The sequence below is a fragment of the Erythrolamprus reginae genome, chromosome 1 (genome assembly GCF_031021105.1).
Source record: "Erythrolamprus reginae isolate rEryReg1 chromosome 1, rEryReg1.hap1, whole genome shotgun sequence".
NCBI lineage: Eukaryota > Metazoa > Chordata > Lepidosauria > Squamata > Dipsadidae > Erythrolamprus > Erythrolamprus reginae.
The window spans coordinates 301,277,192-301,421,370 of NC_091950.1; the positions used below are offsets into that span (position 1 = coordinate 301,277,192).

The 144,179-nt window shown below is 40.9% G+C and overlaps 2 protein-coding genes across 3 annotated transcripts; one reads left to right on the forward strand and one right to left on the reverse strand.

Annotated features, from left to right (window-relative positions):
• The first annotated feature begins 33,687 nt into the window (after nucleotides 1–33,687).
• MARCKS (myristoylated alanine rich protein kinase C substrate) lies at nucleotides 33,688–40,004 on the forward strand. Of its 2 annotated transcripts, none has more exons than XM_070733379.1 (2): nucleotides 33,688–34,721; nucleotides 36,844–40,004. In XM_070733379.1, exons 1-2 carry the CDS (start codon nucleotides 34,620–34,622, stop codon nucleotides 37,609–37,611), a joined length of 870 nt encoding a protein of 289 aa, XP_070589480.1. In that variant the 5' UTR covers nucleotides 33,688–34,619; the 3' UTR covers nucleotides 37,612–40,004. The 2 variants fall into 2 exon arrangements, with proteins under 2 accessions (XP_070589480.1, XP_070589481.1); XM_070733380.1 differs by lacking the exon at nucleotides 33,688–34,721 and adding an exon at nucleotides 34,948–36,402.
• Nucleotides 40,005–64,228: 24,224 nt separating this feature from the next.
• On the reverse strand, nucleotides 64,229–90,690 carry HDAC2 (histone deacetylase 2). Its single transcript, XM_070733381.1, has 14 exons — nucleotides 90,469–90,690; nucleotides 85,749–85,861; nucleotides 82,666–82,783; nucleotides 81,723–81,797; nucleotides 80,821–80,959; nucleotides 78,426–78,567; nucleotides 73,901–73,993; nucleotides 71,980–72,088; nucleotides 70,592–70,732; nucleotides 67,697–67,805; nucleotides 66,962–67,092; nucleotides 66,097–66,252; nucleotides 65,029–65,086; nucleotides 64,229–64,614 (listed from the first exon to the last, which is right to left on the reverse strand). Exons 1-14 carry the CDS (start codon nucleotides 90,518–90,520, stop codon nucleotides 64,584–64,586), a joined length of 1,467 nt encoding a protein of 488 aa, XP_070589482.1. The 5' UTR covers nucleotides 90,521–90,690; the 3' UTR covers nucleotides 64,229–64,583.
• Between the last annotated feature and the right edge of the window lie 53,489 nt (nucleotides 90,691–144,179).

Here is a 144,179-nt window from a genome sequence, read left to right on the forward strand (position 1 = left end):
GCATAGCCTGAGGCAACATTTTTAATGACACCATCTGGATTTTCCAAAGCCCTGGGGGTTGTAAATGTGCCTTTATTAGCAGAAGGGGAGAAAAGGGGAAAGGCTTTCCTGAAAAAACTAGAGAAGTTTGGGGAGGGGCAATATTGCTAGAATGGGAAAATAGCAAGACTGGTGGTAGAACTACTCGCTCTGTGATCTCATTGGTACAGAATAGCATGGAATAAGAGCTTCACATATTTTTAGATACAATCTTTCTTCCGATGCAGCCCAAAGTGCTTTAGTTCTTCTAGGCTGCTCAGGTCCAGCTTGTTGTTAATGTCCACACCCAAGTCCTTCTCTAGTAAGTGTATTTCCCATACAGGAATGGGGAACATCTTGGGAGAATCTTCCTGAATTCTTAGTTCCCACTCAAAGAACAATAGCCGTTGTGGCCAGGAAAGTCTTTGCAGAGATGTATCTGGTGCAGGAACTGTTAAACTGGATTGCTCTCCTACAGTCATTCATGCCGTTGTTACTTATACACAATGATTATTACAAAATGGTCTATATATGGGGCATACTCATGTATGTCCCAACTTGAATGCTTGTAATATATTTTTCCTTCCTAAACGTAATACCACTTTTACTCAGGCCCAAAGGCTGAGTAAAGAGCCAGGCATTCAAGGCTGGTTTGCAGGAGACTTGGGGAACAACAGCCAAGAGTCTCTGGGACTCGGAGGGTGCCTTCTCAAAAGGTGCTGCACAGAGAAGTCATGCTTTTGGGATCCCATCAGATAACATCACTTAATGGATGGGGCGCAGATCATTCCATCGCTCACTGAAGAGAGAGCCAGAAAGCACAAGAGAAATGTATAATTAGGGATCCACTTACTTTCCCCACCAGTTTGCATTGCAACGGAAGTGCACATTTTACATGCATGTGCTCCCTTGGCTTGCGTGCACATGTCCCTTTCCACATATGATCCTCTGTGCATGCACAGTACTTTTAAAAAGCATCTTTGCATGTACAGAAGCAAAAAACAAGATGGCGCTGCCACTGCCGCCATGAGAACCAGGACATGGCAGGCCTGGGGTGCTGCCAGTTCCAGTGACCCAGGCCACCAAGTTACTAACAGTTCTATAGAACTAGTCCAAACCAGCAAGAACCCACCTCTGAACTAGGCACCATGCCATGCAGGGCTTGATAGATAATAACGAGCACCTTGAATTGTCCCAAGAAACCTACTGGCAACCAATTCCATTCACCAATAAGAGATGTTACATGGGTATACTGAATGGTCATTAAGGGCAGTCATATATAGGCAGTGAAGGGATACCAAAAATTTTATCACCACACTGTGGGCATGGCTTATGCAGGACGCCCTGCATTTTCTTTCAACATCATTCAGTGCAAATTGGGTGCTTTGGGGTGGAGCCCATTTTCGCTACCCCACTGTGTTCCCCACCACCACCCATCCGGGCAGCAGTCCACTCCTGTATATAGACCACTTTGTAATAATAACTGTATGGCTGTAACCAAGACATGTAATGACTATGAGCAGGGCAATCCAATTCAACAGTTCATGCACTAGATACATCTCTGCAAAGACTTTCCTGGTCACAACTGCTATTGCTCTTTGAGCGGGAACTAAGAATTCGGGAAGATTCTCCCAAGTTGTACCCCATTCCTGTATGGGGAAATGCAATCCCATTCAGTTCCCCCTGGCCCCAATTGCTACTTGGTTTAGCTAGGGTTGAGCCTGAATCTGTTCCTTATTCAGGCCCCAGCAAATCTCACAGAATCAATCGCATGATCAGGCTGTAATCAAATGGTGTATGATGATAGCTAACCTTGAACCAAACCTTGAACCAAATGACCTCACCCAACCACCTCAAGAAGGTGTTAACCGGGAGGGGTAAAATATTGAATCCTGTGGCACTACAGTATATATATTAGGGGCTTTGGATATTATCTCTCTTCCTATCAACACAAATTGGAACTGGCTGGTGAGAAAAGACAGCCACCATAAAATAGAGCCTCTGATTCTCCAAGGCAGTCCAGAAATCTCTATGATTGATGGTAGTTAAAAAAAGGACGATTGCATTCAACCTAGTTCCTCCAGAGCTCCAGTGCTGTGTGAAAATTCTTTGCTTTCCAAGAACCGGACATACCACAGCATAGTAAATCTGCAAAATGCTTTATTGCAACACACACCTTTCCTTAACAACAGGTTGTTACTCTACATCAACTCCACCCGTCTAGGCTAAGTTAATTTGCCACATAAATATGTCTTATATACTCAGTCCTTTAGTCTTAAAATCTGTAATGTAGCATATGACCTTTGCCTATTTTTCCCTAAAAATTTTTTGCAGTAGCTGGGATGAGGTGCTGCTTTGATGTGATTGTTCCTAGTTGCTACTGAGATTCAGGCAAGAGTCCAAGCTCCAAGCAGGACTCCCACCAGGATAAGCTTCTCCTCTTGGCTGTTTGTAATGGTTGCCAGTCTCTAGGCATTGCCTGTGCTTCTTTGCATGCAGTTTTTCCTTCTGCCTCTCCATACACACTCTTAATGTTTGTTTTTGTAAACTAAGAGCTTAAGTGGAGTGAAGCTGCCTCTGGATGTTGGCATATCCTTGAAAATTCCAGGATGTGGCTCAAATAGACAGGCAGTTGGAGCCCTGGCATGTACACTTGTTTATTTATTTATTTATTCTTTGTCCAATATACAATACATATGGAATGAAATAGACATTAAGTAGTATATATAGGGATAGTAAGTAAAAAAGAAGAGGAGTGGATGAGAGGGAGAGAATATATAGGATATATGAGAAAAGGAAAGGTAATTGGACAGGGGACGTTAGGCACATCAGTGCACTTATGTATGCCCCTTACTGGCCTCTTAGGAACCTGGAGAGGTCAATCGTGGAGAGTCTAAGGGAGAAATGTTGGGGGTTGGGAGTAGACACTATAGAGTCCAGTAATGAGTTCCACGCGTCAACGACTCAATTGTTAAAGTCATATTTTTTACAGTCAAGTTTGGAGCGGTTAATATTAAGTTTGAATCTGTTGCATGCTCTTGTGTTGTTGCGGTTGAAGGTGAAGTAGTCGTTGACCGGAAGGACATTGCAGCATATGATCTTGTGGGCAATACTTAAATCGTGTTTTAGGCGCCGCAATTCTAAGCTTTCAAGACCTAGGATAGTTAGTCTGTTTTCGTAAGGTATTCTGTTTCGAGTGGAGGAGTGAAGGGCTCTTCTGGTGAAATATCTTTGGACATTTTTGATAGTGTTGATGTCTGAAATGTGGTGTGGGTTCCAGACAGATGAGCTGTATTCGAGAATGGGTCTGGCATAAGTTTTGTAGGCTCTAGTCAGTAGTGTGAGATTGCCAGAGCAGAAGCTACGTAGGATCAGGTTAACAACTCTGGAAGCCTTTTTGGCGATATAGTTGCAGTGGGCTTTAGCACTTAGGTCATTTGATATTAGCATTCCAAGGTCTTTTACTGAATGTGGGTTGGCTGTGAGGGTTTGTTTATTCAGTTCATGTGAGTAAATTTATGAGTGAATGGATGTATGCCTGGGTTTCTGGGACTGTAGACTTTTACAACCCTTTGAGAAAAAAGATCATAAGTTGTGCTGATCTTCAGGAAGTGTAATGACAAGCTTTTCTTCCTAGCTGCAATTGCTTTTCCAAGCAGACAGGAATCCCAACTTCACTTCGACACATGCAACCATTGTTTGTTTGTTTGTTTGTTTTGTTTTGTTTGTCAAACAAGTATAGAATTATAGTTTGTATTAACATAAGTAGAAAGTAGTGATAAAAAGACAGTAGGACAGAGACGGTAGGCACAGTGGTGCACTTATGCATGCCCCTTACAAAGCTGTTAGAAAAGGGGAGAGGTCAACTGTAGATAATGTAAGGAGGATATGTGAAGAACTTGGCGTTAGGGGAAGAAACAATATAGTTATTTATCCTATAACCCAGCCTGCAACATGACTGAAAAGGCTCCCAATACAACTTTTCCTTCAAGGAACACACCAACTGCAGCCTTGATCGCCTACTCAACAATTTCCACCAGATAGAGGAGGCTGGCCACTACAGTAATCTAAAGCCAATCTCTTTTCAAATATTGACATTAGAACAGATAATAAAACAATTGTGATAATTACTAGGATTCTCTCTTTTTTATTTGACCCCTATGACAATCATTAAGTGTTGTATCACATGATTCTTGACAAATGTATATTTTATTTTATGTACGTTGAGAGCATATGCACCAAGACAAATTCCTTGTGTGTCCAATCACACTTGGCCAATAAAAATTCTATTCTATTCTATTCTAAAAAAATAAGATGTTTCATCTTGTCTAAATCTATGAGGCATCACGAGTTTTCTAGGAATCTTCAAAGATAATTTACACAGGCCCGACAGCTCTTCAGCCAGTTCCTTCACTATTCTTAGGTTCAGGGATGAAATTCAGCAGGTTCTTACAGGTCCTGGAGAACTGGTAGAGGAAATTTTGAGTAGTTTGGGGAACCGGCAAATACCACTTCTGGCTGGCCCAAGAGAGGGGTGGGAATGGGGATTTTGCAGTATCCTTGCCCTGCCATGCCCACCAAACCACGCCATGCCCACAGAACTGGTAGTAAAAAAAAATGGATTTCACCACTGTTTAGGTGCCTTTTAGCAGGATTTGGTGACTTGAAAATATTGACATTACATCCTTAAAACTTGCCCCCTTCCTTGTCATTGTTTTCATTCCCAATCAAAACTGTTCAAGTCAATATTTTCCTGGAGATAAAGCCAAAAGTAATATAGGAGATAAGGAGATTTCTGTTTTTTCCTTAGCCATCTGTTAAGATTTCTCCATCTGAAGCAAACAATGATCCTACTATTCCTTTTATTTTCTCTTACTGTTGATATATTTGAAGAAATGCTTCTTAACTGGATATTATCAACCATGGCTCATTGTCTACCTGTCTTTCATATTTACATTTCTGAATAGAACTATCATAGTTCTGAGTTAATCCATAGTGATTAATTTAAAATGAAATTAATTAAGGACTGCAGCCCCAGAGAATATTTCTTAATGATAGTGTGCTATTAGTCTGCTAGAAGAGAAGAGCTTGCTGAACAGATGGAATTCTCACTATGCTCAGGGTATATGGCACTCTTGAGGGATTCTTCATAATGAATGTTACATAATAACAAATAGAATGTGTAAAATGTTGAAATAATAGAATAAAAACCAAAACAAGAAACATCATCACACCATAGAAAAATTCTAAGCATTCTAGCACAGTTGATATTGATGTTTGTTTTCTTAATTTATTTGTTCATCACCATTGGTTCCAGGATTTCTAGGGCCCAAGAATAAAAATCTAAATTCTACACATAACCACAAACATACATGTTCCCAAGGTAAGTCATCCACTGGGACGTTCTCCATATAAAACCTCATTAAAATGAATAGCAATATGTCCATGGTTTTGTATTACACTAATCCATTTAACTTTGTGTTCTTGCAACCAGAAGATAAGCTTTCCAAAAACCGGTGAAAACCAAATAACAAAATATCTCAATCAAGCAGTTAGAATTGTGATTTCTGATGCCTCTTGATAAGAGTTGACAAGACTTATTCAAGACTTTGCCAAACTATACAAAGTCATGGAAAATGTCTCTATTTCTGAATTCAAGTGGGAGAGGAGATAACTGGTTGTAAAGGGAAATTCTATTGGCTGATTGTGTTTTTGAATTCAGGGAGGAGGGGTCTAGACTGGGAAGTATAAAAGAGTCAGAAAAACCATTTTAAACTGCACTTTAAGAACACTGAGGAAGAGGAAAGAAAAATAGTGCTCTTATACAGTTTGTATTTCTGAATTCAAGTGGGAGAGGAGATAACTGGTTGTAAAGGGAAATTCTATTGGCTGATTGTGTTTTTGAATTCAGGGAGGAGGGGTCTAGACTGGGAAGTATAAAAGAGTCAGAAAAACCATTTTAAACTGCACTTTAAGAACACTGAGGAAGAGGAAAGAAAAATAGTGCTCTTATACAGTTTGTATTTCTGAATTCAAGTGGGAGAGGAGATAACTGGTTGTAAAGGGAAATTCTATTGGCTGATTGTGTTTTTGAATTCAGGGAGGAGGGGTCTAGACTGGGAAGTATAAAAGAGTCAGAAAAACCATTTTAAACTGCACTTTAAGAACACTGAGGAAGAGGAAAGAAAAATAGTGCTCTTATACAGTTTGTATTTCTGAATTCAAGTGGGAGAGGAGATAACTGGTTGTAAAGGGAAATTCTATTGGCTGATTGTGTTTTTGAATTCAGGGAGGAGGGGTCTAGACTGGGAAGTATAAAAGAGTCAGAAAAACCATTTTAAACTGCACTTTAAGAACACTGAGGAAGAGGAAAGAAAAATAGTGGCCCGTGCGCCTGGCGGCGCGCGAATTATATAACTATAAACCAAAATCAGCAAAGTTTGGTAGCAATAGGGGTTCATTTTCTTGCTAAGTACCTGTATTTCAATACATTGTTAAGATGATTGGCTTGGTGCAGTGTAAAACTTGTTTGGCTGTTGTGTTCCATAGTACCTTGTGGAACTTGGGGTACTGCCCTCTTTGCATTAGGACATCTAGGTTAGATGGCGAGATCTCTAGATTGCAGTCCTTAGTTTGTAGCTTGCAGGCAGAAGTGGAAAGATTGTCCCAGCCACGTGCTGTAATGCAGCCATGTGTGCAGCCTCCACTTCCACAGCGCCCCCCGAGGAGGAGGGCTGTTTGGACAACTGTTGGTTCAGGAAGATTACGTGCGGTTGAACAAAAACATAACAATTTTGGTCTCTCTGTATCCAATTTCTATAATGTTCTTGAGGATTTAAATAGTAGGGATGTTGTAGATATTAGCAAGGCCCCTCAGGCGGAGAATGAGGGAATGTTCAAAGGAGAAGTTGTTGTAAATGAGGAGCATAGTGTCACCATACCAAGTCCAGTTAGTAGAAATAAAGAGAGGACACATGTTCTTGTGGGTGACTCGATTGTCAGAGGTGTTGATTTGGGACAGAGGAAGGATGTAGTGAAGGTGATGAGGTGTCTTCCAGGAGCCACTGCCCACAGGGATAGGAGGCGGATTACAAACATTATCAAGGCTGTGAGTAAAGATAATAACGTTGATGTGGTGGTGCATCTTGGCACAAACGATTTGTCCCAGAGAAATGTTAATGTAGTAAAAAGAGATTTTCAATGTCTAAGTGTGGAGCTGGGTAAAATAACTGATTCAGTGACTTTCTCAGAGGTGTTACCGGTTTGTGGCCAGGAGGGTAAAACAAGTTGTATCAGAGAGTTTAATGTGTGGTTAAGACAGTGGTGTAAAGCTGAAGGTTTTGGTTATGTAAGTCATGATGTCAATAGGTGGTCTAATAGGGAGTTGTTTAAGAGGGATGGTTTGCATCCATCATACAGAGGTGCCCAGGTGCTCGGTGAGGAATTCAGAACTTTTTTGGACAGGCATTTAAACTAGGTAAAGGGGACAGAGATGTACCAGATGTGGAGGATTTCTGTCCCCGACCAATGAGGATAAATCAGTTTCTGGAAGCTTATGAAAAGGGAGCTGTAAATAAAATAGATGTAGTTGCTGATGATAAGGGGCAAACTAATAATGAAAATAATGTTCTTCGGGTAATGTACACAAATGCTCGAAGCTTGAGCAACAAGCTCTGTGAGTTAATGGCCATAATATCTAGAGATAATTTGGATCTGGTTGCCATAACTGAGACATGGTTTAGGGATTCTAATGAATGGGAAATATCCATACCAGGATATACACTGTATAGGAAGGATAGAATAGAGAGAAGGGGAGGTGGAGTAGCCATTTATGTTAAAGAAAGTCTAAAAACAATACTAATTCAAAATACATGTAAAGATCTGGAGACCCTCTGGATTTGCATGCAAAATAAATAACTGAGACATGGTTTAGGGATTCTAATGAATGGGAAATATCCATACCAGGATATACACTGTATAGGAAGGATAGAATAGAGAGAAGGGGAGGTGGAGTAGCCATTTATGTTAAAGAAAGTCTAAAAACAATACTAATTCAAAATACATGTAAAGATCTGGAGACCCTCTGGATTTGCATGCAAAATAAAGACGGTTCTGTCATTAGAATTGGGGTGATCTATAGGCCTCCAGGGCAATCTGAGGAACATGACAACAAGATGGTGGATGAGATTACCCTAATGGCAGTAAAGGGAGATATTGTGGTTATGGGTGATTTCAACATGCCTGATGTTGACTGGAATATCCCCAGTGCCCTTACATGCAAAAGTAAGAATATAGTAGAGGCCTTTACAGGAGCAGCTATGGCACAGCTAGTTAAGACACCAACTAGAGGGGAGAATATTCTAGATTTAGTTTTTACCAATGGGAATCGGGTTTCAGAGGTCAAGGTGGGAGAAAATTTAGGTTGCAGTGACCATCTATGTTTGTGGTTTGATGTAAAAACTGATGGTGAGCAATCCTATACTGCAACCAAAGTATTGGATTTCAGAAAAACAAATTTTAATGCAATGGGGGAATATTTAAATAATGAATTAAAGGGGAGGGATAAAATGGCAGGAGCAATGGACTGTATTAAAAAAGGCCATCTTAAAAGCCACAAGACTTTATGTAAAGCAAGTAACTAAAGGTAAAAGGAAGAAGAAACCGCTATGGTTTAGCAATGATGTAAGGGCTATAGTCAATGAAAAAAAGGCTGCCTATAGGAGGTATAAAGAGTCTGGAAGTATAGCTGATAGAGAGGTGTATAAAATGAGACAGAAGGAGGCGAAACAGATAATATATGCTGCTAAAGCCTCAAAAGAGGAAGAAATAGCAAAATCTGTAAAGAAGGGGGATAAAACCTTCTTCAGATATATTAGTGATAGGAAGAAGAAAAACTGCAGCATCACAAAGCTTAGTACCGGGAATAATACATACATTGATGGGAATAAGGAGATCGCTGATCATTTCAATAGCTACTTCTGTTCAGTTTTCTCAAAAGACACCTTACAAAATAATAATAATACTATAGAGGGATGTAGCATTGCTTCCAGCTGTACGGATTCAGCTCCAGTGATCTTAGAAGCCGATGTCTTAGAAGAACTTGAAAGATTAAAGATAAATAAGGCAATGGATCCAGATGGCATCCACCCCAGAGTTCTTAAAGAACTCAGATCTATCATTGCTACCCCCCTGACTGATTTGTTTAACAAATCCCTGTTAACAGGAGATGTTCCTGAGGATTGGAGAATGGCCAGTGTTGTGCCTATCCACAAGAAGGGCAGTAGAGAAGAAGCTGGTAACTACAGGCCAGTTAGCTTGACATCAGTTGTAGTTAAAATGATGGAGACTCTACTCAAAAAGAGGATAAATCAGCATCTAAAAAACAATAACTTATTGGACCCAAATCAGCATGGCTTTACTGAAGGCAAATCGTGTCAGACTAATCTCATTGAGTTCTTTGACTATGTCACAAAGGTGTTGGATCAAGGTGGTGCCGTGGATATTGCCTATCTGGACTTCAGCAAAGCCTTTGATACGGTTCCACATAAAGAGCTGATAGATAAATTAGTGAAGATTGGACTTAATCCCTGGATAGTTCAGTGGATTTCAAGCTGGCTGAAGCATAGACATCAGAGAGTTATTGTTAATGGCGAGTATTCTGAGCAGAGTCAGGTTACAAGCGGTGTGCCACAAGGGTCTGTTCTTGGTCCTATTCTTTTTAATATGTTTGTGAGTGACATAGGGGAAGGTTTGGTAGGGAAGGTTTGCCTATTTGCCGATGACTCTAAAGTGTGCAATAGGGTTGATATTCCTGGAGGGGTCTGTAATATGGTAAATGATTTAGCGTTACTAGATAAATGGTCAAAGCAATGGAAACTGCAGTTTAATGTTTCCAAATGTAAAATAATGCACTTGGGGAAAAGGAATCCTAAATCTGAGTATTGCATTGGCAGTTCTGTGTTAGCAAAAACTTCAGAAGAGAAGGATTTAGGGGTAGTGATTTCTGACAGTCTCAAAATGGGTGAACAGTGTGGTCGGGCGGTAGGAAAGGCAAGTAGGATGCTTGGCTGCATAGCTAGGGGTATAACAAGCAGGAAGAGGGAGATTGTGATCCCCTTATATAGAGCGCTGGTGAGACCACATTTGGAGTACTGTGTTCAGTTCTGGAGACCTCACCTACAAAAAGATATTGACAAAATTGAACGGGTCCAAAGACGGGCTACAAGAATGGTGGAAGGTCTTAAGTATAAAACGTATCAGGAAAGACTGAATGAACTCAATCTGTATAGTCTGGAGGATAGAAGGAAAAGGGGGGACATGATCGAAACATTTAAATATGTTAAAGGGTTAAATAGGGTTCAGGAGGGAAGTGTTTTTAACAGGAAAGTGAACACAAGAACAAGGGGACACAATCTGAAGTTAGTTGGGGGAAAGATCAAAGGCAACATGAGAAAATATTATTTTACTGAAAGAGTAGTAGATCCTTGGAACAAACTTCCAGCAGACGTGGTTGGGAAATCCACAGTAACTGAATTTAAACATGCCTGGGATAAACATATATCCATCCTAAGATAAAATACAGGAAATAGTAAAAGGGCAGACTAGATGGACCAAGAGGTCTTTTTCTGCCGTCAGTTTTCTATGTTTCTATGTTTCTATTTCAGGTTGCTATCTGTAATAAAAGTTGAGCAAGATCTATAAACTGCAATTCCCTATTCTGCAGTTAAAACATTACATTTGTGATTAATATATTGTTGTCCATCCTCCCGTTCATCCTCAGTCCCCCAGTATTGCAAGTCTCTAGGTTCCTAAAATGAAATGGAGATTCATAATTTCATATTATTTCAGGTCTTGCAATTAGGTTAAAAAGGAAAAAAGCAGAGAAGTTTCACAGAGAGGGGGGATGAGAGATAACTAGGTGGCTGGGTGAAGAACAAATGACAAACTATTCTTTGTGGAATCACAGTGCAAATTCCATGACTTATATAGAAGGTAGTCCTCAATTTTTGACCACAAGTAAGTCCAAAATTTATATTGTGAAAACTTTGTTAAGTGAGTTTTGCCTCATTTTTGACTTTTTATGATGCATTTGTTAAGTGAATCACCACAGTTGTTAAATTAGTAACACAGTTGTTGAGTAAATCTGGTTTCCCCATTGACATTGCTTGTCAGGAGATCACAAAATGGGGAACACATGAATCTGGGACATTGCAATCGTCATAAATGTGAGTCCGTTTTTAAGCATCCAAATGTAAATTGTGTGACCACGGGGATGCTGCAACAGTCAAAAGTGTGAAAAATGATCCTAGGTCATTTTTTTCAGTGCCATTGTAACTTTGAACATTCACTAAATGAATTGTTGTAAGTCGAGAACTGCCTGTGCTGGCATCCAACACTGAAACATGGGCTAGTTGTCATACAGGGCCTCTGCTAGGTTGCAAATAGTTGCCAAATAAGGAGCTGTTGTTTTGAAGCCACTTCTCTCTGCCTCTTATTCACCCTATCTAACATTGATGACAAAGGTGGGATCAGAAGGCAGATAGGCCAGAAAAGGGCTGACAACCTCACAATCCAGCCTGGGATAGTAAATTTTTGACAAACGGCCTTTCTAAAGTGCCAACTCAGCTGACATGATGATACACGCCCCGCCAAGTCAATGCAACCTATCAGGGGAGCACTGGAACACCTACATGAATCGCTTTGAATGCTTCTTAGAGGTAAATAACCTCCTTGGACTCTTGGACAACCACAAATGAACATTCTTCCTGAGCTACTGTGGCACAGATGTGTTCAATACAGCCCAGTCACTCGCCAAACCAACACCGGTCCAGACGGTCATCTGGTCTGCCCTACAGACAATGCTCAAGACCCATTATGCCCTGAAACCCTTCAAATTTGTACAGTGGAACCAGAAGGGGTGGGTGGGAGTCCATTAATGAATAGATTGGCTTGCTATGCAAGGCTGCTGCCCATTGTGGCTTCTACAGTCTAGATGAGCTACTGCTCAACTGAGTGGTTTGTGGAATTTGGGACATTAACTTCCAATGGAGATTACTTTCAAACATCACCCTCACTCTCCAGATTGCACTGGATGAGGCCAAGGCAGCCAAGGCATCTACTAGGTTGAGTGAGGTACTAGGTACTAGATTTCACGAGCATCTTCATGTGAGATTTTGCTTGCTGTGCATGCACAGAAGCCAAATTTCATGCAGATGGGTGGCGCGCAAGCAGGGCATGCATTATTATTATAATAATAATTATTATTATATATTAGATTTGTATGCCGCCCCTCTCCGAAGACTCGGAGCGGCTCACAACATGCAATATTCAGAATACAAATCCAATATTAAAAACAGTATTGAAAACCCTTATAATAAAAAAAAATCATACAACCCACAAAAATCATAATAGCTGAGGGGTATTTTAATTTCCCTATGTCTGGCGACATAGGTGGGTTTTCAGCTTACAAAAAGCAAGGAGGGAGGGGGCAGTCCTGATCTCCAGGGGGGTTGATTCCAGAGGGCCGGGGCCACAACAGAAAAGGCTCTTTCCCTGGGTCCCGCCAGACGGCATTGCACCCACAATGGGCTGCAGAGGGTGCACCTGTAGTGCCAAAATGGCAGGCCTTCCTTAGTCACCATACAGCATGGAGATCAACTGGGTTGTCTCTCACCATCATATCCTGGGCCACAATGCAACAAGCAATCCCAGGGATTCAGAAGAAACAAATGTGGCACCAAGAGCTGAGACTGACTGACTACCAAGGCAATCTTGATCTATATGCCCCAAATAATAAGAACCTCCCCAAAAATAAGGTCCAGCATTTATTTCGGGGTTCGAAAAATATGACAGGGTCTTATTTGGGGGAAAAGACAGTAGTTAGTTCATGTTGTGTATAGGAAGATGTCCTCATCTTCTTTTAGTGACACACTCACTCACACAAAGCAGCCAAGGTCGAATTTGGTATATAGATTCATATTAGTTACACCAAACAACATTCGGGAAGCCTGTAGAATAAAACACTGAAAATTTAATTTCTATAGACCAGGCCTGGATGACTAGATTGTAAGCTACACAATTAGCTTCTCTTTCTCAGTCTAAGGCTACACTTCATTCTGCATTGCTAATTTTGACACTATAAATTCTGGAAGACACATTCTTAAACCTATCTGGAAGAAGATTCTGATGAAACGTCTCTTATATTTTTCTCTTGCTGTACACGAGTCTTTATCATACTGAAAGAATTATTAAACAGGGAGATGCGCACACAAATTTGTCCCATAATTATTCATAGCCAGAGATCTCTAAGGACTCAAAGTTTTATCTCCCATTAATATTGCTTAGATTTTGCCTTTCAAATTGACCTTCAACCTCTTTTCTGTTAATGGGCAGACATTCAAATGCCCTATATCTCCAATGCTACTGACCTTGTGAGAAGATATGGAAATATTGCCAGGTGTTCTTCTACTGTCCCTTTTATAACCATATTTGTGTCACTTCTATCTGACTTGTTTGCCATGCTGCGTTCAAATGTGTTTCATTTGTTATCACTCACCAAAATGAGGGAAATTCTAATCAACAGATTTGGGTCCACCTCTTGTAAATGTAAGCAAATGTGCTGGCTTTGGAGAATAGCTACCATATTTTTTTGAGTATAAGACGCACCCCCCCCCTAAAAGAGGGTGGAAATGTCGGTGCATCTTATACACCGAATAAAACCATTTTGACCTCCTGAATCCCCACTCTGTGTGAAAACGGGTGCACAGAGAGTTTGGGAAGTCTGCATAGTGCTCCCAGGGGTTGGAGGAGGGCAAAAACGCACCCATTTTTGCAAAAAAGGTCCCATTTTTTACAAAAATAGACTGTTGTTGTTTTTTACAAAAGCAGGGTGTGCAGAGGTTTTGGAAGGTCTGCAAAAGTGCTCCTGGGGACTGAGGGAAGGCAAAAACTTTTTTTTCCCTTACCTACCTCTTCAAAATCTTGTTGTGTCTTATACCCTGGTATGTCTTAATAGTACGAAAAATATGTTAGGTACCGTATTTTAAAAACTGTAAAGAGACAATCAGAATATTACTAATATTTCATAATGGTAAGGACATTTATTATGCTACTCTTACAAATGTAGCTTTTTTTCTGCATAAAAAGAAAATAAAACATGGTATTTAACATCATACCTTCCAGAATCAATGATCAAGTTGTATTATTTATATGAATGGATGATGACAATTGAACGGATAGATACTTAGGGGCATGGATGATCCTTGTAAGGAGACTTGGATCATTCTGTATTGGTATATCAAACATTTTGTGTGCCATCTGGTAAAAAGAGCCTAGACATTTGACTAAAGGGAATAACCATCTGCTTTCATCAGAAGGGAAACCACATGCATTGCTTGAGGACTGATGCAACCCATCTGCAGTCCAGTGGGTAAGAAGGGAGCTTTGCCTTCAGCATGAGGGAAAGAGGTTGAGTTTCTAAGGAGCATCTAAGGGAGAGGAAAAACTATCTTGATTTATGCTTCTCAGTAGTCATTGTTTCTTTCAATATTCGCCATTGCCATACATTCTTCTTTGATGAGAAGTTTGTAATGAATTGCAAGATATAGGGATAAATTTGGATTGGCTAACAAATATGCTGTACAAATTAATTCCAAGTATAATGAACATAAAAAGAAATTTGGCTTTCAAAAAAATAATCCAATAGACTTAATTCTTTTTGGCCCACATTCAAAAATGATTTCCAAACTTTATAATTACTTATTATTGCAAGACAATATCGAGGAACAAGTGAAAGGATGCATGATTGCCTGGGCCCAGAATTTCGGCTATACGATTAAATTTAATAGAATGGGGAAAAATTGGACAGTAAATTACAAGATGACCTTAGCAACAGCTTATAAAGAGAATCAAATTTAAATGTTCTACTGATGACATCTACCCCCAGCTAGACTGTCTAGAATGTTTTCCAACTTATCCCCGGTATGTTGGAAATGTAAAGTTAAACCTGGAACCTACTATCATCTATGCCAAAAAATTCTGGAAAGAAATCAAAAATCTTTTAGACCAAATCATAACGAATAACGTACTACTTAAACCAGAACTGTTCCTTCAAAATAAAATTCAAAATAAAAAAAGAATCAGATTTCTACAAGATATGGGAGAAATGGTATCAGTGGATCGCAGCAAAAAAATATCTATCAATTATTGCCAAAAAACAATAAATTTTCCCCTCTTCTACCATTCTACCATTCTAAATGAAATTACAAATTACTAATGAAAGACAACTAAATAAAAATAACCGGTTTTTGAAGACAGACTCTTGCAACATATTACTTGAAACTCTAATTACTTGAAACACCAATCGATCTACAACTTTATAATTTAAATACGACTTATGCAACTAATTTCATACTCAATCAATTTACTTTCTAACATATACACCCACTATCTCATCATACCTCAATGTCGCATTTCCTGAAAGCATCTGCTACTTTGCAGACTTATCCCATTCTTTCCCTTATCCCCAATTCCCCCCCATCAATATTTCCTCCCCATCCTCCCTTCTTTCTTTTTCTTTTTTCTTCCTTTCTTTTCCTTTCTCTATTTCTCCTTTTTTTTTCTACTTCGTTTCTTTCTCTATAGATTTACTACTCTACTTTATATTATGCACATGTATTTTATATTTTCTGTTACGTATTGTAATTGTGGTCATAACATAATGATTTTGATTACCTTCTGTATACTCTAGGAATGTTTTACTACTATGTGATGCTTTCTTTCCCCCTTTCTCTTTTTTCCCCATCTTTTCTAACTATTTAAATTTAATAAACTTTATTTTTATTAAAAAAAAGAATCACAATGTACAACACTTAATGATAGTCCTGGTACAAATAAGCAATCAAATCATATTAGGAACAAGTCAATATAAATCGTAAGGATAGAAGCAACAAGTTACAGTCATAGAGTCATTATTGGGAGGAGATGGGTGATGGGAACAATAAGATTAATAGTAGTGCAGAATTAGTAGATAGTTTGACAGAGTTGAGGGGATTATTCGTTTAGCAGAGTGATGGCATTTGGGAAAAACTGTACTTGTGTCTAGTTGTTCTATGTGCAGTGCTCTACAGCATCATTTTGAGGGTAGGAGTTGAAGTAGTTTGTGTCCAGGATGCGAGGGGTCTGTAAATATTTTCACAGCCCTCTTTTTGACTCCTGTAGTATACAGGTCTTCAATGGAAGGAAGGTTGTCAGTAATTGTTTTTACTGCAGTTCCAATTATCCTCTGAAGTTTTTGTCTGTCTTGAAGAACTGAATCAGTTACATCGGTGCAGATGTCAGACTCAATAATTCCTCTGTAAAACTATATCAGCTGGTCCTTGAGCAATTTGAGCTTTCTGAGTTGGCACAGAAAGAACATTCTTTGTTGTGTTTTTTCTTCTTTTTATGGCCATTTTTCACACTTATGACTGTTCTACCATCCCCAGGGTCTTGTATTTTACATTCAAATGCTTGACAACTGATGTACAGTTACGACGACTGCAGCATCCTGGAGTCACGGGATGCCCTCAATGGGGAAACCAGATTCACTTAACAACCCTGTTTCTAATTTAACAACTGCAGTGATTCACTTAACAAATATGACAAGAGGAATCACAAAATGGGGCAAAACTAAACAAAATTCTCATGTAATAACATAAATTTTGTGGTTGTAAGTTGAGGACTTGTTGTATTGTTGTAGCTATATTGTTGTATTGTTGTAGCTATAACAGAATCTTGAAAATATGGTCAAAATCAAAGTGGGGCTATTTGGAGTTTCTTTCTCATGCCTGCTTTTATATCTGGCGTGTCCATGACTTTCTTAAAAGGTCTCTCATACGTTCTCAATGTCAGCTCTAAATTCTATTACGTATATAAATTATGTGCATCGCAAGCAACTGACCTTATCAATAAAAACTGGCAATGTGTGATAAATTAGTACCCTTCTGTAACATACAATGTTGGGGAATTAGAAGTCTTTCCACAAATTTGTAATACTGGAAATTTCTTCAAAAATAAAAGTACTCCCCCCCCCCCCCCCCACTGATGAGAAGTCCAGGGGAAGTGCTACATAGCTAGGTTTTGTTTGGATAGGAACGATCACTGGGAATTTATTTACAAAATGTACAAGAAAATGTATGAGAAACATATTCCTAAATCATTTCTCACGAAACAATTGTTTCCCACAAGGCAGAGGAATCTTAAAAATATTTTAGATTTACCAATTCCAGCTTCCTGCTCCTAGTTATCTGTTTCCCTGGGTGTCACATTCTGAACTGAGACATTATTACATTTCCGAATCATGTATCATTTGCCAAGTAACTAAACAATAGTTATTCATTGATTCACAACAGAGCTGGTTCACCCCACACCATATTCAAGTAATGTATATGAGACTGTCCTGCTGGGAAAAAATACTGTTAGCTTTGGGGAAACAGCAAACGTGGTTCTATGATAGGTTTCCTGTCATGTTTATACCTTCACCTGTCTCCTCATTTCAAAGTGAGTTGTGGTTTCAATCCCATTAGTACTATTTTATTTGTTTTATCAAATTTATTGATAAAACTATTTATTTATTAATCATCATACCACAGGGTAACTCTTAAAAGATTAAGATTAAATACTACAAAAATATAAAATACAAAATATAGTAGCTAAAAGATAGGAAGGACGAGAGTAGAATGGAGGAGGCAGGGAGATAGATGGGATTTGATATTAATCTATCAACCACCTCCAATATGAAGCCCTTCCTAGCACTATTTGAATATAGTTTGATATGTTTTGCTTTCCAGCCAAACCCTATTATTTTGACATGATTATAAAGCCGAAGTCTGAACATGTTTTGTGGCAGGTGCTCTGGGTTAATTTACAATAATTGTTTATGCCAGTATTTATGCCAGTATTTCCCAACATTGTCAACTCCTAGGTGTGTGGACTTCAACTCCCACTGTTTTAATTACCATATTATTCGGAGTATAAGTTGCACCTTACTTTGAGGAGAGGAAAATAAGGGAAAAAATCTACCTACCGGGTATTTATCTGGCTAGCATCTTTAATCTGTTCATCTTCAGCACATTATTTTATCTCCTATTTAGGGCTGGAAAAGCCTTTTTCAGAGGGAGTGGGAATGAAAACAAGCCTGCAAAGAGTTAGGGCTGGAAAAAAACTTCTTCAGAGGGAGTAGGAAGCTGGAAAGATCATTAGCACCTTGTTAGGTCTGGAGAAAAAGCTTTGAAAAAGGTTCATTCAGATCAGGGATCCCCAAACTTTTTACACAGGGGGCCAGTTTACTGTCCCTCAGACTGTTGGAGGGCCGGACTATAAAAAAACCCCTATGAACAAATCACTATGCACACTGCACATATCTTATTTAAAGTAAAAAACAAAATGGGAACAAATACAATATTTAAAATAAGTAATTAAGTAATAAAGTAATTTATACATTTTTATTAACAAGTAAATTTAAACTTAAATCAAGAAACTCCCTCCATTTCTCCTTCCTTCCTTCCCTCCCTCCTCTCTACTTCTCTCTTCCCTCTCTTTTCTTCCTTCTCTCTCATTTGTTTCATTTTCCTCTCCCTCGTTTTCTCTCCATAATTTTCTCATTTTTCTCTTTCTCTTTTTCTCTCTCTCACTCTTTCCATCTATCCCCCTTTCTCTCTCTGTCCCTCTTTCTCTCTCTTCTCTTTCTTTCTCTGTCTCTTTCACTCACTCTTTCTCTCTCCCTCTTTGTATCTCTCCCTCTTCCTTTCTCTCTCCCTCTTTTGCCCTCTTTCTCTTGCTTTCTTTCTCTCTCCCTATTTCTCTCCCTCTCCCTCTTTCTTTCTCACTCTATTTCTATCCCTCTTTCTCCCTCTCTATCTCTCCCTCTTTCTCTCTCACTTTCTCTCTTTCTTGCTTTCTCTCTCTCTCCCCTCCTTTCTCTCTCTCTCTCTCTCTCATACACCACGCTGGCAACAGAGAGAGAAAGAGAGAGCGGAGCGCGGCTTGCCAGTCCACGGCCCCCTGGATGAGCAGCTCTGCATGGCCCCAGCACTGGACTTCGCCGTCGCCCCCGCCGCCTCTCCAGCTAACCCCCTGAATTCACCCGAACGGAGGCGGCGGCGGTTTCAAAGGACCAACATACGTCCACCCCTTCGCCCTCCATGGTGCCCAGCGCCCAGCCCCACGCCGCCTCCGCGTAGTGTGCTCGAACTCTTCCTGCAGGAACGGGTGGTGGGGTGGAAGTGGTTGGACTTATCTACGCGCGCGCTTGCTGATTGGGAAGAGGGGAAAAAAATCTGCACCTCCAAAGAGGGGGGGGGGAGAAAGAAAAAAAGAGTTCCAACTTGGCGGAAGGCGGAGGGGAGAACTGAGCGTGCTGCTGCAAGTTTGCTTGGCTTTCTGGGACTGTGGAGTGGTGGAGGGGGAGAAAAAAAAGCCCCAGAAAGCCAAGCAAACTTGCTGCAGCACGCTCAGTTCTCCCCTCCTGCCTTCCGCCAAGTTGGAGCTCTTTTTTCTTTCTTCCCCCTCCCTCCCCTCTTTGGAACAGGGGCAGAGGCAACGGCGGAGTCCGGCGCTGGGGCCATGCGGAGCCGCTCATCCAGGGGGGCGTGGACCGGCAAGCCGCCCTCCGTTCTCTCTCTTTCTCTCTTTGTTGCCGGCGTGGTATATGAGAGAGAAAGAGAGAGAACGGAGGGCGACTTGCCAGTCCACGCCCCCCTGGATGAGCGGCCCTGCATGTCCCCAGCGCCGGGCTCCGCTGTTGCCTCCGCCCCCGTTCAGCTCTGCAGCTGAGAGGCATAGCCACGTTCACTCCTCCACCTCCCGGGAATGCGCCCGAGGAACGGGTGGTGGGGCAGCGCAAAGGGGCAAATGTTTCTGTGTGAGGTGGTCACACATGCAGCTTAGAAGGAACAATGCCGGCGTGGCCACCTCGCCGCTGTCACAGCCCTTCCCGGCAGAGCCCTCCCCAACAGCTCCGGCTGCCAGCGCACAGCTCTGCTCGCCCGAAGCCTGGTGTTGGGGCTGGAGAGGGGGCTTCGGGCTCTCGGCTTCAGCGGCCGCCATTGAGCCGTTGTTTTCGCGGCGGCTGCCCTGCGCTTTTTAAATGCGCCGCTTTCCTGCGCTGCTTTCTCGGGCAGCTGGCTTTACTGGCCAGTGCAGGGTGGCTGCTACGACAACAACAACGACGCCATGGCGTCCGCTGATGCCGAGAGCTGTCAAAGAGGCCCTGAAGGGGGACAGGGCGGTCCCCACCGCCTGTGTCAGCGGCGAGGTGTGCTTGCCTTGTGGAGGGGGGAAGGCGATGGAGGTCAGGGGTTTTCAAGCAGCTGCCTCCCCCCCCACTCAATGGACAGTTTTTCAATTGCCATCGCCTTTTCCTGAATTTCGCATCCACTCACCGCGGAGGTGAAGGGGAGGAGGTGGAGAGGCAAGGAGGCGGGGAGGAAAGCGGGCCTGCAATTGGCTAATTTATTTCTCGCCTTTAGGGAGAGGAACTTTTGCTGCTCTGCCTAAAGGCGAGAAATAAATTGGCCAATTGCAGGCCCGCTTTACTCCCCGCCTCCTTGCCTCTCCACCTTCTCCTCGCTCAGCAGCCGACCGCGGTGAGTGGACAGGAGATTCGGGAGCTTATTATATTGATCAGTAAAATCTCGTGAGCCGCCCTGGGCCGGTTGAAAGACCTCATCGGGCCGCATCCGGCCCGCGGGCCGTAGTTTGGGGACCGCTGATTCAGATTATAAAATGCACCCAAATTTTCAGCCTCTTTTAGGGAGGAAAAAGATGTCTCTTATACTCTCCCCAAAAATGTTAATAGTATGCTATCTATAGAATTCTGGTTAAAGTTTTATCTTGAATATTGCCACAATTATGATAGGTTGCCATAGACACATGGCCCAGTAAAAATATCAGATGGCAAGCATTCTGAAATAATTCAAGCCAAAAGTTACATTTATATGTGATAAAACAAATAAATGTTGGAGCAGGATTCATTAATACAGAAAATTCTTAAAGTGAATATAAAGATCAAACCATAAATTTTTCTTTTGGGCTTAATGAAAAAAGACTTGGGGGGTGGGGAATTGATTTTTTAAATCTTATATATGTTGACCTGTGTTTTGTACATAAAGTAGTTTTATGCATAAACTGCATAAAAATGGAAAGATATTTTGATTCCTACAATGGATAAATGGCTGCAAAAGATGATGAAGTTAGCAGAGATGGCTAAACTGACTGTTTTGATCAAAAGAAAAGAATAGAAGTACAGTGGTACCTCTACTTAAGAACTTAATTCGTTCCGTGACCAGGTCCTTAAGTAGAAAAGTTTGTAAATAGAAGCAATTTTTCCCATAGGAATCCATGTAAAAGCAAATAATGCATGCAAAACCATTAGGAAAGAAATAAAAGCTTGGAATTTGGGTGGGAGGAGAAGGAGGAAGAAGAGGAGGAGGACAGTCACTGCCAAAGGGAGAAGGTGAGGTGAGGGAATAAAAAAAATCCAAAACTTTAAGGCTTAAAAAAAAAGAGGGACTTTGAGGCAGCGAGGAGGAGCACATGCCTCCCACACACCCAACGCAAGGCTGCCTTCAATACACTGCACCAGAGAGAGAAACCCAGTGGCAGGAAACTGGCCGGGTCTTCGGGCCACTCTCAAATTTCCTGGGAAATTTTTCCGGGCTCAGGTTCTTAAGTAGAAGATGGTTCTTAAGAGGAGGCAAAAAATCATGAACACATTGTTCTTATCTAGAAAAGTTGTTAAGTAGAAGCGTTCTTAAGTAGAGGTACCACTGTACTTTTGTTTCTACTTGGAAATCACTTCTGGACTTTGTGCTTGAGGTGAAAAAACTGAACCTTTGATTTTGAGTTTTATTGATTAGATAGATCTGTTGTTATAGAAATTGATAGTTTATACTATTGTGGAAAACTAAAAAGTTGATGTTTGATGTTAAAGGCTTACTCTACTGCACCAGAGAGAGACAGAAGTCAATGTTTTTTTCTTTTCCCCCTTTTTTTATACACTTCTCTCTTCCTCTTTCCCTCCCTTCTGTTTCCTACTATTTAGAAACATAGAAACATAGAAGTCTGACGGCAGAAAAAGACCTCATGGTCCATCTAGTCTGCCCTTATACTATTTTCTGTATTTTATCTTAGGATGGATATATATATATTTACTTTTTTATTTTTGTATTTTATATTTATAAACTAATGAAACTGTTAAAAGTTGGAGGGGAAAGTTACATTTATATATGTCCCACATCTTGGTTGTTAAATGTTCTCTTTCAGTGGTTTGAGAGTTCTGCAAAGCTCAACAATTACTAGGCCATTTATTTTTATTTCCAAAGAACAACTCAAGCCAAATGAATATTCCTTACAAATGTTTTCTGTTTAAGTAAGAACAATAGAATGGTGGATAGCCAGGCCTCCCACTGAATTTAAAAGGAATTTCATCCCACAAAACTACATGCAGAATGCACCCAGAAGTGTACTGCAAACTGATCTCTGTACAGAGACTTTGGATGATGAGGGGTCCTTGGGCTTGTTTTCTTGCAGACCTTTCATTACCCTAATTAGGTAACATCATCAGTGCTAGCAGTGTTGCCTAGTTAGAGTAATGAAATATCTGAAAGAAAAAAACAAGCAAGCTCAGACAACACCTAGGTCTCCTCATTTCAGTCCTGAGCTACAAATATTCTCCTTTATTGGCATTATGCATTACATGAAGCCATACAGTGATCCCTCGAGTTTCGCGATCTCGATCTTCGCGAAACGCTATATCGCGATTTAAAAAAAAATATTAATTTTTTTAAAAACCACTTCCGGGTTTGGCTTCGGGAGTCAGCTGGGAAGCGGCGCGGCTGTTTTAAAAGGTCGCAGCCGGCCTGGGGGGCTTCCCAGCACCCCCCTCGAACCCCCAACCTGGGTCTTCCCGGCCGCCCACACAAAGGGGAAACCCCGGCTCCTCGCTGATGCCCGCCGCTCGCCCGCCCGCCAGCAAGAGGGGGAAGACCCAGGGAAGGTTCCTTCGGCCGCCCCGCAGCTGATCTGCTCGGTAGCGCAGCAGCAGCGAGGAGCCGAATCGGGGTTTCCCCTTTGCGTGGGCGGCGGGGAATGCAAACTCCACCATCTACGCATGCGCGGCCATAGAAAAAAGGGCGCGCATGCGCAGATGGTGTTTTTACTTCCGCAACCCTACATCGCGAAAAATCGATTATCGCGAGGGGTCTTGGAACGGAACCCTCGCGATAATAGAGGGATCACTGTAGTTTGTTTTAAGCCTGATATACTTTAAAAGCCACCATAACTGGGTTCAGGTACTGCGTTAGGCTATATTCCATGCCATGATGCCTGGCTTTACACAAAATGCTGTGCCAAAGCTAAACATGCCATACCATTATTCATTAGTATGATAGTTTGCATTAGCATGAATAATGAACCCAATCAATGCCTTTTTCCAAAATGAGATATATGACAGACATTATGGCGATCACTTTTTTCCTACACAGAAATATTGAACAATGTTAATGCAAGCTTCTTCAACTAGATGTTTTCCAGGTATATACTGAGATTCAAAATCCTAAAATTCCCAGCCAATGCGACTAGATGGGATCGAGATTCCCAACCCACATGGAAGATAACAAGTGGTTTTTATGTTATCATTTTATTTTATTTTTATCCTGCCTTTATTATTTTTACAAATAACTTCAGGATGCCAAACATATCCAACAAACCCTTCTATTTTTCCCATAACCACCATTCTGTGAGGAGGGTTGGGCTAAGAGAGTGTGACCAGCCCCAAGTCACCTCACTGATTTTCATTGGCTAAGGCAGAACTTGAACTCAACAGTTTCTTGCTTTCTATTTCTCGAGCCTTAACTATTTAACCAAACTGGCTAAGGCTAGGATAGGCAAAGTTGGCTCTTCTATGACTTGTGGACTTCAACTCTCAGAATTCCTGAGTCAATCATGCTAGCTCAGGAATTCTGGGAGTTGAAATCCACATGTCATAGAAGAGCCAACTTTGCCTACCCCTGGTACTAAGGGAAATTGTGTAAAGAAGTATACATTCACAGCAATAGCTATTGTATCTTCTAATGAAAAGAATCCTTCTCCTCAGACCAACAGATGTAAACATTGTTATGGTGTATTGAACTGTCATCTTATGAGACATACAAACAGTGCAGAGCTGCCTCAGGAAACCATTTTTAACTTGTTTTATAAAGATAAATAGCAATCACCTTTAGACTAATATACCACTCCATAGTGCTTTATAGTATTCTCTGAGTGGTTAAGTCAGCTTATTTCCCCCAACAATCTGGATCCTCATTTTACTGACTTTGGAAGGATGGAAGGCTGAGCTCATCTTGAGCTGGTCAAGATGCTGTCTGTGAGCAGAGTTACCTGCAATACTACATTCTAACCACTGTACCATCACGGCTCTGCATGCTTGTAAATGTTGGTGAATGGCTCATTCTAAGTTTTAATATCATAGATAATAAGATTTAATGTTTTGAATTGTTCTATACAATTCTTGGAGAGGAAAAATAAATAATTTGATGACAGAAAATGCCATGGAACTTTTGGAATTTTATTTTGGGAACTCAGTTGTTGTTTTTTAAAAAAACATAAACTGCACCAAATAGTTTATGTGATCCAAGCCATGAGAAAGTTTTTTATTTAAAATCTTCTAATACATGTTTTGGATATGTTGTGTTTCATCGGAGACCATTATGGCTATGTAACTATTCTGTGTGAGGAATCAAAACTCTGATTCAAATTAACTTGCCAAATTAACTTGACATCTGAATCAATTAGGATAATTTCAGAAGCTGCTTTGCACATGTAGAAAGATATTCCCTGAATATATTTTCCAAATTGAAAACTGATATCATGTCTCTTCCAAATATGAGGGCTGCATCAGCCTTAAGCTTAACACTACAACTGTGTCACCATCATACTATAGGAATGGCACAATTCTTGGAAAACCACTACATGGAAAATAGGCTGGAGCTTTGTGATAACTCTTTCCTTACAAAAAAGTCTCCTACAGCAGAAGAACACATTCTTATATGACACGTATCCTTTGCAACACCATACCACCCAAAGTTAAGTATACTTCTAAACTTTTGCTATTGCAGGGGTGTTAAATTGGTGGTCTGAGGTCTGGATGTATCACATGCAGGCCATGCCCACCCCAGCTCCACGAAGAGGAAAAACATCACAAAATATGTGACAGCAATGTGACACTACCAGTTTGATGCCTGTGAGCTAGCCGTTATTTTAAAACTGTAATCACCTATCTCCTTTTTTTTTTTTATTTCTAGGAAAGTCAAAGTAATTTTGTTGCTACTTCTCCTGGGGTCAATTACTGTTGCCTATCCTGTGTTTCCATGTTGCAACATGTCTGAAACATTTGTTACATACAACAGGCAAATGGACTGGACTACCCTTTAATACACAAAACTTTCCTCCCAAGGCTTGTACTCTTTCTGTACTGTAGCTGGTGTCCAAAAACAAAACTGCTTTCAAATAAGCCCTTCTTTCGATGAAGCTCCCTTGCAAATTCACACTATAAACAACTGCATATTGATTTATAGCAGTGTTTTTCAAACCTGGCAAATTTAAGATGTGTGGACCTCAACTCCCAGAATTCCTTAGACAGTATGGCTAGTTGGGGAATTCTGGGAGTTGACATTCATGCATCTTAAAGTTGCCAAGGATGAAAAGTAATGGTTTATAGTATGCTTCTGTGTATTCTTGATTTGTGGAGTGACATTTAAAAGCTTCAAATGGGAGGTTGTGGCACTCAAAATGAGCCTTGTGTATGTGTGTTAATTAAGTTACATTTGATCTCAGTAAGCCATTTAAGAATCTGAGTCCCTTTTCTGCAAAATAAAAATGTTGAACTTGGCTCCCAGCACAAAGAACAGTGAAAATTGATATTTATAGCACATTTTATAGGATATACTCCCCTTAGAATATAACACTTGTAACTTGGCATGATTAATGATAATTAATCACATGTATAGCACTTTTTAATGTACCAAGTTGGTTTATTATCTCTATCTGTATTTTTACCCACATATAACAGCATGCTAAAATTCCAAGGCTATTTTTACAGATATAACAAAATTAAACCTCCCAAAGACACCAGGTGACATTTGAACTCTGAATTTAGAAGTCTGAATGTTAGAACACCATCAATTTTACAATTTGCCTGGCTGGCCTATGTGACACTACTGAGTTAAATCGATTATAATTGACCAAACGTATCTCCTACTGTCTTATTCCTTTAAAACCAAGGAGAATTAGCAGATATCATTCTACCCACAGAAAACACTGATAGGTGTTGCAAGGGTCATCCATGTTTGACAATTTCTACTACAACTAATCACACATTTCTCTCTTTTTCCCTTTTTTGTATCAATGTAAACAATTCTGAATATCCAGTATAATGGTCCTTACAAATTATGAAAGAACAATGTGGGGACTTAAATTTGTAAAGTAATAAGCTGTAAACCATAAACTACAACCCTGCTAATTGTAATTTAATCAATAAAACAGGTTCAAAACATGGCTTTCCACAAGATTTAACCCCAGTTTGAGTTATGGATAAGAACAAGATTTACCTGAAGGAATCTACCAATCCAATCATTAATTATCTCTTATTTGTTACATCACTGGTGTTGGAGGAGGGGGGGAACTCTTCTAAAACCATGGAAAACTTCGGTAAATGAACAGGGGCCAAAACTGAGCAACAATTTTGCATCCAACATCCATACCTGGTTGTAAATCATAGATGACTTTAGATGTCTATGACATCACAGGGACAAAGTTATAGTTTCCACCCTCCTTTTTGCATGTAGCTGTGATTTAGGATAGTTGTTTTTTTTTACACTAGTAGGTGTGATAAGCATTAACATTTCTTTCTTTCGGCAGGAAATACCATAGGTGCAATTTCTGCTATTAACAATATTAACCCAAAAAACGAAGGTGCCTTTGCTTTCTTCTTAGTCACCCCAAGCATAATCTCATATTTAACAACTTAACATATGGAATTGCATCTTAAAGGATGGAACATTGTATCCAGGTTTATGTTTTAAAAGCAATTGTAAAGTCAAGTGAAAAAGCAGTAACACCGAAGTCCTAGGTTTGGGCTTTGCCTACCTCTGTTTTGGGATGCTGTGGCTGACAGACTCTGAAGCAGACTGACTTACATAACATCTCCCAGTCTTATGCAACAAGGTGGCACTGCAGATACTTCTCCAGAGTGTCTCAAAGAAAAAAAGGACACAAACAGAATAAATAGAATTGTGCAAAAGCAAAATTCCGAAATCACTGATACTATCTACCCATAAGGTATTCAGGATCAGAAAATGAATTTTCCACACGGCATCTACTTGCTGCTTGGAACCCTAAGTGTTCTGTTGGTATATATCATATATTTATATCTGTGTTAATTAAGCACGGCAAAATCCACAGGGCAGTGATGGCAAACCTTTCTTTCCTCGAGTGCCAAAAGAGCGCTATCACGCTTACAGGAGTGCCCACACCCATAATTCAAAGTCTGGGGATGGCAAAAACAGCTACCCCACCCCAGAGGAAACCCTCTGGAGGCTGAAAACAGGCTGTTTTCCAACTTCTGATGGGCTCAGTAGGCATGAGCCTGTTAGGCTCGTGTTTCTCTCCCCCCAGTGATGGTGAACCTATGGCACCTGTGACATGCAGAGCCCTATCTGCCAGCATGTGAGCTGTTGCCCTTGCTCAGCTCCAGCACACATCAGCCAGTTGATTTTCAGCTTGCATGGAGGCTCTGGGAGGGCATTTCTGGCTTCCAAAGGGCCTCCAAGGGGGAGGGCGATTTTGCCCTCCACAGGTTTCAATGAAGCCTCTGGAGCCTGGGGAGTGTGAAAAAGGGCATACATAGCCCACCAGAAGTTAGCAAAAGGCATGTTCCTGGCCTCTAAACCATCTCCAGGCAGGCAGAAGTGACAATTTTTGCCCAGGCATTGAATTATGGGTGTGAACACTTGCACAGGTGCAATAGTCTGTTCACCATCACTGTTCTAAAGGCTTCCGGGACCGCCTTCTGCCGCACGAATCCCAGCGACCAGTTAGGTCCCACAGAGTTGGCCTTCTCCGTGTCCCGTCAACTAAACAATGTCGTTTGGCGGGACCCAGGGGAAGAGCCTTCTCTGTGGCGGCCCCGACCCTTTGGAATCAACTCCCCCCAGATATCAGAGTTGCCCCCACCCTCCTAGCCTTTCGTAAGCTCCTTAAAACCCACCTCTGTCGTCAGGCATGGGGGAATTGACATGTTCCTTCCCCCTAGGCTTATAAAATTTGTGTATGGTATGCTAGTGTGTATGATTGGTTTTTAACTTGTGGTGTTCTTAAAATTAATTTAATATTGGATTTGTCTTGTATTGCTGTTGCTGTGAGCCGCCCCGAGTCTGCGGAGAGGGGCGGCATACAAATCTGATTAAACTAAACTAAACTAAACTAAACTAAACTTCCATGGAGCTGGGAGAGGGTAAAAACGCCCTCCCCCATCCCCTCCGGAGGCTCTCTGGAAGCCAAAAATACCCTACCAGTCTCTGTGCCAGCCAAAAATCAGCTGGCCAGTACACACATGGACATTGGAGATAAGCTAGGGCTTTGGCTCACATGCCAGCAGATATGGCTCTGTGTGCCACCCGTGTCATAGGTTTGCCATTACTGCCATAGGGAATAAGGCAGGGGTGAAATGCTCCTGATTTGCTCGTACCTGTCAATTGTTGGAGAGACATTTGCAAAGCAGTGAGGCTCCACTCACCTGCCTGGATGCCGCCATTCGGATTCTTTTACCTTCTGTGTAAGCGCAAAGTGTTCTGTGCATGTGCAGAGGTAAATGCATCCAAATAGTGGCATCTGGGTGGGTGGGTAGAGCCTTCTTTGCATTGCCTTCGCAACTGGCTCTCCAGTGACCAACAGACATGAGCAAACTGGGAGCATTTCACCCCTGGAATAAGGCATGATACAATGATGGCTGGTGCTTTTAACACATTTATTGGAGATTTGTAGCATGACTGTTAAATGTATGTTTAAGTGATCCTTTCTTTTTACCTCTTTATTTCAAATCATTTCCACAGACCTCTTATAATATTGATACACCTTTTTAAAAAAAAGTTATATACACATCTCTTTTTTTGACGCTTGACAAAATAACCCCTCTACTCTCATTCACTTATTCCTAATAAGTGTGCATAAGGCAGGAAACCTAAAATAGTTTTAGGGGCTGTTTTGACTGGTAAAAATGTTAATAGCATATTCCACTTGGAAAATATAATTTGAGAGTGATGCAGTGATGAAGGTGTTGGATGAGGACAAAGCTGGCTAGGTTTAAGTTTAGCTTAAGACATGGATGCTCACTTGTCAGTGTTAGACACTTTTCTAATAGGGCTGCCCTTATGTTAGCCAATTAGAAGAAAGGAGCAGTGTATGCCTCCTAAATTTAAGGCAGGATATAAATCAAAGCAGCAAGCTGGCTGTCTAATTTATAGAAACCAATAGGGGCCTTGGAGTGAAGCAGTGGAACCATGGAATTCACCTTTCTGTTGAAGCAGCTATCTCACACTTCCTTCCACCAGCAATAGTTCTAACATAGGCTTTACTAAAAATGTTTATCTGCAAAAGCAGCCTAGCAAAACATTATGAGCTATTGGCTGGATTTATAAAACTCAGGACTAACCCATGGTTAGTTTGTGACTCCACCTGCTGTTTGTGGATCCAGCCAAGTATGGTTATCTAGTGGTTCAGCGCACGTTGATCGAAGTCACACAATTAGAGCAATTCAGGAAACCATGGTTTAGCTAGCTACAGGTAAGCATGTTGAGAAACTACTTTTAACTGGTGGATTCATATTCAAATCTTCATTCAACCAGCATCTTTTGGTCAGTCTCAGCATTGACACTGTAAAGATGATAAGGATAATGATTAAAAATAGGAGTATAAGCTGCTTCGATGCTTTTAAGGAATACTTTCGAAAAGACTTCTTCAAACAGGGGGATACACTCCAAGACCAGACAGGTATTAATACCACTCTATAATGCCCTGGTCAGACCACATCTGGAGTACTGCATTCAGTTCTGGTCACCACACTTCAAAAGACACATAGAAACTCTGGAGAAGGTGCAGAAAAGAGCAACCAAAATGATTAGGGGACTAGAAACCAAGACTTACGAAGAGAGATTGCTGGAACTGGGCATGGATAGCCTAGAGAAAAGAAGGGCCAGGGGGAACATGATAGCAGTCTACAGGTACTTGAGGGGTTGCCACAGAGAGGAGGGGGTCACACTGTTTTCCAGGGCACCAGAGGGCCAGATGAGGAACAATGGTTGGAAGCTGACCAAGGAGATATTCAACCTAGAAATAAGGAAGAACTTCCTGATGATCAGAGCGATCAACCAGTGGAACGGCCTGCCAGCAGAGGTTGTGAACTCCCCAACTTTGGACATTTTCAAGAGGAGATTGGACTCTCATTTGGCTGGGGTGCTGTAGAATTTCCTGCTTAAGCGGGGGGGGGGGGGGTGTTGGACGATGACCTGCAAGGGCCCTTTCAACTCTAATAATAAATTAATAAATAAACATAGCTGGCTGGAGAATTCTGCAAGTTGAAGTCCACAAGTCTCCCAAGTTGCCAAGTTTGAAGACCTCTGCTTTAGAAGAATATCTGTCTGCTATTTTTTTTTAAAGCAACTAAATTCTCTCCATTGCTAATCAGAAGCAGGAGGGCAGGCAGGCAGATGCGGAGATGACATCCAGGGGGTGGGGGGGATTCCAGACTTCCCAAATCCTGCTTCTAGAGAGCACAGCCACAGAATTGCACCAGAAATTCTCCTTCTCAAGTTTTATCTAAAAAGATCTCCTGCACCACAACAGAAGAACTCGTGCACTCAACTGTCTGAAGCCATGAAGTCACGGCAATTTTCAAAAAAAAAAAAAGGGGGGGGAGATGAATCTATTCCATATGAAAAAAAGCAAGGTGTTTAATGAAAGACAACTCTTTTTTCCTAATACATGTGTGGTGTTTTGTTTTGGGTTTTTTTTAAAAGCTTCTCTTCGCCCAGTTCCCCCCCCCTTCCACCTCCCGCCATTTTCCTTTCATCCGCTTTGTTTCTGAGGGCCTAGAGATAAATGATTGCAAGCCTCGCCAGCCGCGTCTTCTCTCACAGCGACCCTCCAAGTCCAAGACGTTATTCTTGACGATACATACACACACACAGAAATATGCGTGTCCAAGACAAGGCGAGGAAAACCGGAGCGAGCCCCATGGAAGAATCCTGTTCATATGACCGACATCAACCGCTCCTTCGGCTCGCAAGCGGTCCCTCTTGGAGTCTCCTCCTCCCCGCCGCCTGGGGCTCAGCCCATCTTCCTCCGCCAGCCCTCCCTTCCCTTCCTCCCCTACCCTTCCCCTTTAGGGTCCATCTGTTGGGCTTTTCAAGCAACCCTCGCCCCTCCAGGCGCCTGGCTTCACGAGGGCCCCTCCCCTCCCTTTGCGAATCTTCCCCGGCCGTCGCCTAGGAAACTAGTCGATACCGCGTAAATAGGCACCCTGCAAAAAAAAAAAAAAAAAAAGCAATGCAGCCGGTGGTAACAAAGAAGCAATAAAGGAGCCGAGCTTCTCAAATGACACTTAAAGAGAAAGGAGAGAGAAGGAAGGAGGAGAAATCACACACACCACACACTCACTCACACACACACAACCCAGACTAGCTCAGTTTGTCCTCTCCACCCCTTTTGATGCAGATGCTGGAAGAGAGAAGGCTCTCGGCGCCTTTTTAGAGACGGAATTCGCAGCAATTTGAACCAAGAGAGAAAGAGGAAGACCAGATAATAATGCAGATGGAACGTAAACCGCGGTGGCTGGTGGTTTTTTTGCCCCCCCCCTCTTTTTCCCTCAGTGAAGAAAATCAACAGGCTCCCCAAAGTGCATTTTATTATTTTTTTACAAGCGCCTTGGATGTTAATGGATTTATCCAAGATTACGTTTGGCTTCGGGAGTGCCACATGTTCACACACACACACAAAAGGGGGGGGGGGGGTCGGTTTTTCTTCCACTATGCCGCCCTCCCGCCCGAGTTTCCCTAAAGGACGCTAAGCCTCGCTCGTTGGCACTAGGCACGTCTGACAAAAAAAGGGGGGGGGCAGCTTTAGGGGAAAATAAAGAGTGAATAATTCATCGAATTGAACACAGCGTGTTCCCTCCTCTTTCTGTTAAAAAAAAAAGACGGAGTGGGGGGGGGGATAAAGATGAGAATACAAGCAACGCGTTTTGCACGAACGGAGTCGATCCATATTCCCGGGAGTAGATTGAACTGAAGGAAAGGAATTGTATCTGAAAGAATACCGTTGGGCGGGGGAGGGAAACAAATGGCAATGAGGAAAGAAGGAAGGAGGAGTTTCAGTGGGGTTTTTTTGTTTTTTAAATATGCCTTGTGAATTTTGCCCGCTAGAAATGAAATATTCCTTGACGGGAGTGCCATCTTGCTAAATAAAAAAATACTAGAATGTTGGCACATTCACTGGGGAGGATGGGCTTTGGGAGGGGGGTCTGTATAGCGGCAAATGCATCAATCCGCACTCGTCACACAATGAAACAGGAGGGGGAGTGGGGAGCAGAGGAGAGAAAAAGTACATGCCATTAATCTTGAATCCTTCACCTCTTCCCCCCCCATCCCCCCTCTACAAACAAGCCCACCGGCTTCTTAACGTTTCCGGGGGAATATATGCAACTCGCTCGACCCCCTTGGTATGTGCTTTGCAACCAACGAAGCGAGAGAGATATCCCCCCCGCCAACACACACACACCGACATTTCCTATGGCTCCGCTGTAGTGATTTAAACCCAAGGGATAAGAAGCAGCAACTCAGCAAGGATTAAGCGGTTAAGCGCATCTGCTCGCCATGGCATGGATGGGGTTGTAGGGAAACGCGAAACTCTTTTGATAGGATCCGGCTGTTTCTTGCTCTTAAAGACGACTCCCCCCCCCTTTCTTTCGACATCCAGAAATCTTGGCATTGTCATGCAACACAAACCATCATGGCTCCGACAAGCAACGTATAAAACGATTCAGATCTGAGCTCTGTTGAATTGGAAGCCCTTTTTTTAATGTTACACGTGGATGCTATTTAGACACACAGGGAGAAACTGACATTCCTACAGTACTAGCATAATAATAATAATAATAATAATAATAATAATAATAATAATAATAATAATAATAATAATAATTTTTAAAAGGTTTTGCAATAGGCAGTTTCCAAAAAAAGATTGAAATCAGAACTAATCAGGCAGCGAAATTTAATGAGAGGTGTAAGCTTCTCGCATTCCCTCCCCCCCCAACACTCCGTATTGTTGGGGACGAGGGAGTAAAGCGTTCCACCTTCAAGGTAACAGCGGCAGCTGCTTGAAGCATTTTTCACATCTGGCCTACAGACCTCATAATTTTCAAACTCGTGATCTCCCTTAAGCGAAACTCGATCTACGTGGTTTAAATACCTTCCAAATTGGAAGAATTGAACAATTGCAACCAATTAAAGGGTGGGGGGAAGGAAGAGGAGGACCAACCCTCCCTATCTGGCTTTTTTTTTTTTTGGAAGAAGCTGGGCAGGAGGAAGAGGGGGCGGCAGCGGGGGCGAGAAAATGAAATCACAAAACGCACACAAGTCAAACCATTGTCTGTAACTTAACGGGGGGGGGAGACTCAAGACACCAAACACAGGCTACCAACCCTGCAAATCAAAATCCACCCCCCACTCTGCCCTTTATTGTTATTTTTTTTACGGAGCATTTGGCAGGGGGCAGTAAACACCGTGCATCCTTCGATTCCCTCCCCCCTTTTTTCTTTTTTTAGCAAGAAATCAGAGCGCCAGCCTTAACGCCGCTAATTTATTTATGTTCTTCGGAGTATTAATTATCAGTCCAAGGCCGAATTCAAATTATTGCAATCGCAGCTCCATTGTTCGCTCCAATTGGAGGCCCCGCCCTCTCTTTTGTCTGGCGGCGCGTTGATTGGTGGACGGCGGGTGGGGGGCCGCCGTCAGTGCTTGGGAAGCCCATTCATCTGTGCACTTGGGCGTTGGACTCCGCATCTTATTAGCGACCAGGGAGATTTCTCCATTTTCCCCTTGTCTACAGTACGGCTACAAATCTGGGATTTTTTTATTACTTTTTTTTTGTACTAAAACTTGGGCTTCTGATATTTTTGCTCGACTATTTTCCTGCCTTTTGAATTCCTCCTTTTTTCTTCCTCTGCTGCTGTCTTTTTTTTTTTTTTGGTGGACCTCTCCAGCTTTATTAAAAAAAACCCACCGGAGTGCATATATTTAAACGTATTCGGCTCTCTTCTCTTTTCTCCCCCCTCCTCCTCCCCCACTGGTGTGTGAGTGTGTGTGCGCGCGCGCGCGTTTGTGTGTGTGTGTGTATCTCGCTGCTCTTCAAGGCTGCTGGTCGCCCAGCAATTTTATACGAAACGAACCTACTGTTCTTTGTTTGCCTTCCTTTTTGGATCTGCCGAGTTTCCTTTGTTGAATTAAACCAGCATGGGCGCCCAGTTCTCGAAGAACGCTGCAAAAGGCGAAACTACTGTTGCTGAAAAACCCGGGGAAGCGGTAGCCGCATCTCCTTCCAAGGCGAACGGACAGGTAAGAAAGAAGGAGCGGCTGAATGGATTGTTAAAAACTGGTTTCTGGGCTGAGTGCAAATGTTTATTCGGCTTTCCTCTTTTCTTCTTTCCGGGAGGGGGGGGGGGGATGGCTTTCCAACCGATCAACAGCTCTCTTTTTAAACAAAAAAAATACTGGCTGTTTATGGCACTGTGTTTATGGGGGTTTTTATTTTTATTTTTTGAACCGGTTGTACGTGTAATGCAGTGGTGGTGGGGGACAATGTGAGATGCTAGCCTAATGGATGGTGCCTTCTTCCTAGCTGGTCTCCGCAGGAAGGCTGATTTAACCACCATCCTTGCTTGTATATACATATACAGTATATATGATTTGGTGGTCGCATTGAATGGGCTCTCCCGCGGTTTCATGTACTTATAATAAGGCTTTTTTCTTTCTGCCTCCCCCCCACCCCAATCTTCGCCTTTGGCGTCTAGGGAGGAGAGATCTAGTTGATCGTGGTAGAACTGCCGGAGATACCTGAAAAGAAAGGTTGTGGTTTAGGGGCGCTGGAGTGTTTGTTCGCGTTATATAGAGGGGAAGGGGCTGTCGTGCGTAAATTGTCCTTCTCCATCTTGCTTTGCTCGTACGGTAGCTTTGCAGCTTGGGCTCTGGTGGCCTCTTCTGTATTTCCCTTTCGCCGTGTGCCCGCTTAACGCAGATGGCTCTTCTAAAATCCGACGAGTTTTAGGATGAGAATGCGGGGAGGCGTTGCGCGTGTGAAACGTAAATGGGCAAAACTGGCCCTTGCCGCGGCTTGAACCTGGGATAGCGGTGGATGTTACCGAGCGTATTTGTAATCCGCCCCGTATCCAGGCGCTATTCCCCCCCCCCTCCGGTATGGGATTCGTCCTGCCAATGCCAGCTTGGCCCGCGATATGCCACCCCTCATAGTTGCTCCAGAAAGAAGCCTTTGAGGCGCGTTCAGCCCCAGAGCGAGCAACAGATGGGTTCGTGTGAATGGTTGGCAGCGCCTCTTGCGAGGCGGAAAAAACCCAGGGTGCCCGTTTTCTGCTTTTTGTGAACTGAGGGAAAGGCGATAGGAGAGAGAAAAGAAAGCGGGTTCTCTGGGTCGAAAGCGGACGGGGAAGCTTTGTTCGCTCGTTGGAGCCGATTCCGGCCCAGCTCGCTCCTCCCTCAGCGTTGTTTCCCTGGGCTGTCCCACCGTCGGCCTCGAGGAGTGGAAGACGGAGCCACAGTGCCCTCTAGAGGCCGACGCTCGCTTTGGGTGTAGCGGCTTGGATCCGGGGAGGGAGGGAGAGAAAAAGGAAAGCGCGGAATGAGGGCCGGGCGACGTGTCTGGAGAAGGATGACGCGCGCTTCTCGCCGCGTAGCGCCCCTTAAGAGACTAGCTGGAGGAAAGGCGTGGGGGGGGCGTGGCTGGGCTCGGCTCTCCTTTCTTCGGCAGCCTTTGGGCGACACGTCACGCACCTTTTTCCTCCCCCCGCCCCTAGAAAGCCGCAAGAAGGTCTGAGGCAACGTGCTGCCACAAGAGACCACCAATTTTGTGACTTGATCTTGCTCTGCCTCTCCTAACAGCTTGTAAACCTTGGCTGGTTGTTGTTGTTGTTTTTAATGTATTTGTTTTGTTGTTTGGATGCCTTCAAGTCAGTTTTGAATTTCTGGTGATATAGCATGGATGACAATCTCTGCAGTTTTCTTGGTAATTTTTTTTAATTTTGGGGAGTGGTTTACCATTGGTTTCTTCCTAGGCAGAGTGAGGGAGCAGGGCTGCCCCAAAGTCGCCCAGCTGGCTTTTTGCCTAAGGCAGGACTAGAACTCACAGTCTCCCTTTGAAAAGCCTGGTGCTTTAACCACTATATGTATGTGTGTGTGTACACACATACAAAAACACACAATTTATGTTGCCCAAATTCCAATTGGACTCTGGATGGCCCAAGTCTGCCCCACTTTTGCTTTGGAGAAGTGGCAGGTGGTGTTTTTTCCTCCCCTTGGTACCTTCTGGATCAGAGTTCACCTCTCAGAATTTCCTCATTGGGTAGATGGAGCTTCTGGGAGATGAAGTCTCCAATCAGAGGCTGCCTTGCACCGGGGCTTAAAGAGAGCGTGCCCTCCAATAATACAGTCATTTTCCTCTTTCCAGGAGAACGGCCACGTGAAGGTGAATGGCGATGCCTCCCCAGCAGCTGCAGAGGCTGTCAAGGAGGAACTCCAAGCAAACGGCAGTGCGCCAGCGGAGGAGTCCATCAAGGAAGAGCAGAGCCCATCCGAGGCTGCTTCCGAAAAGGAGACCGCCGAAGCGGAGAGCACAGAGCCTGCCTCTCCTGTGGAAGGGGAGACTTCCTCCAAAACCGAGGAGGGAGCAACCCCGTCTTCCAGTAACGAGACCCCGAAAAAAAAAAAGAAGCGCTTTTCCTTCAAGAAGTCTTTTAAGCTGAGTGGCTTTTCTTTTAAAAAGAACAAAAAGGAGTCCGGGGAAGGAGCAGAGAACGACGGGGCTACGGCTGCTTCGGAAGGGGGGAAAGCTGACACGGCGGCGACCGAGGCGGAGCCTGCGGGCGACGAGGAAGCCAAGACTTCCCAGGAGGCGTCGCCTTCCGCCCCTGCCGCTGGTAGCAGCACAGAGGACGCCAAAGAGGAGACCGGGGGTTCCCAGGAAGCCCAGTTGGAAGAGACTGCCCCAGAGAAGCCCGCCGGAGAAGAGGCCAAGGCTCCTGAAGAACAGAAGCCAGAGGAGAAACAAGAAGAGGTGCCAGCGGCTCAGGTCCCAAGTGCTACCACCGAAACCACCTCAACTGAGCCAGAGGCAGCCAAAGCAGCAGAGGAGCCGGCAGCGGCGGCGGCGGCTCCTTCACAGGAAACCGCCTCCGAGTCTAGTCCAGAAGCTCCACCCACCGAGTCGGCAGAGTAAAACAAGGCAATGAAAAGAATGGCAATTTTGAGATGATTGAACTTTTCTTCCCCCCTGTTTGTTTGTTTGGAGTGGTGCCAGGTACTGGTTTTGGAGAACTTGTCTACAACCAGGGATTGATTTAAAAGATGTCTCTCTTTCTTCTCTTTCTCTCTCTCTCTCTTTTTGTCTCTACCCACAGATCCCATCTCAAATCATTCTGTTACCACCATTCCAACTCGGTAGAGGAGAGACTAAATACCTCCCTTTGCCTTGTCCCTCCTTTTTTTTTTTACATCAGTATTAATGTTTATTGCATATTTCGCATCTTTATTCAAAATGTAAACTTTCTTTTCTTTTTTGTCAGTCTATGGACATGCCCATATATGAAGGAGATGGAGGAGTCAATAAGGGATAGCAAATGAAGTGATAGGGGTCACAATGGGGAATTAGTGGTGCAGATAATTTGCCAAGAAAATGTGCCACAGGAAATAAGGGGTTAGTCTTTTTTTAAAAAAAGAAAGTTATTACAATGTATTTTGTGAGGCAGATGTTCTATAAGGTTTACAACACTACAAGTCTTGATTAAGAAAGAAAAAAAATCCAATACTCAGATTTTAAAAAAAAAATCATAGTCTTAGAAAATTCATTTAAACCATAGGAACTTTCACTTATCTCATGTTAGCTGTACCAGTCAGTGATTAAGTAGAAATACAAGTTGTATAGGCTTTATTGTTTATTGCTGGTTTATGACCTTAATAAAGTGTAATTATGTATTACCAGCAGGGTGTTTTTAACTGTGACTATTGTATAAAAACAAATCTTGATATCCAGAAGCACATTAAGTTTGCAACTTTTTGCCACCCTGCCCATTTTTTTTTTGTAAAATTGCAGTAATCTTGGACCTTTTAAAAAAAACAAAAAAACCACACACTATTTTAAACTCAACCAAGCTGTGATAAGTGGAATGGTTAATGTTTATACTGTGGTATGTTTTTGATGACAGCAGACAATGCTTTCTTTTTCCAGTTGTCTTTGAAAATAAAAAGAAAACAATTTCAGATGCAATGGTTTTTGTGTAGCATCATGTCTATCATGTTTTTTGTAAATACTGGAGAAGCTTTGACCAATTTGACTTAGAGATGGAATGTAACTTTGCTTACAAAATTGCTATTAAATTCCTGCTTAAGGTGTTCTAATTTTCTGTGAGCACACTAAAAGCGAAAAAATAAATGTGAATAAAATGTAGAATTTGGCTGTGTTTCTTTTTCTGGATACTCTTGATAGCTTAGTTGATTACTTGTATTGTTTAAATTTGTATAAAAAAAGGCACTTGTTTGCCCCTTAACATTACTCTCAATTTCTGTAGCATAGATTGCATGGCCTCCTGGCCCTATTAAAACGTATATCTGTAGACAGAAGATCTTTAAGGCCTTCTAAATAGATGTGTGAATTGGATTTTAAACTGGCCATGCCAGTGTGGACACCTGATTGACTAATACTGAGTTCTGGAGAGAAACTAGATTAAGAGACCAAATGTGTTCACAACATGTTTGCACCAGTTGACTTCAGCTAGAATGGGTATGTATGTAATCAAATCCTTAAGGATCGCCTTAGTATATTAGTTATTTCTTAGCTTGAGTTGACTTGACACTTTAGCTGTGGTTGTTTGGAATGTCTTGGGGGCTGAACCTGAGTTTTCCAACAGGGACACCAGAATTCAGGTGTCAAGACAGCAAAAGGTCCAATCTTACATGCAAGTTCTTAACCATTTTCAACATTACTTCAGTGCCTAACTTGAACACAACCTTTTCTGGAAGTTTGGGCTAGAGTTTTAAAAAAAGTGTTTGTTCTACCAAATGAATGAGCAATACTTTTTGTATATTACTCCCAACTACACATTAACAAAAATTGCTATATTTGTCTATAAAAGTCACTTGGTGCTTGCCTTTTAACTGTTTAGACATTTGGGCTAATTTCCACCTTGCTGCTCAGGGCAAAACAAGCCTTAATAAAACAGTAGTGGGCTTTTGTAAAAACAAATAATAGAATATTAATGTTGTTGGAGGATGGAAATTGATTCAAAGAAGCATTGTTCCTAGGTTTATAGATGAAATTTAGTGTTACATTTAACTTGCCTTCCCTCTGTTTTCAGTTGTAACTTGCTTTAGAAGCAGTTACACTTATTTTATGAGCGAGTGGCACATTAGCACCTTGTTCCCTAAAAAAAACAAAATCTGGGCTGAATGAGGTTTAATGGATTCCATTCCGAATACATACTCAGCTATCCATTATTATTTTTTTGGCTTGTATATATACTCTGGTCACCCTGGTATTTCTCTGTAGTGTTAGAAATGTATTGACTATTATGCTTTAAATGGCCATGGGATGAAATAAATGGATGTAAAATCTTCCATACCAGTGTCATTTTTGGACTCCATCTGTGAGACACTTTCCTAATCATAATTCTTGATAAGTATTGATGTGGTTGTACACCTGATCTGTGACTCTTGGCCCATCATGTGTTATTAAGTCATTAAAAATAAAAAGCAACTAGCTCTCATTTACACCTGCATACAGAGTGATTTAAATGGAATTATTTCTTTTATTCTCTCCACCCAAGTTATTTGAGCTGGGCCAAAGTAGGACACAGGCCAGTTTATGCATTGCAGATTGTGGGATTGTGTCCAGAGGGATATCGCAAGGAGTCATCATTTGCTGCAACTGTAGAGCAGTGGCCTCCAACCTTGGCAACTTTAAGACTTGTGGACTTCAACTCCCAGAGTTGAAGTTCACAAGTCTTAAAGTTGCCAAGGTTGGAGGCCACTGATGTAGAGTGACATCTCCTAGGATTGGATTTGCCTGTGTAGAATATGTGGTTTTGAAGATCTTATAACTTAATGCAAGTTGCAATGTCTTGTTTTGTTTTTAAAGATGGCATTACTGTTGTGCCAAATTCTTAAAATATAACCTATCTAAATTTTCCAAATTGGTTTGCACATTTCTTTTTCTTGGAAGAATTTAGATTTAAGTTCATACATAATACAGAAAATAATTTATGCAAAGCCATAAAACCACTGCTTTATTTCCATCAATACATCAAATTCCCCAATAGAAAGCAACGTGTAAATCTAATCAAGTAAAGCTTTTAATTACACAACACAGAAACTGGATAATTAGCCTTTGTATTGGAAACTGGTTTTAATTTTGCCAGCTGCCTGGTTGGTCACCTTATGTTTTGGGCTTTGGCTTGGCCTTACCCAGTATGGTGGGTGGAAAATGGTGGAAAGACTGGGAAGATAGTGAGAATGCTAAGAAATACCATGTCTTTACAGCCCGTCTATATTCAGGAAAGATTTGCTGCAAAGTCTAATCTTAACTCCATTTTGAAACATAAGGCTTGTTACTAGTACAACCACCCCCTTTTAGTCATTTTTCTATTAAGTTTAACACTAAAATAAAAATCTCTGCAGCTTCTAAAGGATGAAGCACTGGTTAATATTTTTGGATGAAGCAGACCAGTAGCAGATGCCTATGCTGTGGAACATATATATATGCTTAAATGTATTTGTACATGAAAAACTTACAGGATATTTGAACATAATAGACTTTTTTTATAACTTTGGAACACCGTAACTTAAAGCTATTTCCCTAATTTACCTGGAATAAACATTATCAATAATACTTAATATTACTGACATTTTAAGATTAGCGCTTAACAACAATAGTCAAGGGCTACATGGACACCCAAGATGGGAAATCCAGTTTGTGAAGATAGAAATAATGAGAAAAATATTAAAAGTCTCATAATCATGAAGTAGACTTCATGTCCCTCTCCAAAGAAAATCATAAAGAGCTGGCTCTTTCTCCTAGCACTGAGCAAGATGGAAACATGTTTGGTTGAAGGCATCCAAGGAAGTTTAACTGAAGTGCTGGGGTTTTATTTATGTTTTTCTTTTTATTGTGAGGTCCAGGTTCTAAGATGGGAAGCCATGCAAAAAATTTTTAAAATGAGTATAAATAACCATGAAAAGAAACAATGATTTATTGTAAATCAGTGGTTCCCATTTTTTTCTTCATTACCCATTACCACAAATCAGATAGTCTTTTTAAAAATATGGTTAAACCCTTCAGGTTATGTAAAGGTCCCTGTTGTGATTGTGTATTGGATTAAGATAACCTGAGGGTCACCTGAGTGATGCAAATAGGCATGGAGCTTTCTTGGAACTGTTGAAAGGACAGTGTTGTATACTGGAGATAGATAATGTCTTATTTCCCCAACCCCCTCTGCTTAGAGAGGGCTGTTCAATTTTGACATGGATGTCCTGTTTCACCTCTTTTTCAAACCAATGATCGTCTCTGTCCAAAATGTGGACTTTGCTGTCTTCAGAAGAGTGGTCTATCTCTTTTAAATGCAGATGGACTATCTAGATCAGGAGTCTTCAAACTTGGCGATTTTAAGGCTTGTGGACTTCAACTCCCAGAATTCTCTAGCCAGTCTATAGCTGCTACTGGAGCTGTGCTGGATGGAGAATTCTGGGAGTTGAAGTCCACAATCCTTAGAGTCGCCAAGTTTGGGGACCTCTGATCTAGATGGACTAAATGCATAATCTAATCCTTATGTGTTTGTTCTCCTATGTTGTGGCATCATATTATGAAGTGGTGGTTCACCAATATATGTCTCCAATATATGTATTGTTTCCCTCTCTATCTCCAATCTACAACACGGTCCTTTGAACAGTTCCAGGAAGGCTCTGCACTCATTCTATCCAGTCAGAGCTGAAGAAGCCTTTTGGATGAGAAATTAATGTCTTCAAAGAAAAAGGACCTTTGAGGCAACCATGACCTGGATGGATGACTGAGAATCTTCACAGACATTGATTCAAAACTGAAATATGGTGAAGAAATAAAGCCTTTTTATTATAAAGGGTTTTTTTCCCTGATGCATAATGTTACAAATAATTGTTTTTGTATACCTTTTTTTCTGGAAAGAGTGTAGAGAAACTGCCTCTAGTGATAGTTACTTTTGAATGATAAAACAATATGTGTGTATAATTACAAAGGATAATGTAGAAATAGTCAGTAATCAATGTAACTTGAAATAATTTTATTTATTTATTCGGATTTGTATTCCGCCCAACTCCCAAAAGACTCTGGATGAATTTTGTTATTGACATGCCTCAGTATTCTTTAAGACAAGGGTGGTCACACTGGCAGCCTGCAGGCTGGATGCTTTGCACACAGACCATGCCCACCATGGCTCCACAAAGGCAAAAAAACATGGTATTTCAGGTGATGTCATGTGATGTCACATGCTGTGATCAAGTTTCACACCCAAGCTTTTTAAGACGTTTGTGTTTTAACATGGATATGTACTGGCTCCATTTTAAGAATTTGCTCGCTGCATATGCGATGTGATCTGCATTTTTTTTTTTAAAAAAGAACAGCCCTAGTTCTACCTTTTAAGCTAAACAAGAAATCCAAGTCATTGTTGCTTGAAGAGAAGACGAATTAAAGAACATTAAAAGAAAAGGATTCAGTAGAAGTGGATTTTTAAAATGGTCCTGTCAGCATAAAAGCACTGGGTATGCGTTTATAAATCTTAATGTTGATACACACTTTCAGAAATCCTTGGAAATATACGGGCTACTGTTTTTGTTGGATCAGAGCCAGGGATCTGCTTTTCTTCCACCCAGACCTTTGCTGAACTATTTTTATTTGTTCTTACTCTGGGATACTACAGACTGTTGTTCAAAAACTATGCTCATCAGTATTTGAGATCTTTGGCTGATACACTTGATGGAAGTCCCTTTGTCTCACTGGCTGGAATGTACTGTACTTGCTTATTAGTAGTACTATTACTATCAACCTGAAATGATGAAGCTGCAGGAGAGACAATAGCAAGAAAGCAAGAGAGAACAAATAGACCGAACCTGACTGGACACAGGTGAGATTTGGAATCTCTTCTATAGGAAGAATCACCAAACAGCTGATTTTTCTATTGCTATCTTATCAGTTCAACATCGTTTGCATCTGTTGGAGTTATTCTGATGATGAAATGGTTATTATCTATTGCCTTTGGAGGAACCAAAAGATCCTGTCGAGAGCTATAGTGACATATAGTAAAAGTTATCAAAGCAATCCCAATGCAGGGAATAATGCAAGCCAAATAATGTGAAAATAGCATAATGTCAAAATGGTACTAAAAACACCAGTTGGTTCCCCACCTCCCAGTTAGTTAATGATGGCCTGAATTCCAAAAGTATTAAATTGAGTCAGAACTGGTCCTGATCTTCTATTTTCCTTTCTTCCTCCCCATTTGTCATATATAATGTCTTTTAGATGTTGTATCTGAAATTCTTCCTGTTTTAAACAGAGAACTATAGATACGTTTAACTCATGCATTTCACTTCAATGGAACTGAAAAGTAGAATACACGGATTCAGCCCTTTAATTTTGAGAGATTGATCCATAGTTAATTGATTGTAGACAATTGTACAAGCACAAGCATATCAGTCACTAATGGATTGATACTATATGTGCAAATCAGCAGTGGTTTGCTTCAGTTTTGGCCTGGTTCTAAGAATCGGTGGTGCTGGCAGTGAGAGGTTCTGCCCAACCCCACGCATGGAAACTGGTTTTAGAACCCACTACTGGTGCAAATGCTTTAGAATTCCCTGACCTAGACTGGTAACCACATCACTCCATACAGTATTCCTAACTGGAGGAGTAGCCTTTTCATTCCCATAAGTCTTTGCTAAAATACACTTCAGCTTCTATTTGCATTGGTATTATAGTTTTTTCAGGCTTGCTGTTGAAAAGAAGACTATAGAAATCGTCTTCTGTAATTTGCAGAAAACCAGTTAGAAGAATTTGTTTTCATTGTATAACTTTAAAAAAAAAAATCAGTGTTATCTTTAAAATGCCAGTGATAATTTACTGAAATCTAGCATAGCACTCGAAAGCAGGTTATATTTACTCGAAAGCAGGTTATATTTCCCTTTGGAAAGCAGAACAGAGCTTTCCCTAAATATTAATTATTATTATTTTTGAAGCATTCAAAATGCTTTTTTAAAAAGTCGATGGCCATTTATGGAAATACCTATTGGAGTTTGGACAGAGAAGCCACATTACAAGTGAATATATTCACAATATACTCTTAATTTTATTTAATGTTAAAGGATACAATAAATAGTCTGCTGTTCTTTTTCTCCCTTGGTCCTGGAGTGTACAGTTCTTCCTTCCCTATCTGCCTCTAGTCAGATCTTCACAATTTCTTTATCTTCCATGCTATCTAAGGCCAGTTACTGAATTATGGAAAAATCTGTCAATAACAAATCTGAATTATAGAGGAGAACGAGCCGCACCTGTTTTTGCTGCTTGTAGATATGAAGAGTTAATGGCAAGCCATACTTAATGAGCAGATTTGGGCTTATTCTTAAAACTTATACATTCTGGAATTATTTGATTTACACATGTAGCCTGAGAAATAGGGCAAAATAGAGACAAAACTAATTGAAAGGACACTAAATTGCACTGCAACCCATATCTGAGGTTCACTTGTAAAGTTCTTTGCTGTGGTCATAAAATGTATCACATTGGGAACATAAACTGCTGTAGGTTTCAACCATTCATAGATTTGTTCTGAAAATTTACATGAGTTTTGCTTTATACTGTAGTGTTTTGTATGCGTGTATGCAGTGGTGGGCTGCTACGGGTATGGTCAGGTATACAGTATGGGTAGCAAAATTTTGATTTTTTTTTCTTTTTCTCCCTTCTGGGCTCTGTTTTTCCTATCACAGTAAATGAGGTTGAATGTGTATAATTTTAGAAGAGCTGTGTGTGCGTGGGTGTACATGCACTTTATATAGTAGATAATCAGGAGTGGGCTACTGCCCGGACAGGGAGGAACACACTGGGGTAGCGAAAATGGAGCTCCATCGCAGAACAGCCAATTGTTGTATGCCGCCCTGAGTCGCCTCGAGAAGGGCGGCATAGAAATCTAATCCAATCCAATCCAATCTAATCTAATCCAAACTAATCCAATCCAAATTAATCTAATAAATAAATAAATTTGCACTGAAAGATGTTGAAACAAAATGCATAAGTCACACCCACAGTGTGGTAGTAAAAATTTTGGTAGCCCATCACTGTCCGTATGTCAGGGAAGAGTTGCCCATCGCCACTACTGGTGAGATTACGTGCGCAGCTCTACATGATTAGCGTGGGCGCATGCACGCCCGCGTGAGATTTGACTTCTGCTCAGGCACAGGAAACCAAATCTCATGTGAGGATGTTCACACATGTGAGATTTCACTGATTTTTAGCAATTTCTTTGCTTTTGCACATGCGTGGAAGCAAACCAATGCCGAAAATCAGCAAATCTCACATGTACAAAATTTGGCTTTCTGCCTATGCGCAGAAGACATATGTCACATGGGCGCGCGACTACTGCCCAGATTGGGGGGGGGGAATGCAGTGGGATAGCGAAATGGAGCTCTACCCCAGAGCACCCAATTTGCACTGAAAGGTGTTGAAAGAAAATTCAGGGCGTCCTGCATAAGCCACGCCCACAGCACGGTGGTAAAAATTTTGGCAGCCCTTCACTGGTAGGAACCCAACACTGATGGATGTGTATCGGTATTTTTTCTTCCCCTATGGAAGATAAACAGAACTATCCCAAGAGGGATATTTTCCGTTTTCTACATATGTTAATTCAAACTTCTATTGGAGATTTTATTTACAATACTTCTAGCTTTTCAGAAAGCAGGATTCCATAATGGCTGGGCAAATACATTTTTATTAGATTAAATCTTTACACAGCAAGGGAGGGGGAGGGCAGATATGTGATTCACTGATAGCTCTCTGGGACCCCCAAGAGGCCACCGTCTTGTACTGCTGGGGATTCCCATTTCCTGCTTCGATGATGCCAACACATTGCTGCAGAGGGCTGTGCTCGAATTGAAAATAATGAGCTGGAATAGAAGGTACTTTCTAGGCTTTCTCAATAGCATGTTTTCTTATTGACATTCCACAGAGGCCATACTTTCATTAGCCACTCAGAACTGTATGCAATAATTTCTTTAGGCAAAAATAGGTAAAAGTGCTGCCTTTACCATTCTCTGTAACTTTCTCTCACTGAGCAGAATCCAGAAAGTTATTTATCGTGTGGTAAGACTGGCAGACGTCCCAGAGATATTGCAGCTGTTGTGTGTAAAAGGAGTCATTGCAGAGGAAATGTAAGGCCAACAGGAATACTTCATATTCCTATCGCAGCCTAAGCAGAGTTCTTCCATCAGCAAAAAGCACAATGCCTGCACAAGTAAAGTTATCTAATATTCCATTCAAATCAGCGCAAGTAAGTAAAGTTGATTACTTGATTAGTCAAATACAGTATAGTTGTGGTGATGGCACAATGATGTCATGGAACCGCTTTGGTTGATGCCGGTCTGGGATGCCGCCATATTTTTATTTTTAAAAAATGGGGGGGGATTTGGGGGGGGTTCTGCACATGCTCAGAAGCCAAGCTTCTGGCACTGTGCATGCATCACCACCTTTTGGGCCTTTTTTTTTTTTTAAATATTTTTTTCAGTAATGTGTTTGCACATGCCCACAAGCTGCGGCCATGCAGTGTGGGAGGAAGTGAACTAGCAGCGAGGTAAGTCAGAACCTACCCCTGAGTATACTTGATGATAACAAAAATAATAATAAATTAGAAAATTAAATATGAGAATAACATCTAAGGTAAAAACAGAGTAATAATATGATAATGTGGTCCAAAGAGATTAAATTGGCCTTTTATAAAATTTGGGAACTTTTTTTTTTAACTCTGTACTTTAAATCCACTGATTTTTATGGGACTTTGTATTGCCACCCACTAAATAAAGCCATCTAATAAAATAAATGGGACTTAATTCACTTTTGATGAGCTGCACCCACAATCTCTCTTTCAAAGACTTGCAGCAGGTCTTTATTTTAACTTTATTGGTAATATTTCATGTACTGCCCATTCCCCTTCTCTGTCTCACATGAACAAACATGCCATTCCAGTTTATACACAGAATTTGGCTTGAACAATACTCTGTGGAATGAAATCTACCTTTTTGCCCTTAAGCCCGGAGTCCCACATCGTACTACACCAACAAATAATGCATTTGGTTTGGGCTCAAGATTCAGTTTGGATTTGGCCACTGATTAAATTGATAATCCAATAATGTATGGCTTAGCATGGGAAACAACCATCATTCTTAGAAGGCACTTCCCAGCCGCAGAGAAGTCAATGGGAAGCTGTCTCAGAACTTGATGATGCAAATTTAGTCTCCAAAGTCTTTACTTATCTCACCATGGATTGCTGCTACCCACTCAGTAGATAGCATCAATGCATATCTTTCCCTTCTCAGCTTTGCTATGCGAGCTCCCTATAATCATTTGAATCATAAAAGAAACAGAAAACTGATCTCTATCTTAATAACCTAGAAAGTTTATTACTTCACGCCATCTTCTGTTGTTCAGAATATGCTGGTAAAGATCTCTTTAATATTGATGTGAACCTAGACGGTAACATTTAGACATTCCTGAATTTCCATGGAATAAAGCTTGAAACATTGTGTTTCTGAGAACGTCTACATTTTTAGAAAGCAATGTGAACAAAACCTGTCTTGAGAAGAGAACTAACATATAACCACAGACCCATAGTGACTGCAACAGTTTTCCAAAATGTTCAAAACACCCCTATTTTTAGAAGTAGACCATTCCGATTGCAAGTAGCTTTTGTTTTCCTGCCGATAGAAGTGTATGCAGCATTGTGCTTGAGTAAGTTATTTGGTGTTTTCTGTAGCAGTGTTTGAATTTGAGTTCTGGTCATTTTAACTATAGATTTTTATTAATTTTTTAAAAAAATAATGTCGGAGCCACGGTTTCTGCCAAAAAGAGTAGGGTTTGGTGATCCAAACTTTTAAGAAGCTGTTCTAACATGGCATGAAGAAGCAGGCACTGAAGTGGAATCAGATTCCAACAAAAAAAATGTAATGGACGATGAGAAACCCTCCGCCGCCACCGTTTTTGATGTTAATGATTATGAAGCTCCCGGTGAAATTTGATGACCAGATACAATCTACATTGTGCAAATAATTTATATGGAATGAAAAAATTCAAATGGTCTTTTGCACCTTTTGGAAGCAATAGATCCAGAACCACTAGTCACAATATTGTAGTGCAATTACCTGGACTATGGTCAGGAGCTAGAGCAGTCATTATGATCTCATGTCTGTAGTAGCATAGCCAAAATAGTATGTCTGTGGTTAAGGGTTAAATCTAAATACAGCCTGTTAGTTTATCAAGAAAGTAAAAATTTCTCTGCAACTGCATTTATCTGCTGTAGTGGTATTTTAGTTCATCAAGGAGATAAAACATTTTAGACCTCTGAGCTGAAATTTTCCAGTGTGTTGTGTTTGTTGATGGCCATGCTGATGAGGGATTCAGGAGCTCCACTATCCCAGTTATCTGGTAAAAACCAAAGAGAATACTGCTTTTTAGATTTCTGAATTTGACTGAACAATTCTGTATAGCTAAACTCTATGTACAACTCAATTCTATAAAGTTTTATCCTATGACTTAATCTCCATAACCATAACTCTAACTTTTGAAAATGAAATATTAAATTGGTGGTATAGAAATTTTTTAAAAAATAGTAATAAGCACGAGCAGAATCATGTTATCTTTGAAATTAATTGCAATATTGTCAATAGACAATATTTGAATATCTCAAAGATTAGCAATAATTTCATGACATAATATTGGCAGAAGAATGTCTAAGAATTCAAGGATTTTAAGGCAAAGCGTAATCTGTATCACTTTATAATCTGCCAGATGTCCAGAATCATCTTAGAGGGGAGATGAGTGGTATAAAAAAATAAATAATAAAAAAAAAATAAGAGAAGAACAGGTGAACACTGTATGGGAGCAACAATAAACTCATAAGCCAATCAATGATTGAAGATAATATTACCATATGCTAAGAAATTCCATGGTAAACTGTATATGCTTGTGGGTGTAGAATGGATGTGCTTGGATTCATATACAATTCAATCTCACTGGCAGAGCAACAAGAGTTATTAGATGGTTGAATTAATTTCCTGATTCAGCAAAAGTTGCATTCTGAAAAATGGCATGTGATCATTCTGCATTAGCAAACCTTTACAGCAGGAAACACCTTAGACCTAACTATGGAATTCTTTCTCCTTAGGTAATTAGATGTGTCATGCAACAGACAACCAACTCACTCATCAGCAAAAAGTTCACGGCAATGATTTTATCTTCATTCACTAAAACTGGCTTTGTGATTTATTTTACATCACATTACAAGATTTATTCGGCAGGCTAAATTTGTATTTGTCCAAGGAAAGCGCAAGGCCATTTACTAACCTGAACGAAGGTGTCAGTTTTAACTGTAACATAATCTTTGTTCTACAAAGAGAAAATTATTCTGATGTTTAAAAAAACCCCGAGAGAAAACTAAATGTATCATCTGTTGGCAAACGTATCAGCACAGAGCATATATATTAGTTTAAAGATAATAACTTGTTCATGGATGTTTGTTCAGTGCTTGTCAAAATTCAGCAATTCTCTCCTTTTCTCTCCTCCCCCCCACTTAAAAATCCTGGGGGAATGCCAAAATGATGATATATTGGATATCAAATGGGCTAAGTTGGATGGAACACCACAAATATCAGGAGATAGAGCAGAAATTACAGCCTTAGCATTTTGCTTTGTTCTTTGCATTTTTTCCCCTTTGTTCTTATGTCTTTTACTTATTTTAGATATAACCCTTCAGAAAAATGAACCATTTTGCTTTTTATCCCAGATTATTACTGCAATCCCAGAACCTGGAATAGTTTTTTAAAAGGATTTTTTCCTCTATCTGGAGATAGAAAGAAAATGAAGGAAACTCCTTTTTTTAAAAGACTGCTTTGTAGATTATTTTCCTTATTATGTTCCTCTAATACAGTGTTTTTCAACCAGTGTGCCGTGGCACACTAGTGTGCCGCGAGACATGGTCAGGTGTGCCGCGAAGAAGGAAGCTCAGGTTCCAGTCTCGCAACTTTTTGTTGAGAGAGTGAAAGTGAGAAAGAGAGAGAGAAAGAAACAGAGAAAGAGATAAAGAAAGCAAGAGAGAGAGAAAGAGAGAGAGAAAGAGTGTGTGAGAGAGAAAGTAAGAGAGAGAAAGAAAAGAAAGAGAAAGCAAGAGAGAGAGAAAAGAGAGAAAGAGAGAGACAAAGAGAGAGAGAGAGAGAAAGCAAGAGAGAGTGAAAAAAGGAGAGGAAGGGAGAGAGAGAGAAATGAGCAAAAAGGGGAGGAAAAAAGAGAAATGAGAAAATGATTGAGACAGAGAATGAGAGGAAAGAGAGAGAAACAAAAGAGAGAGAGAAGTGATTCTTGATTTAAAGCATATGATAAAAAGCACCGAAAGAATAAGAGAGAAACCCCCCCAGCCCTCATCTGTTTTTGGAAATGGTTCAAGAGTGTGTATACACACACACACACACGCACACACACATATACACGGGTGGGGAGGAGACAGGGATGGAAAAAGAGGAGAGTGTCTTATGGTGTCATTTTGTGTCATTTTGGTCGGTGGTGTGCCCCAGGATTTTGTAAATGTAAAAAATGTGCCGCGGCTCAAAAAAGGTTGAAAATCACTGCTCTAATATACAAACACTTATTAAAAAAAACTCTTTAGAAGATAACAGGCTACTAATTTTCTGGCTTTATGTTAGGCACAAAAGATCAGGTCCACCTCTGGAAGTTTAATTTAATTGATTTATTACTAAAAGCCAATATACAGGAATCTTCTCAAGTAACAGACGGCACTTGGTTAGGGTTAGATAAGGGTTACCAGCAATCAAGGGGAATTGGACTTCATTTGTGACTACATAGATATAAAACTTAAGTCCCAGAGAGAGAAGCTGTCATTGGTAGTATAATTTCTGTGAGTGTACACATGTTGAAATACACAAGTAGGAATAGCAATAGCACTTAGACTTACATACCGCTTCACAGTGCTTTACAGCCCTCTCTATGTGGTTTACACCAGTCAGCAATTTTGGGTCCTTATTTTACCCACCTCGGAAGGATAGAAGGCTGAGTCAACCTTGAGTCTGGTGAGATTTGAACTGCCAAATTGCAGGCAGCCGGCAAAAACACACCTTTGCCAGCAGGCCTGGGACCATTGAGCATTGGCATTCTGACAGTAGGATAGTATGACTGTGATTGGATGAAATTGATTGAATGGTTTTAATTGTTTAGGGTTTTAGATTTAGATCTTACGTTTGGGTTTCTTAAATTTTGTATTTTGTATTAGAATTTTATCTTGTAAGCTGCCCTGAGTCCCCTGATGGCCTAGACCAGTGTTTCCCAACCTTTTTTGAGCCGCGGCACATTATTCATATTTTCAAAATCCTGGGGAACATTGAAGGGGGTGGGGGCTAAAGAAAAATTTGGACAAAAAAACCCTCTCTCTTCCTCCCTTTCGCTCTATTTCTCCCTCTTTCTCTCTTTTCCTTCCTTCCCTTCTTTCTCTCTCTCTCTCCATCCCTCTTTCTTTCTTCCTCTCTTTTTTGCTCTCTTTCTCTCTCCCTCCTTCCCTTCCTCTATGTCTTTTTCTCCCTTGCTCTCTCTCTCTCTCTCTCTCTTGCTATCTCTCTCTTGCTTTTTTCTCTCTTTCTTGCTTTCTCTCTCTCTTTCATTGTCTCTTGCTATATGTCTTTTTCTTTCTCTTTGCCTCTCTTGCTATCTCTCTTTCTTTCTCTCTCTTTCTTTTTCTCTCTCTCTCTTTCTCTCTTTCTCTCTCTCTCTCTCTGCCTCTCTTGCTATGTCTCTCTTTCTCTCTTGCTATGTCTCTCTTTCTTTCTCTCTTTCTCTCTTTCTCTGCCTCTCTTGCTATGTTTCTCTCACTCTGTCTCTCTTTCTCTGCCTCTCTTGCTATGTCTCTCTTTCTCTCTCTCTCTCTCTGCCTCTCTTATATGTCTCTCTTTCTTTCTCTCTCTCTCTCTCTCTCAGCTGACTGCAAGCGGGAGCCCTGATGGCGGCAGCTGGACGTGCTGCTGGATGCCATATATGCCAGGCCCGCAGCGCCAGCATGTACTGCGTCCAGCAGCACATCCAACTGCCACCGTTGGTGCCTCCACCCTGGAGCTCTCCCCGCGACTGCCTGCGGCCGCTGCCATCTCCCCGCCATCTCCCCGCGACTGCCTGCGGCCGCTGCAGCCCCCCGCTCCCACCGCCATCTCCCCGCGACTGCCTGCGCCGCTGCAGCCGCCACCCCCCCGCGACTGCCTGCGGCCACTGCAGCCAACCCCCCCGCTCCCACCACCAGTGCCCTCCCACCGGGCCCCAAAGGACACTTGCTGCCAACACCAGGGAAGCTCCAGCTGGGCGGGGCACTGCCGGTGCCTCCGACCTCCCGGCTCCTGCCCGATGCCGTGGTTTCTGGCGCTCTCCTGCTGGGCCCCAAAGAAGGAAGGCGGGAAAAAGGCGTGAAGAATGAAGCTCTCCTTCTTCCTGCCTTCCTTCTTTGGGGCCCAGCAGGAGAGCGCCAGAAACCGTGGCATCGGGCAGGAGCCGGGAGGTCGGAGGCACCGGCAGCGCCCTGCCCAGCTGGAGCTTCCCTAGCTTCGCGGCACACCTGACCGTGTCTCGCGGCACACTAGTGTGCCGCGGCACACCGGTTGGGAAACACTGGCCTAGACATCCAAATAAATTAAAATAAACCAAAACAAAAACAAAAATAATCTACTCTTCTTCCTTTTTCTCAATCTTTATGTTGCAAATAAAGGCTGGATGAAAGATTTCAACAAACTCCACTCTTCTTCTATGAAGTGGAACCATCTGATCTTTTCCCACAAATTTTATTTGAGCCCAGAGTGAAACGAAGTAGCAACCTATGCTTTAAAAATATAGTATTGAAACAATAATGTTACAATAATGAAGGAAAAAAGAGGGGGAAAAACCCCAGAAGTTTCCCAGTACTGTACTGTGGTGTGTGTTAAGGTATCTTCTCATATTCTGAGGGCTAATATCTAAATTGGCTCTGGGTGACAAATCTCTTTTCTGCTGTGAACACAATTAAATGGAAATTACTTGAGGCTCATTAGTTTGCTTTCAGTGAAATGGCTGCTTTTGTCTGCACATTTTCAACTCAGTTCAAAAGAAGGACTTGGGGCAGTTATCTTGCTTGTGGAGGTTTTCCACTCTAGTTGAAGAATCATATTTCAAATTTCTACATTTTTGCTGCCAACTTGTGGCAGTGCATTATACATGGCTCTGGGACTGCAAAGAAGGAAGACTGGGGACCACATGTAATCTTTGGCCCAAAAGTTATTCTTTATTCTGATAACAAGTGACACAAACAAGGGACATGTTTAATACTAGATAAACTGTATCAGCCAAAACTGCAGTTTTGCAGGGCCAAGAAATGTCCCATATATCTCAGTAGTTGGAATGCATCAATGGGTTGCTGAAGAATGGGTATTTTTTTAATTTAGGAAAGGCTTTTCTTTTCTTGATGAAATCTCATCAAAAAAAGTGTAAGAGATTAGGAATTGTGCATATGTTTAGTTCTAAGTCAAATTCACTTTGCTGTAAACAAAGAAATCCCTTCTCTTTCTTATCATTTTGCATTTCAATACATTATTTAGAGCAAAGCTTAAAGAGATATGTAAGAAATTTTCAATAAAAAGAGCAATTGACAGGGGTGGCTTTTTTTCTTTGAAAAGCTACCATAACTGCAATCAGTCTGAAATGATTACAGAAATCTTCTTATCAAAGAAAAGGAAATATTTTTTTTAAAAAAACCTATTCTTTGAAAAACAAAATCTTTGGAAAGATTCCAAAACATTTCACTCCTTTTTAACCTTTTTTTTGGTGCCTTTTGCAAGTAAAATCAAATTCTTTAACATCATGGAGATCAAAAGCAATTCCTATGCAATTTAGTGCATTTAAATTAAGCATTTTAAAATGCACAGGAGATAGCTGTTTTTAATTAAACATCCAAAATTAATTAGGTGCATAATTCAGGCTTTTTTTTTTCTGTCCACAAAACCTGCGCAAACTCTTTAGGTTTTTAATTATAAAATTATGCAATTATTTTATTAACTGTGTATTTGGTTGTGCATACACACACATGTATGTGCGTGTTTTTATACACACACACACCGTACACATACAATCTATAACTTGCATCTTCAAATCTATATGACTGGCTTGCAATAAAAATGAATACATTATAAAACAATCTTATATAAATAGACTAATATAGTATATAAATCAATATGATAAAGTAAACAGAGCAACATTTAAAACCCAAATGTTGGGTGGTTTCCTTGCTATTTTATCACCCTTGTAAAAATATATAGGCCATTTACCAGATTTAAATGAATCACAATTCATTATAAATCTTTAACAATGTTGAAACTAATAAATCATAAGAAATTGATATTACTTTTGGGACTTCCAACAATTGATGAACTTAAAGACATAAGAATTTGGCTCAATGGCTGCCCTTACAGAAAATAATGTTCCCCCTTGCTCCCAACCCTTATCCTGAAGACTCAAATAAGCATGAATATCCAGCAATCTGGAACAGAAAGATCATTCTCAAGGCTGTGTAATTTTGTTTTTGTGAAAAAGGCTGGCAACATTACAAAATGCTAAGTAGCTATTGGAAATGAAACAAAACTGTCCAAACCTAGTCAGGAGACATATTCTTTGCCAGCTGCATGGAGATAAGGAAATTTCATCCATTGGGGTGGGAGGCGGTCTCAAGGGATGGGAGTAGCTTTCAGTGGAAAATTAATGACATTATGAGGGATTTTTTTACTTAACACAGATAGTAATCAGGAACTCAGCCTGCAATATGGATTCAAGTAATGTTTGGCCTGGATATGTCTGGGAATATCGTTTGTTTACAAGGAGGGTTGAGCAAGTGAAGAAGTTATCCAGAAGAAAGATAAATTGAATGAAACACAGGTGATTTAGAAGATTCAAATTTTAGAATAATTGATGTGTGATATCTAAAGCAATTAAAATATAACCACCACCACCCCAAGCAAACTTTTGTAATGCTTTTTATTTCGTATTATTTATTCCTTTGTTGTATTTTTCATTCTATTAAATTTTTTTTAAAATGAGTTCATCTTAGAAACCTACAATGGATGCTGCTGCTTTCTCCTCTCCAAAAGCTTCATGGAATATTTGTTTCCTGTTTAATGTACCATGCTCGGATTGGTGAATGCCATGGCCTAAAGCTGTGATGGTGAACTTATGGAACATGTCACAGGAGCCATATCTGAGGGTATACAAGGCGCTGCTCTATGTCAGCTCGAGCACATGTGTGTGCTAGACAACTGATTTTCAGCCTTCTGGAGGGTGGGGAGAGGTCATTTTCACCTTCTCCAGGCTTCAGGAAAGCTTCCGGAGCCTGTAAATGACAAAAAATGACCCAACCAAATTTTCGCTTGGGCCATTGGGTCATTTTTCACCATCCACAAGCTGTGGAGGCTTCCCTAAAGCCTGGGGAAGGCAAAAAAGAATTCCCACAACCCAGGGTAGGCAAAGTTGGCTCTTCTATGACATGTGGACTTCAGCTCCCAGAATTCCTGAGTTAGCACAACTGGCTCAGGAATCCTGGGAGTTGAAGTCCACAAGTCACAGAAGAGCCAACTTTGCCTACCCCTGCCAAAAATCAGCTGGAATCCATTTTTTTGCCATCCATAAACTCCAGAGGCTTCAGGGAACTGTGTGCGCATGCATGGCGGTGGGGAGGCAGTGCAGGGGCATTGTGCGTGCATACACACTTTTGGCACCCGAGCAAAAAGAGGTTTGCCATCGCTGGCCTAAAGCAAGTACAGGTAGTTCTGAACTTAACAATAGTTCGTTTATTGACTGTTCAACAACAAATGACTGATTTATGATTTATGACCATTTTGCACAGATACGATATTTGCAGCATCTTTGTCATCATGTGATCAAAATTCAAAATGCTTGGCAACTGGTTCACTTTTATGATGGTTGCAGTGTCCCAACCTCTTGTGATCACCTTTTGTGACAAGCAATGTCATTGGGGGAAGCCAGATTCACTTAAAAAACCATATTACTAACTTAACAGACATTAACAGCCTTGAAAATGTACAAAGATACTTCACCAGAAGAGCACTTCACTCCTCCACTCCAAACAGAATACCCTACGAGACTAGACTTTCAATCCTGGGCCTAGAAAGCCTAGAACTAAGAAGCCTTAAACATGATCTAAGTATTTCCCACAAGATCATATGCTGCAACGTCCTGCCTGTTGGCGACTACTTCAACCACAACAACACAAGAGCATGCAAGAGAATTAAACTTAATACTAACCGATCCAAACTTGACTGTAAAAAATATGACTTCAGTAACCGAGTTGTCGAAGCGTGGAACTCATTACCGGACTCCATAGTGTCATCCCCAAAGCCCCAACACTTTACCCTTAGATTATCTATGGTTGACCTATCCAGATTCCTAAGAGGTCAGTAAGGGGCAAGTACAAGTGCACTAGAGTGCCTTCTGTCCCCTGTCCTATTGCTCTCCTATATCTCCTATTCCTTTCTTCTATTCCTATATCTCTTCTTCTATTCTTTCATTGATATGTTCTATTAATATATCTTCTTTTCTATTCTTTCATAGATATATTTTACTATGAATATATCTTCTCTATAACCTTCATCATTTATTTTACTATGTGTATATAGTGTATATATATGTGTGTGTGTGTGTGTGTACCCACTAAAACTCTCATTGTGTATTGGAATAAATAAATAAACAAACAAACAAACAAACAAATAAATAAAATAACAACTGCAATGATTTACTTAACAACAGAGGCAAGAATGGTCCCTGAACAAATGTTTCGCTTAATAGCAAAAATTTTGGACTCAATTGTGGTCGTACATTGGTCGTAAGTTGAGGACTACCAGTATGATATTGACACATTGTTTGAGTAGCAACAAAATAATAAAAACAAGGTTTCATTTCTCCACAGATAATAATAATAAATGAAATGTCGGAATGCAGTTGTGAATACAAGTCAGTTTCACTGAATTCTTTCATTAATTCAGTCAGTTGCACTGACTCTTCTTCCAATTGGTCTGAAACCTTCGGAGAGCTAGTTTTTGGGCCCGCTGCTGTTTTATTTCTCTTTTCCCACCAAGCAACTCTGGAGAAATACAATGGCATGTCTCATTCAGAATTAATTATTCCCTAGCTGTCTGCACAGCCATTCTTTTATATACATTAAAACGACAACCCCTGCTTGATTGCTGTTATCTAGTATATTTGCTCAATTAAATTTAAGGTAGTCCAATTGAATTCAAGAATATATGCACAATAATAATAATAATAATAATAATAATAATAATAATAATAATAATTTATTAGATTTGTATGCTGTCCCTCTCCGAAGACTCGGGGCGGCTCACAACAAGCGATAAAACAATATTGTACAGGCACAAATCTAATATTAAGAAAAAAACTAAAAAACAATACTATACAGCTGGCTTCGTATGCCTAAAGTACAGTCTTTCATTCGCTATAAGCCTTAGACAACCACATTTTGACTTGTTTAGTTTATAGACAAAGCTCAATTGATGTTTAGTACAGTGTTTTTCAACCAGTGTGCCGCGGCACACTAGTGTGCCGCGAGACATGGTCAGATGTGCCGCGAAGCTCAGCAAGAGAGAGAAAGAAAACAAGAGAGAGAGAGAAAGAAAGAGAAAGAAAGCAAGAGAGAGAGATAAAGAGAGGCAGGGAAGGAGGGAGAGAGAGAAAGAGAGCAAAAAAGAGAAGAAGGAAAAGAGAAAGAGGGATGGAGAGAGAGGAAGGGAGAGAAAGAGGGAGAGAAATAGAGCGAAAGGGAGGAAGAGAGAGAGACAGAGAGAAAGAATTTTTTTAGTCCAAACTTTTTTTAGCCCCCCCCTCCCCTCCCCGCTCAAGGTGCCCCATTATTTTGTATATGTAAAAAAATGTGCCGCAGCTCAAAAAAGGTTGTAAATCACTGGTTTAGTATATTAAACTCCGAGAAAATAGGTTAACTATGTTAACTATGAGAGATAACTGTGGCTACAGAGGAGTCATGAAGACTGTACCTTATATAGAGTATAAAGGAAAATGTTCCTTATATACCACCAATAATCATAAATAAATGTTACGAAACACTGAAATTTCCCCATTCACTTTCCCCTAATTTTCTTCTCCTTTTCCTAGTCTCTAGGTTTTTTTGCAAGAGAAGAAACTTAGTTATATCTTTCCCATTGCAGCTGGTCTGAAATCTTACAACTTTTAAAAGCTCATGCTGCATGGAGGATTATTGATGGTTTATAACATGAATAAGGAAGGCTTTTCTACAAGTGGCCATTAACCTGAAAATATTTCCTTCCAGTTAGGTTTTTGAAACTTAAATTTTTCCTTGTGTAAATAAAAGAACAAAAGATAAGTCCCCTGGATCCACAAATTATACATTAAAGCTCCTTTGTTTCTGCTAGTGTAACTCTGTAACAATAAATGTTACATTATTGGAATTTAAACCCATTCGTTGATCTCTGGAATTGAAGAGTGTACTAAATTCTAAAGGTAAGAAGGTTAGAACAAGTGGTCTCTCTGGGACCTCAGACCCCAGGAGTTGCTAGTTTTTCTTAGAAATGGTAGGAAATGATAGTCAAAAGATACCTAAAGCAAGAGTAGCAAAAAACTAAGCCAATACGCAATCAAACAAAATGATATAATCATATTTGACACCATTCTTGGTGATAATGATAGTGAAACATCTATTTCTCTACACTTATTGAGACCTCTCAGGATCAAGGTAGATATTTTCCTCTTTTCTCACTGCTTCCTTCCATGGCTGAGCGGGTATTTACCTCATGGCTATTGTTATATACTTCAAAGCTATCTCTATACTTGTAAGAGAGTTGGAAAGGACCTTGGAAGTCTTCTGGACCAACCCCCTTCTCAGGCAGGAATACCATTTCAGGCAAATAGTTGTTCTTAAAAACCTCCAGTGTTAAAACATTCACAATTTCTGGAGGCAAGTTGTTACACTAATTGTTCTGTCTGGAAAATTCTCCTTAATTCTACAGTAGGTCACTTCTCTCCTTCTCACCCATTGCTTCTTGTTCTGCCTTCAGGTGCTTTGGAGAATAGGTTGTCTCCCTCTTCTTTGTGGTAATCCTTTAGATCAGTGATTTTCAACCTTTCTTGAGCCGCGGCACATTTTTTACATTTACAAAATCCTGGGGCACACCACCAACCAAAATGACACTCTAACACAGTACATATAATTAATAATAGTTTCTAACTGTATTTATATTCACTTAGTGTGAAACCTGGGCCTGTTTCTATGAACACAAAAGGGATATAGATACAGATAACATTGTGATGCATTGTATATCACCCTCTGTGAGGGGTCTCTTATAAAAAGAAAAAGGTCAAATATCTATATACACCATCAGGATAGACATAACCAGCTGAGGCTGAGGCTTCATCTAGTGGTGTCAACATTTACCTCCAGTCCTAATTAGGATTAGAAATCGGGACCATGGGGAGGAGTAGCAGCTTCAACTACTCGCCGTGGCCACACAATGACAAGTGCGCGGCAGCGCAAGCGGGGACCTTCCTGGGTGTGGATGAGAGGCGGCCTGTGGATGAGAGGCGGCCTACTGTTGGTTCATCACTAGTGGTCAGGATGAATCCTAGAAGGTGATTGGTCAGTGAGCGTTCCCTGTGCCTCCACTTTTCCTGTCACTGATAGCTGGAGGGATTGTGAGGGGAATGCTTATATTTGGATGGAGGTGGCTGGCGGCGGGCCGGATAAATGGCCTCCACGGGCCGTATCCAGCACGCGGGCCGTAGTTTCGGGACCCATGTTTAATTTCCCCACAGCATACCTGACCATGTCTCGCAGCACATTGGTTGAAAAACACTGCTTTAGATATTGGAACACTGTAATCATGTCACCCCTAGTCCTTTTCATTAAACTAACCATACCCAATTCCAGCAACCATTCTTTATGTTTCAGACTTCAGTCCCCTAATCATCTTCATTTCTCTTCTATTCACACAAATATCTAGCATCTTAACATCTTTTTTTACATTGTGGTAACCAGAACTGGATGCTATATTCTAAGTGGGGTGTAATAAAGTGGTACTTATACTTGATTCAATCCCTCTGTGTTAATGCAGCTGCAGCACACTGGGGGCTCATTTTTGAGTGATTGTCCACTAGGTCCCCAACATCTTTCTCACAGTTACTGCTATTGAGCCAGGCACTACCTATACATGTGTATTTGTTTTTTTCTTGCCTAAATGTAGAACATTACAGAACTTTTCTATATCCACACTCCCCTGGGTAAAGCGATGGAAGAACTGTCTGAAGAATACTGTGCTATTTTTGCAAGTTCTTTTGCAGATAAAATTGCTCGTGTTTGCTTGGAGTTTGATGCTACTTGGTCAGAGACTGACAAGATAAATGAACGTTTGCTTGCAGCCTAGCTCATTTGTGTGCTAGTCCTGGCAATATAATCAGGAGGAAAATATTGGCATTGAACATCAATGAAAGCTATTCGGCAACGTTCATTTCTGTCTGCCCATTGCCAAGTCAGATGTCCTGTTCTTGGCAGCCACCGGATATATTCTCAGTGTTAATGCATTATTTACAACCCAGAATATCAAGCACTGTAGCCAAAAACTCCTGAAAATGGTGAACAGCCAAATGTTAATGTTGGCCACTGTATATTTTTGTACCATCTGTGCTGGAATATGTGCCAATGAGGTTGGGCAGACTGATGCGAAGAATTTCCTATAAACAGAAATTTAAATATTACAAAATATTAGGGGGATACTTAATAACATTAACTACTACACTAGTCTTTGGATCTGTTTAAATATAAAATTCTTGCCATGAAAGTTATAGCAAATGCTTCGATATTCATTATATTTTAAAAACAAATCTCTAAAAAATATTTGACATCTGTCTAAATCCTGTACAAATTGTATATTACTGTAATATGGTTAACCACAAATGCTTGTCTTCAGGAAGAAGCTGTCATAAAAAGATTAAAGTTGGCCAAAGAAAGATAGATAATACCTATTTTTTATTCTAAATGCTGATGCAATTGGCATCTGCATTGATTTATAAGTTGCTAAATAGTTTGGTGAAATTTTGAAGGCTGGTTGCTAGAAAATTATGGGTGAAAAAGCTTAATAATAAATTATGAATACATTTAAATCATCATTTGCTATATGAAAATCACTTGTTAAAATGCAAGAAATATATTCCGACCAACTGCCATTCAAACTTGTTGGAAACTAGATTTTGAGAATTTCCAAGCTATTAAGATAGATTGACTTTAGAAATGAATGACAGAAATAAACAGAAGCTCAAGCTATTGGAATTGTTTAAGAAGCTATCAGGGCAAGAAAACTGTGTTTTTGAGGAAAATTATATTATTCCTGTACCTCACCAAGACTCATAACAGAGCCTCTACCACAACTGTTGCCCTTCAAAATGATCTCAAATAAATACTGCTCTGCGTCATTTTTCTATCCATTTCTTTTTTATCGGTAACAAAATGAAGCCTTGGTTTAATGATTTAATTCATTTAGTAGATTTCAAATGAAACAAAATTCCACCTGAATTTCCCCAAATATATGTTTGCTGCATCTGAACTAGTCTGAATGAAGCAATTAATTTATTTTAATTTTAAATTAATTTGATGTCATTTCTGACATCAAAATGTATCCATATATTGCAAAGATGAAGTTTGCTGGGTGTTCTAAACTAGGCTTCCTGATAACTAATAAAACACAGAGTCCCCCAAACCTCTTTTTAATGGCTGTGAATTATGTTCTTCTCTGTGGCAGCCCCGACCCTCTGGAATCAACTCCCCTCCGGAGATTAGGATTACCCCTACCCTCCTTGCCTTTCGCAAACTCCTTAAAACCCACCTCTGTCATCAGGCATGGGGAAATTGATTTCCCTGGACCGTTTCTGCTTTATGTATGGTTTATATGAGATGTATGATTGCTTTTTATATTAAGGTTTTTTAAATTGTTTTAATTATTGGATTTGTATTGTTTTGCTGTTGTGAGCCACTCCGAGCCTTCGGAGAGGGGCGGCATACAAATCTAATAAATAAATAAAATAAATGTTCATTCCTAGCTGTAATAAGTCCTAAACAATGTTAATGAATCCAACAGAAGTCGCTCTTAACACACTGCCAAAGACTTAATTGGCAAGGAACTTGCAAGGCCAGATACACGGAGTCAGAACTGAAAATGCTGAGACCTGAATTGACTAAAGTTGCTTCCTGCAATGAGCACATCCATTTATGTCCTATGTTAGGGGCCAATCATCTCCAAGACTTACTCCCGAGTAGTCCTTTTCCTCCATAACTGTTCTTGCCTTCTGGCAGCTCTTTGCATATGTGCATTGGGAACAGGCTCCCTCTGTTCCTCTGCCTGGCTCATGTCAACCTCTGGAGTCAGCATAAACATCCCAGATGGCTTGGGCTGGATATCTGCCTCTGGCATTGAGCCTTCTCCAAACTCCAGACTAGCCCATGTTCCATCCCTGCCTCCTCGCTGTCCGACTCTGCTGCTAGCCCTGCAGGCTGCTGGCAGACCACAACACTGGGGTCATGAAACAAATGTCCTATAACAGGGATATCAAACTTACAACATCACCATAGGGACTTTCCCACCTTCCCTAAACCGGGCATGGGTGGGGCTAGCACATGATGCATTTGGCCCACAGGCCATGAGTTTGATACTCTTGTCCTGTAATGTGTGGATGATACATTTTTGAATATAACAGACAATCAGAAATAATCTCTTCTCCCAGTGATGTGTTAAAAGTGAGGATTCCTTACTGAAATCATTTTTAAATAAACAAATAAATAACTTTATAATTAAACAAATTGTTACAGTAACTATTTTGTCTCATGTTTTCTGGACTTGGAACAGGAGAAACCATAACAATGGATTTCACTGATTTTATCAACTCATTTGTTTTTTAATAAAGATATAATTACAAACAAGAGACAAACCCCCTTTTGTAATTATTGTTTTTGTGCAGAAATAAAATAATGCCATTTATTTCAATTATGCCTCAAACGATCCTATTAATAAAGATGCTACTTCCGGTTTGTAAAAGGACCATGGCATAGGTCATATTTAGATGTTATATCTGGAATGCTCACCTGATCTGCCTCTCCCACCCTCAAAAGATAGGCTGTGATTGTCAGCAGAAAGAAATATATAGCTCTCCAGCTGTACTGTGTGTGCTTCCAGTTAAGCAAAGACTGCATTGATTTGGGGAAATAGAAAACAAAACTTTCCTTCTAGAAGATAAATAAAAGAGTTCTATAAATTATTGTATAGTCATAAATCTTTATACCTAAGTGTACAGTTTTATCCAATGGCAATTATTTTAAAGCCGGGCAATTAACCAAAATATTTTTCACCAAACTCAGTTTCAAGATTAACTACTTTTTTTCATAACAGCAGTATAATACATACATTTATATATACTAGGTAATAATGGACAAATCAGCCAAGTACAGTTTGTTTGGTTTTTTTAATAAAGATATAATTACAAAAAGGGGATAAAATCAATCCGGGAAAAGGGAAATTTTAATAGATCAGTTCAGACGTTTAACTACATCTTAACTCACATCCATTTTAAATAGTATTACATAAACCTTGGTGGAAGGAACAAATTTTGTATCATAATTGGGGAATTCACAATACAAGTTGCCAAAAATCAAAACATAGTTGTTTGAAAATAAATATGCTCCATGCCAAATTCTACTAAATGAAAATAAAAAGTCTCTTCCAGTATGAAAAGCTTCTCTTAGTATTTTTTTTCCATTATGGTATTGGGTCCTTTGATTGACATACTGTAAGGCTTTATGTTCAAGGATTATTTAGCTGTTCTGATTTTGTGCTGGAGGGCAGAAAAAAAGGACAGTTATGAGTGTAGGTCACATGTTAATACTGTGTTCACTTATTATGCAAAAAATGCAGTCAAGAATCTGAATGCAGGCTATAAACATCCTTTCTGTACTTCTCAAGGGCCACACAAACCTACTCATTTTTTGATTCTGGAAAACTTTTATGGGCCAAAGTGAGTGCTTTAAGCTTGCCATATGTTTAAGGAATCTATTTCACCTTCAGAAAATTGTGGAAATTGTTTCCAAATGGGAATGGACTGGCTTCACCCATTCAAGCATATACTATAAACAAACGCAATTGTTACTAATATAAATTATTGTAATTTATAAGAGGCAGCAAATAGGTAATTAGCATTTCAATAACATTTTAAAAACAGATGTAGACTTTTCAGATGGAATTTACTTACCCTTTGGTATCTACTTTCTCATTACTGTTATCTTTAGATTTGTCTTCTTCTTTAATATCTAGATATAAAAAAGAAGAGCGGGAATTTTCCAAAACAGTATAAGCAGTTATACGATGAAGAAATAATTTTCATTCAGCTTAACAGGACTCCCAGGTAAATAAATATAAGATTGCAGCTCGCATAAAGCTGAAACTGTAGCTCTGAAACTAGCCATTAATTTCGCTATCAATTTATGTGCATTGGAGGTAATCTACAAAATATGACAGCTTACTTTAATATTTATTTATTTGGATTTGATTTGATTTGTATGCCTCCCTTCTCCGAGGACTCGGGGCGGCTAACAGTATATAACAATACAGTACAACAGCAAATCTAATTAAATTTAAAATTACAATCTAAAAATAAATTATTAACAATATATATATATTATTAACAAAAAAAGTTAGCATATAGTAATAGTATATATTACTTGAATATATACTATTAACAAAAAATGTGTTAGTATTACTTAAACTTTATGACCTAAGCTAAATCCTATGCACTTTTGGATCCCTCCACTCGATCCAGGAAGGCAGCACTATAGTTACTTTAGTTTAAATCATAAAATGTGTGAGCTTTAGCTAGATATTATCATAAAAAGTATTCTTTATTCAATCAGATGAACAACAGAGGGTTTCAAAGGGAACCCTCCTTTTTGTAATCTAGTGGGGTAGGTTTTTTCTTTTAATTACATACATGACTGGAGACCTAAAAGATACCTATTTGTTTTTCAAATTTTGCACATCTTTGCACATGAGACAACTTTCCTGGAAGCAGGTATATAAGACCATATTCTCATTTTTGCAAATATGAGCATAATTCTTTACACTTTTGTCTGAATGTGTGGTAGTTTAAGAGAACCAATAATGTAGCTCCATGTCTAGTCCAATAGTCTAGCTATTTTATTAATTCAGTGGAACATTTGAAAGAGCTATAATTATATGCAAAACAGATTAAAGAATTTGTTTACAAGCGAATTTGGTATGTTTAGCTTTATCAGAAAATGTGTTTCACTTAGTGTTGACTTACCTGCTTTTTTGTCCTCTGCCTCTTTCTTGTCTTCTTCTAAGCGTGCTTTCTTTGCTCCTTTCTTATGATCTGTGACATTTCTGCGTCCACCTTCTCCTTCGTCTTCAGAATCAGAAAATTCTTCGTCACAGGCTATCCTCTTATCAGAAGCACGAACTAGAATTAAAATGGAAATTTAAAAAAGAGATTATTCCAAGATCTTTCATATTTCTTAAACACGTTACCTAATGAAGGTAGAGGTTCTTCAGCAATGACAAAGTATTTAATAACAACAAAAAGGCATGGTAACCTCACACCTAATAATGTAGAAAAATTCAGCTGTCCTGTACTTAACTGTGCTGTTGCAGTTTTTACGTTCAGGCTATCCCAGAAGGTCTGAACAAACTGAATGAATTTTTAACACATTACTATTATTAATTGATAAGATACTTGTATTGTAATATGTTCTCCCATGAAGCCTCATTTGCATAACCACCCTCCATCCCTATTTAAATGTTACATCATTTAAGCCATTCCACACATCTGATGAAATAAGCTGCAACTCATAAAGCTTATGTCTTATAATAAAATGTATTGATCTTAAAAGATGCTACCAAACTCTAGACTTTGGGTTACCATGGAACAAATGGTTGCAAAAAGAAATAAAATGGAAATACATTTGAACTAGTCATGATATCTCATTAAAAAAAACCCCACCATTTGTTTATATCCATTCACAAGCAATTACAAAGAAGTAAGGTGACTTTTTCTTCAAAAAAGCAACTGCACTAGGATTGTGGTTTAATTATTTTCTCCTCAAAATCAGGAAGCGAAATCCAAAAATACAAGGCCAACATTTTAAGCATTACCTATAAAATTTACTTACTAGAAATACGTTTGTCTGGATCTTCACCATCTTCATCACCACTGTCTTCATGAACAGCATCTTCAGGAATAGCTTGCATCTGTACACCTGGAGCATGGGGCAGCATGCGTAAGTTCTCAAATAAACGCTGCCTGCAAAGAAAGCAGTTTAGTATGAAACAACTTTGTCTTTGAATTTTTTAAGTATCAACCATATTAGCTTTCTGACTGCGAGAAACTACTATAAAAGTAAGTTATATTGCAATAGGACTTCACAGAACAGAAATTCACAGAAAACATGACTAATGTAACAAATGAATCTTTTGTAATCATAAGTATACCTGCATAAGTGTTCACACAATTTTAATACAAGCTTTAAACAATTATGCTGTTTCCAATGTTGAATGTAAACTTACCTGAAAATTACTAATCTAAATTTATGATAATATATTCCAGTTTTCAAAATAATATGCAAGCTATGAATGTTAATGATATAAAAGGTTACTGAGACAGGTTACTATTTACCTTCTAAGCAAAAGTGATTTTAATACAGATAGCCCTCAGTTTAGAATAGGAATAGTGATATTTCTTCTGAATTATTAAATGGATAAACCGGCAGTTTCCATTTTCTATATTATTTAAGACACCAGATGTAATTAACAAATCCATTCCTTGCCTTCTATTACTGATAATTTAATAAAACATTTACATATTTTCACAGAATTGTTTTTATTAAAAATAGGATATTAATTCTTACTTAATCTTTTCCATATATTCTGGAGTGTTCTGATTTGTCATGTTTGATGGGCTTATATGCAGTTTGAAATCTGGTCCAAAGTATTCAAAGTAATCATTATATGGCAATTCTGTTAAAACAAAATTGAAATACATGTATAACTTTTTTATTTTTATTGTTGAATTCCTAACAAACTTACATATCTGATTGGTATGTTTGAAAATATTACTATAAAAATTTTCAGTTATCAAAACAATAAATACAATGATTTATTCTAGGAAATATATAAGTAAAAGATATTATTTATTTTATTTATTTATTTATTAGATTTGTATGCCACCCTTCTCCAAGGACTCAGGGCAACTCATAGCATATAATATAACAATACGGTACAACGGCAAATCTAATTAAATTTAAAATTATAATTTAAAAATCCAATATTTAAAAACAATTATACCAGTTCAATCATACAACATATATCTCATTTTGTTGATCAGGGGGCTGAGTCCTAATTGCCCCAAGCCTGGCAACATAGGTGAGTTTTAAGACTCTTACGGAAGGCAAGGAGGGTGGGGGCAGTGCGAATCTCCAGGGGGAGCTGATTCCAGAGGGCCAGGCCCTCCAGAGAAAGTTCTTCCCCTAGGCCCCGCCAAGCAACATTGTCTGGCTGACGGGACCTGGAGAAGACCAACTCTGTGGGACCTAATTGGTCACTGGGACTCATACAGCAGAAGGCTGTCCCGCAAGTAATGGTTTTGAACCATTACATGATGGTTCAAACTTATGGTTTGATTCAAATACTGTTAAGTTAGCATGCAGAATACTTATATTCTGTAATATAAAAATGAGGTCTGCCCCATCATATGAAGTGACTTCCTCCTGTTGTGTTTTTGTTTCAATATTTGACACCTAGAATTTCAGAATGTATTTTTAAACACTAAACACATATGCTCATTTTAAGCTGTGCAAGTATAATATAAGGTAGGATAGGAAAGTTCTTCAAGAGATGCTTCCAAACATATGTCCCTTTTGAACTATTAAAGCTTGAAATAACGAATCTGTACTGTATACCCCCAATAAAGACTTTAAATAATTCAATTAAAATATTTACTTCAAAAATTTGAAATGTGCTTTATACATAGTACCACACACAGTCAGTTTGATGTTGTGGTTAAAAGTGCTGATGTAGGATTGCAGTGTTAATTCTGACTGAGGCATGGAAACCAGCCAGATGACCAAGTCAGTCACTCCCCAAGAAAGAAGGCATGGACCAAACAAATCTGAAAATGTCATCAAGAAAAATGGATGGCTATTTCTACATACTGACTGGAAGGACTAAATAATTAATTTAAATCACTGTCTAAAGTTAAACAATTTATTAACATACAGGGTTTTATGTGTTTTATTTGTTTTCAATATTATTAAAATATTGCATTATTTATTATAAGTATTATTTTTAAAAACTCTTGCATTTGAGAAACATCAGTTGAACTTCTACTTTTTCATAATTATTCAACCACAAATAGAAACTTGAATAGGCAAGTGATGGTTACAAAAAGAATATCTCTTAGTCAACAAAGAAATAATAGGATGACAGTCTTCAGAGAAGGGCGGCATACAAATCTAATAAATAAATAAATAAATAAATAAATAAATGATATAAGCCTTATGATAATACACACACACACACACACACACACACACACGCCTTCAAAATTCTAAGGATGCTTTTAAACAGTGCAATATCCATTGGATTCAAAGGGGGATATTAAACATATTTTGTTTGAGAATATATTATAAATATGTATTATGTTAAGATGTAACTTCACTCACTCCCTCATTAAAAAAACCATTACACTATAATTGTAACAATTACAAGTTATGGTTACACTGTATATACTGTATGTACCCTGTAAACTTCACACTATAAATTTAAGGGTGTTTTCAGAGAATGAGATCACAAATAGAGATTAACAGAGATGGAAGAGTAAGGAAGATGCAGCCAAAGCACTGTTTTCCCCATAATATGAGAGAGAGGTCGGCCCCACAAGACAGACTAGGCTCAAAATTTAATACCACCAAGGTCAGGACTACTTTCGTTGTAACATCTATACTAACAGAATCTTGCAAATATGAATTCCTTCCCTTTGTGCAAATTAGGAAGAGGATTGTTTGAGAAGTTTTCTTGGTCCAAGATGAAGACTCTCTTATATGGCCATTGTCTTAGTAGGAGCTCTTCCCCTTGTCCTTCAAGGTCATTCCACTGCCCTCTACAAAATATTACTAACATTATTCAAACCCCCAACTATTCATTTCTTTTGATTCATATGGGGACAAATCCTGAAAGAACCTTTGGAAATTACAAAGCCTTCAGTTAGAAGATAAAGAAACTGGGAGTGTAAATATTATTTTTGTCAGGATATCCAACTGAGGAACATGGCCCAAGAAAAGAACAAGATTCTGGAAGGTAATAACTAGCTACAGAGATGGTATTTGCATTCCATAACAATGGTATTTGCATTCTATAACAATATTTTCATGAAGGATTCGGGAAGAGATAAACCTAGGAATCTATGGGAAGGATAACTTAGAAGGGTATATGTCAGTCCCTTCTGGACAGCATGAATAAAAACAAAAATGTTGAGCATAGCAAAAACCAAGAATCAAATATGAAATCAAGTTTTGGAGCTAAGAAACCAAAGTACAAAAGGAGAAGTTAGGCTAGAATAGGATATGAAGAATTTTGCAATAAATTAGACCTGTAGGGCTTTTGGGTGGTGGTGCCACTCAAAATCACAATGTACAGAATTCTTGCTGGAATCAGAAATTTGTTAAGGCAGAGAAAAATCAAAGTGGACTTATATTAATTATAACTTAGATTATTAGATAACCTGCAGTTTTTAAAATAATATTTACCATTAGGAATTTCGCAGTCTAAGGCAACGGCAGTCTCATATGTCCAACATCGAGCAACATTGCGTATGGTATATCCACCTCCTCCAAGCATCAAAAGAGGCAAGTTGAAAGTCTTTACAACTTCCACACATTTGGCATGACCTGCCAGAAGTCAGGGACATTTAAAAAGAAAATGTGCAGTTATAAAAGGCACACATGTCTAACATGAAGATTACCAAATAAGGATTTTCTACTTTGTGAACTCATAACTAAACAAAACGTATTGTAAATGATAGAAGAATAAAGTGGGCTGAAGCATATAGTACCAAGTTTGTCCAAAAATAAGACCCTGTCTTGTATTTTTTTGAACCCTAAAATAAGGGCTCTGCCTTATTGACATGCCCAATCACACACAGTTTTACCCAATTAAAGTTTATAAATAATCACATAGAGAATCAAGAGTCTTAGTACTATACTAGACAGCCTGTGCCCTGTGGGGTCATTATTTGAGAGTCATTTCCTTAACTAAACAGAGAAACAGAATGACCATGGGAGGGCAAAACAGCAGTGGGCGTGGGAATAACTTCCGTCCAGATTCCCCATTGAGTTTCCTTGTGAGAAGCTCTCTCCCTTCCCTTTCCAGAATTCTGGACCGCTTATTTTGCTTGTGGAAAGGTTGCAGAGAAAAACAGTGGGGAAGCCAGAAAAAAATTGTATTAGGCCAGTGGGCAGGTGTCACAGAATACTGTGTATATAACAGCAGCAGCCACAACTTCTCTAAATTTAATTCAGTCACGTGTCCTAGATTTCAGATGAATTTATAAATCAGTCCATCCGAAATAACTTGATTCAAAAACAGTTGCCCTAAAATCACCATTTTGTCCAGTTAAAGATTATGGAAACAAAGGTTTTAGTACCATAGGAATTCTTCTGCATGTTTATGTAAATCTGTTTCTTCACATGCCATTTGACAAGCAAGTAACATCAGTCTTATATGTAAAAATACTAAAATGGAAGAGCTTTTTATGTTATACCTTCAACTGCCTGCTATGTACAAGAAACGACATACATGAAAATGTCAATATCGGACTTTTGACGTTTTAGAAGGTGATACAAATTTTCTTAGAGAACCCATTATTTTCCTCCCAAAAAACTAAGGTGCGTCTTATACTTCAGTGCACCTTATACTCCGAAAAATACAGTATGTATATACTGGTATATAAGCATTACGAAATACAGCTGAAAGGAAGAAAAATGTCTGGGATTGTTTAGAAATGGAAACCGATTGTAAGTGATAAAACTGAATTCTTCAGCGAATTAAAGTTCGTAAAACACTTCCACCAAACATTTCTAGCAATGTTTTGAAGAATATGAAGCTGTGATGCTTCTGTAATGCTTTGTTCCCTTACCTTTAACCGTAAGATTAAAACATCCCAGTCGATCACCAGACAGTGAATCGGCCCCACACTGCAATACTACTGCACTAGGTTGGTACATTTCCATCACTTTAGATATAATCTGTAAAAAAGCAGGATTAAACTTTTTATTCAATACCACAATAACTACCGTGTTTCCCCGAAAATAAGACAGGGCCTTAAATTTTTTTGAACCCCAAAATATGGCCTTGGCCTTATTATTGGAGGGGGAAGGTAAGTATTATTACAGCAGGCAGTGAGCATCGGACTAGTGCCGTTTATGCATGCAATGACACAGGCCTTGCAGAGTCCTGCTCCCCGAGGCAGCGGTGGTGGCGTGACAAGACTCAGAGAAACTTATTCCTGGCAAGTGGGACAGGTTGGGCCACGAGATGCGCATCCTGCCTGACACTTGTAGCTCCGTCATGCTCCTCAGCTTTGTGTCTACAGAAGCCCACTGTAAAATAAAATGTCTCGCGAGTTCAATCAAATTTATCAAACTCACAAGTTTTCTTTTCAATGGGCTTCTCTGGACACAACACTGTGGAATGTGATGAAGCTACATTGTCAGGTAGGATGTGTGTCTCGCGGTGGGACACAATTTGGAGGTGGCAGGTCAGGCGGGGCAGGATTGGCTGTGAGACATATGTCCCACTTGGGACTTGTGTAGCTATGTCGCGTTCCTTGGTGTTGTGTCCACTGACACTGAAGCGGGAGTGGGGAGGGGAAGAAACTCTCGCAAGCTGCCTGAGGAAGCCGAGCTGACGGTCAAACTTCTAGCCAAGCTAAGCGGCAGAAGCTGCCGGACACATGCTTCCTTGTTTCTTTCAAAGGTGCCCTCCCTCTTGGCATGGGGGGGGGGGGAGTGCACTTAAGACGCAACACCAGGGAAAGAAACCTTCAGGCTGCACATTGAACGCAAGAAACCTTTCTGCCCTTTCAGTCCAAGAGGATGTACAGGCGCTATGAGTCTTACGAAGATTGATTTTTGGCAGAGTTTGGAAGAGAGATATTACTTGCATGCAGTATGCAGCCAAAAGGTTCCTGCCAAGAGAGAGTGGGGGAGGGAAGGAAGGAAGAAAGGCAGGTGCTTTGCCTCAGGCAGCCCGCGAGAGTTTGTTCCCCCTCCTGGTTCGCTCAAAAGCCAGAGGCAGGGGAGGGTCAGTGCATACAACGCCAAGGAACAGGGGGCTGTTCCTGCAGGGTATTCCCACACACTGCCCTCGCTTGCATCTCCCACCTAAAGGATGCAGTGAGGGCAGGTGGAGGATGAATACAGCCCAAGCACGCAAGCAAGCGCAGGAGGCAGAGCCAAGGAGTGATGATGCCAACCTGGGGCCCGGCGCTCTCTAGCTAACTGCAGAGCTCTGCAACGTTTCCATACGCTGCCAGAACCAGCCCAGTTCTGCAGGGTCACACCCGCCTCTCGCTTGCTCTTGCGGCCAGGAGCTGCTTTTTCTGCTACAGACACTCTTTTGGCCAGAAGAGGGGGGGGGGCGAGCAAGCGAGAGGTGGGTGCATGCACACCCCACAGGTCTGACTCAACTCCTCTGGCCTGCCTCCAGCAGTGTTTTGAAATACGCTCCTGCCCATGAGGAAGCAGCGAGGTTGGAATTGGTGCTCGCTTCCTCTTCCTCGCAGGCAGAAGCATGTTTCAAATTGCCGTAGGCAGAGGTCAGAGAAGCCAAGCTAGTCCCGCAGGGTGTATGCGTATCCACCTCTTGCTTGCTCTTGCAGCCAAGAGTGCCCACTGCAAAAAGAGGGGCTCCTGGCATGTCCCCACCTTTCCCTGGAAAGTAGTTAAGGGGGGCTTATTTCAGTGCATGTGCTGAAAAGCCTGATTGGCCTTATTATGAGGACATGTATTATTTTCGGGAAAACACAGTATTTTAAGAGGTGTTTAGAATGTACTTACTGGTTTAAATATTTGTCCATATGACTCGTCATCTATTCCATCTCTCATTGGAAAGTTAACCGCATAGTATTTGCCTTTTCCTGCTCCAATGTCCTATAAGAAAAGCACGAACAGAAGGCGTTGCACACCAGTAGCCAAGGGGAGAAAACAGCGTGGTATGCTGCATTTAATTCCAGATTAACATTGGCCATTACAAGTGATTTAAAAATATTACTTCTATATTATAGCTTGTGAGAAATATTAAAAAGAAATTAAACAAAATGTATACCTGAGAGGTATCAGACATATTTAAATGAATTTTTTCATACATTATAAAGCATTTGATTTGTGCAATAGAAAAAAATTATAAAAAAGAAATGTGTTCAGAGAAACAAGCTATAGGCACGTGACAATACAGAAGAATCAGACCCAGAAGCAAAATTAGGATGCAATTTATCTTAGCAAAGCATGATTTGGAATCACTGTACAGGGCAAAATACACTGTCTTTCACCAAGAATGAGGATGGTGTAAACTACAGATATTCAGGCAGTTTAGATTTTATAAAACAACCAATTACCTGGGGATAGGGTGTAAAGTCATGGGTCTGCTTTGTCAGATCCGTAAAATCACATGCTATTTTATCTACAAGAAATGTGCCACATTTCACTAAGCAAAAATGAATATTCTTTTATGTTAATTTCTTTTGCATTTTTATATAAATTCTAAATCCTTCATTCAGTAATTTTAACAGCTGCACTCCTTTTAACAATGGTTTACTATTTATATTCACCAGAATGAATATGAATATTATTTATTTCCAGTGGAAATAACTTATAATATAAAAACAATGGAGTGTACCCAGAATGTGAACTTCTCAAAAATCTTTGTTTTGAACATTGTCCCACGTCCAACATTTTTTAAAAAAAATGTAGGTTATTGAAAAAAATGGAAGAGAATCCTCAAGAGGAAACAGATAATTTGGACTTCTTCCATCTGGATTCACACCAGGCCCTATGAAATTTGGCTGCTTTGGTGGCTGATGTTTGCTGTGACCTAGATGGAGGAAGTGCAACCTTTCAGATCTTGCTAAAGTTCTCGATGGTATTTCACACCATCAACTAACCTATTTTTGATAGGCATTCAGTATAACAGTATTATACTCAAACTCTTAATCATTTCCCCTCCTCAAATTCACCTGTGATTAGTATGAAGCAATAGTACCATCTTGTGGTCAGATAGATTGAAATAAGTTTCTTACAGTTGTTAAACTATTATATTTAATTCCTATTAAAAAAGTAAAAGTAACAGAATTCTACCTTTAAAAAATTGGTATTAGTCCATTATTAGTCCACTAGTCTTAACATTTTTTTTAGGTTTTATTGGATTTTTATTTTTACATATACATCAATATCAATACAGGAACAGTGGCCTCTGGGTATAAATAATTTTGATACAAACAGCAACAATTATCATCAAACTTATATAATACTAGTATTGATATACTGTACAGTACATGTTTGTTTTAGAATAGTTATTCAATACTTCAATGTTCCATTTTAATGCCAATATTACTAAGCATAGATAGTAACATATTTCAATCTCTAATCTTTTCATCTAATTATTACTTATATTCTATTATATAAAATTATATGTGCTAATATTCCCCCTATTTCTTATTTCTACCTCTATTTTAGCTTCTAATCACGACTACCAATGCTAGTTAGTGTTAATGCACATTATTAGTCTTAGCATTTAATGACATCAAAAATCACCTGGTTTCTCTAATCTCAGAACACAGCCCTATTGATACTAAAGATTCAGCTAACCTAAAATGGCAAAATAAGAATGTACTAAATTTTTCAAAGCTTCTTAAAATATTATTCATTAACTACCAAGAAACACTGAAACAATAGAAATTATCTTTGTTTTCTTAACTTTTAGTTTAGAGACACAAGTTTATGCACCTATATTATAGCTAGTTGTACTACTCACAAAATTTTATCAGAACCAGATTTATTATGTCTATTGCATTTATATTTTGACTTTCTTCTACAATTTTTAATATTGTGTACATGTGGTTTGTCCCAATGCCCTTTCAAGTCAACTAATCAGCTTTCTGATCAAATTGGAACTTAAACTGTAGTCTCCTTTATCTACGTCCAACAATTTAAAAAACTACGCTGGCCCAACATTATTAGTATAGTACAGCATTACTGTTCAACAAAACAGGGCTTAAAACATGATTTCATGCAATGTCTTAGGTTTTTTATTAAGTATTTTTACTTGTTATTCTTTTAAAGTTTTTTTTAAAAAACACTATATTCAAAGGAGGCATTCAGTATTTCAATGTGGGATTCTGAAAAAATAATAGCCAAGCTATTATTTAGATTCAAATGTCTAATGGATTCTAGTGATACAGTAACAATTATCATGAATACATCCTTCAATAATTATGAATTAAATTGTAATTTAACGCTGGGTAATCTGAATTAATAATAGATCTTTGTTTTTCTTTGCCTTGCCTATAAATTTAAATTTCTATAGTTCCTTTATTGTTGCTCAATGTGGCAATATTTCCAATAAAATATCACTCATTATACAATACAGTGAGTGTTTTTATTCATGTTTTATAGGAACAAAGTAAAGGTATATAATTTTTGATGTTAAATATTATATTTGATGTCATACTAATCCTTATAAATGAAGCAATGACACTCTAGAGCAGGGGTAGGCAAAGTTGGCTCTTCTATGACATGCGGACTTCAACTCCCAGAATTCCTCAGCTAGCATGATTGGCTCACGAATTCAAGGAGTTGAAGTCCACAAGTCATAGAAGAGCCAACTTTGCCTGCCCCTGCTCTAGAGTATTGATGGCAAGCCTTTTTGTTGTTGCATGTCAAATGTGCCCGTGCGCAATAGGCCCATAATGCAATATTTGTGTCCCCTGCGAATGACCCCCCCATGCTCCCCCTGCATGCGCCCTGCACTGCGCATGTGTGCGCCCCCACGCATGCATCCCACCGCGTTTCCCATTTTGGGCCTGGAAACCCTCCTGCATCAAACTTGGCCAGCATGAACAACCTGCTGCAGTGGCTCCTACTCCTCCTAGCTCTGTGCCCCGGGCAGCTGCTTGCTGTCCAAAGTGCAAGGCTGGCAGGCCGTTCATGCTGGGTCCTGGCCCTTACTCCTCTTCCACAAGCCTCTCTCATTTCCGAAGCTCCCCAGCCCCAGAGACAGAACCCCCTCGTTCTGCCCCCCCAGGACACCCAAAATCCAGAAACATTCCTGGCCAGGGCAATAGGGCCAGAACCGTGCATGCGCCTTCGCTCACCAACCTGGCAAAGCCAAAGCATCAGCAGCCAAGACAGATCCACACCAGCAACTCCCTGCCTGGAAGGGGATAACACCCTCCCATATCAACCCCCCACCAAGGTGGGGGTATCTCCCCTGGCTTGGAAAGTTGCTCTTGGTGGTGCACGGTCCTTTAAATGAGATGGGGGGAACCACCCCCCTCTTTTAAAGAAGCCCGCCTGGGCTGGGAGACAGGGAAGCCCTGGTATGCCCTTACTGCCACTACCCCCTCACCCCTGGTGACGGAGGTTCTCACGCCAATTCTCTGACAGTGGCAGGATCAGCTGGCAAAGCAGAGAGGGCAGTGGTAGGCTGTGGGAGCAGGCAGTGCATGCCAGCTAAGAGCCAGCGGCCGCTCCTTCTGCTAGTCTCGTGCTCCGGGAAGCATCCAGCCAACCATGCCTGGCCTCCCCCTGCGACAACCCACATGGATCCTGGGCAGCGCAGCTTTGGGGCCTTTGCTCACAGTAGTAGTGTGATGTGGCAGGCAGCCGGTCAGTCATAGAGGAGTGACTGGCGGCAGCACTCCTGGCTAGCAGGGGGTTGGATGTCCCAGAGCTGCCTGCAGGTGTTGACAGCTTGGCTGGTGTGCACGCGGACTATGAGGAGCTACCAAGTGGGCATGTGCATGCTGGGAAATGAACTTCCGGATTTCCAGCACACATATCAGCCAGCTAATCTTCTGATTACTGGCACGCATGCATGCATGATGATCAGCTGAAACTGGCTGAACTTCAAGTTTCTGGCATGCCGTGCATGTGAAGGCCACCTGATCATTGCACGTGAATGTGCACCAGTAACCAGAAGACTAGTTGGAAACCCAGAAGAGGTATAAGCGACCCCGCACATGCCAAGCAACATAGCTCTGCATGCCATAGGTTCACCATCATAGCTCTAGAGTCTTGTACGCTAAAATGACTTTTATTTAAAACATTAGTACCCTCAAGATGCCACATCTAATATAAAAGTATAATAATTTTCAAAGCATAATATTACATTACAGTATCAGAAATGTATGAAAATAAGCATAATGTAGCCCAGTATCATAATATAAAATCCATGTAAATACTGATGAATTTTAAATGACCTTAATGGAAAAGATGAAACTAATAACTAATTTAACTTAAGAATGAGGCTTAAGAATAGCAATTCTAAAAGGTTATCTTAATTAAATAAACTTATAACTGAACTCACCCTTAAATCTCCTGTTCCAGGGAAATATTCACCATATTTATGGAATGATACTGTCATAACTCGATCTGTGGTATAAAAAGCTTCTTCAACACCATCCCCATGATGGATATCAATATCAATGTAAAGAACCCTTTGATGATATCTGGGCACAAAAGAAAAAAAATGGTAAAGCAATAGAAAAAAAATCTCACTACTCTTCTTCAGAGGAAAATGTGGCTAGAAAAATCCTTGATTTTGTTTTCAATGCCAGATTTAATCAATTATCTCTAATATTCAGATTTAAGATCCACAATGCAATCATATTTATCCTTCACACAACCAGTAATATTAGGACATTTCCAAATACAGTGGTACCTCTACTTAAGAACTTAATTGGTTCCATAACCAGGTTCTTAAGTAGAAAAGTTTGTAAGTAGAAGCAATTTTTCCCATAGGAATCAATGTAAAAGCAAATAATGTGTGCAAACCCATCAGAAAAGAAATAAAAGCTCGGAATTTGGGTGGAAGGAGGAGGAGGAAGAGGAAGACAGTCGCTGCCAAAGGAAGGTGAGGTGGGGGGAATTTTAAAAAACCCAAAACTTTAAGGCTTAAAAAAAAAAGAGGGACTCTGAGGCAAAATATTTAAATCAAAAAAATCATAAACAATTTCAGAACAGCATTAACCTAACACATTTTGACATATTCTCAATGGTTGCTTTTGAGGGAAAATTCAGAAAATATAAATAAAAACTCTATAATTGTGATGAAAAGCAATTGAAAAGCTGGTCAGTGCTTGCCGCTTTCCATTTTATTAATCCCCACAGCTATTTTAGTTTCTTTATAACTAATTTTTCAGGACATTCAAATACATTCTTCATACAGCTGCTGTTAGCCAACTGATGTGACTGAATCTGAATGTGGCCAAGTTCTAAAATTTATTTAGACTGAATCATGCAATAAGTTTTACTATTTGCAAAAAAACCGAAACTTTATTTTCTATTTTATTTGGCATTTAATGGGCCATTGGTCAGTGAGTACAAGAATGTTTGATACTATACATATATCCATGTATTTTTCTTTTTGGTTTTCCTTTTAATGTTATTATGGTTTGTTATTTTATGATTTAGTAACATAAAAAGCTATCTAGCAAAATTATGGAAGCACAGGTTTGGAAAATTCTACCAAGCTTGGAGGAGGGACTGGATAAAAAAATCTCCTTCCGCAAGATTCTATAGTGTGCGTGCATGTTTGTGTAGAATTCAAAATATAGAATTACATTCTAACATCAATTCACTATTTGATATTTTTTTATTCTTGAAGCGGAAACTACTTTCTTGAATTCTACATACAAAAATGCTACGTGACAGAAAGTATATCCACATTATTTCTGCACGTAACTATTTTTAAATCTTAAAGAATTGTTGCCCCTCCTTGAGTCATATTCATACAACTTGTAAAAAGTCAAATTATTTAGCCCTGTTGCTATGATGCTTCCCAGCACCACCCCAACCCCCACTGCTTTAATGTGAAGCTGCTGACATTCTATTTATATAATACCAATTAACCTTTCTATCTTTTGGAATAGAAAATAAATGTGCATATCTACATTTACACAGAAACTATTTATGCTTCAATTTCTGGTTATGGGTAGTAGTTTCCTCTTGATATGGTATCCATGAATATATTTTTAAGATCCTGAAAAAGTATTGTTTAAATATACATCTGTGTTTATGACCATGTGTGAGTTTGGTAAGAGTTTAAGCACAGTTTGATAATTTAATGGATAACTTGTAAATTCTACCTTTATTACAATTGCTCTACTTATGATAATATTCATAATTTTAGATTTAAAGAGCTGGACTTTCCTCACTTGCATTTGCCAATGCAAAATAAGTAAAATAGCTATTTTAAATTAACTAACAGATTAATTTTATAGTAACATAGCCAAATTTGTTTGCATTATGAATTCATCAAGAAATTATTACTGAAAATGATAACACCAAGTGCACAGATGCACTGAAAGACTTTACAGACATGAAGAAATATCTAAAACCATATTTAGCTATTAAAATTATCTATATAATAGAGCTATTATAAATTAGACCAACCCATAATAGACTGGTCTAAAGGTATAATGATTATCTATATTTAAAAAACATCCATGCCCATAAAAGCATTAATAAGAATAATCTACCTTGAAAAATTACAGCTATCACGTCATAAATTATAAGATTACAGTCAGATAGTTTTGAAGCAGACCATAACATTTTAAAATTAAGTTATTTAGATAGAATTAAGGAGAACTAACCCCCTTTCCTAACTATATCTTTGCTCAACAGGCTCACTTTCAATGCAATGCTCATGTTTTCAACTATTTATTGGGTAAGTTATGTATATAACTGTACCAAGAACTTACTTCAGTAATTCAAGAATGGCAAGCACAATATCATTGACATAACAGAAACCAGATGCCTCTGATTTCTTAGCATGATGAAGTCCTCCTGCCCAATTAACAGCCATATCGGTTTGTTGTCGATTCAATTTTACTGCTCCAGCTAAAGAAACATTATGAGAAAATTCAGTTAAGATATTTTACAGAAATTAAAAAGGCAAGATAAAGTATCTAGCAAGAAAAATAAGTTTCACTCAACATATTTCTGTTCTGGCTTGAATTTCAACAGATTTTTTTTAAAGCATTTCTGCTGATATGTTGCAAGTCACATACAGATTGTGGTTGAACAACTACAACTGAGATAGTAACTCCATCGTTAAGCAATGAGATCATTAAATAAGACATTATTTGACTGCCCCATTTGGGAATGACAGTTTAGTGAATCCCATATAGCTGTTAGGCAATACATATCCAACTTGATCCAAGCTATTTCCAGTTTGGTTTCATTAGCCCTAAGCCTTCTTCCAACCCTCTTTAATTCCCCCACCAAAATCAATTTCTCTTCCCTCCCCCCAAATCTTTCTTTTGTCTGTCCTGAAAAAATTGTACTATTCAGAAGCATATATTGAGACAGCCTGCTGTTACTGCCTCTGAGCTTCTACTGAGGAGTACTACCTCAGGTCCCATTGCCCCTGAATTTAGTCCCATTGATACAATGAGGACAGCTGCCCCAGCCCATAGTCAGCCATTCCACGAAGTCCCTTTGCCACACAGAAGAACATGCCAATCAAACTACCAGGGAGAAAGGTCAGCTGCGATTTAAATGTAGAACATGAAAAGATACCTAAAGTAACATTATTAGTGCTACTTAATTGGCAAAACTTTGAAAAATCAGTAAGAAAAAGAACTAAGGAGAATAAACTTACCTACAGAGCCTCCTGTTGACAGCTGACAGAACTCAAACAGTCCATCAAATACAGGACAATCTTCCCCAACATTAACTAATAAAGGAAACTTCCATTAATTATCTCTCTCAAGGTACATGTACATATTTTAGGTTTGTTTTGCTAATAATTTTTTGACATTAAGAAACTAAAAAAACCCTAAATATTAATATTCCAAGTGAGGTCACATTATTGGTGTTCATTTATTGTAGAATCTAATTTTACTTCACTACCATAGATGCTGCAGCTCTTGATTACCTTGCTCTAACAAACTTAATAATATATTCAAACTCGGAAGTTAAAAAAACTGCAGTTTTCCTCCTCTGATGCATATAATAATTCTAAACTGTAGAGTAGAAATCTTAGTTTTAAATGAGTTTAGTTTCATGTATTTGAAACTTTGTAATTAACAAAGATTCAAACTGCTAATGCTGCTAAATCCCATAGTGTTGCCCTTTATTTATTATATCCTCCTTTCTTGTTCATGTTGGTGCTAGGGAAATAGCTATATGACTAAAGGAAATAGTTGTTTTCTGCCTCTCTTAATAGTGATTAGAAGCAATACTGTTATTCCAACAGAAGTGCATTACTGCTTCAAAGCTCTTTTTAACTAAAGAAAAAACTGCGAATCCCAACTGAATAACTTTCAGTCCTTAAACTATAAATTGGTAAATAGGAGCATTTTGTTTGAACAAAGTTTTGATTATTCTTCATATAACAGGCAAAGAAATAAACTACTGAAAATACTAACAATCACACCAAAATTCAATATATAATAAAATATTTTGTAAGCTTTTTCCTTAAATCAATTCTATAATACGGAAGAAAAATGAACTGCTTTAGAAATGGAGCTCAGATTTTCTTTGTATGTGAGACATAACATTTCTTAGATTATTCTTTTATTTAAAATCAATCGGAGACTTACATCTCTGCATTTGTTTGCTGTATTCAGACATATTGTCAGGTCTTATTGAACGAAGAAATTTGATGTATTCATCGCTGTGATATTTAGTCATTTCTTCTGCTGTAGCTTTGTGGGGGCGCTAATAAGCAACAAGATTGACATGGCTGTACTTCAGGAAAAGAGCTAGCAGTATTTTAACTAAAAACATATTTCATCATACATATTAATCTAACACAAAAAAGTAGATTAATAATTTCAATTTCTTCTTTGCTGCTTAAGTATAATAGTTGCTGTACATATTTTACAATATAGTAGAAAGTATAGATAAAATACAAAGTATTTTTGATCATAAAAGAAAACATGCATTGTATCGTATATATGAAATAATTAAAATCAAGTTTTAGAGAACAAGGCCACAAAGTCCATAGAAAACAATCATTCTACTTTCCCCAGCAGAAGGGAAATCATTCCATGAAGTGTGCAACCTACAATTATCTCCTACACTGCCTTTCATAGGATACCTTTATCATTACAAGGTGACACTGGGAGTTCTTTTTCCAAACCCATGTTGACTCATTCAACATGGAACACCTTCTCCTCCCCTGCCCCATCAAAAAAAATATAAAATGTTCTGGTGTAGCTGCTTTTGAGGGCCTTTTATATGAACTTCTACATGAACAAAGGCATATCCATATACAGTGGTACCTCTACTTATGAATTTAATTCATTCCGTGACCAGGTCCTTAAGTAGAAAAGTTTGTAAAAAGAAGCAATTTTTCCCATAGGAATCAATGTAAAAGCAAATAATGCATACGATTGGGAAAACCACAGGGAGGGTAGAGGTCCTGTTTCCTCCCAGGAGATTCCTAGAGAGGCCCCATGGAGGCTTCTCCCTGCCTTTTCCAGCCCTGTTTTCTCCCAGGAGATTCCTAGAGAGGCCCAACAGAGGCTTCTCCCTGCCTTTTCTGGCTGTTTCCTCTCAGGAGATTCCCAGAGGCCCCGTGGAGGCTTCTCCCCACCTTTTCCAACCCTGTTTCCTCCAAGGAAATTCCTAGAGAGGCCCCACAGACAGTTCTCCCTGACTTTTCCGGTTACAGTTTCAGAGGCTCGGGTTTGTAAGTGGAAAATGGTTCTTGATAAGAGGCCAAGAAATCTTGAAGACACGGTTCTTATCAAGAAAAGTTCGTAAGTAGAGGCATTCTTAGGTAGAGGTACCACTGTATTTTCTTTCTCAAGAACAGTGATGGCTGACATTTTTGTTATTGCATGCCGAAAGTACCCACGCGATAACGCACCTGTACCCAAAATGCAATGAGTGCACAACACCCCCCTTGCATCCCACCCCTATGAATGTGTGCACGGTTCCCCTCACATACACTCCGGCTCCCTTGTTCATTTTTGGCTTCCAGGTTAATGTGGGTGCCCTTCCAGGCCAAAATCGGGAAATGGGGGTGCTCACTACGCCCCATTTTGGGCCTGCAAAGCCTCCTGTACCAACATGGAAGCCAAAACAAGGTATGGGAGCACCGCACGAGTCCCCAAAATGCAATGCAAGCATCCCCACACATACACCCCACATGCGCCCACCCCGAGCACATTCGTAACAGAGATCTGAACACCAGTTGGCCGGCAGCACACATGCATGGTGGAGCTAGGCTGCGGCGAGGGCTGGTGTGGCCACAGAGAGGACTCTGTATGCCACCCGTTTGCCATCCGGGTCCTAGGAGCAGTTCCAAATTGGGTGCTTTTCTTTCCCTGTCAGAGAGGATGTAGGGTAGCTGAGATGGACTTTACCTATAGCAGTGATGGAGAACCTGTGGCCATGTGCCAGGTGGCACGCGGAGCCATATCTGAGGGCACAAAAGATGCTGCCCTTTGGCCAGCTGATATTTGGGCTTTTTAAAGGCTGTTTTCACTCGCCCCACAGCAAAAATGACCCAATGGGCCAATCCGAGATTCACTTGTGTAACCACTCTTAGCCTCCTTTTCTGTTAGAGGTCTTCAGGACCTTCTTCGACTTTGGACAGTTGCAGCCAGGCCTCTCACATCTCGACCCATTTCTTCTGCAGCCAGGAAGGCTTTCCTGAAGGCCTGTGTAGACGATAACAGAGGTCCAGATAAATCTGGAGCTGAAAAGCCTTCCCGGGGGCAGAAAAAAATGGGTTGAGGTGTGCAAGGTCTGGCTGCAATTATCTGAAGGTAAGTAGTACGGCAGCTCCATTTCCTTCCATTTCCAAACTTCCAATTGGCCTGTTGGGCCATTTTGTGCTGTCCCCAGGCTGCAGGAGACTTTCCTGGGGAGAGTGAAAACAGCCATATAGGCCTACTGGTACCAGGAAGCTTCAGTGGGGTCCGGGTGCTTGCGCGGGAGACAGCGGGGGTGGGTGGGTTGTGTGCATGTACAGGGTATTGCATTATGATTGTGGGCATGCGCGTGCATGCTATCGTGCATGTGTGCACCCTTTTGGCACCCGAACTGAAAAAGAGTCACCATCACTGACCTATAGTGCTCACCTAAACCATTGTGTCATGGCAGATCATGAGTTTGAAATTTATGTCCCAATAGATCATAGATTTCTTAATCTCAGACACACTACTCCATCCCTGTTATGAGTGGAGATTGAATGAATGGGTTGAATGTTTGGATGAGTTGGGTCAATAAGGTTTTTAAAATGTTTCGTTGGGGCTAGTTTACATTTTTTATTTTTAACATTATTATTATTATTATTATTATTATTATTATTATTATTATTATTATTATTATTTGTTAGATTTGTATGTCGCCCCTCTCCATACATGCTTTTTATATTATCAATTATGTTGTTAGCTGCCCTGAGTCTCAGGAGAAGGGTGGGCTAGAAATCAATCAAACAAACAAACAAAAAATAAATAAATAAATAATCTGATGTGATATCATTCTAAAAAAGACTTTGTTTCTCCACATGAAGTATAATGTTACACGGAGTTTAAAAGTTCAAAATGTACAGCTTTATTATTTGTAGGACTATATTCTTTTCACTCATCACCAACTCTTAAGTGATAGTCTTCAGGATTAAACATTGCAACTCATTTACATATTCTGGACACTGGAAATGCATACTTACATAGATTTCCATTTTTCTGTACAAGCCATAATTTAACAATAAATTATGTGTCATACGGATTCTGTGAGGTTTCATTGGGTGTCCCTGGCCATAATAATAGTTTCCAATGTCACCTAGAACCAAAAAAACACTCCTGTTTATTACTTTTTGCTAGCTTTGAGTTTTATGATACATTCACCAGTCATCTCTTGAGTATCACTTTGTTAGTGAACAAAATTAAAAACCCACTGAGGTTTGGAAGCCTTCAGGATTAAACATTGCAACTCATTTACATATTCTGGACACTGGAAGAAACAGTGATAGCGACCAATAATTGATGGTTTAACAGTATTTGAAACAGAATTATGGCACAAGTTATTTTACTATTTGCTGCCATCAGCATCTTAATGCAAACTAAAGCTATAAAACTTTCAAAAGAATCATATACTGTACTGTATTCTGAAAATGCCCATGGAGTACTCTCTAGTTCAACGCTGATAAATGAGCTGTGTGATCTGCCTATACAAAATATTATTTGAACCTAAAACAAATATTAATCCTGGTGATATTATTCTCATCTCACGTTCAAAATATGTTTAACAAAAGCTGTAAACTGCATTTTTCTCCTTCAGTTAAACAATAAGCATATTAAATGAAACAATTAATTGATGAAATATACTATTATTCTTTTAATTCTTAAGTCCCAATCAAAACATAGAATACTAGGTTTATAATTGATTAACAAGTGTTTGCAGTCACAACGGCTTTGGAACAGATGCTGTATAGCCTGTAAAGCATTTCCAGGTGTCATAAAACATCGAGCTACCCTCCGCTCAAATTACTACGATTTGAGGATTTGGCACCTGTTCACATATATTGCCTAGTATCCTGTGATCATGACAATATTTCAAATCTTCTCTGCTGGCTTACCCAGAAAGGAAACCTTTTCACCTGAGAAGCCAGCAGAAGGGACATTGGATATGAAGTGAACACTGAGGGATGTTCCCTCCTCTCCATGCACAGAGGGAAAAACCATGCTGTGCAGTGGAAAAATCTGGTAAAAAGCAACAAAATCAAATGTTTTGAGCCTTTCAATATACTGGTGTTCTCTAGCATTTTCCCTTCTGGAGGCAAAGTAACCAGCCTGCAAATATTTTTATTAGTCTGTCAGAGAAAGATGAATATTTATGCTGCATGAGAGAGAAACATATCTTCTGGAACTGGAATTTCAGTCACTATGCAATGGAATTGTTAAGTGAATCACCATGTGAGCGGAACCGTTTACAATAATTTTTACTGTGGTCATTAAACATTCTCCTTTAATACTGCTTGTCAGAAGACAGCTGGGAAGATCACAAATGGTTTGCATGTATCAAAACTGCAATGACCTGATGAAGAGGGTGGTGCAACAGTCATAACTTTGTAAGTCACTTTCAGTGCCATCATAAACTCTGCACTGTCATTAAATGAATGTCACAAGTCAAGAATTAGCTACATTGTATTTGCAAATTTTTGCTAGGTGATCTGCATGGGATTCTTTGTTTTAAATGCGCTACCAAGTATTTATTTGAATTGAAGCTACCTCATTCATTCTAATTTCTTTAAACAAAACATTGATTTTAAAAATAAAGACAATAAAACTGTTTTATTATTTTTAGGAAGTTACTAAGGAAATTTTAAGCAAAGAATCCAAAAACAAGTCAACTTTCTTTCTACAACTTAGCATGCTATTCCCCATCACAAGCAATCCCACCATTGAAAATGGTAAGTATATCTTCAAGATTCTACTACACTTCTCATTAGAGAAACCACTAATCTTATGGTTCCCAAACTGCACAATGCTGTCTCAACAAACTCTTAAGTGCACCATAGAATATTTTACTATCTAATTAATTCCCTTACCTTCCTTGAGACACCACAAGCATATAGACACCACAGTATATACCGTAGTTTGGGAACCATTAGGTCCCATGAAAATATTATTAATATATTAAGGACACTATGAATTGGAAAGTAAGGAAGCCTCTGCATAATCTAAGCTTTTCCTCTCTAGGAAAGATATTTTATTTTTCTACATTAATAATTTCAATATTGACACATTATCCTCAATTTTTTAAATGATCCCCGTCATTTACAATCTGTAGGATTTCATTTGGGCAATTACCTCTACTTTAAAGAACAGCATAAGGCTGCTTCTAATTTCTCTTTAATCATTGCATGAACATGGATCACTGAATATTTTTAAATGATATGCTTCAAGACACTGCATGTATCTCATCTCTAGCCCAATCTTTTTTAGCTGTCAGTTTCAAAGTAGAGGATGCCACTTCTTCTGATACAATCTTCACTGTGGACCTATCTGTCACTAAGAATATGATGCAGTCAAGACTTATGATCTGCTCAATTACTATTAATTCTTTTAGGCTGCTGCAAGCATGCTTCCTACCAATTGGTTACATAGCTATTTTGGCTTTGGCTGCATGATAGGCTATGCAGAAGCAACTGCCTCTGATACATAAGAGTGGTGATTTCTGAAGAGATTTTAAAGTTTTATATACACTTTGTTATGAACTAGGATGCTAACCCTGTATTTCTGAAAGAATATTATACATTTATTCTTAATCACTTTTGAGTGACAAAGAAAATGGATTATTCAGAATGAGCAAGTAGTAATAAACACCACAGAGACAAGGAACAAGAATTACACTGAGTATAAAAGAAACAGTGAATCCTACAACCTAGGTTATCTAGGTTATTTTTAACATAGGTTTAATGTACTTTCAGAAGAGCCATTTCACAACAGTCCAGCATAACCAGTCACAACCACAAAGAACCAATAACGCAGGCAATTTGAAAGATAGCCAAATATTACATCCGCAGTACCCACCTATGCTCCCTCAATCCTGCTCCACCACCCATTAAGAGTATTTTTCCCATTAGCAGCCAAGAGTAAAAACAAAGTTATGAGAATCTACACCACTTGATTTTGTTGAAGTTATAAGGGCAGCAACATTGTTAGTTTGATTCTTGAGACAGAATAGAAATCAAGTCAGGACAACAGGATTTATGACAAAATACTTTTCAGAAGATTCAAGGACTGGTGATAACTTTTCAGCATGATTATTAGAAACAGTCTATTTTAATTTCTGCCCTCCCATCATTATTCAAACAGCAGTTACCAGTATCTCATATCAGTGTATTTATATTGTGAGAATCATTCTACTCTGAGAATATTTGTTTTTAATTAAGATTTTAACAATTATTCTAAACAGACTTCTCAGCAATTTCCTCACAAAACCACTCATTTCTGGAGTCTTTGCAAGCAGTTTTACTCTTTTACACAGTTTGCGAGGCTGATGATCAATTCATCTGAGAGGAAATGTCAGCTGACGGGGGCTTGGGGAAGGGCCTTCTCTGTGGCAGCTCCGTCACTTTGGAACCAACTGCCTCCAGAGATCCATATTATCCCCATCCTACCAGTCTTCAGGCAAGCCATCAAGAGCTGGCTTTTTCAGCGGGCCTGGGACCATGAATGAGTGACAGCATATATGGCTTTTTAGGGTTACAAATGTATTTTATACTGTTTGTGTATTTACTGTTCTTGTTTCTTTTATATTGTTGGTATTTATTCCCATGACTGAGTCATGAGACAGAGTTCTATTGGAGTTGGGCAGCAGATAAATCCAAATAAATAAATAAATAAACACAGAACAGTGTTCAATTCTGGAGACCTCACCTACAAAAAGATATTTATAAAATTGAACTGGTACAAAAATGGTGGAAGGTCTTAAGGGTAAAACTTATCAGGAAAGACTTCATGAACTCAATCTGTATAATCTGGAGGACAGAAGGGAAAGGGGGGACAACATTTAAATTTGTTAAAGGGTTAAATAAGGTTCAGGAGGGAAGTGTTTTTAATAGGAAAGTGAACCCAAGAACAAGGGGACACAATCTGAGGTTAGTAGGGGGGGGAAAGATCAGAAGCAAGGTGAGAAAATATTATTTTACTGAAAGATGCTTGGAACAAACTTCCAGCAGACGTAGTGGGTAAATCCACAGTAACTGAATTTAAACATGCCTGGGATAAACATATATCCATCCTAAGATAAAATACAGGAAATAGTATAAGGGCAGACTAAATGGACCATGAGATCTTTTTCTGCCGTCAATCTTCTATGTTTCGAAATAAATAAATAAATTCCCATTTACAGCAGTGAAGGCGTTTATTTCGGAGTTACACAGACAAAATGGGATGACGACAAAATGGGAACGGTTGGGGGGTGGGTGGAATGGGGAAAAAAAAGAGCCACCCGTTTTCCATACAAGGTTATGCACGGACTTTGCAAAAATAAGCCATAAAATTGAGGTGCAGATTTGGGGGGTGGGGATTGCAAGAGTTTAAAAGAGAGGGAGGGAGGGAGACGAGAAGCCAGCAGCGTCCCACATCCAAACGCAAGCTAAGGCAGACACAATAGGTAGAAGCAACAGTACCAGACAAACTAGGGGGGAGGGGCTGCCTGCGGCGCGTGCGCCAGAAAAAAAAAAGAAGGCGCGAGAGGACAAGAGGGTATATGGGAGGGGCGATGCGAGGAGCGCAACCAACGAACACCCTTCAACGAATAAAATTGGGGGGACGGGACGACGGAGGAGGGTTTGAAGTGGACAGACAGAAGGACAGTAGCACTTGGGCACATCACACCCTTTCCCCCTTTGCAGCCTCGCCCCGCTCAGCCCTTCTCACCGTCATAGTAGTAACAGACTTTCTTCTTGCCGCCTCCCTGACTATACGCCATGAAGCCGTCTGAAGGAGGCTCCCTTGGGGCGGGCGGGAGGAATGGGTTCTATTCAAACACAGGACCGAAGCCGAACTATCTGGGAAGGCAGCGACGGCACAGCAACACGGATGCTGGAGCCGGGAACAGCGTAAAGGAGGCTAGGGCCCCGCCTCTTTCCAGACGTGACTGCTGTCAGCCGAAGGAACCATTGAAGAAAAGGGGAGGAAAGAAAGTTTTGGCCTAGTTTCACATAGTTTTATCTTTTTTAAAGTTACTGTCGGACTTCAAAGTGCGTAATAGGGGTACATTAGATTTTGGGCGCTACGGAAAGTGAGGTGAGAAGACTGACGCTCAGTAGGGAAAAAAATAGGTTACTCATCCCCCTGCTCCATGTAAATATATTGGTACGGTCTGCGTAAAAGAAGCAGGCCGCTCTTCTTGCTCTGCCCATTTTAAACAGAACGCCTGTGAGGCGCATGTGCAAAAGCTTCTTTGGGTGGTCACAATACTTGGGCCCTACATTGTAGTAAATAAAAAGTTAATCTCCCTCCCTCCCCTTTTATCCCTATCTTTTTAAAATGTGAAACTTAATAAACTATTTTTTTAAAAAAAGTTAATCCCCCCCCCCCCGCTCATCAGATAGGAAAGAGGAGTTTTGAGCTAAAAGGGAGTGAGAATTAATGGACAGCTTACGTTCCAGCTCTGATGGGGAAAATAATAAAGTTTCGAGGCATGCATCTTATGCTTTTTTAAAATCCATTTATGGACTTCACATTTATATTATCTTAAAGCTTCACTCTATTAAGTATTTTTGAAACTCCTAATCTTAGAACTAGCCCTTTAGAATCAGGCCCAGTAAGATAATGATCAATGCAAATACAGTGATCCCTCGGTTAGCGCTGGGGTTACGTTCCAAGACCTCCCGCGCTAACCGATTTCCGCGTTATACTGGATGCGGAAGTAAAAACACCATCTGCGCATGCGCGCCCTTTGTTCCATGGCCGCACATGCGCAGAAGGTGGAGCGACGCAAGTTCGGAGGCTGGCAATGCAATGGTGATTTTTCCGGGCTCCTCGCCGCTACCCACAGGGCAGCGCTGGCGGCAATGGCAATGGCAACCCTCCCTCCTTCCCTCCCTCCTTCCTTCCTTCCTCTCACCGGCTTTCTTGGGGCAGCGCTGGCGGCAATGGCAACCCTCCCTCCTTCCCTCCCTCCTTCCTTCCTTCCTCTCACCGGCTTTCTTGGGGCAGCGCTGGCGGCAATCAGCAATCAGTATGACGTCATCGGGCGGGAAAAACCGTGGTGTAGAGAAAAAAACGCGGACTTATTTTTTAATTAATATTTTTTGAAAAACCGCGTTGCAGCGTTTCGCGCTAATCGAGACCGTGCTAATCGAGGGATCACTGTAAATAAAAAAAACAGTAAACTTATTTTATTTTGAATAAAATAAGCTTTCCTGCTTAGAATATAATATAATAGAATTCTTGATTGGCCATAAGTGTGATTGAGCACACAAAGAATTTGTCTTTGGTGCATATGCTCTCAGTGTACAGTACATAAAAGAAAATATACATTTGTCAAGAATCATGAAGTACAACACTTAATGATTGTCGTAGGGGTCAAATAAGCAATCAGGAAACTATTAATAAAAATCTTAAGGTTACAAGCAACAAGTTACAGTCATAAAGTCATAAGTGGGTGGAGATGGGTGGTAGGAATGATGAGAAAAAATAGTAGTAATAGTAGTGCAGACTTAGTAAATAGTTTTGACAGCTTCGGCCTATAAATAAGAATTGCCTCTCACCTGAATAACAAGCGGCAGAAACTTACAGATGGGGAAGGCTGTTGATTATGATGGTTTTATGAAAGAAAAAAATGGAGTCTGTCCTGGGAACCAAAGGAAGGACAAGTCAGATTGTGAAGTGACTTATTTCTCTGATTGTGAAGGTCTGTACACCCTACTTCAATACTAACTGCAGAAATTGTGGCTTCACTCCCTCTACTTTTTACATTTTAACCTCCACATCTCTAGTGAGACAAACTGAAGCCACTAGGAAGAAAATATGCCAATTTCTTGTTTGTATAAATAAGTTTTTCTTGCAAACTGGTTTGGCTTTTAGGAGCTCCCTGTAAGCATCCTGGTCCTTGTTTATGTTAAGTAAAAAACAATACATAAATTTGTGAAGAAATGAAAAAAATGGCATAAGTGTATCGATGAGTAAATTTTATTTTCTTACCATAATTTATTTCTACCTTATTTTAATAGTGTCTGCTCAAGAGGCTCTTGGTACCTTGCAAAATGAAAATCCTATATACAGTGATACCTCGTCTTACAAACGCCTCGTCATACAAACTTTTCGAGATACAAACCCGGGGTTTAAGATTTTTTTGCCTCTTCTTACAAACTATTTTCACCTTACAAACCCACTGCCGCTGCTAGGATGCCCCGCCTCTGGACTTCCGTTGCCAGTGAAGTGCCTGTTTTTGCACTGCTGGGATTCCCCTGAGGCTCCCCTCCATGGGAAACCCCGCCTCCAGACTTCCATGTTTTTGTGCTGCTACAGGAGAATCCCAGCAATGCAATCCCAGCAGCGCAAAAACGGGCACTTCGCTGGCAACAGAAGTCCGGAGGTGGGGTTTCCCAGCAAGGGGAGCCTCAGTGAAATCGCAGCATCACAAAAACACAGAGGTCTGGAGGTGGGATTTCCCATGGAGGGGAGCCTCAGGAGAATCCCAGCAGTGCAAAAACGGGCGCTTCGGCTGGCAAAAGGGGTGAATTTTCTGGTTGCACGCATTAATCGCTTTTCCATTGATTCCTATGGGGAACATTGTTTCGTCTTACAAACTTTTCACCTTAAGAACCTCGTCCCGGAACCAATTAAGTTTGTAAGACAAGGTATCACTGTACTTCATAGCAAATGAACCTAGCTGCTATTGTATCTATTCTAAGCATAGCTTTTGAGGCTTAGTAGTACAGAGGAACATATCTGGAAATTTCTAGCTGAGAAGTCAACAAATAGAATTGAGTTTATGAACAAAGGATTAAGTTCCTTTTTTTCTGAAAGCATCAATGCATCTTGGAAGGGGAAAAACAACAACAACAACAACAATGATGATGATAATGTTGTATCATTGATAATAATAACAACAATACAGTGATCCCCCGGTTATTGCGTCCCCGACCATTGCGAATGGGCTACATCGCGATTTTTCAACCTGGAAGTAAAAACACCATCTGCGCATGTGCGCCCTTTTTTCCTATGGCCACACATGCGTAGATGGTGTTCCCCGCCGGGCAGGTCAGCTGCTGGGCGGCTTCCCTGGGTCTTTCCCCTCTTGCTGGCGGGAGGGCGAGAAGCCCCCCCAGCACCCGCTCGCCCTCCGTTCGCCCGCCCTTCGCCCGGCCACCCGCCATTTGCTCGCTGCTCGCCCGGCCACCCGGGTTCGTTTGGCTTCGGGACTCAGTTGGGAAGCGGCACGGGTGTTTTAAAAGGTCTCCGCCGGCATGGGGGGCTTCTTAGCACCCCCCCAAACCCGGGTTGGGGGTTCGGGGGGGGTAGGAAGCCCCCCATGCCGGCGGAGACCTTTTAAAACACCCGTGCCGCTTCCCAGCTGAGTCCTCAAGCCAAGCGCAGAAGTTAGCCTTGAATCCCTTTGAATCCCGCCGCTTCTGCTGGATACGGGCGATGGGGGGGGCGAGCTGCCACAGCCCCTGGCTTCCTCACCGCTCGTCCCACCCACCGCCCGTATCCAGCAGAAGCTGCTGGATTCAAAGTGATTCAGGGAACAGAATGGAGCGTTCCGCGGCGGGGCTGCTAAGGGGTGGGGAGCCGAGCCCAGCCCCGTGACATTCGCTTTCCTGCCACCCGCAGCCGAGTGATCCTGGGCTCCTTCGCAACCTCGGAGAGCTTCCTGGGCATGAAAGCTCACGAAAACCAGGAAGCTCTCTGAGGTTGCGAAGGAGCCCACGATCACTCGGCTGCAGGCGGCAGGAAGGCGAATGCCACGGGGCTGGGCTCGGTTATCCCCTCGGCTCCCCTCCTACCAGCCCCGCCGCGGAAGGCTCCATTCTGTTCCCTGAATGGAGACCGCCGGCCGCTCAATCGGGCCGGCAGGGAACCGAATGGAGCGTTCCGCGGCGGGGCTGGTAGGAGGGGAGCCGAGGATGGAACCGAGCCCAGCCCCGTGGCATTCGCCTTCCTGCCGCCTGCAGCCGAGTGATCGTGGGCTCCTTCGCAACCTCAGAGAGCTTCCTGGTTTTCGTGAGCTTTCATGCCCAGGAAGCTCTCCGAGGTTGCGAAGGAGCCCACGATCACTCGGCTGCAGGCGGCAGGAAGGTGAATGCCACGGGGCTGGGCTCGGTTATCCCCTTGGCTCCCCTCCTACCAGCCCCGCCGCGGAAGGCTCCATTCTGTTCCCTGAATGGAGACCGCCGGCCGCTCAATCGGGCCGGCAGGGAACAGAATGGAGCGTTCCGCGGCGGGGCTGGTAGGAGGGGAGCCGAGGACGGAACCGAGCCCAGCCCCGTGGCATTCGCCTTCCTGCCGCCTGCAGCCGAGTGATCGTGGGCTCCTTCGCAACCTCAGAGAGCTTCCTGGTTTTCGTGAGCTTTCATGCCCAGGAAGCTCTCCGAGGTTGCGAAGGAGCCCACGATCACTCGGCTGCAGGCGGCAGGAAGGCGAATGCCACGGGGCTGGGCTCGGTTATCCCCTCGGCTCCCCTCCTACCAGCCCCGCCGCGGAAGGCTCCATTCTGTTCCCTGAATGGAGACCGCCGGCCGCTCAATCGGGCCGGCAGGGAACAGAATGGAGCCTTCCGCGGCGGGGCTGGTAGGAGGGGAGCCGAGGACGGAACCGAGCCCAGCCCCGTGGCATTCGCCTTCCTGCCGCCTGCAGCCGAGTGATCGTGGGCTCCTTCGCAACCTCAGAGAGCTTCCTGGTTTTCGTGAGCTTTCATGCCCAGGAAGCTCTCCGAGGTTGCGAAGGAGCCCAGGGTCACTCGGCTGCGGGTGGCAGGAAAGCGAATGTCACGGGGCTGGGCTCGGCTCCCCCAGCCCCGCCGCGGAACGCTCCATTCTGTTCCCTGCCGGCCCGATTGAGCGGCCGGCGGTCTCCATTCAGGGAACAGAATGGAGCCTTCCGCGGCGGGGCTGGTAGGAGGGGAGCCGAGGACGGAACCGAGCCCAGCCCCGTGGCATTCGCCTTCCTGCCGCCTGCAGCCGAGTGATCGTGGGCTCCTTCGCAACCTCGGAGAGCTTCCTGGGCATGAAAGCTCACGAAAACCAGGAAGCTCTCTGAGGTTGCGAAGGAGCCCACGATCACTCGGCTGCAGGCGGCAGGAAGGCGAATGCCACGGGGCTGGGCTCGGTTCCGTCCTCGGCTCCCCTCCTACCAGCCCCGCCGCGGAACGCTCCATTCTGTTCCCTGCCGGCCCGATTGAGCGGCCGGCGGTCTCCATTCAGGGAACAGAATGGAGCCTTCCGCGACGGGGCTGGTAGGAGGGGAGCCGAGGGGATAACCGAGCCCAGCCCCGTGGCATTCGCCTTCCTGCCGCCTGCAGCCGAGTGATCGTGGGCTCCTTCGCAACCTCAGAGAGCTTCCTGGTTTTCGTGAGCTTTCATGCCCAGGAAGCTCTCCGAGGTTGCGAAGGAGCCCAGGATCACTCGGCTGCGGGCGGCAGTAAAGCGAATGTCACGGGGCTGGGCGCTAGCTCTCGCCGCTTTCGAGCTGAGTCCTGAAGCGAATTCGCTTCAGGACTCATCTTGAAAGCCCGCTAGCGAGGAGCCGAAGATTGGGGGCGGCGCGGCTGTTTTAAAACGTCGCCGCCGGCATGGGGGGCTTGCCAGCACCCCCCGGACCCCCAACCCGGGTTTGGGGGGCTGCTAGGAAGCCCCCCATGCCGGCGGCGACGTTTTAAAACAGCCGCGCCGCCCCCAATCTTCGGCTCCTCGCTAGCGCTGCGGAAGTTAAAAACACCATCTGCACATGCGCAGATGGTGTTTTTACTTCCGCAGCGCTACTTCGCGAAAACCTGCTCGTTGCGGGGGGTCCTGGAACGGAACCCTCGCAACGAGCGGGGGATCACTGTAGAGTTGAAAGGAACCTTGGAGGTCTGCTAGTCCAACCCCCAGCATCTTCTTAAAAACTTCAAGTGTTGGAGCATTCACAACTTCTGGAGGCAAGTTGTTCTACTGATCAACCGTTCTGACTGCCAGGAAATTTCTCCTTAGTTGTAAGTTACTAAGTTTAGTGTCCACCCATTGCTTCTTGTTCTACCCTCAGGTGCTTTGGAGAATAGGTTGACTCCTTCTTTGTGGCAACCCCTGAGATACTGGAACATTGCTATCATGTCATTAAACTAGACATACTCAGTTCCTGCAACCATTCTTCATGTTTTAGCCTCCAGTCCCCTAATCACTTTTGTTGCTCTTCTCTGCATTTTTTCCTAGAGTATCAATATCATTTTTGCATTGTGGCAACCAAAACTGAATGCAGTATTCCAAGTGTGACCTTACCAAGGTCTTATAAAATGATATTAACACTTCACGTGATCTTGATTCTATTCCTCTGTTAATGCAGCCTAGAACTGTGCTGGCTTTTTTGGCAGCTGCTGCACACTGCTGGCTCATATTTAAATGGTTGTCCACTAGGACTCCAAGATCTCTCTTACAGTTACTACTGTTGAGCAATGTACCACATATACTGTACCTGTGCATTTTGTTTTTCTCGCCTAAATGTAGAACCTTACTTTTTTCACCATTGAATTTCATGCCCATTGTTCCAGTTTGTCAAGACCCTTCTGTATTTTGCAGCTATCTTTTCGAGTGTTGGCTATTCCTGCCAGTTTGCTGTCATCTGCAAATTGGTAAGTTCCCCATCTGTCCCCTAGTCCAAGTCAGTGATGAAGATAAAAAAAATAAAAATAAAAAATAAAATAAAATGTTGAAGAGTACTGGACCTAAAACAGAGCTTTGGGGTACTCCACTGCATAATCCCTCAGTGTAAATTTATTTATTTATTTATTAAATTTGTATGCCGCCCCTCCCCGTAGACTCGGCGTGGCTCACAGCAGCAATAGAAAAACAATGTACAATACAAATCTAATAATTAAAACTAAAAACCCATAATTTAAAAAACATGCACACAACATACCATACATAAACAATATAGGCCTGGAGAAGTTATCTCAGTTCCCCCATGCCTGATGGCAGAGGTGGGTTTTGAGGAGTTTACGAAAGGCAAGGAGGGTGGGGGCAGTTCTAATCTCAGGGGGGAGCTGGTTCCAGAGGGTCGGGGCCGCCACAGAGAAGGCTCTTCCCCTGGGACCTGCAAACGACATGTAGTTTGACATTAAGCACTACATGTTGAGTGGGGTTAGTTAGCCAATTTTGAATCCATCTGGAGATGTTTCTGTCCATCCCACATTTTCTAGTTTATTTAGTAGTAGGTTATGGTCTACTTTGTCAAAAGACTTACTGAAGTCCAAGTAAACCATATCGACAGCATTCCCCTGGGCCACTAATTTTGTTACTTTGTCAAAGAATGCTATAAGATTAGTCTGGCATGATCTGTTTTTGACAAACCCATGTTGGCTTTTGGTTATTACTTTGTTTGCTTCTAGGTGTTTGTTGACTCGTTGCTTGATTATCTTTTCCAAATCTTCCCTGGTATTGAAGTCAGGCTGATAGGTCTGTAGTTTCCTGGATCTATTTTTCCCCTTTCTTGAAGCTGGGAATTACATCAGCTCTTTTCCAGTCCTCTGACATTTCCCCAGTGTTCTTGGATCTTTGAACAATATAGTTCAGTGGTTCTGAGATCTCATCTGCCAGTTCCTTCAGAACCTTGGGGTGTAATCCATCTGGTCCTGGTGATTTGAATTGGTCTAGGGTGGACAGGTGTTCCCTTACCATTTTCTTCGCTATTTTAATTTGTGTTCCTAATATGTTTTTTGTGATGCTGTTTTTGATAGGTTGGGCTGTTTTTTCCCTTTGTTTAAAGACAGGTACAAAAAATGTGTTGAGTAGCTCTGCTTTCTCCCTGCTTCTTGTCACCCTCTTGTCGTTTTCTCCTTGCAACGGGCCAGTTGTTTCCTTGACTTTTTTCTTGTTTTTAATATATAGGAAGAACCTTTTTTGTTACTTTTTATTCTTGTTGCAAGCCTTTGTTCATTGTGAGCTTTAGCTTTCCTCACTTCATCTTTACAGGCTCGGGCTATTTGCTGGAATCTGCCTTACTTGTTTCTCCTTCTTTCCACTTGCCCTTGTCCTTTTTGTCTTTTAATTTGTCAGATAATTCTTTATGCAGCCATGCTGGTTTCTTTTATGGCTTATTCTTTTTCTTCTTCATTGGTATTGAATTAGTCTGGCCTTTTATAATCTCACTTTTCAAAATTTCCCAAGCTTCTTGAGTTATTTTCTCCTTGAGGATTTTCATCCATGGAATCTTTCCAAAGTAGTCTCTGAGTTAATTGAAATTAGCTCTCTTAAAGTCCAAGACTCTAGTTTGACTTTGTTCTACTGTTTGTGTTTATATACTGTTGAATTCCAATATTGTATGATCACTTGCCCCCAAGGTTTGTTTGTTTGTTTGTTTGTTTGTTTGTTCGTTCGTTCGTTCGTTCGTTCATTCATTCATTCATTCATTCATTCATTCATTTATTAGATTTGTATGCCGCCCATCTCCGTAGAATCGGGGCGGCGCACAGCATATAATAAAACAATTCATGACAAATCTAACAGATTTTAAAAAAACATTTTAAAACCCCATTATTAAACCAGACATACACACAGACATACTATATATAAATTGTATAGGCCTGGGAGAGACGGGGGGGAATGCCTCAATTCCCCCATGCCTGATGGCAGAGGTGAGTTTTAAGGAGTTTACGGAAGTCAAGGAGGGTGTGGGCAGTTCTAATCTCCAGGGGGAGCTGGTTCCAGAGAGTCAGGGCCGCCACAGAGAAGGCTCTTCTCCTGGCACCCGCCAGATGACATTGTTTAGTCGACGGGACCCAGAGAAGGCCAACTCTGTGTGACCTAATCAGTCGCCTTCTCAGTGGTGGCCCCTTCTTTATGGAACATCATCACCCCAGGAATACAATTTCCCCTCACCTTGTTGCTTTTCCAAAAGGCCCTTAAGAAATGATTTTGTCAGCTCATCTGGGTAGAGATGGAACCAGTCAATTAGTTAACCTGAGTGTGTTGTTGCTAGCATTGGTGAGGTATAGTTTTATGTTGTAGATTTTAATGTTGTAAACCACCCAGAGTCAATGGGATTTGGGCCAGTATGGGCGCAATCTGAGGTTAGTTGGGGGAAAGATCAGAAGCAATGTAAAGCCGACGGTTGTTGAAGGCAGAGCTGCTGCCACCATAGCAAACAGCGGCCCAAAGCCAAAGTTGAATCACAGCGAAAAGGTGGCCAAGGGCTTCTTGGTGCACTTCCGAAAGCTTCCTTAGAACTACACTTCCCAGGATGCTGCATGCGGCAGGGGGGTTGTTTGATCACTGGTGTCCATAATGAGTGGGCGGGGCTGTGACTTCAATGCAGTCCCTGAATAAGCATCCTGGGAGGAGGCAGAGGCAAAAGCGGAGTAAGGCGATGAAAGCCCAGACCTGGGGTGGAGGGGGCAGCGAGGGTTGCTGCTGCATGATATGGTCCTGGTCGGGTTTTGTTTTCTCATTAAGTCGCAGAACCTCTGGCTGGCCCTTGCGGAACCCTTGGGTTCCGCAGAACCCCGGTTGAAAAACACTGACTCAGAGATTACTATGCATACTCATTAACACTTAACACATTTCATAAATTATTTCTGTAGAATTGCCTATGGAGAAAGGAAGAGAACCAGTGTAAAACACTACTGCCAATCTAGATGTGATTGTTTATATTATTTATTTATTTATTTATTTATTTATTTATTTATTCCAATACACAATGAGGGTTTTAGTGGGTATATATCTATATACACATAGTAAAATACATGATGAAAGTTATAGAGGAGATACTCATAGTAAAATATATCTAAGAAATGATAGAAAAGAAGATATAGTAATAGAACATATCAATGAAAGAATAGAAGAAGAGATATAGGAATAGAAGAAAGGTATAGGAGATATAGGAGAGCCATAGGACAGGGGACGGAAGGCACTCTAATGCACTTGTACTCGCCCCTTACTGACCTCTTAGGAATCTGGATAGGTCAACTGTAGATAATCTAAGGGTAAAGTATTGGGGGTTTGGGGATGACACTGTGGAGTCCGGTAATGAGTTCCACGCTTCGACAACTCGGTTACTGAAGTCATATTTTGTACAGTCAAGTTTGGAGCGGTTAATATTAAGTTTAAATATGTTGTGTGCTCTTGTGTTGTTGTGGTTGAAGCTGAAGTAGTCGCTGACAGGCAGGACGTTGCAGCATATGATCTTGTGGGCAATACTTAGATCTTTTTAAAGGTGTCTTAGTTCTAAACTTTCTAGGCACAGGATTGAAAGCTGCAGAGAGATGAAGGAACATAACACAGGCTGCACCACCTCTATCACACCTCCACCAAAGGCCATCAATAAGCACAGCTGGTGCTGTCTTCACACTAAATCATAGCTTCCAAATGGACTAAAATGGTTCCAGATCATCTGCTTCTTCCAAAATTCTCTGTGATTGTTATTCAACACTCTACCAACATTACCTGAAAAGGGAAGGCTGGAGACAGAACAATAATTGGCCAGAATGTCTTGATGTAAAGGGACTTCTTGAGAAGAAGGTACACTACTGACACTTTCAAAGATGAAGCACCATTCCTGTCTCAAGAAAGCTGACACCACAGCGTGAGGCATCTAGAGCTTTTTAACTCCCGCAACAATTCAAAAGAAAGCTAGATCTAGTAAACGATTTGGAGAATCTTGCCTACTTCCTCAAGAGTCACTGGCTCTAACTCATCTCAAGTAACACACCAGTAGTGGGTTGCTACCAGTGCGGTAGGGGACTGCGCTCTGGTAGCAGCCGCCAGATTGTGCAATTTGCGCACAACCACTCTTTTTTTTAAAATTTTTCATTATCCCTTTCTTGTAGTGATATTAATGATTGCATTTGTTCTCACTAAGTAGATTATTCATGGATTTAACTTTATTTAGCCATTCTTTATGAGTGAGGTTACTACTGAAAAAAAAATTGAAATTATTGTAAATGTTTTCTGTCAATTAAGGTATATAAAATTCAACATACAGAGGGTTCAAAATTGGAAGTACAGGTTTCTTCTCTTTCTATGTGTTGTGGTTGGCTCTGGCCCAACTCCTGCCCCACGGAATGTGGAGGTGGAGGCAGGGGAAACGTCAACATGTCCTAGGACTGTTTTGTTGCCAGCAGAGTTAGGGAGTGCAGTTTCCTCGGACGAAGAAGAAGGTGGGGGTGACTTGGAAGAGGGGGGGCTTGGCACACAGCCCAGGAAGCCAATCACCATTATCTTTGATTGATTTGGATGACGAAGTGTTAGACCCACGCAGGCACAGACTTATATATCGAAGAGACCAATTGAGGAAATATTACAGGAGATAAGAGAAGCCACCTGTGTTTGGGTGGGGCTCCAGTAATTAGAGCTGCTGCTATAAATAGCAGCGTGTTAGTTTGGCCGTTGTGGAAGATTATCTGATCACAGTTCTTCAGGATCGTGCCTTGCTGTGTCTGAACTTTGTGGATTTTTCACGCCTTTGACACCAAAGCAGAGTAAAGTGTGTGTGTGTTTCACTTCGTGGGAAGAAGGAGGGCTGTGACGTTTCTTCACAGCTATTAGCTAAGTACTTAAGGACTGACTAAGGGACTTGTACAGACGACAAGGTTGTTTTGGGGAAGAGTGCTCTTTGCAATACAAAAAGCGTGCTTTGTGATAAAGGACATTGTTTTGAATTTTCAAATGTGTGTGTGTGTGTGAAATTTGTACCCATGAATTTTCGGGAGGCTTCTACCAGAGAACCCAGCAGCACACTATAAAACACAAAAGAACTGGATGTATTTTTCATAGGGAGAAATAATTTATTTCAGCATAGGTCATAATTAGAAGAATTATAAATTCTATGGAGTCGTGTCTTGATTTGGGAATCTGCCAACAGTAAATAGCTTTTATTGCTAGATATTGGGGATATAATTCTTATGCTGCTGACTATTCTCATCTAATAAATGTCCTTTCTCACTGCGTGAGAGAAAAAGAGTGCAAAAAGAGCTACTGTAATTTTCATGAATTTACACCAAACTAATGTTAAAGAAGGTGTTACTATAAAACCTTGATTTTGGTTATGCCTTTTTAATAATAAATACTTTTGCTTATTATTTTTTAATAATAAGTACTTTTATAGCTTCACACTAGACTTCAAGCATCTTGCTGTGTATGCCTCTCCATTCTTCCTCCCTACTTTGGGTCCTTGGTTTCCAAATGAGATGCAAAAGTTTCACAGTCTGTGTTGATTTAGGGAACCATGTTGGTCCACTGCTTCATTAAGTCCAGGTCAATGCAACTGTCTACCAAGAGATTTTGGAGCACTTCATGCTTCCTTCCACAGCTGAGCTTTATGGGGATGTTGACTTCAATTTTCCACCGGGACTTGGCACCTGCCCACACTGCCAAAAGCACCAAAATCTGGTTCAATGACCGTAGGATTACTTGTGGTTGATTGGCCAGCAAACTTGCCTGACCCAAACTCCATACAGCAGTGGTTTTCAACCATTCTAATGCCGTGACTCATTAATATAGTTCCTCATGTTGTGGTGACCCCCAACCATAAGTCTAGTGCCAATTCTCCCAACAGAGCTTTAAGCTGATTGGCAGGCAGGTCAAAGGGATACCCCCACTGTAAATGCCTGATTGGTCAGATTGTAAAAATATGTTCCAAGGCTGAGTTGTTACGTATATTAAGAGGTTGAGGATGAGAAAGAGTTATAAAGGGTTTTTTTTTTATGGCTTTATGTGGCAGTTGGAGGGAATTCCGTATTGGTGAATTCCAAGATTAGTGTATAGATGTGGATATGAAAGAGGTTTTTTTTTTCTATGCATAGTAGAGTGTATGTTTTACATATGATGAACTGGAGTCCAGTATTGAGGACAATAACTGGCTATTTTTGATGTTTTTTGATATAAGTGTTTATCTTGGTTTGAATCAGAGAACTGAGATGGAATGTCAAGCCTACTAAGTTACTAGTAATTACTTATTAAGTTAAAGGAAAAGCTAACACTGTATCTCTAAAGCAACCTAGTCAAGATACATAGCAGGAATTGGATTTTCTTTAACAATTGTCTTTTATATCTGTTGGAGGTAATAGTCTCTTATTGTATGCCCATAAGAAAATTGCTAGCTGGGAGATTTTGAAGGATATCTTGAGATTCAAGATGAGGGGAATCATATTTTAATGTAAAAAGCTTTGATTATGAATTATGAATTGTACACCAATCTGTTAAATGAAATAAAGTACTGGTAGGGAGTCTTGTGGTGTTATGAAATAAAAATATTTAATTGTTGCTGTGACAATTGTTGCTGGATTTTACAATGCTCGTAAGGAAGCTAAACATTTTAGGAAAAATTTCACAATTGAGTAGAATTCGAAAATAGATAATTGTTTTCTGGATTAAATCTGTGGCATTATTGAATACAGCTGAGAAGCTCGTGTAGATTTAGATAAATTGGTTCTGTGACAATAGATTTTTGCACTGTATGGTAACGTATTTCTGGATTTGGCTCTGTTTTAAGGGAAGAGAAAGTTGTTTATGAGTGTATGAATGTTGATTGTGCAACATTTTTTTCCTTTTACACATTATTTTCTCTCTGTGGGTTGTAATCTGAGAGAATGCAGGGAAGTGTGGTTGTTTTGTACATTATGGTATAAGTAGTGTTTATACATATGTTTGGGATTGTGGTTCTGTGTTTTATATTGTTTATTGATGAAGAAATACTCCTATGTGAAAACTGTTAGAAGATATGATGTGGGATGATACGTATGAGGATGCTGGAATGAAGCCAGCGATTACATAGTGGAGCGGTTTGCCTGTTGTCATTTTTATGAATTGGTAGAGAGCTGTTTGCTGAAGAAAGGGGGTTGGATTAGATGACCTTTGAGGTCCCTTCTAACTCTGGCTGTTATAATAGTAGTGTTGGTATTTGGGTTGTTTGTGGTAGTAAATGTTGGGTTAGCTACAGAATGTAATAAAAAGTGTGTAGCTACATTAGATAAACCTGTTGTGATTTAGAAGACTGGTAGTTTTGATAGTTTTGGATTGATGATTTCCTGTGGTGAAGGAAGGTGTTAGAGGATGAAGACATTTGAATGGATTAGTATAGACTGGTGTCTGTTTATAGTATAATTTTGTTTAGCTGCTAGTAAGTGAACTGGGAAAGGTTTTGTGAAAGGGGGTTGCTTTACAAATGTAACAAGAGTGGATAGAACAGATTTAACAAGCAGTGGTAGTAAGCAATGTATGTGATAAGTAGGGGTTTTTATATGCTGTCTGAGAAAAATAAAGCTGAATGATCTGTGTGACTGATTATAAGAAATGCCTGTATAAGATGTGGATTATTGAGTAAAGATGAGGTGCTGTAAAAGAGGCAGTAGGGAAGAAGAAGGTCAACTAATAATTTAACTTAGTGTGAGAAATATGTTGGACATATGCATGAAAGGATGCATAACTGTTTTTCATTCATTGTGAAAGAAAGTTTGTTTTTGATTGAGTGTGAATGAGTGTATATACTAAAACATGGATATTGGAATAACATAAATAAGGGAATACAGTGGTTGGGATGAATAAACAGATACTGTTGATAACAAAAGTAAATCTGGTGTACCTGGTGAAGAAGGTACTCTAGGACAAGCTGATGCTAGTAGTAGTCAGCCCTGCTGGCTTTTGTGGTGTTGCTGGGTTTTTTTGTTTTTTTTTGGAATTACTTGGTTTTCCTGTTGACCAGGAACCTCCAGGTGAGCCTGGTGAACCTGGTTAAACAGGGCCTCAAGGTTTTTGTGGTTCAATAGGTTCTTTTTGGAGAATCTGGATCTTGTGATCCAGGGTCTTATGGCAAATATGGTGGTACAAGGTTTAGGTGGTGCTATTAGTCCCCACTGGTGCACCTGGTCTGATGGGTCTATGAGGTCTTCCAGGACAATTTGGAAGCCCAGGTCTAGGTCTTCTTGGTTCAACTGGACCTGATGGTTGCCCTGGTCCAGCTGATCCAGCTGGTCCACAAGGTGAACCTGGTAATATTGAATTCCCAGGACCAAAGGGTCTTTAATGGTGAACTTGGAAAATCTGGAGAGAAGGGTATTCCTGGATCTCAGTGTACAGTTTGAATTCAAAGGAATGAGAGGACTAATTGTAGTAGGTAACCTGCTGGCTGGTTATTTCAGTGAATAGAGGAAAAAAATGCCAGCAGTTGAGATATGTATTTGGGTAAGAATTGAATCCTTTAAGTGGATGGGTGAAAGCAATTTTATTTGAAATGATAAATACTTAAGATAAGAGTGAATATAATAGTGAAATAAATATGCCTTGGTATGGAAAAGTATATGTATATTAATAATGTATATTAATAATGATAGAGGTACACGTTTTATGGTCTATTTAGTAGAATAGGGAACTGAAAAGAATTCCCTTCGGTCTGAGTATATTTGGCAAAGGCTGGGGAGAAAATTGAATCCCAGAAGCAGTATAAAGTTATAACAACTTTGAAACGTTTACCTTTAGCATTTGTATGTGTATAAATGATTGTGCAATGTATATTTACATGTGTAATACTGGAACGAGATGCACTGAGATGCTAAATTGTCTCTGAAACAACTAAAAAGAAACTTGTCCCAGTTTTTTCTCGTTTAAGGTCTGACGGGCTGGTGGCTTATTTACAAGTGCATAATTTTAAGAGTGAGGACTGATTCCTGAGTGAAAACTTAAAAGGACACATCTGGAAGTTTATTTGGGAATGTCCATTGAAAAGACTGATAATGATTGAAATGACTGTGCACGCCATGGACACATATGAAGGGTTTTATGCATGAAGGATTGGACTTTGTCAGTTTATCAGTGTCTCCCGGAAGCAGAGTGAGAGAAAGAAGGACTGAGAAACCTTTTAATGTTTTTTTTCATAAATGGAACTTTGGAGGGTGGATTTGTGAATCTGGATAGGAATGTTTTATTTTGCCATTGTCATTTTTATATTTGAATAAGTCACATTTATGTTGTGTAAATTTGTGAATGTAAGCCCCTGAATTCAGAGTATTAGTGTATAAAATACTGTCACATATACACATGACATGCAACTATACGCTGGGGGGGCCTAGTACACATAATACATAGCAGCATGAATGTGATAATAAAGTTGGTGATTGTTTTGTGGAATGTGATACTATACACAAAGGGGATGGGATCAGAGGCTGTGTTATCTAATCACTTGGTGATAGGATAGCAGCTCTGTTTCCATACCGGACAGGATCATTGGTATACACAAACATCATCACTAATATTAATTGATCCAGATTTGAAAACTGGAATATGCCTCAGATCCACTAGCTATGAAGTGGAAGTTATTTATAAGTAATATTTTTAAAAAGTATAGATTACACACCTTTATATATAAAGTGAAGGATTATAGAAGAAGAATTATTATTGCTATAGCATGAAACAAAAACACCTTCCAAACTGGTATTTTTATACAATGTAGCCTTAGCAAAACTGTGCAATAAGCTATGTGAATGAAATGAGACGAAGTTAAACAAGGGAGATGGGAGACACATTAAGAAAAGGGGAATTAACATATCCAGATACAATGCATATATGTCCCCTATTGTTTGAAGAAGTCAAGATTGTTATGAAATCTAACTTGCAAGGGTGATTACTTGGGATGTTCTAAATGGACAGAGTAAAATATGCCTGGTGATTGTAGGGAAATATGTTACCAGCTAATTAGTATGTAATATATAGGCAAGAGGTGTGAACACAATTATCCATAGAGTTGCTGGAAAAGGAAAAAGCTGAAAGCCCTAAGACAAGTGGGTTTTTAATTTGGTGACTTATATGTTCATGCTTATGCCTTCTTGTAACTGGATGAGATGAGCCCTGCACAATAGACAAATCTAACATTTATGGAGGTAACATTTTTTTGTAAACAAATGGGTCATTTGTGAAAGGGTAACTGAGAGGAAAAAATCATTCTACACTATAACATGATAGTCATGTATTAGCAGGCATTACAATAGAGAAAGGAGAGGTGAAAGAAACAATATATAAACATGTCCCAGAAGGTGGAGAAATGGTATATGTACCCCATTATAAACATATACCAAGATAATAGTTTATTTAGAGGCCTATCTTTACAAATGTTGTTTGATCAAGGCCCGGAGAATAGAATGTAATTGGTGACATATCCCACGCTTATGGATAAGATACAAGGAGTGGTAAGGTGGGAGTAGTATAAACATATAAGATGATTTGTTGAGTATACGTCCCTGATATGCCTTAAGGAACTCAACTTAAGCAAATGAGGTATTGTACCTGTGCAATAGAAAGGGAGATAATGAATCTATAATGTGAAATAGAGTGACCATAAAGACATATGGATATAGCCATGGGAGATGAGTTATTCAAGTAGAGATATGGCACAAGAAACCGTAGTTAGGAGTAGAATCATACAATGCTGCATCTAGTGACATATGGAACACTCCAACTCTTGGTTGCCAGATTTATTTGTAGGAGTTATTATAAGCATTGTATTAAGTTATGTATTAAGTTCTGTATCTGTATCAAATGTATACTGGTTTGCTTTATCTGATGGAAGGCCCGCTGACATAAGGATGAATATCCCCATGAATTGGGTGGTCTGCATTGTGATAGACATGTTCTAAGAATTTGAATACAAAATTCTTAGAAGAAAGAGAGCAGGGATTGAGAAAATAATCTAAAGAATCTATAGAATCTAGGCATCTAAGGCCTAGATGGATACAAAACACTCTTATTAGAGTACTAAACTTCCGACCTTTTGGACAGTAGTTCTTGCCAGAAAAGCAAGAATGTACAAAAACATGTTTTGTAACAAGATGAAGAAATCCTATTGTTGAGGCCAATAAACATTCAAAAACAGGATAAATAACTTGATGGATTAATCTAGAGAGTTCCAAGGAACTATGATGAAATTGGATGCAAGACAACCCCATATATGGACAGGAGGAAGGGGGTGTAAATTAGACATGAAACTCCTATAAAAGATGGTTCTTGAAGTTAGGTACTTTACCTTTTTGAGTACACCTTTTGAGTGTCTTCAATTGGTCCCAATATGATACAGTGTTATCATATTGGTGTCTTTATGTTATGTGTTGATATATGTTGTGTTGATATATGTTATGTTTAATAAATGTTTCTATGATATATATATCATGTGGTCTTTTAGCTTTTATTCTCATGGTCTGGGGAATTTTTTTAACAGAAGCTTTAGTTCCTAACACCATGAGAAATTTGTCTTTTCCCATGTCTTAGGTGACCCCTGTGAAATGGTCATTCAACCCCCAAAGAGGTCCCGATCCCCAGGTTGAGAACCACTGCCATAGAGAATCTATGGGGCATTACCAAAAGAATGATAAGAGACATGGGGCCAAATAATCCAGAAGAGCTGAATGTTGCTATTGAAGCATCCTGGTCTTCCATAATACCTCAGCAGTGCCACAGACTGACAGCTTCCATGCCACGCTGCATTAAGGCAGTAATTGCTGCAGAAGAGGCCCAAACCAGGTTCTGAGTACATGTGCAAGCTTATATTTTCCAGAGGTCCAATATTGTTCTATGTGTAATCCTTGTTTTATTGATCGCATGTAATATTCTAATTTTCTGAGATGGTGGATATGGGGTTTTCATGAGCTGTACCCCATAATCATCACAATTATGACAAATCACAGCTTGAACTATCTTGCCTTGTATATAATGAATCTCTCTCATATATTATCTTTTACCTTTTAAGTTGCATTACTGAAATAAATGAACTTTTGCATGATATTCTAATTTTTCGAGTTTCACTCGTACTAGAGCTGGGAGTATTGAGCCTTGAAGGCATTGTTTCACAGTGGCTCTCTTTCTTATTGATGTCCAGTAGGTGGTGCTAGAGAACCGTTGAATAAGTCCTATGATTTCTGTGACAAAAGCGGCAGGTAAGCAATATATGCTCAACATATATTGTGTTATAATATTCTGATATGTACATTGGAAAATAAAGGAGAGAAAAAGTTCTCACCCAAACACATAATGATAAGTGGGGAGAGCAAATGAACAGGGGCTGATATGCTGGCAGGAAGAGAGACAGGTTGGATTTGAATGGACCACTTTGGGTGCTGCAGGCTGCCTATTCCACAGCAGGGCTGGGAGGTATCTGAAGGAAGGCATTGATAATTGGAAAGGAGGACAAAACTGCTTAATTTTCTTCACATCCTTAACAAAAAATAACAATTTAAAAACTTCACAAAAGGGTACCAAGTCTTTATGTATATAAAATAACTTTTTCCAGAAACAGAAAGACTGGTTTCTCAATCAGATAAAATGTGCTGTAGCTGGTTAAGAGGCAAAATGAAACTATTAAAGATTTATCAATTGCAGACGGAAGGACAAGCTGCACAGGGGTCTGTGTGTGTGTGTGTGTGTGTGTGTGTGTGTGTGTGTGTGTGAGAGAGAGAGAGAGAGAGCGTCAGTTTGTATCAGTGATGGGCTGCCAAAATTTTTACTGCCACGCTGTGTGCGTGGCTTATTTTGTGGGTCTGGCTTGATGGACATGTGACCAGGTAAGAGTGGCTTGCTGGCCATGTGACCAGGTGGGAGTGGCTTGACAATCATGTGACCGGGGGTGGCTTAAAGGTCATGTGACTGGGTGGGAGTGGCTTCCCAACCAAGATAAGTTTTCAAATAGATACTTAGACTCTTTTTCAGTTGATTGTCACTTTATTTGAATAGCCACAAAAAGGACAAATGATAGACAGCATTATTTGTTGAGGAGCACAGTAACATTTTAGTATGATAACATATTAGGCAAGTAGCTCAATTTTCTTTAATTGCTATAAAAGTTTAGTTTTAGATAATGATTAAAATGATTAAAGTGTTTATGGGTAAAAACATACTATTAAATTGTTTCCTATTTTAAAAGCAATTAAGGATCATACTAAGGTATTAGAGAAGGAAGGACAATAAAAAACTATTAAGTATTCAATAAATAGTGCATATACTACCCCCACTGCTTCCCCACTCTGGGGCCAGCAGTCCCTTACTCTCTCTCTCTCTCTCTGTGTATATTCTCAGTCTTCTGACTCCTGGCAACTGCCTGCAGATTAGTCTGCAATTTTCTTAGCAAGATTTTAGAAGTGGTTTTCCATTGCATCCTTTCAAGGACTGGGATAGAGGGACTAGCCCAAGATTACCCACATAGCTTTGTTCCGAAAGCAAAACTAAAACTCAGGATCTCTCAACTTCTAGTCTGGTACCTTAACCACTCTACCATACTGACTCTAGGATTCTGAGTGGCTGCTAACTAGTACTAGCTTGCTCTAGAGTACTAACTTTCTATCACCAAATTTGTCATTCATTCATTCATTCATTCATTCATTCATTCATTCATTCATTCATTCATTCATTCAGACTTCTATGCCACCCAATCCAGAAGGATTCAGTTGCAGAGGGAATGACAGTTTTAAATTAAATTTAAATTAAATTAAAGTCACAGAAGGGAGCTTATTAACTTGTGATTAGCACATCAGGGAAATCCTGTGCCATAGAGAAGATTTGCTCAAAAAGGGATAGTTTGTTCTGTTACCTACAGACTTACCTAGCATAGATTTGCATGTGTTCTGCTGACTGTCTGAGCTAGCAGTGGGAACAATAAACCGCTGTCCGTGGTCAGCTAGTCTGCCAGAACTCCTTAAATAGAGAGCCCTGGCAGCCTGCCAGCAGTTTATACTTCACAGCTAGCGGAATAAAAGGTGCTGAAGGATTCCTATGACCAACCTCTTCTTGTTGCGCCCCCTATCTATCATGTTCAATACTCAAAAACTCAACAATGTCTAATTTTAAACATGCTATGCCTGCCAGGCAGAGAACACGAGGACAAAAAATAGAACAAATTTGGAAACAAAAAGGAAAACAAACTCCTTTTGCTGGACATCATTCTTGTTGCACTTTTCTGCACTTTTTCTAGAGTCTCAACATCTTTTTTATAGTGTGGTGACCCAAACTGGATATCTACTTTGGACAAATTCAAATCTCCTGGACCAGATGATTTATATCTCAAGGATCTGCAGGAATGGGCAGGTGTGATCTCAGAACCCCAGAGTAAAATCTCTCAGAGCTCCTAGAGCAGTGATGGCGAACCTTTTTACCCTTGTGTGCGTGTGCTATTGTGCCTGCACAAGTGCCCACACCCATAATTCAATGCCACGGGGATGGTGAAAATGGCCTCCCCAGCCCCCCCGGAGGCCCTCTAGAGGCCTGAAACAGCCCATTCACCAAACTCTGGTGGGTCTGGTAGGCCTGTTTTTTGCCCTACCCAGGCTTCAAGGACAAAAATGCCCTCTCTCATCCCCCGAGAGACACCCCGGAAGCCAAAAATGTCCTCCCAGAGCCTCCAGGTAAGCTGAAAATCAACTGGCTGGCATGCACATACACATTGGAGCTAAGCTAGGGTAACAGCTTGCGTGCCAGAAAATATGGCTCCACGTGCCACCTGTGGCACCCGTGCCATAGGTTCTGCTGTGGTTAGCTCTGGCCCAGCTCCTGCCCCAAGGAATGTGCAGGTGGAGGTGGGGGAAACATCCACATGCCGCAGGCCTGTTTTGCTCCCGAAGGAATCTGCTGATGAAGCCTCCTCTGACCAAGGAGGCATGAGTGACAGGGAAGAGGGGAATTTGGCAGACAGCCCAGGAGGAGATCAGTCATCTGTATCATCCCTGGATTCTGAACAAGAATTAATGACACATCCACACATGCATAGAGTGATGCATAGGAGACAACAACTGAAGGATTATTACAAGAGAAAATGAGGCCACCTGTGGTTGGGTGGGGCTGCTGTAATTAGTACTACAGATAAAAGTGCAGCCTGGTGTTTTAGCCTCATGGCAGTTTATCTGATTCATTGTTTCGTCAAGACCATGGTTTTTTGCTGTTCAAGATCGTGTGTGTGGACTCTCTGGACTTTAGAATTAGACTCAATTTCCCAGTTATTGGGTGAGCCATTGGACTGCATTTAACCTGTGCCTTGTGTGTACCAGAAAATCCCTTTGACATTTAAAAAGGGAGCTGTTTCTGTTTTTCTGTTTATAAAAACTTTTGGGTTTTCCTTTTATCATGTGGTATGCGTCTTCCTGGACTAATTACCCTGTAATTACAGGTGGTTGAAACACGCCGGCAGAACAGGTTTGCCATCACTGTCCTAGAGTATGGAGGAACTGCCAGAGAACTGGAAAAGGAAAACAAAGGATTCAGGAAAATAAAGACCAATCAGCTTGACATCAATACCTGGGAAAATCCTGGAAAAGATAATCTAGCACAGGGGTCAGCAACCTTAAAAACTCAAAGATCCATTTGGACCCATTTCCCAGAGCAAACAAAACACCTGGAGCCACAAAACCTAAGTGGGCATCACCAACTCGATGTCAATTCCACCAAATCACATGACAACCCCCAGCTACTCTATCCAGGTTTTGTGGCTCTGTTTCTATAAGAAACAGGTGTATCTCTTTCCTTTCCCTCTCTCTTTCTCTCTCTCCATCTCTTTCTCCCTCTCCTCTTTCCCTCCATCTCATCTTTCTTTCTCTTTTTCTCTTTTCCTATTTCTCTCTCTCCCTCCCTCCCTATCTCTCTCTCATCCCTCTCTTTCTCCCATCTCCCTTTCTTCCATCTCTGTCTTTCTCCCCCTCTCTAGAAATGCTCACTTTGGAGACTGGTGGTTTTTATATTATCTTTTATTTCTCCGATTAAAAGATTAATAAAAAAAAATTAAATCAGCATTGATGGCCAGCTGCAAAATCAGCATTACAAAAGACATGAATCACTGTTGCACTTTTCTCTTTCTCACATGGACCGAAACATCAGTTGAGCAGGATATTCAGATATCCGATGATGGGCTGCTTTGCTGTTGTTAAGGCATTTAATTGGCCAGAATGAAAGCCAGATAGTATGTCGCTGTTATGGTTTGGGAGAGATAACAAACAGATTAAATGTATTAAATATACTACCTGTAGATAATTGGAAATTTGGCATCTGTCTCTTTGCAGAGCTGGTTCCTAGATCTGCTATTTAATGAATTTTCTAGCATAGTCAAAACTCAGTGCAAGAGAAATCTCAGGTGAGAAGTCATAAAACTGCAACTTTTATTCCAACTAATTTTCCAAATTAGTTTAGCTCCTACCAGTAATGATGCTACATTTTTTTTTAAAAAAATGTAATGATGCTAGATCAGTTTTACAGCACTACATATTAATTATACTTCGAAATATAGGAAATTTTATTGCCAGATATGCGTTTCTGACAATCACCTATGCCTAGACAGTTGTGCTATGTTGCTATTCTTCCAGAAGATAAAGTAGACTTCATTAATTAAAAAGAGTCAGCTAGTAGAAGTTTTGAAAGCAAGGACTGGTGAGCATCATCCCAATGTCTCATTTGTCAAGAGGGAAGTTTCTTGGATGCTAGCATAGATGCTATTATTCAGGGAAGAAGAAGAAGAACGTCAGTTTTACAATTTCCCTAACAATGGAAAGAAGGCAAATGCCAACATGTCACCATCAGAAACAATACATATTTCCTCTTCATTGGCAATGGGTTCAAATATCTAGACTCTGAGAAATCTTCTGTGAGCATCATGTAGATACAAAGGAAGATGGCCTTGACAAATACATGCAGGCTCTCTTACCAAAGTAATGAGGGAGGAAACAGTCCATAGCAGACTGAAAATATTTGGAAGAGGCTCAGATAGACACCCATCGATTTAACTGAAGGATGAGAAAGATATAATCAGACTTGCAGAAATCTAATATTATATCCACTTGTAATAAAAGTAGTTTAGCCCTCCTCCACAGTTTTGGGGAGGGAAAGAAAGGATGAAGGATTTTGGAGTCAGGAGTCTTCCATCATCATACTGTATTATTCAGAAGGGATAAAGAACTCTTATAAAAGGAGATAAAAGAAGCCTCAAAAACGAGTAGTTGTAATTGAAAGTTTAAAGTGTTCAGAAATTTGCTAAAAGACTAATTCTGCCAAATACAAGATGTCAGATAAATTTATGATTGCGCTGGTTATAATATTCTCTTTCAAAAGATTGGGTTGGGAATGAGAGGATCTTCAATTGTGCATTTGATTCTGATTATCAGGGACAACTTCATTAATTGATTTTGATTGATTTGATTTTTTTGGATTTGTATGCCGTCCCTCTCCATAGACTCGGGGCGGCTAACAGCAGTAGTAAAACAGCACATAACAATCCAATATTAAAACAGTTAAAAACCCTTATTGTAAAACCAAACATACATACTGACATACCATGCATAAAATTGTAAAGTCCTAGGGGGAAAGAGTATCTCAGTTGCCCCATGCCTGGCGGCAGAGGTGGGTTTTAAGAAGCTTACGAAAGGCAAGGAGGGTGGGAGCAATTATAATCTCTGGGGGGAGTTGGTTCCAGAGGGCCGGGGCCGCCACAGAGAAGGCTTTTCCCTGGGTCCCGCCAAGCGACATTGTTTAGTTGACGGAATTCGTGCAGCAGAAAGTGGTCCCTGAGATAGTCTGGTCCGGTGCCTTGAAGAGCTTTATAGGTCATAACCAACACTTTGAATTGTGACCGGAAACTGATTGGCAACCAATGCAGACTGCAGAGTGTTGGTGTAACATGGGCATATTTGGGAAAGCCCATGATTGCTCTCGCAGCTGCATTCTGCATGACCTGAAGTTTACGAACACTTTTCAAAGGTGTTTTAAAATATTAAATATTAAAGTGATGGAAAATGGGTATAAGTGACAATGTATTGTTTGAGTTCTTAATTTTAATATATGGTCAAACATAATCTATGGATTTTTAGAAAATTTAATTTTAATAAACTAAGGAAGATGGTATGGTAACAGTAGCTTACAGATGAAGGTGTTATAGCCAAATGGACCTTCTTGAAAAAGAAATTAAGAATAGTACAGACTCAGTCAAAGCAGTGAAGAATGGAACTAAGGCATCTAAAAAGACTACCATGATTGAAAGTAGCCCACAAGAGAGACTAAAGAAGAAACTTACTGGAAATGGGAGAAAGAGCTAATTACAAGGACATCTATAAAAGTTAACTTTAGAAATATAAGAATGAAGTCAGAAACGAAGGGCCAAAAATATATCAAGAAGAGTTTCTTCAATGTATCAGCAGTAATAAGAGGACAAAAATTAGAAGGCTCATCGCTTACTCCAAACGGAGAATTTTAACAAATGGTCAAGAAAAAGCAACAGATCTAAACTAAAGAATTTCTATTCTGCTTCTGTCTTTATATCAAAATGGAATAATAATTCCAATAGCAAAGATTAGGAACAAACACCACTAGGACGAATGCAAGACAATAACGATGTGGGAAAAGAAATTTCACCAAATTTGAGTGTCTTTAAAACTCTAGGCCTTGCTTAAATGTATTTTAAATATTGTAATAATTGGCTAAAAAGCTATTGGGATCCCTGTCAATTCTCTTTGACATAAATTGCATAAATTGGAGAAGAGCAAATGCCCACTTTAAGAAAAAGGTAAAAAGAACCCCCATAATTATTGACCAATACTTGGATAGAATCAGAACAGATAATAAAGCAGTCTATTTGTAAGGATTATGGGGAGTGTGTACAAATTCTCAGGATTATCTAACACAAAAGAGCTTTACAGATTAATAGAGTTGGAAGGGATTTTATTACCTCCCCTCTGCAGTAGTAATGCTTCTGCCATTATATCATTGCACCTAACTTAAGCTATTGCTAAATATGGAGTTATTACCAAATTCCTCAAATAGTTAATCAAAATCTTTATTTAAAATTATTTGACAATTTCTCACAATTAGCAGAATGTTTGTCTTTTTTTAGTTTTGGATTTGAAATCTGTATTTGGATTTGAAATCTGTATTCTCATAAGTTGGAGAATAAATTGCACATACAGTATCTTCCCTTAAAACCTTACTGACAGGAAGATCTTAGCAACAGATGCAGATTGAGAATTTTTTGGTCTGCAGAAAATTTTAAGATGCTGAATAACCATTTCATAAGTGTTCTGCATGGCCGCAGGCCACCCAGAAATGAACTAATTAATCAAACAAACACACACACTTGTAAAATGAAAGCAAAGAGGTGTTCTTTATATTCAGAAGGCTGCAAGCCACGGAGTTTCAGAGCAATGTTAGTTTATGAGTCTGGAGAGGGGTGGCATTCAAATCAAATCAAATCAAATCAAATCAAATCAAATCAAATCAAATCAAATCAAATCAAATCAAATCAAATCAAATCAAATCAAATCAAATCAAATCAAATCAAATCAAATCAAATCAAATCAAATCAAATCAAATCAAATCAAATCAAATCAAATCAATAGTTCAACAGGTCAGAGTTAATCACTCAAGTCAACACAGAAGCTTTTCTGGCTTACATCAGCCAAATAACTCATGGCTTAAATGTCAGAATGTCCAGAGATATCCAAAGCAAACACGAAGCCACGGTTCATCAAAGTCCTTCTCCAAAAACTGAATGATAGGCTCCCACACCATCATCTGCAAACCTCCCCTTTTTCAAGGCTGCAGCAGCATCATTAATTCTTAATACCTGTGACCTAGAATCTCTTTCTGCATTTGCACAGCTGCACTTGGCGTCCCATCATTCTCCTTCCTCGGACATTGAGAATAGGATTGTTCATTATGCCTCCCCCTCTGATTCAGATGAAACTCTAGTTGGAGATCTGACTGGCTCCATTTCCCTCTCTGCCTCTCCAACCCCTTCCTCATTCCTTTCTCCTTCCGGTTCACTTTCTGATTCCTCCTCCAGCCAAATGGGTCTTCTGTGATCAGACGGCGCCCACTCCTGTGAGTCATAATCAGCAGCCATAGGAGATGGCCTGAAGCCAACCACAACATCAACATCATATTGTTTTAAATTATTCTTATGCTTCTTTCCAATTTCAATCTGATGATTCTATATGTCCGTCCATCACCCTGGGGGTGGGGGGAATTATTGACCCCCTCAGAGAGGGTCCGCAACTTGGGCGTCCTCCTTGATCCACAGCTCACATTAGAGAAACATCTTTCAGTTGTGGCGAGGGGGGCGTTTGCCCAGGTTCGCCTGGTGCACCAGTTGTGGCCCTATTTGGACCGGGAGTCACTCCTCACAGTCACTCATGCCCTCATCACCTCGAGGCTCGACTACTGTAATGCTCTCTACATGGGGCTATCTTTGAAAAGTATTCGGAAACTTCAGATCGTGCAGAATGCAGCTGCGAGAGCAATCATGGACTTTCCCAAAAATGCCCATGTAACACCAACACTCCGCAGTCTGCATTGGTTGCCGATCAATTTCTGGTCACAATTCAAAGTGTTGGTCATCACTTATAAAGCCCTTCATGGCACCGACCAGGGTATCTATGAGACCGCCTTCTGCTGCACGAATCCCAGCGACCGGTTAGGTCCCACAGAGTGGGCCTTCTCCGGGTTCCATCAACAAAACAATGTCATTTGGCGGGGCCCAGGGGAAGAGCCTTCTCTTTGGTGGCCCCGGCCCTCTGGAACCAACTCCCCCTGGAGATTAGAATTGCTCCCACCCTCCTTGCCTTTCGTAAGCTCCTTAAAACCCACCTCTGCCGTCAGGCATGGGGAAACTGAGATATTCTTTCCCCCTAGGCCTTTACAATTTATGCATGGTATGTTTGTTTGTATGTATGTTTGGTTTTACAAATAAGGGTTTTTTAGCTGTTTTAGTATTGGATTTACCTGCTGTTTTTATTACTGTTGTTAGCCGCCCCGAGTCTACGGAGAGGGGCGGCATACAAATCCAATAAATAAATAAATAAATAAATAAATAAATGTCTATGAAAAACAAATCCAAATATCTTTGAACTATGACTCAGCCAAAATACTATGATTGGAAGGAATGCATCTTAGGGTAGCAAATATAGATGATACATTATCAGTCAGGGACAGTTTGGATATACACTTGAAGCAATAGAAGCAAAATTCTATTCCATGGTAATGACCTTCTCTTTCAAGGTAAACATCCAAAGAACCTGTTAGATGAAAACATATAGTTACTTAATATGAAATCTAATCTCTTTTATCTCCAGTACAAAAGCCCAGGATGCCAGCTGGCTTAATACCTGAACAAACCCCTTGAGACTAAATAGCAAGATAGATCTTTGAATTATTTGGAATAGTTTTAGACAAACTTGGCAAATTTATATTGGAGATCAACTGCAAGGAATTTTTTAAAAAATATTTTCTAAAATCTGTTCTACACTTTACATATTTCAGTTGAAATTTCTGTGGAATTATTTACATTAGAGAGTGCTGCATTTATATTTGCATATATTGGAGAAGATTGTGAACAAAATATGATAAGTTTTTAATGAATTTGTTAGACAACCTACAGTGTTCTTTTGGAATGAATTTAATGTTGAGACTGATTTGGTCATCTTGATATATTGAATGAACAGGAATGCAATTGTACTAAGTATTCTACTCTTTGGCAACTTTCAGTTCCACTGAATAGGATTTCCTTTTCAACTTTTAGTGGGACTCATTCCACTGGATTGTTGTCCCATGCCCTTAAGATGCTGCTATTAGACTACTGATGTGTACCTGAGCATCTGATCTAAGATCTAAGAGTGCATCTATGTGATTCAGTTCTATTGTGAACTAGTTGTTAAATTTTGGAGGAAAGATAGAAAATGGGAAAAGGCTACGTTTCTGTCTTCCCTCCCTCCCTCTCCATTTGTCTCACACTCTTACACAAACCATAGGTCATGAAGTTATCAGGGTGAGACTATTTAATTTGTCTATTATTACTCTGTCCTACTATACAAAGAATTTCTGGTAGATTGAATTACCCAGCAAACGCCAAGCCTTCAGACCCAATTAAATCCCATTGATTCTGTCCCTCTACTGTTGTTTGCAGCCAGGCAAATATAGCTGGAATGTTTCTTGGAATATAGTTTATTCTTCTAAGCTTCTATTGGTTTGATTCCAGAAGAAAAAGTTATTTTTTGATAAGGGAGTGTAAAAAATGTTTCTGTACATGTGCATGTGTTCAAAAGGCTCTGCTGGTACATGAGAGTATGTTTTTCCTAGTATAAAGTAAGGGAATCCCTTGGAAATAACAGTGGCCTGTTTTCCAAAAATTCTTCCTTAAAATTGGTGTTGAAAATAAAATTGTTGAATTGCAGAAGTGAAAGTGCAAAAAAGTGTATGTTCCTAAATTCCCTAATCTCACTTTTTCCTCATGTGTTATTCAATATATGAACACATACCCTTTCTGAATATTGCATTTTGTAAAGAGCTAAAATATAAATATAATCAGAACTGCAGAAAAAACCATTACTGGCAACCTGTCTTCCATTGAGGACCTGTATACTGCACGAGTCAAAAAGAGGGCTGTGAAAATATTTACTGACCCCTCGCATCCTTGTTTCAACTCCTACCCTCAAAACAATGCTATAGAGCAGTGATGGCGAACCTATGGCATGGGTGCCACAGGTGGCACATGGAGCCATATCTGCTGGCACGCAAGCTGTTGCCCTAGCTTAGTTCCAATGTGCATATGTGTGTTGGCCAGCTGATTTTTGGCAAGCACAGAGACTCTGGGAGGGTGTTTTGGGTTTCCAGAGAGCCTCCGCCAGGATGGGAGAGAGCACTTTTACTCTCTCCTGGCTCCAGGGAAGCCTTTGGATCATGGGGAGGGCAACACGTGAGCCTACTGGGCCCACTAGAAGTTGGGAAACAGACTACTTCCAGCTTCCAGGGGGACTCTGGGAGGAGGGGGAAGCTGTTTTTGCCCTCCCTAGGCATTGAGTTATGTGTGATAGCGCATGCCCACGCTCTTTCGGCACCCGAGGAAAAAAGGTTCTCCATCACTGCTATAGAGCATTGCACACCAAGACAACTGAACACAAGAATAGTTTTTTCCTGAACACCATCACTCTGCTAAATAAATAATTCCCCCACCATTGTCAAACTATTCACTAAAGCTGCGTTACTCTTCTCACTAAAGATGCATTAGTCTTCTCATCGCTCTTATCACCCATCTCCTCCCACTTATGATTATATGTCTGTAACTTGTTGCTCGTATCCTTATGATTTATATTAATATTGATTGTTTCCTGATTGTTTATTTTTACCCCATGACAATCATTAAGTGTTCTACCTCATGATTCTTGACAAATGTACTTGCCTTTTTATGTACACTGAGAGCATATGCACCAATGACAAATTCCTTGTGCGTCTAATCACACTTGGCCAATAAAGAATTCTATTCTATATGAGATCAGGCTTCAGATGAAATCTGATAAGACAGAGTGACTGTGGGTGGGAGGGGCCTCTGCATTTAGGATTTTTGTCATCTCTGACCTGGCTGGGGTATCACTACTCCAGACAGATTCAGCAAGCAATCTGGCTTGCTTGTCAAAGAACAAGTGGCCATTGTGGCTAGGAGGAACTTTTTCTCAACTTCCTGTTTTATACCAGTTATGCCCTTTCCTTGAATAGGGAAGCCCTTCTCTCCAATCAGTCACATTTCCCATCTGGTTATTGCAATGTGCTTTATGTGGGGATACCCTTTAAAAGTACTGTATCTGGGAGCCTAAGCTGATACAGAATGCTGCTAGACGAACAATTTTATGCACCTGCCTTGGGTACCAATTTGCTTCCAGGTCCAATTCAAGGTGTCAGCTATGACATGGCACAGGGATATGTTATCTGTGGGGCCATCTTCTCCCCATTACATTGACCCATCTAACTCAGACAGGCAGGGAAAGTGTGCTATGGATGCTGTCAGTTAAAGAATTTCAACTGGCAGTCCAGAAGAGAAGTCTTCCCTGACATTTGGAATATTCTCCCTTTGGAGGTGAGGCAGATCCCCATTCTCCTGTCCTTTCAGAAGTGTTTGAAAATATATATCACTCCTTAAAACAATTGGGTATACAGTGTTCCCTCGATTTTCGCAGGTTCAAACTTCACGAAAAGTCTATACCACGGTTTTTCAAAAATATTAATTAAAAAATACTTTGCGGGTTTTTTGCCTATACCACGGTTTTTCCCGCCCAATGATGTCATATGTCATCGCCAAACTTTCGTCTGCCTTTAATAAATATTTTTTTTAATAAACTTTAATAAATAAACATGGTGAGTAATAATCTAAATGGTTGCTAAGGGAATGGGAAATTGCAATTTAGGGGTTTAAAGTGTTAAGGGAAGGCTTGTGATACTGTTCATAGCTGAAAATAGTGTATTTCTGCATCTCTAGTGTACTTCTGCATCTCTACTTTGCGGAAATTCGACTTTCGCGGGCAGTCTCGGAACGCATCCCCTGCGAAAATTGAGGGAACACTGTATAATCAACAAGCTAGTGAAAATATTTTGATGCATAAGCCAGAGAAAATACTACAAACCTTTCCCTTTGCTGGCAGCAAAATGCAACATAACATAAGCAACTAATGATTTGCTACCCTTTTGGCCCGCTCACAATTTGAAGTCAATACAGCCTGTTTCGCCTAATGCTGGAAGGTATGGCTTCCTTGTATTATCTGACAATCTGTCAACATGTTTATTTTTAAAAATAGTCTTTTAGTTTAAGCCAAATGCTTATTCAACTGTATTTTTCTTTTTCAAAAAATATTGACATTTAACTGAGCTTAAAAGCTATGTGCCTATTACATGGCTAATAACTTGTTTGTTTTCCAGGCTTTCCGGGAGGCACAATTTTAGAATTCTCCTCCTATTTCAAAAGTGCTGTTTTATCCAGTACCACTTACACATTTTTTAAAAAATAAATATCATGTAATTGTGCAAAACTCTGTGTATACAGGTCGTCCTTGACTTACAACAGTTCATTTAGTGACCATTCAAAGTTTCAACAGCAATGGGAAAAAAGTGATTTATCACCATTTTCCACACTTACAACCATTGCAACCTCCTATGATCATGGCCTCAAAATTCAGACGCTTGACAACCAACTCATATTTATGACGGTTTGAATGTCCCTGGGTCATTTGTAACCTTCTGAAAAGCAAAGTCAACGGAGGAGACAGATTTACCTAACAACCTTAACTTTAGTGATTCACTTAACAACGGTGGCAAGAAAAGATGCAAAATGGGGCAAAACTCACTTAACAAATGTCTCACTTAGCATCAGAAATTTGGGGCTCAATGATGGTTGTAAGTTGAGGACTGCCTGTGTTACAACAGCACTTCAGTAAAAACAGAAATAAATTAAAAATCTGCCTTGGTGGTCTCAACATCACGCAGCAAATTTTATTGACGCCTAGATGAATGTTTCTAGGAACCAATTATAATCTAATTTAGATTAATTTTGAAGTTTTGTCTTTGCCCTACGCTGTTCAACATCTACATGTAGCCAGTTGAAGAGATTTTAGATACTTTGGTGTGGTGGGGTACCCCTATTATGCAGATGACACCCACTTTCATTTTTTCTTAACAATCAGTTCCAAGGAACCCTTGAAATTTAGTTCTATTACTGAAAATTGTTCAAATTTGGCAATTGGCTAAGTGAGAGAGAACAATTTGAAGTAAAATCTACACAAAACCAAGGTGCTGTTGACAAAGTGGAAAGTAAGAAATGTCAGTCAAGGATTAAGACTGAGCCTTTTTCTTGATGGGATTGTACTCTACCTGATAGATAGCTAGATACATGATAGCTAGATAGTTAGATGGCTAGATACCTAGCTAGCTAGCTAGACAGCTAGACAGACAGACAGACAGACAGACAGACAGACAGACAGACAGACAGACAGACAGACAGACATTGCTGCCTTTGGCAACTGCCTGTGCTGGTCCTTGAAATTTAAATGATAGCATTTTCAGAAGTGGTCCAAATTCATTCTTCATCCTAAAACGGGATGGTTATAATAGATCATAGTTGTTGCAAGAAACAACTGGTCTTTCCTGTTTTCTCTTTGAAGACATTTCGCTTCTCATCCAAGAATCTTCTTTAGCTCTGACTAGATGGTGGGGAATGGAAGGATTTATATTCCTTGCAGACAGCAGGTCAGTTGCATTATTTTAAAGCAGTGATGGTGAACCTATGGCACGGGTGCCACAGGCGGCATGTGGAGCCATATCTGCTGGCACACGAGCCATGGCCCTAGCTCAGCTCCAACGTGCACATGTGTGCCAACCAGCTGATTTTTGGCTCACACAGAGAGTCTGGGAGGGCGTTTTTGGCTTCCAGAGAGCCTCTGGGGGGATGGGGGAGGCCATTTTTACCATCTCTGGGCTCCAGGGTAGCCTTTGAAGCCTGGGGAGGGCAAAACATGAGCCTACTGGGCCCACCAGAAGTTTGGAAACAGGCCGTTTCTGGCCTTCAGAGGGCCTCTGGGAGGTGAGGAAAGCTGTTTTTGCCCTCTCCAGGCATTGAATTATGGGTGTGGGCATTTGTGCATGCACAATAGCGTGCATGCATGCTCTTTCGGCACTTAAGGGGAAAAAGGGTCATCATCACTGTTTTAGAGAGTCATTGAGGCCACTTGGAGGTTTGTCTGTGTCCTCAGGCTTACCTGAATAGTGCAAATAGGTGTGGAGCCTTCTTGGAACTGCTGAAAGGACTGTGTTGTAGTCAGGCGATAGATTATGTTGTATCCCTCCCCTAATAATAATAATAATAATAATAATAATAATAATAATAATAATAACAACAACAACAACAACAACAGCAACAACAACAAAAACAACAACAACAACAATAATAATAATAAAAATAATAATTAGATTTGTATGCCGCCCCTCTCCAAGGAGTTGTCAGAGTGGCTCACAACAAACAATACAATATACAAATCCAATATTAAAAACAATATTTAAAACCCTTATTAAGAATAATCATTGAATCCAAACAAATCATACATAAAGCGGAACAGCCAAGGGGTATATCAATTTCCCCATGCCTGGCGGCATAGGTGGGTTTTCAGGAGTTTACGAAAGGCAACGAGGGTCGGGGCAATTCTGATCTCCGGGGGAGTTGATTTCAGAGGGTCGGGGCTGCCACAGAGAAGGCTCTTCCCCTGGGTCCCACCAGACGACATTATTTTGTCGATGGGACCTGGAGAAGGCCAACTCTATGGGACCTAATCCCATAGGATTCGTGCAGCAGAAGGCAGTCCCAAGGGAGAGAGGACTGTTCAATTTTGACAGAGATGACCTCTTGACCCAGGCGGGGCTTGCACTTACCAGCCGCTACCAGTATATTCTCCAGGACCAGCGCGGGCATGTTCCATGGGCACGGGTGTATCCGTCAGTGCAAGATTTGGCTTCTGTGCATGCGCAGCAAGCGGAATCTCGCATGAGGACACTCGCGTGCGTGAGATTTTGCTTGCGCAGAAGCAGAAAAAAGCCAAAAATCAGAGAAATCTTATGTGCATGCACAGAAGCTAAATCTTGCACTGGCACATGGGCACACGTGGCAGAGCATGGAGATGCATGTGCATCTCAATTTCCGCTACTGGAACTCCGATCCCAGCCCTACCGGCTGCAACCCACGACTGCTTTGACCCCTCTTCCAAACCAGCTGATTTGAAAGAAGGGTCAAAGAGGCCATCTATGTAAAACAATCTAAAAGAATGTAGATGGCCAGCAAAACATCTTCAAAGAAAAAACAAAGAAGTTCAGTTGCCTCTTGAAAAAGCCCTTTGGGGATTAAGACACAACCCTGCTAAATCTATATAATCTCCTGGCACCGAGAATAAATAATAATCCCGCTCAACAATTCCTTCCTGTCCCAATCAACACCACCACAAATTAACATCTAGTACAGTGATGGCGAACCTATGGCAGAGGTGCCACAGGTGGCACGTTGAGCCATATCTGCTGGCATGTGAGCCATTGCCCTAGCTCAGCTCCAACCTGCATGTGTGTGCCGGCCAGCTGATTTTTGGCTCACACAGAGACTCTGGGAGGGCATTTGTGACTTTCAGAGAGCCTCCGGGGGGACGGGGGAGGGCTTTTTACCCTCCCTTGACTCTAGAGAAGCCTTTGGAACCTGGAGAGGGTGAAACATGAGCCTACTGGGCCCACCTGAAGTTGGGAAATAGACCATTTTCGGCCTCCAGGGGGCTTCCAGGAGTGGAGGAAGTTGTCATTGCACTCCCCAGGGATTGAATTATGGGTGTGGGCACTCGTACTTGCTTGATAGTACATGCGCACGCTCTTTTGGCACCCGAGGGAAAAAAATGTTCACCATCCCTGATCTAGTACATCTGTAACATTCCACCTAGGCAAGTTTAACTTGGCACATTTTCTCCACATTCTACTTTGATGAATCTGCCCTACTATTCGGGACTATCCTAAAATGTTCACAGAGCTGTAATTGACATAAAATGCTACAGCTAGGATGCTAACTGGTGCCGCTTCGGAAAATCTGCAATCGTTGCCAATTGCATTCCAGGCAAAATTTTGTTGAAATTGTTATATGTAGCAAAATGTGTGGGAAGAGAGAAATTAAAATAACATAACAATTCACAAAAGGGTTTCTGCTTATCTGGAATAGGAAATTACATTTAGACAGAAAGCTTAGGTACAGTATCTGATATAGAAGAACTCTAAGTTAAAGAATAAAAAGATCTCATGTGTTGGCACAATGACTATTCCATTAGCAGAGGAGAAGCTGTGGAAAGATGTGGGAGGAAGAAATAGGAGCTCCGGTCATTTCTGCACAAATAACCTTAAGTGATGGACCAAAACAACGGTTATAAAAACAAGCTTTTGTGATTCTATAAAACACTATAAGACATTAATGGGGAAATATTTTTTAAAAAACTACATTTACTATTCTTAGTGAAGAGTAGCTGGGAAAGGCGCAGCTAGAGTTACTTGTAGAAATTCTAACTCTGAATTAAGTAAGGATCATCTAGATTTTTGCAGCTCAGATTTGGCGGCTGTATAGCAAGAAGGCAACCCATTATAAAGCTCTAAATAATTTCAATTCAATTCAATTCAATTTATTAGATTTGTTTGCCGCCCCTCTCCGAAGACTCGGGGCGGCTCACAACAATAATAAAAACAGTATAATAATGGAACAAATCTAATAATAAAATTATATTAAAAAACCCCAACAATTTAAAAACCATACCACACATACATACCAAACATAAAATATAAGAAAGCCTGGGGGAGATGTCTTAATTCCCCCATGCCTGGCGATATAGGTGGGTCTTGAGTAAATTGCGAAAGACGAGGAGGGTGGGGGCCATTCTAATCTCCGGGGGGAGTTGATTCCAGAGGGCCGGGGCAGCCACAGAGAAGGCTCTTCCCCTGGGGCCCGCCAAACGACATAGTTTGGTCGACGGGACCCGGAGAAGGCCAACTCTGTGGGACCTTATCGGCCGCTGGGATTCGTGCGGTAGAAGGCGGTTCCGGAGGTATTCTGGTCCAATGCCATGAAGGGCTTTAAAGGTCATTACCAACACTTTGAATTGTGACCGGAAACCGATCGGCAGCCAGTGCAGGCCACGGAGTGTTGTAGAAACGTGGGAGAATCTAGGAAGCCCCACGATAGCTCTCGCGGCCGCATTCTGCACGATCTGAAGTTTCCTAACACTTTTCAAAGGTAGCCCCATGTAGAGAGCGTTGCAGTAATCGAACCTCGAGGTGATAAGGGCATGAGCAACTGTGAGCAATGACTCCCTGTCCAAATAGGGCCGCAAATGGTGCACCAGGCAAACCTGGGCAAACGAGCTCCTCGCCACAGCCGAAAGATGGTGTTCAAAATGGGGATAATCTCTTTGGTTATACATCTATTGGGGCTTGAAGATCTTCAGGAGAGACTTTCAGAGGTCTGTTTATCAGGCACATGGAATGGAACTTATTTTGAGTTGCACCTAGGTCTCAAGATTTGGATTTGGTTCTTAGTCTTTCATTCTTTGGAAATTTATAAAGACACATCTGTTTCTTGACTGTTTCTTTGTATTTATTTATTGTCAAGTTAAGCTTTGATTTTTCTATGTATGCTATTATAAGCAATAAGCTGTCTTTAAATATCCTTTTTGAACAGAAATGAAACATATTACCATAAGCACTGTATATATTGTAGTATAGAGTAAAACAATAACAATAGCACTTAAACTTACGTACCACTTCACAGAGCTTTGCAGCCCTCTCTAAGCTGCTTACAGAGTCAGCATAATGCCCCCAACTATCTGGGTCCTCATTTTACTGACCTCGGAAAGATGGGAGGCTGAGTCAACCTTCAGCCTGTCAAGATCAAACTCCTGGCAGTGGGCAGAGCCAGATTACAACACTGCATTCTAACCACCGTGCCATCGCAGCTCTTTTTTATTGTCTTTTACAAACAATAACATTTGTAAAAGTTTCACAAACTTTCCATCAATGAGGGAAGGACAGTCTTCCTTTTTTCTTTCATTTTTTCACCAGTATGTGGAAATGAAACATAGAAACCTGCACATTTAATTTTTAATAAGAAATTTTTGGGGGAAAAAAGGTTGTTGGTAGGTTTGTGCCTGTGTTTTAAATAAAGTCTGCAAGCCATTACACTGAAATGAATGAGGATAATCTTCAGGAATAATTTTGCACATTGCAAACTAGTAAAAAGTAGCTGAAATGATCTAATAGGTTGGTTTTATTTCTATTCCACAAGATTGCTTATTTTATAATGTTTAAATGAAGGTTCCTTTGTAGCTCTGCATGACTATAGAATCTATCTCTTTTCTACAGTGATTAAATATAATTAAATAAAAATATGCTATGTCACTAATATAATTGTGAGGCAGCTGCTTTTATGGTATTATTGGCTGAACTTTTAATTTAGCCTTGAGAGGGAGCTATTGTTCATACCTTGAATTCCTTCTTAAATTGATTTGGAGAAAGCTATAATAAACCATGCTTTTTAACATACATTATATTATGGGAAGTTTGTAGTGTATTTACCGCTAAAATCCATTTTTAAAAAAATTAAAATAAGCATGCACATTTCATTTAGAAGAAACCCTACTGCTTCTGGATGAGGATTCAAAATACATATATTTTGTTGTCTGTTTTCTAAGGCTAAAGGCTAAAGAAATATCAAGGGCCTCTATAAAATGGGAATTCAATTGAAAGAGTTGCTTTACAATAGTATATATCCAAATCAGAACAAGTGTGTTTTGAATATTTTGGTCCACACACAGAGCAAATCAGGGATGTTTTGTTCTGAATAGGAACTTTAATGCAGTTGTGTTGGGCAATGAGAGATTTAAGAGCAAGACAAAGCCAAGGATATTGGCAGTCAATGGGGCAGGGAGCTTGAAGTTAGTGGCATATGCTATAATGGAAGATGCTGAGGAGAGGAAAGACAGGAGAGTGACTTGCCTATTTTTGTGAAATTACTTAAATATCCCTCAAATGTAAAGGTGTCGATGAACACATTTTAAGTCCAGGTTACTTCAGGGCAGAGATGGGTTCCTACCAGTGTGCTGCTCCAGTAGTGGTCCACTGATTTTGCAATTTGTATACGACAGCTCAGGTGCCGTCTCTGCCAGTCTGTGTGCAACACCATCTTTTTTCCCTAATTTCCCCTAAAAGTTATCTGAGCATGCTCAGAAGGAAAATCATCCCTCTGTGCAGGCGCGGAAGCAAAATCGCGCGAGGGGATGCAGTGCACTGGCACAAAGGTAAGAGGAACCCACTCCCCTGCTTCAGGGACCATATGACCCCACGGAGTTTGGCCTGTCCCAGTTATACTGGCCAAAGGAGGAGGCATGCTGCTGGTCACATCAGCCCAATTACTCCTGCTGGTGGGGTCTAGGAAGTGAGTTTCTCTGCTGTTGCTCCTGCCCTCTGGAACAACTTTCTCCCTATATGAGATTGCATATTAGATAAACAGAGTTGGAAGGGACCTTGTAGGAAGAAGACCAAGCAGAAGACCCTATACCAGTGATGGTGAACCTTTTTTCCTTCGGGTGCTGAAAAAATGTGGGTGTATGCTATTACATATGCGCGAGTGCCCACACCCATAAGTCAATGCCTGGGGAGGGCGAAAAGCCCCCCCCCCGAGGCCCTCTGGAGACTGGAAATGGCCTGTTTCCCAACTTCTGGTGGGCCCAGTAGGCTCATGTTTCACCCTCCCCAGGCTCCAAAGGCTTCCCTGGAGCCAGGGGAGGGTACAAACACCCTCCTCCATTCCCCCAGAGACTCTCTAGAAGCCAAAAATGCCCTCCCAGAGGCCACTGTGTGAGTCAAAAATCAGCTGGCCGGCACACACTTGCATGTTTGAGCTGAGCTAGGGCAATGGCTTGCGTGTCAGCAGATATGGCTCTGCGTGCCACCTGTGGCAGCTGTACCATAGGTTCACCATCACTGGCCTACAATATTTCTGACAGATGGCAGTCCGGTCTTTTCTTGAAAGCTTCCAGTGATGTATCTCTCATAACGTCTGTTGGCAAGCTGTTCCATTGGTTGATTGTTCCCACTTCAGAAAATTTCTCCTTATTTTAGTTTTTCCGTGTTCAGTTTCCATCCCATTATTACTTGTCTGGCCTTCAGATGCTTTGGAAAATAGCTTGACCCAGTGGTGAAATCCATTTTTTTTACTACTGGTTCGGTGGGTGTGTCTTGGTGTCATGATGTGGCTTGGTGGCCATGGCAGGGGAAGGGTACTGCAAAATCCCCATTCCCTCCCCACTCCTGGGGAAAGGATATAGCAAAATCTCCATTCCCACGCCACTCTTCCCAGCTAGAGGTGGTATTTGCTGGTTTTCCAAACGATTCAAACATTTCTGCTACTGGTTCTCTGAACTACTCAAACTTTCTGCTACCGGTTTTCCATAACTTGCTGGATTTCACCCCTGGCTTGACCCCCTCCTCTCTTTGGCAGCCCCTCAAATATTAGAACACTGCTATCATGTCTTCCCTGTCCTTCTCTTCACTAGATTAGCCATGCCAAGTTCCCACAACTATTCTTCATATGTTTTAGCCTCCAGTCCCCTAATTGTTTTGTTTGCTCTTCTCTGCACTCTTTCTAGAGTTTCAACATCTTTTTCTTATAGCATGGTGACCAAAACTAGATGCAGTTACTCTAGGTGTGGTCTTACTAAGTCTTTATGGAGTGGTATTATAGATTGGCCCACAACCTTCCTATCCTTTTGTAAGTACAAAACCTGGCTCTTTGGGATTCAGTTTACAATTTTGAGTATTAATCCGTGTAACTATAATAAAGGATATAGGATTTTATGCTACTAGGACTACAAATCAATCCATATTAATTTATGTTGTCAGCTCTTATATATCTTTCCTTCCTTCCAAAATGAAAAGGGATTTATTTTTATTGAAATCAGTTTATTCGTCCACTGTTATTTGCTACAATACAGTGATCCCCCGGTTATTGCGTCCCCGACCATTGCGAACAGGCTAATTTGCGATTTTTGAACCCGGAAGTCAAAACACCATCTGCGCATGCGTGCCCTTTTTTTCTATGGGCACGCATGCGTAGATGGCGCCGGGCAGATCAGCTGCTGGGCGGCTTCCCTAGGTCTTCCCCCTCTTGGCGGGCATCAGCGAGGAGTTTCCCCACCGCCCACGCAAACTCCTCGCTGCTGCCGCTTCGCTCGGGCCACTTCCCAGCTGAGTACTCCGCAGCCTGCCTGCCCATGCGCCCGCGGCTCGCGCGCCCTTTTCCCGCCCACGCCGTTCGCTCGGGCCGCTTCCCAGCTGAGTACTCAGCTGGGAAGCGGCCAGAGCGAACGGCTTGTCCGCAGCCTGCCTGCCCGCGCGCCCGTGGCTCGCGCGCCCTTCTCCCGCCCACGCCGTTTGCTCGGGCCGCTTCCCAGCTGAGTACTCAGCTGGGAAGCGGCCCGAGCGAACAGCTTGTCTGCAGCCTGCCTGCCCGCGCGCCCGCATCTCGCGCGCCCTTCTCCCGCCCACGCCGTTTGCTCAGGCCGCTTCCCAGCTGAGTACTCAGCTGGGAAGCGGCCCGAGCGAATGGCTTGTCCGCAGCCTGCCCACGCCGTTCGCTCCCCCTCTTGCTGGCGGGAGAGTGAGAAGCCCTCCCCAGCACCCGCTCGCCCGCCCTTCTCCCGCCCACCCGCCATTCGCTCGCTGCTCACCCGGGTTCGGGGGGTGCTGGCAAGCCGCCCATGCCGGCGGCGACATTTTAAAACAGCCGCGCGGCTTTCCAATGAGTCCCGAAGACAAACGCGGAAGTTTGACGTTTGTCTTCGGGACTCATTGGAAAGCCACGCGGCTGTTTTAAAACGTCGCCGCCGGCATGGGCGGCTTCCTAGCAGCCCCCCAAACCCGGGTTGGGGGTCCGGGGGGGTGCTGGCAAGCCACCCATGCCGGCGGCGACGTTTTAAAACAGAAACCCCAATCTTCGGCTCCTCGCTAGCGCTGCGGGAGTAAAAACACCATCTGCGCATGCGCAGATGGTGTTTTTACTTCCGCAGCGCTACTTCGCGAAAACCCGCTCATTGCGGGGGGTCCTGGAACGGAACCCTCGCAACGAGCGGGGGATCACTGTATATTAGAAACATAGAAACATAGAAGTCTGATGGCAGAAAAAGACCTCATGGCCCATCTAGTCTGCCCTTATACTATTCATTATATGTATAACTTTATGTTTCATGTAAACAGGTTTATTTCTAGAGCAAACGTTATATGATTAATTGTTTGAATGAGCTACCAGAAAAAAGACGGAGCACCTGGTTATATATGAGGGATCCCCCCCCCGTAATTTATGATAATAACTTCACCTTCTTTCAGAAGTGTGCTATTTTGTTTTATTTCTAACACAATACTTTCAAATCCACCTTAAAATGTTCTTTTCCTGTCAGAACAGCTAATGCTTCTTTGAAGATTAGCACTATCTGCCCCAGTCTTTTGCAGTTTCCTCAGTCATAACATGTATACAGTATTTATAAATAAACAGATATCGCACAATATCCTTTCCCCCACTATCACCTACACCTACAAAACAACCTGCCACTAAGGGAAAGAGTTGTGGTAGAGTATTCTATACTTTGATTTGTTCTCTCATTCAATTGATGTTTTTTTTCCTATAAAGGAACATAGATCTTCTGCATCCCAACCTTTAAAAACTGGCTGTTCTTTTTCTGTATCTTCACTTGTCTTAAATCAGCAAGAACTATTGTGCATTCTGGAAAAAAAACTGTACTTGAGCCACTGTGGGTCATCTCTCTGCCTTGTTGATCTTCAGGATTCTTGAACCGATGGGGTTTTTGTTTTCTGAAAAATCATACTAGATTGTTTGAAATGAGTAAGATTAAAAGGAATAACAACTTAATAGAACACCACATTAAGAGAGGTGGAATTCATTAGCATCACTGCCGCTACAAACGGGCAGCGTCAATAATACAGATGTTTGTCTCATTTTCTCAGATATTTTAGTTGAATTATAATTTCATTCCTTTATTGCAGTGGACAAAATTCAGCTAGGTAGTTCAAATGGGTGAGCTGAAGATTATGAACTTTCTAAAGAGGTCGCATTTTGCTGAAAAGGCAATCTTTGTAATTCTGAAACATTTTTTTTTCAAATTACACTGTTTTTTCCATTTCAGAAAACCTTTAAAATCTATTAAGAGAATATAGAAAGAATGTGGGTTCCAGATCTGGTTATGATGGTAAGAATTATTATTTATTATATGTTTGTATGTATTTATTTTCCTGTCAATATAAGATGAAGTCTTTTTTCCAAAACACATTTAGAATATCAAAGAAAACATATTAATATATTGTTTCTTCTTTCTTTCTAACTATTCACATAGAACACAATTCTTGTCTTAAGGAAGCCTGATTCTGCTGTTTGTCTTAATACAGTGATCCCTCGCCATTTTGCGGTTCACTGTTTGCGGCTTCAGTGCATCGTGGGTTTCTGTGATAGGCGTGTGTGCATGCACAGTCAGAGGCTCGCAGTGTCTGCCAGTATTCTAGGGCTGCCCGGGGATCGGGAGGCTGTGGCAGAGCCGAGGGGGGAAGTGGAAGGCTCACCGTCCTCTGCCTCGGTGGCTTTTCTGCTCTGGAAGGGACGAGGGGAAGCAAGGCGGGCATCTCCTTTCTTCCCCTCTGGATCCGTGAGTGCTTTCAAGGAGGCGGTTGTGGTGGCCAAGGGCATCGAGACAACAAGGCTTCACTGTTTAACATTTCTCATCTGATCTTGGCCTTCAGAAGACCCTTTAATATTTCAAAAAGGCCTCATGCACCTACTTCGCGGTTTTTTGTTTGTCATGGGTGGTCCTGGAACGTAACACCTGCGATAAACAAGGGATCACTGTATTTATGATATGACACTTGCAGAAGATAATATACTATGTAAATAGATGATAACTCACAACAGAGATGTTTACATGCAGATGTGCAAGTTTGCCTATGTTCCAACCTTAACAACAAAGCTGACTTCAAGACTTCCTGTTTCACATCTATCTTTTGACTCAGGCAGGGATGAAATCCAGAAGGTTCTGACAAGTTCTGGAGAACTGGTAGTGGAAATTTTGAGTAGTTTGGAGAACCAGTAATGGAAATGTTGAGTAGTTTGGAAAACCGGTAGTGGAAATTTTGAGTAGTTTGGAGAACCAGTAATGGAAATGTTGAGTAGTTTGGAAAACCGGTAGTGGAAATTTTGAGTAGTTTGGAGAACCAGTAATGGAAATGTTGAGTAGTTTGGAAAAACGTTAGTAGAAATTTTGAGTAGTTTGGAGAACCAGTAATGGAAATTTTGATTAATTCAGAGATCTGGCAAATACCACCTCTGGCTGGCCCCAGAGTGGGGTAGAAATGGAGATTTTGCAATATCCTTCCCCCAGGAGTGGGGAGGAAATGGGTATTTTGCAGTTTCCTTCTCTTGCCATACCCACGAAGCCATGTCTACAAGCCACCTATGCTCAGCCCACAGACCTGGTAGAAAAAAAAATGGATTTTACCACTGGACTCAGTGATGGGATGGGCTACAGTAGGGAACAAAATATCATAGGTTTTTCAGGTGGGTTCAGAAGAGCTGATATTTTGCATCTGTTTTTCTTATTAAGAAGCCATTGCATCAGGCATTCTGGCAGAGGTATGACAGAAAAGTGAGGCCAGCTGTTAGCTGCCCTTAGGCCTAGGGTTTGGTATCTCTTGTTTGATACTAGGAAGGCTTGAACAACTTTTCTACTATATCCCCTAAATAAGTTCATAATATATTCTTCGTGTTCCCTGATGCATTCTCACATTCTGGTTAGCCTTGCTTCACTAAAATTTGCTATATAAATTGATTGAGTAGATATATAGTACTTAGCTCAAAGTGAAAATCTCTCTACCTCTCTCCAAAGAAAGATTGGTCCATCCAGAGGTGGGTTCTTCTTACCATTTCCTACACATCATGAGGAATTGCACATCTTTGTCTTCTGTGCATGCGCAGAGATATGATTTTACTTCTGTGTATGCTCAGAGAGTCAACAATTGCTGAAAAATAGGAAAAAATATGGTGGCATGGACCAGCAAAACAGCATCAGAGCCGTTGTGCCTAAATTGTGCAATCGGTTGGCCACTACCAGACTGCACCAGTAGGAAACCATTTCTGGGTCCACCTGATGTAAACTAATGATGCTTATAGTTAACGAAGCAGTGGAAGTGATGTACCGGTGCCTGGAGGCTGTTGGGGTCTAGATGGGTGTCAACAGACTCAAACTCAACCCTGATAAGACGGAGTGGCTGTGGGTTTTGCCTCCCAAGGACAATTCCATCTGTCCTTCCATTACCCTGAGGGGGGAATTATTGACTCCCTCAGAGAAGGTTCGCAACTTGGGCATCCTCCTCGATCCACAGCTGACATTAGAGCACCATCTTTCGGCTGTGGCGAGAGGGGCGTTTGCCTGGGTTCGCCTGGTGCACCAGTTGCGGCCCTATTTGGACTGGGAGTTACTGCTCACAGTCACTCATGCCCTCATCACCCCGAGGTTTGACTACTGTAATGCTCTCTACATGGGGCTGCCTTTGAAGAGTGTTCAGAAACTCCAGATCGTGCAGAATGCAGCTGCGAGAGCAATCATGGGCTTCCCTAGGTATGCCCATGTTACACCAACACTCCGCAGTTTGCATTGGTTGCTGATCAGTTTCCGGTTACAATTCAAAGTGTTGGTTATGACCTATAAAGCCCTTCATGACATCGGACCAGAATATCTCTGGGACCACCTTCTGCCACACGAATCCCAGTGGCTAGTTAGGTTCCACAGAGTTGGCTTTCTCCGGGTCCCGTCGACTAAACAATGTCGGCTGGCGGGACCCAGGGGAAGAGCCTTCTATGCGGTGGCCCCAACCCTCTGGAACCAGCTCCCCCTAGAGATTAGGATTGCCCCCACCCTCCTTGCCTTTCGTAAACTCCTTAAAACCCACCTCTATCATCAGGCATGGGGGAACTGAGATATCTCCTCTTGCCTATGTAGTTTTATGTATGGTATGTTGTATGTATGATTTTTAAACAATGGGGTTTTTAGACTTTTAATGTTAGATTTATTATTATAGACTTTTAATATTAGATTTGTCATTGTATACTGTTTTTGTCACTGTTGTGAGCCGCCCCGAGTCTGCGGAGAGGGGCGGCATACAAATCTAACAAATAAATAAATAAAAATAAATATTGGCAGGCAAATGTATTATGGCATTCACTTGAAAACATAGTTCTCCATGTTCATAATAAAGAAGAGGTGCAGGGTATGATTCCTTTGGAACATTTAAGCATTGAGAATATCAAGGGATTGTCCTTCCTTTGCATTACCAGCAGGAGCTAATTTCTTCAGTTGTTCTGAGTCATCTTGGTTCAAAACAGCCAAATCACCGCCTGGTTGTTGATCTGCCTGAAAATAGTGTAGTGCTGTTATTTTTATTTTCTACATCTCCATTCATAGCTTTGGATCCCTCAGGCTCAACACCAGATCATCCCAGTTGACCAGATTGTTTTCTTTGAAACAACACATTTTGCAGTGTTGTTTGTCTCCTGCTGGATGATAATTTCCCAGACAAATCTTTCTGTGCTGAGACATTTGTTACTGACCCAGAATGTTAATGTATGGCATTCAGGAGAAGACACAATTTTTCTCTCCATTTCTCTGAAATTCTCTTTGGACCAATACTACATAGCAGTGATGGCGAATCTTTTTTCTCTTGAGTACGCATTGTCGCACATACGTGAGTGCCCACACATATAATGCAATGCCCCTCCCATGTGTCCCGTCCCCTGCATGACCCATCATGCATGTTTTTTAGATTATTTTTAATATTAGATTTGTTCACATTGTCTTTTTTATTGTTGTTAGCCGCCCCGAGTCTTCAGAGAGGGGCGGCATACAAATCTAATAAATAAAATAAAATAAATAAAATAAATAAATGCATACACGCGCAACCCCCATGTTTTGGCCTCCCATCCCAAAACAGCAGTGGGAGAAGGGGAAAGCCTCCTATCACCAAAAAGAGCTGGGAGGAAGGAAAATCCTCTTTCCCCAAATGGAGCTGGGAGTGGGGAAAATCCTTGCATGCCCAAACAGCACTAGGATGGAATCGCCAGAGATCTGGGCAACAAAGTGGCAAATGCATTTTAACCTAAACAAGTGCAAAGTTATGCATATCAGGGCAAAGAACTCCAATTATACCTACCAACTGATGGGGACCAAGCTTTCTGAGACAACCCAAGAAAGGGATCTTGGGATTTTGGTGGACAGCTCAATGAAGATGTCAACCCAGTGCGCAGCAGCAGTAAAAAAAGGAAATTCCATGCTTGGCATGATTAGGAAGGGAATCGAAAATAAGTTGGCAAGTGTTGTATTGCCTCTGTACAAATCAATGGTGAGACCACACTTGGAGTACTGTGTACAGTTCTGGTCACCGCACCTCAAGAAGGATATAATGGAACTGGAAAAGGTACAAAAAGGGCAACAAGTATGATCAAGGAAATGGAGCACCTCCCTTATGAAACCAGGTTTCAACGCCTTGGTCTCTTTAGCCTTGAAAGACGACACAAGGGGTGGCTTGATTGAAGTGTATAAAATCATGCATGGGATAGAAAAGATGGATAGAGAAAAATTCTTTTTTCTATCACACAATACTAGGACGAGGGGGCATGAGGGGGCACGAGGTAAGAAAGTGAGGACAAATAAAGGGAAATCTTTCTTCACCCAGAGGGTCGTTGGTTTATGGAATTCACTTCCAGAAGAGGTTGTGACAGCTGTCAGCCTTGATAGCTTCAAGGCAGGATTAGACAGATTCATGGATGCCAAGTGTATCGGTGGTTATTGAAAAGGATGTCCATGTGCCGCCTCTATGTTGGTTGAGGCAGGCAGGATTCCCTTGGGTACCATTTGTTGGGGGTCTAGGGAAAGGGAGGGTTTTGCCTTCTCTTTCTGCTCAAGATCCCCATGGACAATTGGTGGGCCACTGTGTGATACAGAATGCTGGACTCGATGGGCTTTGGCCTGATTCAGCATGGCTCTTCTTATGTTCTTCTCTTCTTATAAAGTGAGGAGAAAGCATGAGCTTGTCTGACCCGAAAATCAGCTGGATGGTGGGAGGCACTAGCCCATATGCAGTGGAACTGAGCTGGTCAATGTTGTGATTCAGCCTGAGGCTCCTCAGGGACTGGCTGGATCTCTGCCGGATCCATGCCCAGAGGAGGAGGAGAGTGAACAGGAGGGGGAAGACCAGGCAGACGGGGGAGAGGAACGTCAGGAAGAGGAGGAGGGAGAGCAGCCTGAGACCCCTGGGGGGGGGGCTCTCCCCAGCTAGTAGCCTGGATTCATTGGATGAAGACGCACAGGCTATAATAGACATGAGGCAGCGACGAGCAGCTCAAAGACGGGGCCAATTAGAAAGGTATTTTCATCCCTGAATTGGCAACAGCTGGGTTTGGGTGTGGTTCTCCTCAGCAGGGTTGAAAAGGCAGGCCCACCCTTACAGTCTTGGGGAGAGTTATCAATTGGGAGTCCTGTGACCTTGCTTCGATTCTCGGCGTCTCTGATCTTGGCTTGTGGCCTAGAAGTCTGGAAGACTTGGGGGAGGCGTGGGTTTTATTATCTCCAGCGTTGTTTGTGCCAGCAAGAATCCTGTTTTATTGCCTGGCCTTCGTGAAACCTCTGTGAAGCTTCATAGTGTTCCTGTCTGTAAGAACAGTTTTTGTTACCTGTGTTTGCTTTGAATTATATAAACTGTCTTTGCTTTTTACCAGTGTGTCTGGCTACTCTTTTTGGTTGGTGTTGGCATCTGGGGGGACCCAGACAGAACAGTCAATGGCTCGCATTCCTGCAGAGAGAGCTCCACATGCCACTGAGAACACGCAAGGCATAGGTTCGCTATCACGGCTAGATAGTAAAAGTTCCCCATTCTGGTTCTGAAAAGTTAATTGGAATGCTGGCTCCATCCCTTTGTGTCCCTCTGCTTTAATATCTCCAAATGACATTTCTTTTTATTAGCTCAGTTAGTGAAACATGGCCAGGCCCTCTCTGCTATAGGCTACCCATTCTTAATCAAGGCACGCTCTTTTCTTTTAGTGCTCCCTACTGATACCTAAAAATAGAGTATGAGCTTTTCCATGAAATTGAACTTTTAAACTAACTGGCTTAAAATCTGCTGTAGATCCTTTTGGACGTCTGTTAATTATAACCTTAAAACAACCCATTTCCAATCTGTAAGCTTTCCTCTGAAAATCACGTTATTTGAGCGCTCTCTTCTTTGCTTCTACCTGCTGGCTGCTACTTTTTTTCCCCTTGTCTCCAGCAGAATCTTAAGCTGTGTTTATATTATCCAATGAAAAACAAAACTTAACGCCTTGTTCTCACTACAAAGGAAATAATGCCACGTTACTTCTTTTCAAGCTACTCCACACAGGGCAGCAAAACACTGTGTAAGAGTTGGAAACCAAAGTACAGTGGTACCTCTACTTACGAACTTAATTCGTTCCGTGACCAGGTTCTTAAGTATAAATGTTTGTAAGAAGAAGCAATTTTCCCCATAGGAATCAATGTAAAAGCAAATAATGTGTGCGATTGGGGAAACCACGGGGAGGGTGGAGGCCCTGTTTCCGCCCAGGAGCTTCCTAGCATAGCCCCACAGAGGCTTACCCCCACCTTTTCCAGCCCTGTTTCCACCCAAGAGATTCCTAGAGAGGCACCATGGAGGCTTCTCCCCGCCTTTTCTGGCCCTGTTTCCTCCCAGGAGATTCCTAGAGAGGCCCATGGAAGCTTATCCCTGCCTTTTCGGGCCCCGTTTGCTCCCAGATGATTCTTAGAGAGACCCCATGGAGGCTTCTCCCCGCCTTTTCTGGCCCTATTTCTCCCAGGAACTTCCTAGAGAGGCCCCAAGGAGGCTTCTCCCTGCCTTTTCCGGCCCTGTTTGCTCCCAGATGATTCTTAGAGAGACCCCTTGGAGGCTTCTCCCTGCTTTTTCTGGTTACAGTTTCGGAGGCTCGGGTTTGAGAAGAGGCAAAAAAATCTTGAACACCTGGTTCTTATCTAGGAAAGTTCGTAAGTAGAGGCATTCTTAGGTAGAGGTATCTCTTTGCTTCTTTCACCTCTATGTAGCTATAGTGATGCCTTCATTGCACCATGGCCAGAAGTGAAGCGTATTCCTGATATACTAGCTAATTTCAATGTGCTTGGCAAGCTACTTCCACAAATGGCTGTTCTTCATTCTGTACTGTGAAACACCCATCATAATGTGTCATGGAAAAGTGATCCTCATTAGGTTTCTGTCAGTCTAGACTAATGTACTCACTGTTGGATCTGACAGCCTTTATAATCATGTCAATTTTGTCCCTAAAACCATTAACCTATTTTTTATATATAAAAACTGAGTCTGACAGTCATTTACAGTATATAGCACAGAGGAAACTGTGCAGAGGGCACATTAACATTCACTATATTTTCTATTTGCATTCTACTTTGTGTATATCCAGTGAAGGGCTACCAAAATGTTTACTACCACATTGTGGGCCTGGCTTATGCAGGACACCCTGCATTTTCTTTCAACATCTTTCAGTGCAAATTGGGTGCTCTGGGACGGATCTCCATTTTCACTACCCCACTGCATTCCCTCCCATCCGGGCAGTAGCCCACCCCTGTGTATATCTGTAGTAAATGTGGTACCACCTTGTTAAGCATGCAACTTCAAAACTTTATTAAGGTTTTGTTTTTCTTAATAAAGATTTTTCATTCTGTCCCTTAACCTTTCCCATCCTTCTGCGTGTTCACCTACTTCATAGTACCAAATCGAACACCTTGCAGAAATTATTTTAAAAGAAAAAGAAAAAAAGAGTAGCAATCTTTGGTGGCTTCTGTTGCCTAAATTTACTCCCATCTTGCTCTATAATGCATTTTGTTTTTCCCATGTAGACTTTAGTAAAGTGTGATTATGGGTAACATTCAGTGGTAGGTTGCTGCCAGTTTGGAAAGGTTTGCCCTAACCGGTGATGGAAATTTGCCTCCGCTTGCTGAACCAGCAGCGGTGGATGGATGGCCATGCCCCTGAACTGATCACCGCTCCTTGAGAGCAGCTGGCAAAGAATCCTTTGCACATGTGCATGGACACTACAGGGAAAAACAAGAGCTTTAGGCAGGATCTCTTCCTTCTATTATTAATGACTAGAATCGTTCCAAAGGAAGGAAAAAACCACCACCCATTTCCAAAGACCTGAGCTAATCTAGAAATGATCAAGGGTTTCTCTTGTTACTTGGCATAGACCAGTTTCTTTTGTAACTTGGCATAGAGGAAATAAATTGGTTCATGTGAAAAGCTATTTTATTTAATTATTTAAGACCTCTTTTGTAAAAAGTTTCCAGGATGTCGCCAAAAAGTCTCTCTTTGTGGGAGACGGGCAGCTCTGTAGTAACCCAGCAGAGCAAGGTTAAAAGGGTATTTTTGGGTCCTCTGGTGTACTTATATAAAAGGACATTTCAAGTCAAAAATTACCAAAAAAAAAAGGATGGTGGCATGTACGGATTGGGAAAGATGACACTGGGGCCATCGCACCTAAATTGCGTCATCAGTGGGCTGCTACCAAAGCGCCCAATCGACCCACGCCCGTAGGAACCCACTCCTGTTATATAGTTCATACAGGAGTTTTAAATAAGGATAAAAATATAATACTTTCCCGCTTACTCACAATTCTTTAACCTTATTCTGTGTTAGCACTAGCAATAGCACTTAGACTTATATACTGCTTCACTGTGCTCTACAGTCCTCTCTAAGTGGTTTACAGAGTCAGCATATCATCCCCAACAGTCTGGGTCCTCATTTTACCCACCTCGGAAGGATGGAAGGCTGAGTCAACCTCGAGATTTGAACTGTTGAACTACAGCCAGCAGTCAGCAGAAGCAGCTTGCAGTACTGAATTCTAATCATGGCACCACCAAGGCTCACTTGCTCATTGTTGTGTATAGTTAGTTTATAAATAACTATTGAGACTAGGAAAACATGTATTTATAATTTTGTGAATGCATGCACCATGTTCCCAAACATAGTGATTGTCAGATACAACTATAATCAATACAACTATTTGAAAAGTATATTCCCTTATATACATTTGAATATATAAATTTATTCCTGAAATTGGCAATAATACAGTAAGACATATGAAGTATTTGACTTCCTCCTAAAAGTGCAAAATTCTATTGAGCTAATTTTTATTGAGCTAATTTTATTTTGCCTCCCCTTCTTCAAAAAATAGGTAGTTTATTGGCATGCCATTGCCTAGTCTGTTTAGAGTAATTTGATTAGAGTATAATGGATTTGACAAGGCTATTTTTCTTTGCAAGAGAAAAAAGCCTGAGATTTTCTCACATTCTGAAAATACAGTTTTTCACCATGCATAATTTCAATGACAGTTTGATTAAATGCCTTTAAATGGCATCAAGCACTAACTTCCAAGTAAGTTGTAGCTCAAAAATGAAAAAAAACAAACAGTAGGATAAATTATTAATACTAAAGCTGCGTGACATTTGATTCCAAGAGACATTTAAGAATTTTAAAAGTACCTTTCAACCATTTAAGAAAATGTCGGATGGGATGGAAATGCCAAATGAGAATTATTAAATCATTGTGAGGCATTGTGAAGCATAAAAGTTGAATATATTTACACACACACATGCACACAAACACATGGGTGTCAACAAACTCAAACTCAACCCAGACAAGACGGAGTGGCTGTGGGTTTTGCCTCCCAAGGACAATTCTATCTGTCTGTCCATTACCCTGGGGGGGGGGGAATTATTGACCCCCTCAGAGAGGGTCCGCAACTTGGGCGTCCTCCTCGATCCACAGCTCACATTAGAAAAACACCTTTCAGCTGTGGCGAGGGGGGCGTTTGCCCAGGTTCGACTGGTGCGCCAGTTGCGGCCCTATTTGGACCGGGAGTCATTGCTCACAGTCACTCATGCCCTCATCACCTCGAGGCTCGACTACTGTAATGCTCTCTACATGGGGCTACCTTTGAAAAGTGTTCGGAAACTTCAGATCGTGCAGAATGCAGCTGCGAGAGCAATTATGGGCTTCTCCAAGTATGCCCATATCACTCCAACACTCCGCAGTCTGCATTGGCTGCCGATCAGTTTCCGGTCACAATTCAAAGTGTTGGTTATGACCTATAAAGCCCTTCATGGCACCGGACCAGAATATCTTCGGGACCGCCTCCTGCCGCACGAATCCCAGCGACCGGTTAGGTCCCACAGAGTTGGCCTTCTCCGGGTCCCGTCCACTAAACAATGTCGTCTGGCGGGACCCAGGGGAAGAGCCTTCTCTGTGGGGGCCCCGACCCTCTGGAACCAGCTCCCCCCTGAGATTAGGATTGCCCCCACCCTCCCTGCCTTTCGTAAACTCCTTAAGACCCACCTTTGCCGTCAGGCATGGGGGAACTAAAACACCTCCCCCTTGCCCATGTTGTTTTGTTGATTAATTGACTGTGTGCCTGTTTTTTTATATATACTGTTTTTTATGGGATTATTAATTTAAATTGGAACTGGATGGGTGGGCATTGGATTTGGTATTGTGTACTGTACTGTTTTTTATTATTGTTGTGAGCCGCCCCGAGTTTGCGGAGAGGGGCGGCATATAAATCCAATAAACCTAAACCTAAACCTAAACAAACACATACGTATAAACAGGGATGGGCTGCTGCGTGGACCGGGGGTGGGACGCAGTGGGGTAGCGAAAGTGGAGCTCCACCCCAGAGCACCCAATTTGCACTGAAAGAAGTTGAAAGAAATGCAGGGTGTCCTGTATAAGCCACACCCACAGTGTGGTAGTAACAAATTTGGTAGCCCTTCACTGTGTATAAACATACATAGGTACGACGGTCTTGGCATATTTGGGTTTCTTCCCGTGTAGGATTTGGAAATTTCTGGCGATGTTTCGATGAGGTCCCACTCGTCATCTTCAGGCTGGTGCTTCTGTCCTTGTTCTAGGGCGAACACAGCGAGACCTGAGCTGCCTTCCTTCTATAAATACTGGCTGAGTGTGGTTTGATGGCTCAGCAATTGCCTGCTG

Bases quoted from the DNA above. Each gene is read 5' to 3' on its own strand.
- MARCKS (XM_070733379.1), top strand. From the start codon at position 34,620: ATGGGCGCCCAGTTCTCGAAGAACGCTGCAAAAGGCGAAACTACTGTT. The intron at 34,722-36,843 runs GTAAGAAAGAAG...TCCTCTTTCCAG, and splicing joins CTTCCAAGGCGAACGGACAG to GAGAACGGCCACGTGAAGGT.
- HDAC2 (XM_070733381.1), bottom strand. From the start codon at position 90,520: ATGGCGTATAGTCAGGGAGGCGGCAAGAAGAAAGTCTGTTACTACTAT. The intron at 80,960-81,722 runs GTAAGTTTATTC...ATGTTTCTTTAG, and splicing joins GTCAACAGGAGGCTCTGTAG to CTGGAGCAGTAAAATTGAAT. The intron at 66,253-66,961 runs GTAAGTAAATTT...TTTTAATTCTAG, and splicing joins TCCAGACAAACGTATTTCTA to TTCGTGCTTCTGATAAGAGG.